The 116,860-nt window shown below is 41.1% G+C and overlaps 3 protein-coding genes across 5 annotated transcripts; 2 read left to right on the top strand and 1 right to left on the bottom strand.

Annotated features, from left to right (window-relative positions):
* The first annotated feature begins 9,314 nt into the window (after nt 1–9,314).
* Nucleotides 9,315–68,552, top strand: pvalb6 (parvalbumin 6). 2 transcript variants are annotated; one of them, XM_074655350.1, is made up of 5 exons: nt 9,315–9,580; nt 64,254–64,319; nt 65,611–65,743; nt 65,866–65,975; nt 67,787–68,552. In XM_074655350.1, the coding sequence occupies exons 2-5, from the start codon at nt 64,259–64,261 to the stop codon at nt 67,810–67,812; spliced, it is 330 nt and encodes a 109-aa protein (XP_074511451.1). In that variant the 5' UTR covers nt 9,315–9,580; nt 64,254–64,258; the 3' UTR covers nt 67,813–68,552. The 2 variants fall into 2 exon arrangements, with proteins under 2 accessions (XP_074511451.1, XP_074511452.1); XM_074655351.1 differs by lacking the exon at nt 9,315–9,580 and adding an exon at nt 52,849–52,974.
* A 1,309-nt stretch (nt 68,553–69,861) lies between these two features.
* baiap2l2a (BAR/IMD domain containing adaptor protein 2 like 2a) lies at nt 69,862–89,053 on the bottom strand. Of its 2 annotated transcripts, none has more exons than XM_074655343.1 (14): nt 88,733–89,053; nt 88,221–88,296; nt 85,856–85,942; nt 82,078–82,139; nt 81,911–81,982; nt 81,603–81,683; nt 81,363–81,494; nt 79,228–79,314; nt 77,614–77,683; nt 76,622–76,814; nt 75,033–75,098; nt 73,892–74,021; nt 71,320–71,360; nt 69,862–70,878 (listed from the first exon to the last, which is right to left on the bottom strand). In XM_074655343.1, the coding sequence occupies exons 1-14, from the start codon at nt 88,784–88,786 to the stop codon at nt 70,797–70,799; spliced, it is 1,233 nt and encodes a 410-aa protein (XP_074511444.1). In that variant the 5' UTR covers nt 88,787–89,053; the 3' UTR covers nt 69,862–70,796. The 2 variants fall into 2 exon arrangements, with proteins under 2 accessions (XP_074511444.1, XP_074511445.1); XM_074655344.1 differs by having other exon boundaries at nt 73,892–74,006.
* Nucleotides 88,587–114,123, top strand: nptxra (neuronal pentraxin receptor a). Its single transcript, XM_074655334.1, has 6 exons — nt 88,587–88,684; nt 95,506–96,569; nt 103,759–104,041; nt 104,367–104,608; nt 108,700–108,879; nt 109,472–114,123. Exons 2-6 carry the CDS (start codon nt 95,853–95,855, stop codon nt 109,700–109,702), a joined length of 1,653 nt encoding a protein of 550 aa, XP_074511435.1. The 5' UTR covers nt 88,587–88,684; nt 95,506–95,852; the 3' UTR covers nt 109,703–114,123.
* Nucleotides 114,124–116,860: the final 2,737 nt, after the last annotated feature.

The raw sequence follows: 116,860 nt of genomic DNA, 5'->3' as shown, positions 1-116,860 counted from the left end.
TGGTGTTACAAAGGATTTTGTTTTTATGATATACGGCCTACTGAAGATTTGCCAGCTGAATACAAGTATGGTGTGGTTAATCGACCGCATGCTTTGAGATAACGGCACATTTCCTTTATGTAGCTCTGCCACAAGCAGCTGAAACCAACCTCTGTCTGTTAGATATCACATTCAGGATTCATTTATATTATATTATTGTGTAGAGCTGCCATCCCCACTGCTGTCTTACTTACACTGTTACTTTCCATTTTCCTACACGTGACTTTAACACTCAAACTTTGACACCACAGAACTTGTGGGTGTAGTGAACATATCGTCATATTCAATTCAAATTCAAATCATTAGGTGCCGAGGCATGTGGTGCACCCACTTCTTTTTGAGGGGGCAGAGTTTCACAACTCCATGTGTTAGTAAAATGTACAATTCACTTGTAATTGAAGCAGTGATTAGGTTAGATTGGGTTAGATTAGGCTAGATTAGATGCTGTTAGATTAGATTAAGTTAGATTCGGCTATATTAGGTTGGATTAGGCCATATTATTGTAGTAGTCGTATGTATTGCAGTAGTTAAATGTTGTTGTTGCAATTATATTCGCAATTATAATAGCTAATAAGACATTTTTAATGCAAATGTTGTAACACCATTAGTAAGTGTTATTTTTAAATAAGGGTAAGAGCTCTCTGCTGTTTCTCTGCTTCCTGTTCCAACACTGAGTCATTCTGTTTGGACGCTTTCTAGTTCTATTGAGTCAGAACACTTCAACCACCAATCCATGTTGGTAACACAATCACTAACTTTTACTAGAAATTACACTTTACACCAATAGAATAAATCAAATAAAAACAGTCTTCTCTTTTCACCTGTTCGGCCAGTTTAGTAAAGTTTAATAAACTGCATTTCACAAAATGTACTCAGTTTCGCATCAACACTTGCAGCACCTTTCACTTTCCCATCAATATTAATTTCTCAAAAACACATTAGAAACTGAGCTGTGACTCACACATGCCGTTCAGATCCACTTTCTCTGAAGCATTAACAGACTGAGGCTCATTGTCTCCACACCGCTCTGCCACATGGACTTTACACTATACAGCAGCACGCTACAGTTTGTGTTACATTTATGCTACAGTTACACTTGTCATTTCAACGCGGGTTTTAAAGTGTCGATGTTGTTTGACAGATCTAGCAGATCTTTACTTGTCTCGGATCGTGAGCCACGTCGCAGTCTGATGGCAATCTTGGCTTGACGCCTTTTGAGTCACGAGGAAAGAAAATAAAACAGCAAAATAAATGTGACAAAGATGAAAAATGTAAAGGACATTTTAAGACCATGTTGGAAAAGCCCAGAAACATGCGTGCTCGGCATCAGATATTTATGACCGGAAATACATCTTAGTCTAAAGATAAAGCTGTTTATTGTTTCTGATCACAAAGTCAGCTTCATTATTGGCACGACTTGTTATTAAAAGCTCACCCTTTCTCTATTTCTCTCTGACTTCCTGCTAACAAACATCTTTTAACGCCTCGGCCTGAGAAAAGCTGATGATGAGTGAAGATACGGCACGACCAATTCCTCATTTCAGCTGCTGCCACTTTGCTGTGGCCCGCGCGATGCACATTTGCAATGTTACACTTTGATTTGAAATCTAATGGTCGTTGCCATGTACAGTATAAACTGTAAGGTGGGGTTGCAATCTGCAAGAAACAGTCATAAATAAACTATTTATTAAATCAAAATAGAAATGTCCAGTATTTTTTCTAAACATGCACAGGTTGCAATACAAACAGATATTCAACCAACTGCAGCTAGAGAGCTGCCAGTATTAGCACTTCACAGTGGGTTTGGCATAGGTCCAGACAAGTAGGGAAGACTAGAATAGCTTCTCTCTCTAGAGACCTTCTAAAATAATAAGAAAAAAAAAACGTTCCTCTGGTTCTCAGAAAGAATGAGGAACTCGCCGATCAACTTGCTGATCTGTACATATCAGCTACTTGAGGTTTGTTTGTGTCAAGATGCGACATTTAACGGGGCACGGTCGAACAATGGGAAGAAATATATAAGAACAAGGTATTTTGCAAAAAGAAAGGCTATATAAATCATCTTCCTGCTGCCCAAAATGATAAGACATGAGCTGATGAACTTCATAAAAGTGAAGTGAATAGTGCCAGTAGTGGAGTCGGACTGTAACTTAACACATAACTATAATACTGTACATCAAAGTATGTTACTTCTTAGGTCATTCTTCTTCTTCTTCTTCTTCTTCTTCTTCTGTTTGTTTTGCTGTTTCTCCATTATTTATTCATTCATATCTGTTCCCCTCACATTATTAGTAGCGGTGCCATTTCAACCTCAATCGCGCCACCTAGTGATCTCAAACTACAACTGCTGTTTAGTATTGAAGCTCACACCTCTGCTGTAGATGGATGCTTGACAGAAAGGGGTTGGAACACATACAGTAAATGTGCTTGTTTGTTTCAAGATTTGTTCACAAGATTTGTTCTTAGTCTGGAGTGAACAAAGCCTTTAATTCCTACGGACAGCAAAAAACAGCCAGCAGTGAGTGCCAGAGGTTTGGGTTGTGTAATTATGCAACTCTGTCTCCGGGGGTTCAAATCGGTTTCTGATTGACTGACTTTATCTCTCTGTTTTAGCCAACGGTAAATAACATCCATCCCAGAGTCCATCATGTCCAAATTAAATGTCAACAGCCACAGTGTGTTTCCTGCCACAGTGCATCAGATACACACTGGACATATATAAAACACATTTCAAGCATGTAAGAAAATCTTCCACTTTTGTTTTTATATCTTGAACTCCAGAAATACAATCGGTTAGATTGTTAATGCTCTTACACAAGCAAACTATACCAGCTCTTTATGGCACGTTTGCAGCAGCCTACGAGATTCCAGACAAAGTGCTCATCGTGTAAATCAATTTAAGAAACACCCTATTATGCAAAAATTGCAAACTAAAACTGCACAACACGCACAATATTTATTATATTTATTTAGATTACATTTAATGAATCTCAAATTAACTCCACTGAAGTTAAAAATAAATAACAGCGGTTATTATTATTATTTGGTTGTATTTTCCATCTTATGTTATGCATTCTATGTATTCTATTACATGTTATTTTTTTATATTATTATTTTCTATCTTATTTTATCAAGTCTGTTTTATTTTCCAGTTTATTTTACATTAACTGTGGTATTCTATCCCTGTCTATTATATTCCTTCTATGTCTAATTTTCTTGTAAAGCACTTTGTGCTACATTACTTGTATGAAAGGTGCAGGGGGTATGACAGCAGAAATGCCTTCTTGAATGCCTCTATGGTTGATAAAACATGATGCAGTGCCCTCTAGGGTGCCCTTCCATTAGAGAAAATGCGACAAAGTGCCTTATGGGATGCCCTTCCAGTAGATAAAACATGATGCAGTGTCCTATAGGATGCCCTTCCAGTAGATAAAGCATGATGAGGTGCCCTATTGGGTGCCCTTCCAGAAGAGAAAATGTGAAAAAGTACCCTATAGGGTGCTCTTCCAGTAGATAAAGCATGATGCAGTGTCCTATAGGGTGCCCTTCCAGTAGATAAAGCATGATGCAGTGTCCTATAGGGTGCCCTTCCAGTAGATAAAGCATGATGCAGTGTCCTATAGGGTGCCCTTCCAGTAGTTAAAGCATGATGCAGTGTCGTATAGGGTGCCCTTCCAGTAGATAAAGCATGATGCAGTGTCCTATAGGGTGCCCTTCCAGTAGATAAAGCATGATGCAGTGTCCTATAGGGTGCTCTTCCAGTAGATAAAGCATGATGCAGTGTCCTATAGGGTGCCATTCCATTAGATAAAACATGATGCAGTGCCCTATAGGGTGCACCTCCAGAAGACAAAATGTGAAGAAGTGCCCTATAGGTTTCCCTTCCAATAGAGAAAATGTAAAGATGTGCTTCATAGGATGCCCTTCCAGTAGATGAAACATGACGTATTGCCCTATAGGGTGCCCTATATGCGAGAAAAACATGTGGTGGTGCCCTTTTTTCATTATTTTCACCCCTGCACCTCAGACAACCTGAGTCCACCACTGAAAGGTGCTGTACAAATACAGATTATTATTATTAGAAAATGGCCAGAAATCATGTGGGATCAGTCAATAAGTACACGTGTCCTGTTTAACTTGATTACAGTTTAAGGAACAACAATAATTGCTTTGCTAGTTGACACGGTGAGAGAACCGACAGGAAACTTTTATTTCCTTTTCAACACTAACAGCTTCACCACAATGCATCCTGTTCAGCCTCGTTGGCAAATAAAAATGACAGAAATCAGATTACAGTTTATTACTTTTTTTCCCACACATCACAGAAGAGTGTTGCAGTGTTTTATTTAAAGGTACAACTCTGCTTTTAAATTTCAGTGAGTTCTTTTCTGAGGATGTGGTGTTCTTCTGCTGCCGTCCCACTCTGGGATCTCTACTGATAAGAAAGAACGTGCTGTTATAAATCCCACCTTGTGTAGCTTTAACAGTGCAGTGCATGGATTTATGGTCTCAATTACATTTAGGCTGATTTTAAAGAGACACATTCATGCCTTTGGCAACAGTTAAGTAAAAGTAATTTGCATGCAAAAGATTTTACACAGTCATAGCATCATCTGCAAAATGCAGTTTTAGGGTGGAATTCCGCTTTCACCTCAGAGAGAGGAATCTCATTTATGAAAACACACAACTCTCGCAGCATAAACAAGCAATGCAATTGAAAACAGGCGGCAGTTTGATTTCCACACAGACAAGACAAGTCAAGACAAGATTGTATCCTGCATCTGAAATCATTGTTTTGGGGGATTTTGTACAGGTTAAATGGAGAAAAAAAATAACTCATCAATAAGAACAATACAATTTTAATTAATCCATATCAGCGCTAATGGCGTTTATACACAGCATGATCCGAATGATTGGACCCATCTGCTATTGTTGAGTAATAGTGCTGCTTTGGCCATTGCATAGCCATCGTCCTGCTGGTGTAAAATTAAATACTCTTTGAGGCTAATGAGAATGTAATGTGAATTAATGAGATCAATAGTGAGTGTTTCAGAGGGATGGGGGGGGGACTGGAGCAGGAGAGAGGAGGGAGGGAGTCAATTATTGGACTCTTTATTAAGAAAGGCACTACTTGCCCAATAAGAATACATTATAGTAATTATAAAGTAGTTGTAGTTTAATCTGAGCCGAGTGCTCTGGGCTGATAAACAGCTGGAGGAGACTTGTCTTGCTCCTCTTCCTCCTGTCTCATTAATTTTGTTCATTCTCTTTCTATCACAGGGCAGTCAAACACACTTGATGTTATTACCGTCACAACACAGTTGCCTTCCATTACTGCCTGTTTCCCCAAAATCACTTGAGAACAACGAAAGCAAGAAAAGAAATCACATTGAAATTTATGGCGGTGTCAGCGCTGGTGGTGCATGCAACCATTGAAATGACATGAACACTCAAAAGCACTCACTTAAAGGGATACTTCACCCCCAGAAGGATCATAAATTACTCACCCCGTGTTACTTTGAATTTGTGTGGAAAACATTTTTTTAGTTTTTCTCGCATGCCTCCACGGTGAACAGAGAATCCGAAAATGGAAATAAAGTCTGGGTGAATTGAAGCAAATGGGGGCAGCGTTTAACAACAGCAAAACTATATCAAAACATCCGTTTACAGACTCTCACACAACTCGTGCAGTATAATCCAAGTCTCATTTATACAGTTGTATGTATACTCACTACAAAGACATGCGTCTTCGATAAAAACCTTACTGACTGTATATAAGAAGTGGACATAGTCACCGTGACGTCACCCATTGGTTTGGGGACTGCCGATTTGAAGCCTCGAGTTCAACATTTTCGCCGTCGCCGTCTTGGCTTTTGGCCGTCGCCATCTTGGTTTTTTGCTGTCAATATCTTGATATTTTGAAACCAGAAGTGACACGAGGGGGTGGAGCTAAGTGCAACCGAATGCTGAATAAGATGTTTTTAGGCGACCGAAATGTTACAATTAAATTTCATGAACTGAAAACACTGTGAAAGGACAAAAATGGGGACAACTCCCAGACCGGACAACGCCGTGGTAGCAACCTGTCAATCACAAGGTAGCCACGCCCTAAAGCATCCCCTGCTTTATGGTCTATTTGACTCTAAATGGGACCATCATTTACTAAATGAACATCATGCTGTATTGAAGAAGACTTGAAACTAGCGATTGAGACCATAAACTCATGTTTACAATGTTTACTGAGGTAATAAATCAAGTGAGAAGTAGAAGCTCATTTTCTCACAGACTTCTATACAATCAGACTTCTTTTTGCAACCAGAGGAGTCGCCCCCTGCTGGCTGTTAGAAAGAAAGCAAGTTTAAGGCACTTCCGCATTGGCTTCACTTTTCAGAACCGGAGGCTGCCACCTGCTTAATATTCAAAACACTTCTGCATAAACAGTATTGCACTTGTTTATGCAGAACTGTTTTAAATAGTAAGGTTTTAGCAAAAATGCACGTGTTTGGGAAGTAGTGAGCATAAGTTAGTCTTGACTATGGTTATGTGATAGTTTGTAAACTGTTGTAACGGGCCCTTATTTACTTCAATTCATCAAGAATTGTTTGGATTCTCCGTTCACCGTGGAGGCATGTAAGAAAAACAATATTTTCTTCACTAATTCACGGGGTGATGAATTGACCATTTTGGGGGTGATGTATTCCTTTAACAATGCATGCAATAGCCTGGGAGCAATGCTATTACAGCCACTTCTCTTAAATTCTTAAGATAGCGTTAAGAAAAATTGAGAATCAAACAATAATATCTTTATCTGAATAAATTATTTTTGTTGCTTTACTTCGGAGAGTGTGCACTCACTTCCTCTTGTATTGCCAATGGTGCTTGTGCAGTGTACTGACAGCTGGAGTTTGATCTGGGATGTTGAAGCTGCAGCTCTGGAGTCGACAGAAACATAGCAGCTTGTAAGGCGAAATCCCTCAAAGCTGGAACTGCGCCCGTATCTCTTACTGTCCATCTATTCTACAAACACAAATTATGAAAGTCAGCTTCAAATGCAGCACATGCACACACATTCTGGAGGGTGATTTGCCTGGAAATCCCACAGTGCAGCACATTAGTGTGTGGGAAACAACACATTACACTCAAGCTTTGGGCCATTTTAGATTTTTTTTTAAAGCTCTGTATGGTTGCAGGCTTTTGTTGAAATGGCCTGCCACTGTCAGTAATGTGTTTAAACAGCTGAGTAAAGCTATTTTTGAAAGAGAAACAAGAAGTCCCTGGATTAAGCTCTGTGTTGGCCAGCTTCCACCCTGCTGAAGTGTCCTTGAGCAAATGGAGCCTCACCTTGAGAGAGATGAATCCTTGCCTCGTCATCTCCAGAGCATTGTGGCTGATTCGGACCTCTGACACGAAATTTCAAATACATCACATCTGTATTATCACAGGTCCTTTTGTGGCCCTCAGGTCCTACTATGATGAATTAGACTTGACCCGTAAATCAGTAACTTTTTTTCCAAAACCATGTCCGGGAGGTATTTTACCATGCTGCAGATCTTCAGTGCATTCAGCGAGGGATTCATTCGCCTGCAAAGGACCGACACGGCCACACACACACACACACACACACACACACACACACACAAAGGGAAAACACGCAATCTTAAAATTGCAAACAATTCAACACCTCCCAGGATTTCTTTAATCATGGATGGATTACTGAACAGGCATACCGGGCACTGGCAGTCAGAGCCTCTGTTTGATTTGACTGTTTACATTGCTTGTTGAAAAGTCAATCAAATGTGAGAGATGTAGAACGATTAAAAACAGGCGCAAAACAACCACAAAACGATGCAAGAAAAGACGCAAGACGACCACAAAGAAATGCCAAATGACTACAAACACAAAACGAGTACAAAGGATCACAAAACGACCACAAAGACACAAAAAACACTCCGAAGAGATGCAAATGACTACAAAAAAAGTACAAAATGACCACAAAGAGACACAAAGCAAAAACAGAGACCAAAAACAACTATAAAGAGACAAAAAACAACCACAAAAAGACAAAAAAACACTCAGAAGAGATGCAAATGACTACAAAAAACACACAAAACGACCACAAAAAAAACACAAAACAACAACAAAGAGACAAGAAAACAAATACAGGGGAAAAAAACGACAACAAAAAGACAACAAACAACCACAAAGAGATGCAAAGCACCTAAAATGAGATTAAAAAAACAACCACTAATAGTAGAAAACCAACTATGGTGAAAAAATGACTACAGATGATGCAGCCCTTGTTTTGTATCACTTTCATCCTTGGTATCTTGCTCCTACTGTATGTAGGAGGGGTGGTGGGGGGGCATTTTACTTGTCAGTGCTCCTGGGCCTGTTGTTTCATAATCCATCCATGACTGTAATGTGTTTCTAGGTCGCCTGCAGTCCGTGACGCTGTACGTCACCATTCACATTACCCTCCGTAAACTTTCTGAAAGGCACATGACAGATCAGTGGATATTCACAATATCATCGTCCTCCATTCAGCCTCCTTCTTTCTTCCCTCTTTCTCTCTTCTTCACCGTCCTTCCATCCCTGAGTGCATTTAGCCAGAGGCCAGTCTGCTTCTCTTCCTCCACTCTCCACATGTCCTGTCTAATGCCCTCTGTCATTATCACTCCATCCTTTTCTTAGCATATACCGTGTTTCCCCCACTTCCATTTTTGTCACAAAAGCTCTTCCTTCCTCCTTCACCTTCTCTCGCCTCTCTGCTTGTTTCTCTCCCGGCCCTTCGTCCGGTAAGTTATTGCCTCCAAAGTTAATTGCAGTATCCGTATACTGCAACACACCAACACAGGATTGGATTACGGTGTGATTTAATGGATGGAAGGACATTTTCTCCACTCTGAAATTGATTGTCTCCGGGCGGCATGTGACGGCTTGACATGAGTTGCACTTGTGTTTTTTTGGTGGTTGTGAACGGTAACAGTTGTAATGGAGTAAAGAGAGTTGAACATACCTGTTTCAATATGTTCTCTCCATCTTAGCCTTTTCTGCTTCTCCCCTTCCCTCTCCCCTCTTTCCCCCTCTTTCCCCCTCTTTCTCTGCATCCTTACCCGTCCTTCCTCCCTCCTCTCTCCAACTTTCCTCTCCCTCCATTCCCTGCAATCCCTCCTCCTCCTCCTCCTCTCAAACATCACACAATCCCCTCCTATCCCAATCCAGCGCACCCTCACTCTCTCCCTCCCTCTTCCTTTATCTCTCCCTCCCTCTCTCTTTCTCCCCTTCATCTCACCTCCAGCCAGCCAGAGCACCCTCCTCCTCCTCTTCCTCCTCCTCTTGGATCGCACAGCTCTCGTCCACTTTCTCTCTCTCTCTCTGTCTTTATCCCTCTCACTCTCTCTTCTGCTGTCTTTTATCTCTCTTTCTCTCTTTCTGTCCTTCCACTTCTCTCTCCAGCCGCCAGAAGCTTGCAGGCTCGCCGCTCTTCCTCCAACTACTGAGGATTCAGAAGCACTCGGGACGAAAGACCCTGTCACAGGAGGTAAGTGTCTACAGTGTTGTCTGTGTTGGTGGTCATTAACCTTACATGCATCAGCTGCTGCTTTAGGAGGCATGATGGGATGGCCGGTGAAAAGAAGAGAATAGAAAAGGGTATAGTGGAGAAAGCCAGCTGTTCTGCAGTATGTGACAGGACAGGAGAGTGAGAAAGATATAGAAGAGGTAAATAGCACTACATGGTGATGATGATGGTGTGTGAGGGGAAAAGTGAATGAAAAGCATGGAACAAGAGAGGCTATTTTTGATGCAGCCGTCACAATCGACTGCAGCCTCAAAAAAGACAAAAAAAAAAAAAGAGTCAGACAGAGTTCAAGAAGATGGAAAGAAAAGCAAAAATGGGAAATCAGGGCGTGAGAAAAAAAACAAAAAACAAAACATTAATTAAAGAGCAGGCAACAGAGGGTGAGAGAAATAATTCAGAAATGAGAATGGGATGCTAGTGTTTCCCTCGGTGTAGCAGCTGCATGCCTACAAACGCAGAGCGGTGCCTCGCTGCCTCCTCCTCTCCCGTAAAAAATCCCATTCACAAACAGGACCTGAGAACAGGAGATGGTGATTGGTTCCCCGAGCGCTGTGTGTCTGTGTGTGCTTCATTCTGTGTGTATGTGTGTGAAAGAAAGATAGGAAGGAGGGAGGTGAGGGGGGGATGAAAACCCATTACATTCCTGTGCGGGTGATGATGCTGAGGCTTCGGAGCAGATGCTTGAATGAAACCGCAGGCTATGTGCTTGTACATTACCATTACACAGTCCATACTAATACAGGACTGTTTGAGAGATGTACAGTGACACTGCATTTTAATTTGTGGATCAATTTTTTTCCACAACATAACGTCACAATGACAGATGTTTGGACAGACTCGGGCGCCAGCGGTAATTTTGCACCAGACTCAAACTTCGTATTTTCCCCCCATTGCGTCATTCTAAGCACTTGCTCCAGTTTGTCATCCCTCTCCCCGCCGCCATCGTCACCGCCACAATCTCTCCACCCGCCACCAATCTCCTTAGATTAACAGCTGTCCAAACAGCGATGCTCCCCTGCCTTCGCCGAGGCAGGCCAATTAGAAAGTGACATTTGTTTGGGGAGGGTGGGATGAGAAGCTGTTGGTGCGTTAGACTTGAAGGGCAGGGAGGTGATGAAGGAGAGAGATGGAGGTGAGGAAGGGAGGAAGAGAGATGGGTAACTTCAGATACCTTCTCAGGTCGCAATGTGGAGAGAGAAAGACAGTAGGGAGAGATGAGAAAAATAGCGTATTTGACGAGAAATTTCACAAGTAAATGGAAGATGTTGAGATATTTCCCTGAGCAGAGGGGAAACTTTGACCTGCTGTTGGCGCTAGAGGAAAAAGTAATTTGAATCTGTTGTCAGGCTATTTAATAGGCGTTATCGGTCGATATAAGCCCCATAGATGTGGGTCAATAACTACACCCACTAGTAGGTTTTATCATCTATTCACATGGTCAATCACCAAAGGAAGGAATAAAAGAGCACAACCGTGACACAAAACACAGGACTTTCACCCAGAAGACCAGAGTTTGCATCCCGTGTGAAACCGATAATGTGTAATTGTCTTTGTGTTCGTAGTTATTTTAAGCCAAAACACAATGTTTTTCCCTAAACTTAACCAGGTGTTTTTTTGTTGCCTTAACGTAAAGAAGTTGTAGTTTTATTGCCTAAAACAGTTTTTTTTCCTAAACCTAAAGAAGTTGTAGTTTTGTTGCCTAAACTTAAAGAAGCTTTTTTGTTTGTGTTAAAAACATAACGTTTCATTCAGTATTACAACATGTTAGAATGTGTTGCTTTTAAGTTTCAGTTTCACTTTTACAACATAGAAGGCGTAGTAGGCCCCGTAGTATGACCCACATCTATGGTGCTTATAGCGACTGATAATGCATATCTAATGGCAAGATAACAGTCGAATAGGGTGCAATATCTGTATATGTTCATGGCAGTCCGTCCAATAGTTGTCAAGAAATTTTTTCCTGAACCACAAATGTCAACTTCATTGTGGTGCTAGAGGAAAAGCCAGGGGATAACCAAAACCAGAAGGAATCTGCAGGCCATGAAGGTCTGTACAAAATTTCATGGCAATCCATCCAATAGTTGTTGAGATATTTTAGTCTATACCAAAATGGTGGACGGATGCCGCAAGCATGGTTAAAAAGTGGATACATTAGAAAAAATAATCAATAAAATAAATGAAATTATATAATATTGTCCTGGAGGTATAAAATCAGACAAGGCAGTTTAAAAAACGGTGGTTTTAGCTGACGTTTTACAGAAAATACAAAGATGATGCAGATCGTGCATGATCACTCTTGGTTTCAAATCTTAAATTAGGAACAGCAAGAAGAGCTTGTACAAGTGGGCATAGTAGGTCAGAGATATATTTTGGATCCAGTCCATTTAATGAAATAGAAATAGAATTTTAAATTGTGTCCTGAAAGCAATAGGTAGCCAGTTCCACTTCAAACCTGAGCAGCTGCATATGGAAGATGATTTAGTACCTTTTTACTGAATGCAAGCTGCAATAATCCAGATGGGATGAATAGCTTTCTCTGCGTCAACGGCAGACAGAAAATGTTTTGATCCAGACTAGGGTGAGGAAAATGCTATCTCATTCATGTCCTTGTTAAGATGGAGAAAGTTACACGTCACCCAACATCTTCAAATCAGTCCTTTAGGGCAGCAAAACTTTAAGAATCAGCAGGGTTGACAGGAAGACACAACTGTGTATCGTCTGCATATACACGAAACATAATATTGGTCATGGGGAAGCATGTAAATATAAAAAAAGAATAGGTTCCAGAATTGATCCTTGAGGTACACCGCAAGTACGTTTTGTAGATGAGGAAATAGATAAAAAAACTGATAGGATTTGAACCACTCAAGAGATTAAGGAAAGAGAGGGTGAGACGTGCCGGAAGACAGAGATAGAGTAGGAGAATTTTAATCAGCTTCGCTACAGAGGAGAGCATAAAAGTAAGTAGCCATTATTGTTTAAACAATCTTTCCCGTAAGGATGCTATAGATTACATACGGGCTATAACCATCCACACCCTCTGGACCCTCCCTCTATCTCTCTCCACTCTCGAACCCACTCATCATACGTCCTCATAAACGTTATCACCACTTCTCCATTAGATATAAAAGTCAGGCGTGATGCATGGTAGCATATCCTTTCGAGATTTCATGGGAAATCAGTGATTTAACGAGCGTGGAGCCCTGTGGAGTGTGAAATACCCAGGTGTGATATAATGCTCCTGGGGGAGGAGACCTGGGTATGGGACGTTTATGTGTGTGTGTGTGGGAGAGAGAAAGAAAGAAAGAAAGGGATGTGTGTGTGTGCAGGGCTGATGCTGGTATGTTTAGGGAAGCGTGGAGAACCAGTGTAGGAGAAAATTCAGACCGGTGTCCACGGGATTGGGACAGGTGGACTGGGAAAGGTGTTTAAGCACCATAACAGGCAGACTGGGGGTTCACTCAGTGTGTGTGTGTGTGTATGTGTGTGTGTGTATTGACTATAGGTGGTCTAGTTGGTCCTATTAAGCACTCTGATTAACTGCAGGAGCTGTAAGTGCTGCTAAATGCTGGTTTGAGGTGGCTCTTGTGGCCTGTCAGTTGAGATGAAAAAAAATGTGTGTGTGTGCAGTTCTCCCTCTCTGTCACAGTACACTGATCCAAACACTGTCCTTCACACTACAGTATCTCGTATATCCATGTTGTGTTCAGTTCGGGGGCAATGACATTGTTGTCAGCACATCAGCACATCTGCTGAACTAAGCGGACATCTTCATGGGAAAAATTGTCACAACAAAATCCACCACTTGGAAAACCTGACACTCATTCCTGCAAAAGGAGGCGCAAACTAAATTGTTCTACTACTGTAGGCCACTCCTGCAATGTTCCCGTTGGCATTACATGTAGGAGGTGATGAACTGATCTTTTTTCTGCCACGTAACGGCTCATGATTTCGTCTATTATGAGATGAATGATCCAAAGAGGGCTTGCTTCAGTGGTTTGACTGCACTAAAATGTGTGGTTGAGTCCTTACAGTTAATGATTATCATTAAGGGGACATGCAGATATCTGCCCTGATGTTACCGCTAATTAAAAATCAATCTAAAAGTGTGAAATCATTTAAAAATATAATTAGGTGCAATGAAGGGTCACTCTGACTCATTCAAACGGCACAAATGTAAAACGAGAGTAAGAATCTGCAGCCATAGCGGCTCTGTGAGGCTGTGACGCGGTGCTTTGAGCTAAATACTAACCTCAGTATGCTAACATGCTCACAATGATGAAGGCTAGCGTGTTGATATTTAGCAGGTAAAATGCATATAAGAAGTGGACATAGTCACTGTGAGGTCACCATTGGTTTGTGGACTGCCGTTTCGAAGCCTCGAGCTCAACATCTTGATTTTTGGCCGTTGCCATCTTGTTTTTTTGCAACCAGAAGTGACATGAGAGGGTGGAGCTAAGTGCAACCGAACTCTGAATAAGACATTTTCAGGTGACCAAAAAGGTTATAATTAACTTTCATGAACTGAAAACACACTGTGAGAGGATTAAAGTTATAAGACGAAAATACTGACAACTCCCAGACCGGTCAACGCCGTGGTAGCGACCTGTCAATCACAACATAGCCACGCCCTAAAGCATACCCAGCTTTATGGTCTATTTGAATGGGATCATAATTTACTTAATGAACATCATGCTTTATTGAAGAAGACTTGAAACTATAGAGATTGAGACCATAAACTCATGTTTCCAATGTTTACTGAGGTAATAAATCAAGTGAGAAGTAAGGTCATTTTCTCATAGATTTCTATACAATCAGACTTGGAGTTGGAGATGTTCACCAACTAACGTAAGCATGTTAAGCTACCATTTGCTAATCGTCCCTATACACAAAGTTGAGCTGATGCTAATGGGAATGACATGACTTTTGCAGGTATTAATGGAAATCCATTCATCTACACAATAGTTGTTGAGACATCTAACAAGAAACCAACCAAAAACAAACCCAAACAAATGAACATCTGTATTAACCGTCATGGCAATCAATCCAGCGGTTGTTGAGATATTTCAGTCTGCACCAAAGTGGTGGACCGACTGACAGGGTGACCGTCATTGTCATTCCGGCCAATTGCGTGGCTAAAAATGCAGATTTTTTTAGGAACAGGAACACACAAAGAACAACTTGTATTGTCAAACTGCCCATAGAAATGGCTTCATTATCTACCTTGGCTGCATTGTGCAGACCTGCATTCAGGCTCAATCTGAAACCTCACAATGAGAAAAACACTTCAAGCGTTCGGGGTGATGATTGTGTCGACATGCATGTGTATGTGTGTGTTTTCCTGTGTATTGTCGGGGAGCCTATATCCTTTGTCCTACATTGCCAATTGCCCCCTGGTTGTCAATTTTCTCTCCTCCGCTGCTCACCGTTGTGTGGAGACACACTGTAACGGTGAATGTGAGTGAGTAGGATGGACGCCTGCCAGTGGGTGGATTGGATAGGGAAATGTCATTTTACTGGGAAAGATGGAGGGGTGGTTGTTTGTGTGGGCTTGTTATCGTAGGTGAGAGAGTATCAGGAACGGGTCAGTTAATTGTGAGGAAGCACGGTGCTTATGTGGGCAAACATCCATGGAAAGATGCACCCTGGGAAAGGGAAAAAAACACGTCTTTTGATCTTGTTTTTTTCATTTTCGTTTCGTTTGTCACCTTTATTTCTTCTTTTTCTCTCCTCCATACTTTCCATTCCCAATTTGTACTCATTTGTTTAAATCAGTTGTGACCCTTTTCTCCTTTTTCTACACCCCCTCCACCACCTGTGAGCTGATATGCAACTCTAAGATGCGTAGTGACTGCTTAGCATATGGTAACTACAGTCTGTCCACCACTTAAGAGGTTGTCTGGATAATTAAAACACCGTTTCCAGCCACGGCACAGAGCTCGCTCTGAGACAATTTGCATTTCGGCTGATTTTGCCATGAAAAGCACAATTAATCCGGCGTTCAGGGCTCTTGTTAAAAGGCATTAATTAAAACCCAGATTTTGATAAAAGAGAATGAAGAAGTGGATTTTTTTTTTTTTATGCTGAGATTACAGATTTAAGAAAAGAAAGGAAACTGGGGGTTGCGATCACAAACACTCAGTGTCATCTTATGCGGCTTATCAAGCATGTATACTTAATGCTGCATTTGCTTTTCAGGCTGCATGCAAAGTGATCTAAGTCACACAAGTCATGTTATACCGTAGCAGCACGGGTCACTGGACCTCGTCCCACAGATGCAGACTGATACAAATAGGCTTATACAGGTGCACGCACAGTCAAACTGTGCACTGATGCAGAGCAGGTCACAGATAACATGAATATCTCCCACCAATCACCTCTACACAACACACACACACACGTTAGAAAATGACATCATAACGGGCCCAGACAGAAGGCTGTGATAGGCAGACAGGCTCGTCATCACCGGTGAGCCGCCAAGGTCAAGGGCAGATGCTGAGCGAGGCGGCCGGCATCTGGAGAGCGCTTGATGGCCTCGCTGATACGCGAGATGATCAGTGAAAAACGTGCCCGACAAAGCCGGTTTGGGGCTTATTAGTGTGTGTGTGTGTGTGTATGCCTGGTGTAACGTTGTGTGTGTGTGTGCACGAGTCATTGTTTTTGCGGGCGGCACCGGCGCTGGAACCGAGCCACCCGCTAATAAGGAATTATGAGCGTGACGTGAATGGCATCTATTGAAACATCAGATGTTGCGGTTTAGCTAATATTTGAATAAGTGATGGGATGGATGGTGCTCGACGTTCTCTGCCAGACAGCGCTCAGCTGGACTTTGTGAGGTCATGTGAAGGTGTTGCACACAATTCCGACGGATGGAAAGGTCTCAGGTGTTGCGCTGCCCCTATGGTGGCTTAATGGCAACACCTCTATTACTCTAAATGGTTTAACTCACCTTTTGTCAAATGTTCTTCAAGCAAAGCACTTCTTTATCTTAAGGGAGAACTCAGGTCCAAAAGGTTGTTTGAGCTATTTGAAGGGTTGGGTGGCAGAAGCATGAGTATTTTTAGTAAGGTCAAAAAGGCTGTGCTAACTTTAGACTGTCACAGGTGAGAAACAGGAGTCAGCCCACTTCCAATTAGAAAACCCGTGACCTCTTAAATGAGATCACTAACGAAGCTGTGGTCAGGTGGGAGAGAGTGAGCAAAAAATGGTTTAAGAGTTTTCTTATTTTAGAGCTTGATCTTTTTTCAGAAAAGAAAAAAATTAAATAGGATGATGATGATGCGACCTACTTTATCAAAGCCACTTAAAGCCTCCATCTTTGGGGAACAAAGTCATGGTATATATATGGAGAGATAGTTACACTGTTTCATTAAGCAGTGAAGGTTAAACGTTTACTCTGTCAACAAATGTCATTTTGTTCTGCATATAAGTTGTACAACATCAGTAATGAATTAAACAAAGTCGGCTATTTCATTGGTTCTTACTTCAAGTTCAGGTTCAGGTTACTTTATTTGTACCCATATAGGTGAATTTAGCAAGTTTTGCAGTAAAAAGACACGGTATCCATCGTGTACATACATTTTATAAATACAGACAATAGACAAACATGATAAAAAAAAATGCTCAAGGCTCCACTTTATGATAATCACATGCAGTTTTGGGCAAAAAACATTCAGTTTTTTTAATGCAGTATAAATGTGTTATTTTCGCCTATTCTAGAAATGGTGTATTTGAATATTTCTACATACTGGGGTCCTTAAACAGTCTTGGAATCTCATAAATTGGGTATGACTGGAAAGCTGAGACTCTGTGGATTCATTGAGCCCAAGACATTTCCACCATAACTCGATGCAGAAATTGGTGCATACATATTCACCAGAATGCAGAAAATGAAGTGTTAGACGCTCCAAAATTTCCTGAGGGACGACCTTCTGCTTAATATGTCTCACCCCATCTCAATGTTGAGACAAAACCTACGCCCTTGACTGTACGCATGTCACCTTCTCATTGGGGGCTGAACCACCCTAAAGGTCTGATACTAGAATCACTCCAGCAATAAGCTTATTTCATAAAATGTCTACTTATTCTTTAAATGTCTATAATTCTTACACAAAGTTCACCATATATATTGTATGTGAACATTTTACATCAAATTTTTAGAAAAATGTCTCAACACCTCAATAAAGCTGCATCCCTTTTCCAGTTGTTAATCTTTAGTTGTGTTCTCAGAAGTTTAAATCCAAAAATAAACTTTCCGAAAATGGAGCACCACTTTAAATTCTTTACCTGTTCCTCTTCCATATCTAATGTTTTCAAAGTAGGATTATTCAAAGTGAGTGAAAAGTTCTTTTTGGCTCCCGGCACAACACTCGAGAACAAGTGGGAAAAGGGAAAAGTGCCGTACAGTCCCGGTGTGGCCCTGTATGCAAAGCAGCGTTATCTTGAAACAGCTCAAGCTAATGTGGCGCAACGAACTGTCAATGGTCAGATGGAATTGCATTATCAACCCGTGAAGTGAATGACAGCTCATCTCAATAGCAGATTAGGCGAGATGAGCTGTGGCCTTGCAAAGCAGCATTCGTTGTGAACAATATCCATCAATCCGCCTTGTCATATCCCAGGCAGGACGCATCCCGCCCCTCAAGAACAAAGGCCAGTGGACGTTTCCTTTCCATTTATCGCTTCCTCCTCTTCCTGTACTCCCCTGACCTTTATTTCCAATTCCCTGACTCTACATTTAATTTAATCCGCAATCTCTGCATTACTTTGCTACTCTGCTCTATGCTGAAACATTCCCAACAGAGCGTGGGCCTGAGAATTCTGACACTAGCCTGATTCATACATATGCCAGAGCCTGGTCTGGGCTTCGGCCCCAAAGCTTTGGACCCACATCTGACCCGAATCCAAAGCAAATGTTTTAACGTCAGAACTTGTTTCCTTCATTCTCTTTCTTGTACATATATTTGCTGAGCGGTGGATGGGTTTAAAGGTGCGACCAGGCAAAGGGCGTTCATGCTTGAGTAAAAGATTTCTGCATATATGCCATGCTGTATGACTCCTCTTCATAAACAAGAACAATCTGCAGGAAAATAACAGAATTAACTGATACATATCGGATACAGCGTTGCACTCGTACAACATTGTCAGGCACAAAATGGGCATTTAATAAAACATTTTTTCACAAAATCAATAAAGCAAAACCAGAGAAATCTTTTTTATTTCACACATTCTTCTTTTCGCCTACATTACCCACAATGCTACTGACTCACAACAGTACGGTCGGAGATTCGGGTGTGTCATGCAAGTAGCGGCTAATGTAACTTCGAGCAGCTAGCTCGTAGCTTCTGTCTAACTCCACAACCCCAGTTTTTTTTTCATTTTCAAACTTGTAGTCTTCAGCCCTGACCAACGCTGACTCAAGTGACATCACTTGAGGCAAGTTATCAGACTTCACACAGCTCCTTCTGTTCAGTGGGCTACCTCCAGGTCTGAAAAATGAAGCCAATGCTGAAGTGCCTTAAACATGCATTCTTTCTAACAGCCAGCAGGGGGCGACTCTTCTGGTTGCAAAAAGAAGTCTGATTGTATAGAAGTCTATGAGCAAATGAGCCTACTTCTCACTTGATTTATTACCTCATTAAACATTGTAAACATGAGTTTATGGTCTCAATCGCTAGTTTCAAATGTTCTTCAATACAGCATAATGTTCATTTAGTAAATTATGGTACCATTTAGAGTCAAATAGACCATAAAGCAGGGTATGCTTTAGGGCGTGGCTACCTTATAATTGATAGATCGCTACCACGGCGTTGTCCAGTCTGGGAGTTGTCCGTGTTTTCATCTTGCAACTTTAACCCTTTCACAGTGTGTTAATTCAATTTTCACATTAAAGTCAATTAAAACCTTTTTGGTCGCAAAAAAACAAGATGGCGACGGTCAAAAACCCAAGATGAATCAAACTCGAGGCTTCAAAACGGCAGCATACAGTATAATGCTACTGTTGCCATTTACTGTTTTCACATTCTGAAACTACCTCTCTACATAGTAGTTTTCATTGTTAGTGACGGAGTCAGCCATTACTGTTTTAGATTCGATTTAATGTCTTTGGATACTATGTTGGGTTTATTTATTTTTTGAGAGATCCTTTATTTATTTGTTTGGGAGGAGGATTTACTTGTGGGGATACAACTGAACTGAACAAACAGAATTTTTTACTTTTGTTGTTTATTGCTGAATCCCAGAAAAGTGGTGTTTTTTTTGTTAAACATTTGACTCTTTATTTTTGGTGACTATTATCGGGACTTTCCCAGATCCACTTTGTTTGAACCTATTACTGAGCGCCAGTTGGCGCCATAAAATGGCATTACATTTTGCGAAGAGCGCATTATGACTTGTTCAGGACTCGAGACTCGAAGTTTAGGACTTGGGACTTGACTTGGGACTTGCCAGTCTTGACTTGGGACTTGAGCGCAAAGACTTGAGACCTACTTGGGACTTGAAAAAAAAAGAAATTGGTCCCACACCTGGTTCACAGTATGCCATTTGTTATAACAGACCCGTCAAAAGGTCTGTGGAACTGAAAAGTGAACATTTCATCTCATTCTCACAGATCAATATAGAACGCCAACGCTCCATATACCCCTGTGAAATACAGCAAAGAAAATGATTGAACTTGCGTGGGGTTTCTCTGTGGGTTGTAAGCAATAAATTACATCTCAAGGGTTTAAACACTGTGATGTCTTCATTCAGAATTCATATCAGTGATCTGATCCAGCAGGATAAACAAAAGCCAGCAGCAGAAGCAACACTCAGTTACGATGCTCATCCCATATTGCGCTCTTTCATGAGACCCATTCACTTGAGTGTCACATTCAATCTGGTGACTCCAGGCTGGGGCCTGCGTTATCATCAGTGGGCGACGTTAGGGTTGGAGACAGATGAAGCTTTCAGGAGGCTTTATTGTACCTCGGTGGAACGAAGACTTTTGCAGCTGGCTTTTGTCACAAGGGTTTTGTGTGTGCTTTTCTGAGGAAGTGGAAATACACATTACCTTACATGTAGCTGTACGCTCATGGATGTGGGGCATTTTAGAAGTGTGCAGGACTCTGTGTGTTTCTATTCACGTCCTCCCCTGAAGATAGACCTCGGTTGCACTGTCTGTCTTTTGTGGGCATACGAATGACTGCACATTTCTTTTTCTTTGTGTGAATGTGCATATTCCATCCTCAACCCCCTGCCTTCCACCCCGTTTTCCATCCTACTTTCTTTCTTTTGCTTTGTAAAAAGGCTGGCCTCCTCTGCAAGCAGGCCCGAGGCGAGTTCTAAGCACTTGAGTGTGGACCGAGTGTCAGAATGAACATGAGACGCTGAGAGGGAGAGAGTGTGCGTGTGTTGATGCCCTTCTTGGAGCAAGCGTCTTTGTGTATGAGCAGTCGAGAGTGTGCTACTACTGCTGTAACTGTTAGGGTTTTCTGCTGCAAGGTCAATGGAGCTCTACTCACCCCCCCCCCCCCTCCTCCATCGCTCTCTTACTGCAGGAGTTGCTGTCAGTGACAAGAGAGTGTCAGCTGCTGCTGCTGACCGGGCATCACTGCCGGGGTTAGGGATACAGGGCAACACACACATCCTGGCATCCGTGTACACACTCATGCGTGCGAGGCCATGCATTGCTCACTCGCGCAAACTCAAATTCGAATGCACGCACACATACCATGCACACGCCACCATGCAGCGCTGAGAAAGAGTGTATTGATGAGCGTTTGAGTTGACGTGCGGATAGCCATCCCACGTAGTCCCCTACTCCGCTAAACGCATCATTATCCAACTGCGAGAGTCTATATTTAGACAATCCTAAACAACCACCAAGCGCAGTGCAGTTGAGGCGTGTGTCAATATGCAAACCACTTGTGTAATGATGCACAAAATTAGATGGATGAATAATACTCTACGAGATGAATGCCTAATTGCAAGTAGCGTCAGAAGTGAGAATCCTAATTATGATATAAAGTGGATGACGGTGTGGTCTATCACATGTATTTTGCCTCGCTGACTCAAGGTCAAACTTCCATCCTTAAGAAGAAATCTGCTAACAATGCAGGCGAAACGCCCCCAGACTTTATATCCAATGAATATAACCAACTTCAAACTGTGACTTTAACAACCCCTCCTCTCCTCGTTGCCTCTTTTTCCCCCCTCCATCCTCTCCTCTTTCTTCTCACATCACAGACGTGGTCCAGAATACAAATTGTGTTTTCCTTTCTTTATTTGGGTAGCCTATAATGCTGTAGGCCAGAAGAGAATGGGGAGACGGGACTGAATGCGTCCCACCAAAAAGAAAAGGGAGGCGACAATGAGGCGGTAAAGCTGCTCCGCAGACAAAAAGACGAGATGACAAAGACAGGAAGAAATAGAGACACGCCGAGAGGGAGAGAATATATAGAGACGAATGGAAGATACAGGAACATGGAGAAAAGATACAAAGACGCATGTAAAATGTGACAAAGGAGGGTGTACTTGAGGTGTGTTCGATAAAGGACGGGCTGTTGAATAGTCTTCAAAGATGTGGCTGATTGTTTGTTCCAAGCAACAATGATACAAAGTGTCCTCAATAGTGTCCGAAAGCTGCATAATGCTGCATAAAGGGGTGTTGATTCTCAGTGGGATCGACAGTACGAGTGACCCTTTCACATTACAGCGAGTCCTTTGATTCCATGTTCAGATCAAAAATATCGATCAATGGAGCTTTCCCTGTAAGATAATACAACACATCCGGTACCTTCTGATTCTCGGAGTCTGCTTTCAGAGGGTACATCAGATGTGGCTCGTGCTTTAAAGTAAAGGACAACGAGAAACAGTGTCCTGTGACAAATACTAACTTTTAAGAATGAGAATAAAACCATTTTTTTTTTCATTTGGTTTAAAGCATGCACAGATCAGACACACTTGCAGCCTGGTCTCAGAAGATTAAGTTACAACGAGGGAAACGTGTTTTCTACTGGAATACGTTTGTTTTTGAAGTATCGCAAGTACGTTTCTAATTAAAGTCCGCGTAAGGACGAAAAGAAAAGCAGATGATGCTTCCGAGACGAACAAGACAACGTGCTCAGCTGACGGTAATCAAAAGAAAATATGATGATCTTCTCTTGGGTTCACAGTGAATGTAGTGGGAGATGATGAGAGACTAGTGTGTATTTTATGTCTGAAAACTCAGGCAGCTGACAGTATGAGACCCAACAAAGTAAGAAGACACTTAGAAACAGTCACTTTGTAGCAGTCCCTCATTCTTTGCTACTTACTGTCATTTCTCTTTTCCCAGTTCATTTTAGCTGAACATCACAATTCGCCTGAGTTGATTGGAGGTTATTCAGATCACCTGTTGTGCAGGTGGACTGATGGCTCCTAATTAACATCTGAGAGCAGCTTGATGCATTTCCCCTCTCAGCCAATCAGGGTGTGACGACGCCCTTTCTTTAGGGCTTAAGAGAGGTGGAGAAAAAAAACACCCAAGACACTCTGATCCTTCCTCCACTTAATGCTGACCTCATTTTTTATCAGATTCGGTCAGAAACTCTGGCACTTTAGCCCCTTTTGAGACGTGTTTCCTGTCTTTTGTTTTTCTGACTGAGGGTGAATTTGAGAATCCTGAAACTGGAGTGAATATTAAAGAACATCTTTCCTCTTGGGGTAAGGACTCATTGCCTACTCCGGGTAGGGAATGAGTCCTTACCCCAAGTGAAGGAGTTCAAGTACCTCGGGGTCTTGTTCGCGAGTGAGGGGACGATGGAACGTGAGATTGGTCGGAGAATCGGAGCAGCAGGGGCGGTATTGCATTCGCTTTACCGCACCGTTGTCACGAAAAGAGAGCTGAGCCGGAAGGCAAAGCTCTCGATCTACCGTTCAATCTTCGTTCCTACTCTCACCTATGGTCATGAGGGTTGGGTCATGACCGAAAGAACGAGGTCGCGGGTGCAAGCGGCCGAAATGGGTTTCCTCAGGAGGGTGGCTGGCGTCTCCCTTAGAGATAGGGTAAGAAGCTCAGTCATCCGTGAGGGACTCGGAGTAGAGTCCTTGCTCCTTTGCGTCGAAAGGAGCCAGTTGAGGTGGTTCGGGCATCTAGCACGGATGCCTCCTGGGCGCCTCCCTTGGGAGGTGTTCCAGGCACGACCAGCTGGGAGGAGACCACGGGGAAGACCCAGGACTAGGTGGAGAGATTATATCTCTACTCTGGCCTGGGAACGCCTCGGGATCCCCCAGTCAGAGCTGGTTAATGTGGCCCGGGAAAGGGAAGTTTGGGGTCCCCTGCTGGAGCTGTTGCCCCCGCGACCCGATCCCGGATAAGCGGTTGAAGATGGATGGATGGATGGATGGATCTTTCCTCTTGGTTCCCTGCATCAGAGCAGATCTTAGTGCTATTTGTGCAAGACTTTGTGCTTGCCTAATGATAACCTAATGCCCACAGGCTTTGTTTTGTTTATTGGTTTATTTTCAATGAAATCCCCTTTATACACATTTCCTTATCGAAGAGGCATTTTTTCACCCTGAAGGCACTTGTGAGATTTGTTTCTCCGAGTAAATATTTCTCTATTATGTGGTTGGGAACTGGTTCTCAGTTGAAATCTGGGAAATAAGTACCACCACAACAACAATAAAAAAGTGGTTTGATAAAGTTGAAGTAATCTTTTCAATACACAAGTTAAACATGGCCCAAAACTGTATTAAATTAGCACTCTATACTACTGATTTTGTATTGCACTTCCATGAAGTTGGTCAAAATCAAAGCAGCAGATATCAATTTTAGTGCCCTACATGGATGAAGCTTCAAAAACACAGAACTTCCCGTAATGCAACTCAATAACAAGTCTTTCATTAGACCCTCCCTGCCTCCTAAATGCCCCGTTCTTTCCAAATAACCCTATTTTAAACTGTGGAAAGCTCTCTCCAGAGGCAAACAAAACATGGCACAGCTGTTTTCCCTGGCTGAGTAGTAGCCTACTCCTGGTGATGAGTAAATTGAACTTCATGTGTATAATCGGTGGTAAACCATTCATTTATAAATGTCTTTTAGTGACCTAGAGAGAACATACAGAACTCAAACTGAACTTGAAGATAAACCTAATCCCTGTGTAGTTCTGCAGGCCATAGTGACATCAGTATGGCATAAAGAGTAGAAATACTGTTCTTCTGCATGAACAAGCATCTGCCTTTGAGCCTTCGAAAGTGTCTGTTCCTTCTTGACAAGGACGAGACCTGTGATACCAACACATGCTCATCCCAACTCGTCACATACTCACACTTTGTCAGACCCCTTCGCATCACGTTTCGGTGACAGTAAACACATGCTTAATGCGTACATGCATTTGTTAAAGAGGACCTATTATGCTCATACTCAGGTGCAAACTTGTATTTTTTGGTTTCTGCTAGAACATGTTTACATGCTTTAATGTTCAAAAAACACTTTATTTTGTCATACCGGCTGTGCTGCAAAGCCTGTTTTCACCCTCTGTCTAAAATGTTTTGTTCTCCTGCCCCGCCCCTCCGAAAAACCTAGTCTGCTCTGGTCAGCTGGCCCACTCTGTTGTGATTGGTTAATCGAACCAAACTCTTTGGACTCTGCTCCAGCTCCGCTCGACTTAGCTTTGTTTGAGGGCGTGCCAAACTAGCTGCTAGGCAAAATATGTTACTTGGGGACATCACCACGTTACGGAAGAAAAGGCGGCACTTCAATCAAGGCAGTTCAGACCTTTTACATGCACAAAAAACTATATAACACACTAAAGGAAAGGGGAAAAGTACAAAAGCATAATAGGTCGTCTTTAAGTAAACAAAAACACTTGCTTAGATTTAGGAAACAGAACCACTTAGTTAGGTTTAGGAAAAAACAGCATGGTTGGGCTTAAAATTACTACATTTGTAAAGCGAAAATGAGACAACGTAGTGAACGCGGGACACGAACGAATAGCTGATCGTAACGTGAAATTGAAACTTAAGCACGGGACATGAACAACAGTCTCCTGGATGAAAACCCTGTGTTGGGCTTATCTACCTCCCTTACCATCCACCCTGTGTATGTGTTTAGCTCTGTCACTACCCTCCCGGAGCACATTCTCTCAGCATTTACTATTGCAGCGGATGACTTTACATTAATTGAAAGCCCAGGCTTGGGCGTTGGCATCACACGCCATTGGGCGTGACAAAGCATTGGAAACCTACACCCTGGGAATGAGAATGGGCTGGAACTACCCACCATGGCACTGATAAAGTAAGCCGCTACTCTTAAGGCGAGGTTGTCCTGTGCCCCTCACAGACAGCATGCAGTGAGTCAGACATCCGAGTCCATCAACGGAAACACGCTTGTCTGCCACTCACGCAATAGTATACCCCACTTTGTCTGCTGGATGGAAGGATAAATGTGGCTAGGCCCAACAGCCAATAGCAAGACCATACTTTAAAACACCAATTAAATTTACGCCACCAAAGGATTAACTCAGAGCCTAGGACTCTGAAAGGCTCACAGGGTCTATAAAATCAAAGGAGTAAAAACCAGGCAGAAGTCTAACACTCAATTTTAAATCAGATTTATTACAATTTAAATAAAGAAAGGATGGTACCACCCAAGATCAAACAGTACTCATGACTGAATGATTTAGACATTAAAAAGAATAAAAACAGTGCTAGCAGCAAGCTTTAAACCCCATAAAAAGTCTGAATCCAGTCCAGTCCAGTTGGCAACCTCCGGTTCTGAAAAGTGAAGCCAATGCAGAAACATTAGTTATGGTCTCAATTGCTACTTTCAAGTCTTTTTCATTTATTAAATTATGGTCCCATTTAGAGTCATGTAGGGTATGTTTTAGGGCTACCTTGTGATTGACAGGCCGCTACCACGGCGTTATCCGTGTTTTCGTTTTACAACTTTAACCCTTTCACAGTGTGTTTTCAGTTCATGAAAGTTAATTATAAGCGTTTTTTGGTCGCATAATAATATCTTATTCAACGTTCGGTTGTACTTAGCTCCACCCTCTCGTGTCACTTCTGGTTGCAAAAAGCCAAGATGGTGGTGGACAAAATGCCAAACTCCTTCAAAGGCTTCAAAACGTCAGTCCACAAACCAATGGGGTGACATCACGGTGACCACGTCCACTTCTTATATACAGTCTATGGTCCAATCCAATCCAGCGGCTCCTCTCGTGTCCGTCTCTTGGTTGCTTTTCTCAATGAAAATAATTGTTTTCGCTCTTTTCCTGAATGGCTTCGGCAAGAGTTTGATTGACAGATGGTTCAGCCAATCACCTGCCAAGTATTCTACTCCAAACATTTTCCAATGACTGCTTCTCAGATGGTTCTGTGAAACAAACCATCTGATGGGGTCAGGTTTTGTAGCTAATGGCTGCTGGGAGAACCGTTCTGCTGCACACTGTCGCTGGACTGCATCCTCGAAAACCCCCCTGTGCTGTCTGTATCACATTCTGGCTAATTGTGTCGCTCGTCCTGTGATTAGTCGCTGAGGTTGGAGGTGTGGCTGTCCAAGGGTCACTGCAGTTCAGTTTATGCAGCTCCAATAAAAACTCACACTTCAATCAATGCATTAAAACAGCATTCAGATAAAACATGCAACATGCGCAAAGGCGTTTTTGACCCTGTCACATAAACACTGTCAAGCTGGCCCGCTGCATGGGGCGACTAACAGAGCAACAGCAACATTAGAGGAAGCAAAGCGGGAGCAGGGAGAGAGGAAGAGGCACCAAAAGGCCAGGGGTGTTTGTTTGTGTGACTTTGGACATCTGTGTTTCATATTGTGTGTGTGTGTGTGTGTGTACAGTATCACTGTGTAGACCACTGTCCGGAAAGAGTTGTGTGTATGAGTAAAAAAGAAGACACGTGACTCTCTCTGACCCCATTTTAAATGTTTTTTGTGTTGCATTGCCCTAAGAGCTACACCAGCTACTAAACACACACACACACACACACACACACACACACACACACACACACACAAACAAAGATCGATGTCTGTCTCGTTTGATTTAGTTTTGTCCCTAAACAAAGCCCAGCCAAACTGGACTCCATCACTTTAAAGCAGCCGAGGAAAAAGGATATGCCCTTACATCACACTGCTGTGAATCAGCCAGGCATGACGAAGACTGCAGTATTTTCAGCTGGGGAGACACAAACTCTCTCTCACACACACACACACATACACACTACGGCCCCGCCGCTGTATTAAGACACTACAGTAAACCAGTCACCCCTTCTATAACGCCACACCTTCAGTGATAAAGATTCCTATCACGCAGAGTGTAACTCGAGAGAGGAAATGGGTAAAAGCTTGAATGCCTCTGTGCAGCTGCAGGCGAAGGTTAAAGTTACACTTTATTCCTCCTGGCTCAACTTTTTGTCTGGACCGCAGAGGGCCAGCCCAACAAATGCAAAAGTCTTGTCACTGACTGACTGAGTGACGAAGATACATGATTAGTCGGCCGAGTGTTGGAGTTTCCTCATCGGTCGTTGCTCTTTCAAAAGGCAGAGAACAGTCCTTTATGCAAATGAGTCCAGCGTGACGCGTCCGGCTCACGAAACTTGGATCAAGCTGTCAAACTAGGCGATCTAGTTCTAAAATAAAACGAGATTCAGCAGTGGCACAGACTATTTCTCGCTTAAAATGTTTTCAGAAGTAGATTTTGGTGAAATGTTTAGACGGATTAACAGAAGGTTTACGAGCAAGCCGCCATGTTGTTTCCTGTTTGAAACGGCGAGCAGAAATCCAGGGACAAATCATCTGCATTCCACGATCGGGTACGTCACCGTTTGAACGGCCAGTTGAGCTGAGCAGCGCGGCCCCTCGTGACTTCGCCGGATCTGGTGGACATGTACTGCTAGGTTTAACATTATAGACATGACCACTGACTTTGTGTAACAATTTAGCCACAAATTCACAGACTGACCGTACACGGTCCAGCCAGATACTTAATTTTGACCGAGTCTTGTTTGTTTCTCCATTGCATGATTCCATCAGCGTTAATTATGTCCATCACAAATGTATGTGCACAGTATATGTGTCTTTTTGTATTTATGTGCATGTGCACATGTGTAGTACCGGCTCTCTAAAGGGCCCAGACACAACAACCCAACATCAAAGAACTAGCGGCAATGAAGGCCGACTGTTGCATTGTCTCACGTTGCCTTTGTCTTGGCCGACAAGTTGCACTTGAACACACCGCAGAGACTACAGCCAACGGCCAGTTAGCACGTACTTCCTGCCCCTGCGTGAGATGAAATAACTCTCCACACCAGCAGGTGGTGGTAGTATGTAATCATTATTCAAAAAGAGAAACCAGAAGACAGAGGACTATGGATATACAACAGCCGTTATGAAACGTACATGAAATAAAGCGGCGTCTGCCAACCATTTTCACACCACTCTCACTCACCACTTAGCTTCATTCCAGATGGCCATGTTCAATATCTGTGTATTGGAATGATCAGATGAGATGAAGATGAAAAATGAAAAGAGCCTTCTGTGTTTTTCCCCTTGACATTTCTAGTTGGCTTGCTTTCCTCACTACCGTTTGTCTCATTGTGCACTAATTCGTTTAAGCTGAACAGCCAATCAGTGATTTCTCTCCCCGACGGCCGCCGCCGACATGCTGAATCGTCCGAAAAACCAACAACGCGGGCAGACTAGAGCTGACGGTGCGGGACACCGCAAAAACTAGGCCGAACGCTCACCGACGGCCCCAAACTGTCCGACGGCCGACCGTTGGCTTGGCGTGTCAGGGCCTTCAGGGTGCATGCATGAGTGTGGATTTTTGAGGTGTGTGTGTGTGTGTGTTTTAGCAGCACCCTGGCCTTCAGGCTCTCTGTCCTGCAATGCTGCAGAATAAAACAAGAGGACAAGACAGTAAAAAGGATGAGGCGGCGCAGTAAAGAGACAGAGGAGGGGAGACCACACTGACCGGCGTGCAGCCTGCAGGACGCTGACACAGATCACCCAGAACGCTTATAAACACACATTTTAGTCGAAGTCAAGAAGGTCATGTGTATCATTTGAATTCTGTTGGTGAAGCAAAGTACAAGCTATCACATCCTGTTCTCAACGGGGCTCATATTCAAATCAATATTCAAAACAGGACAACATAATGCAAGGTTGATGACTACAAGGAGTTTGCAGTATCCCTCGGGTCAGTTTCCTGCCACAGTCCAAAAACATGCAGCTTAGATTATTTACATTGCTGGTAGGTGTGAGTGTTTTTATCTGTCACATACTGTATGTGTCGGCCCCGTGATAGACTCGCAGTCTGTCCAGGATAATTTGCCTCTCGCCCAGTGAATGCTGGGATCGTCTCCAGCCCCCTCCCGCGACCCTGAAAGAGACATAGCGAGTATAAAAGATGAATGAAACCCAAATCTGTAAAAAACAGTTTTATTATCTACTTGTTCCTTCAGGATTTTGCAGGGACCCGCTCAACAGCACATCATTCAGACCGTTTCCCACAGCTCCAACAAGCAAAGAAGCAAATAAAAACAGGTTTAAAATGTTTGTGGGCAGGCCAGTTGAGATTGACTGACTTCCATTCCTCTTCCACTCCACCCCTCTTTACCATGAACCTGTTTTAGTCTTTTTTAAGGGGGGGTACAGGTGGTCTTTATAGGAGGTGATAGCAGGACAACAGTAGATGCCACATAGTAATGGTGTACATCACCTGAAAGCTGGGAATCTGAAGATTAATTTGAGTGCTAAATTTAACCCTTTTTTACCACTCCAAAATTGATCAAAATGATCAAAAAAACCTAAGCAATATGAGACACCAAGACGTTGAGGAACACCAGAGAAAAAGCCATGCTGTGATTTGGAATCAAAAACTTTTGACATTTGGAGATTTCTGCAAGAATTGCATTTTTCAGCGAATGGATGGCGAGCACCTCTGTTGTGGAAACTGCTCAGAATCCCCCTTATTCAACTAATCTACCTAGGAAAGCCATCCGTCCTCTGAATACTCTAGGTCTCTAGTGAGTGGCTGTAAAGTTTCATGAGGCTGTGATTATCCTAGAGGTCACCACATGTTATTTTATACAGTGAGGTCAAGTTTAAAAAAATAGTCTCACTACAATGAAATAACTACTTTGGGGACTAACCTCATCAGAGTCTCAGCTTTACGGTGATACCCAATTCATGCAATTTCAAGACTGTTTACGGACTCAAGTATGCAGAAATATTCAAATGCACCATTTTTAGTATAGGCAAAAATAATATATTTATACTGCATGCAAACAACTGCATGTGATTATCATAAAGTGGGCATGTCTGTAAAGGGGAGACTCGTGGGTACCCATAGAGCCCATTTTCATTAACATCATTTGAGGTCAGAAGTCAAGGGACCCCTTTTGAAAATGGCCTTACCAGTTTTTCATTGCAAAAATGTCGCCTTCTTTGGAGCGTTAATTACCCCCCTTCCCGACGAGCTAGCATGACATGGTTGGTACCAACGGATTCTTTAGATTTTCAGCCTACAGCCTACTGAAAGACAGTAAAGTCCACCGAGGGCGCCGGCGCACTCAAGGAGTTGGAGAGGTTAAAACATGTGCATGGGAGAAGATGAAGAGCGAGCTACAGGTCAGAAAGTGTAACAAAGTGGTGTATTTCCAGTATCATTCCCTAGAAGACAGCTTCTCAACCTTTTCTGCTAACTTTACACACACAGTACATCCTAAACCTGTTCTTTTTACTGTTTGGTGGAGCAACAGAAGAGCCTCTCAATGTTTCTCTTCATTCAAACATGCTTTTATTTCACTAGTGTTTTTGGCCCCCGTAAAAAATGCCAGTGCAAGTATATGCTACGACACAAAGAGAGCCATCATGCACTGCTAGTCGAGTACAATGTTCTCAGGAATATGAAATAATGTAATAACAACTTATGTACTTGGGAGTAAAACTGTTGTGTACTATAGCAGAGGAGGCGACTGGATAAATGAGACATTCAATTTATTATGTCTGCATTGTTTCGCTGCATTTCAAACCATTTTCATTTACTTTGCATGATTGAGCTTATTAACAATGGAGCTATTTCCATCTCGTGATAAATGCAGAAACCTCATAAATCTGTCCCTCGAGTCTGGGTCTCGCGCAAATATCAATACGAAAAGTAATTAATTCAGAAAATTCTCCTCGGCTGTTGCGAAACGTCTTTGCTGATTCCCACCGTGAAAGATTAGCTCCATTCAGAAACTCCCCATCAAGACACAACGGTTCTTCTGTCTCTCCCAACAAGTTATAATAGCCATTTTTACACCTCATTGAGCCTCGAGGCAAAATTATGCCAGTGCAGTGTTGAGAACTATTGATGCTGCTGTCTATTTAATGGGCTAGATGAATTAATCCATTTGGAATGACGAGAAGAGAGAGGAGAGTAATGGCTTGGAAGAGGAGCCAGTGGACGAGGAGATGGGACACACATTTGTCACATGGAGACTCAAAAGGACTGGACCGAGCTCATTGACCGACTAACTATATATAGTTATTATATAAGCCCATTTATTAGTCACTGTAGTGTGACAACGCCATTATCTGAATCGGGCATGATAGCAAAGGCTGACTGGCAATACATGACAGATAGTTTTCCTGGAAAGAGAAGAAAGAAACAAGGAGAAATGCTGGTTGGTGCAACGATGGGGCCATTGGCTGCTGTGTGTGTGTGTGTGTGTGTGTGTGTGTGTGTGTGTGTGTGTGTGTGTGTGAGCCACATCCTGGTCCTCCTGTGGTCATCATTCAATGCACCACACCTGGAGCATAAGAGCCCCTCTGCTGCGGCCAAATGGTCCTGCCAGAGGGATGGAGGGAAGAAGAGAGATAAACAGACGGGAGGAGGGAAATCGAGGATTTAAGGGTGAGAGAATGCGGGGATGCAAAATGTGCCAGGAGAAGAGGATGGTTTGACCACATAGATGTGTGCGGCTAAGAGAAAATAAAAAGCGGAACACTAATACAAGGGGAGCTGGTGATAGGAGGAAGAGAGAGAGAGAGAGAGAGAGAGAGAGAGAGTCAGGGAAGGACGGCCAAATGAGAGGGAGGAGATGGATGGAGAGGCGGCGAGAGATAGATGACGGTGTTAATTTGGGTTGCAGGGACACATTGTCTCTGCAGCTTCAAGAGGATGGAGAGGAGCCACACGGACAAATGAGGGGAAATGAAATTAAGGAAAGAGGAAAATGGAGAAACAAAAGCCGAGAATGGAGGAGACAATGAGGCCACGCTGTAATTGAAGTGAGACGCGAAACAATAGAACACGAAGGAAAGCATCATTGTGTTGCTATTCAGTGTTTTATAGCTGTTGTCCAGCCCTGGCTCCAGTCCCAATGCGATATCAGAGCACTGTACTTTGGAAGTACTCTCACATCATTCTGGCATTTAATGGATAAAAGTTAGCTTCAAGGACACCCCCACCCCCCCATTAAACACACACACACACACACACACTTCTTCCTCCCTCACAAACTCACTCACCCTAAAGAGCATCTTTCAAATAGTGTAGCTGGCAGAGACAGGCTGACGCAGTGTGTAATTACTCAGTAATACGGAATCCATTAACAGTCTTTGTGGAAAGTTTTTCTTCAGGTTGATTCTTTTGCTTCGGCATGAAATGGAAACACAGATGACGTGCGAGAGACGAGGTTAAAGTTGCAGTCAGTAATGGGCCTCGAATATTTTTCTCATTGTTATCCATAATTACTTTTTTCTGTGCGACGCTTGTTCGTGTGAGTGTTTCACCACTCTCTTAGCTGAACAAGTTAAGTGCTCGTTTCAACCTGATGAACGTCACCTGTTCATGAGGAGGTGCGGCGTTCTTGAGATCTGATTATTAGCAAGATCGACCTCCGAGTCTCGCTGCCGGATGAAAAAATAACATTTAGCAGTGTATTAGAGCGGCGCCTTATCATGACAGAAATGAAATGTGTGTAGTTTGCTAGATAGATACTAAAAAAATGTTGAGGCGGTCAATTATGAGATTGTCATGGAGATGAACCAGAGAATATTATACATTGGGTGATGTTACACTGTCAAGTGTTTGAGAATGATCCTGCACACGGATATCCTGAGGCAGCTGTCCAGGTGACAGAATTATCCTAACTACTACTAAAAGGTTCTCTGTACAATGTGCAGAGCATTAATATAGCAGCAAACAACTATTTGCTATGTAAAAATATAGAGGAGTAATGTCTACCTGAGTAGAGAATGAAGTCACTCTCCCTCGCCTTCCTGTGAAAACGAACGTTTTTTTGAAAGGACACTATGAATGTAACAAGCGTACATTGATATGCCGTCCCTAACACCTCCAAAAGTAATGTAAGAGGGGTACCCAGGTGTGTTTTCACTCAATGAAAGTTAATTTGTAACATTTTTCGTCGCCTGAAAAGGTCTTGTTCAGAGTTTGGTTGTACTTAGCTCCGCCATCTCGTGTCACTTCTGGTTGCAAAAAAAACAACATGGCGACGGCCAAAATGCCGAACTCGATGCTTCAAAATGGCAGTTGACAAACCAATGGTTGGCGTCATGGTGACTACATCCACTTTTATACACTCTATGGTTAAAAACAACAGTCCCATTTTTTACACAACTTACAGGAACAGTGTGTAGAATCTGGCGGTATCTAGCAGTGAGGTTGCAACTGAAGCCTTTCCCGTGTACCTTTCACTGTGTGTTTTCAATTCATAATTCATAATTATAACCTTTTTGGTCGCCTAAAAATGTCTGGTTCAGCGTTTGGTACTTAGCTCTACCCTCTTGTGTCACTTCTGATTGCAAAGAAACAACATGGTGATGGCCAAAATGCCGAACTCGATGCTTCAAAACGGCCGTCCACAAACCAACCGATGACATCACTGTGGCTACGGCCACTTCTTATATACAGTCTAGGGAGGTACCCCATGTGCCGAGGGGCTACTGACCAAGCGGTGGTATTTGACGAGTTGGGAGCTAGAATGTATTGTCCCCACCGAATTCAGCACCTTTAACTATATTAAATGGCGTGCCAAACTATGCCAATAAAATCATAAAATCTAAAGTGTTGTAACCTCTCAGTAAATTGGCTTGAAGTCTTTGTAAATGCAATGAAAAGTTCTTTACACAGTACCTCTACGCTTTTAAAATCTCACTTGCAGGATAGATCAGTCACCATACTTTTATTTACTGTAACTCATTAAAAACTGACAAGTTAGTCATTTTCCTGACTGGGGAAATGCATTGGTCTCACTTTTTCCTTTTTCTACATTTGACTGTTTGCTGATATCTGCTATAGTGAAGCATTCGGTAGCTACTTGAGATGCAAAGAGACACCTGCCCATAGAGGCGCAGCATCTGATCTTGACTCGTCTCACCTGAATAGAGAATGGCGTGATGATGAAATGAGAGAACCATCACAGACCTTGATGAAACTGACAGATGGCAGCACCCAGCTGAGAGAGAGAGAGAGACAGATGTTTCTCCCAGAAGAACAGAAAGAAGGAGACACATTCCTGTGGCCTAGCATCCGATGTTACCTTGACAAGAAAAGGAGTGGAGAAGACGGGATGAAAGAAAAAAAGCCATAAAGAGGAGACAAGTCAATTTGAAAATGCTGTTCTATGGAAACATCATAAAAAGAAGTTTTACTCAACAAAAAATGTAACAGTTTTAAGTGTGACTTTCTAGGCACAGTGCTTTGACCTTAATGCTAACTTCAGTTAAGCAGGAATAATGGCATCTTAGCTTAGCGTGTTAGCATGCTAACATTTGTTAATTAGCAATGAACGCAAAGTTGAGGAACGTCATTAGTTTACATTTGCTACATTTGTTACATTTGCTACAGACGCTCATCCTGAGAGGAACATGAGCGTCTGTAGCAAATGTCATGGCAATCTATCCAAAAGTTCTTGAGACATTTCACTCAGAACCACAAATGTCAGCCTCATGGAGCAACTGACGGGGTATAAAAGGGAAGAAAGTCTGCTCAGGTTGGGTGGGAGGTTGACGTTGGATTGTTCAAACAAACATAGGACTTTAGGAGACTGCTGTTGGTGTCAACCATGACTTATTTTAGCGTAGTTTTATTATGTAGCTGACGTAGTTAACCAATACTAGTTTCTAGGGCTGTCAAAGTTAACGCGATAATAAGGCGTTAACGAACACCAATTTATTTCACACATTCACTCAACTTGCAATTTTTAGGTTGTAGCAGTTTTAAAGCTAGAGTGACGGGATCATATGAAACTAGAAAACCTAAGGAATCCATCCCTACCAACCATGTCATGCTAGCTTGTCAAGGAGGCTAAATAACACTTCAAACTTGCGCTAAATTTTGGCGAGGACAAACTGGCATAGCCATTTTCAAAGGGGTCCCTTGACCTCTGACCTCAAGATATGTGAATGAAAATGGGTTCTATGAGTTGCCACGTTATGATCTGAGCATATTTTTTATGCTAAATGCAATGCAGTACCTGTGAGGGTTTCTGGACAATATTTGTCATTGTTTTGTGTTGTTAATTGATTTTCAATAATAAATATATACATATATTTTCATAAAGAAAGCATATTTGCCCACTCCCATTTTGACAAGAGTATTAAACAAATCTTCCTTTAAGGTACATTTTGAACAGATAAAAAAATTTGATTTATTTGTGATTAATCGTGATTAACTTTGGACAATCATGTTATTAATCACAATTAAATATTTTAATCGATTTACAGCCCTAGTAGTTACGTAACAAACATACTTAATTTAACTCAATCACAAACCCTTCCTAAACCTAACCAAGTAATTTTGCTGTGCAAGTAAACATACATTGGAAGTTTATTTTGAAAAGAGACTGTATGCATGTAACAAGCGGAAAGTGACATGTCGTCCCTGACGGGTGCAAAACTTACGCTAGAGGGCTTCCTAGAGCGTCATAGTTTGACGCTTGGTGCCACTGACCAAGCTGCAGTATGTGATGAGTTGGGATTGAGAATTTGTTGTGCAATCCATCCAAAAGTTGTTAAGATATTTTTTAGTGGACCAAAGTGATGAACCGGCCGACCTATACCGACTAACACTGCCAATCCTGGAGCCATGCTGCTAAGCGTGGCGAAAAAGAATATAAGAGGGCCAAAAACAGTTTTAATCTCATCACAGCAGTTGATTCACACTCGTCCACTGAATGAGGGGACATTAGTCCTGTTATATTTTCTCTTTCATCCCACCTTTCCCATCTCCACCGTCTCCTTCCCACAACCCCCTCTCCGGCATCGCATGCCTCTCCGAATTACTCCCCCTGTCCGTCTCCTTGTCTCCCCCTTCCTCCCCCACGTCCCCGCTCCCCTCCTCACCTGCCTCATCTGTCACCTCCGATTCCACGTCAGCAGCATTTATTGGCAGGCCCACTTCAACCACTACTACAACCCAAATCCTCTGAGTGCGGGCGAGTGTGTGATGTGATTTGAGAGAGAGTGACCCGAAGTGTGTGTCCTAACTCCTGGCACCTGCCGTTAATGTTGCTAAGCAGGCTGGGAAGACGGATAAACTGCTGTTGAATGAATGATAAAACAAAGCCTATAGCGAGGGGATTTGGAGGAAATCACTCTTACTCAAATACACTTTCTGCTCTTTCTGCCATTCGCTCCCTTTGTTTCCCTCTCTCTCTTCTTTCACTTATCATCGTATCAGATCTGCGTTCCCTTCATCTCTTTATGTTCTGTGAGATGACAGAAGTGAAGAGTTAAGGATCTTTAGAGTACTGTGCAGTATGTAGGACGTGCTGTATACCCTGCAGCTGTGTGTGTGCTGCCCCTACACACACACACACACTGACATGCTGACACGCACTAGTGAGGTGTTTAAGTTCTGATGCAGGCTGCTGAGCGCCGACTCCCGTGGGTACAGCAGCTATACCCTTCAGGTGGCAACAACAAAGGTCAAACTATCGATCATTATTCATTCTCACGAGCTCTGTGAGTTAGTGAGCAAATACTTTTTTTTCAACACACACACACACACACACACACACACACACACACACACGCACACACACACTCTTCCTCTACAGAGCGTTTGTCGGTCGGTCAGAGGAAGAACTGGAGTTTGAAGTTACAGAGCTCTGCTGACTGAAAAACACTCACTCCTACGTTATCGTTGCACTTTAGGCTAAACAGTACAGTAATGGATTGCAATACAAATGATGTTCAGCCTACACGTAAAAGATGCACTAACAAATCCCACTCACATATATGAATATGTTCATATATACATGCCTACACAAACACGTAAACACTCAAAACCTATATCATGTGCATTCCTGTAAAGCTTCCCCGAGGCAGGTTAATGCACGTTAACACAGCGAGGTCACAACAGTAACAGTCACTCTCTGTTGTATTTGTGTGTATAGGGTTCATGTGTACTACTGCATGCAGGTAGCAGGTCAGAGAGGTTAATGCAAATAATAAGTACTAATGGATGGGAGGGAGGAGTGTGTGTGTGTGTGTGTGTGTGTGTGTGTGTGTGTGCGTGTGTGTGTGTGTGTGTGTGTGTGTGTGTGTAGTCCGTATTTTTTGTATGCGTTTTTTTAATCCGTCATCCATTAAAAATCCTTAAACGTGCGACAATTTTGGAGGAAAAATTTTGACTTGGTGTGCAAAGGCCTTTAGGCTTGGGTGGTATATGGTATGCCAGTGACATTTAGGGGGATCTATTGGCAGAAATGGAATATCATTTTAATAAGTATGTTTTCTTTAGTGTATAATCACCTGAAATTAAGAATCGTTATGTTTTTGTAACCTTAGAATGAGCCGTTTATATCTACATACTGAGCAGGTCCTCCTCACGGAGTCGGTCGCCATGCTTCTACAGTAGCCCAGAACGGATAAATCAAACACTGGCTCTAGATAGGGACATTTGCGTTTTTGTGTCGGCCAACGTAATTGTCATACACGCTTTGCAAAGGGAGAAGTTTAAGTTGCTAGCAATCTGCAACCTTACCGCTCGATGCCGCCAGATCCTACACTGCACCTTTAAGGTGGACCAGGTATTCTCATTTTAGTGACAAGCCGCTCCTCTGAGTTTTGCTTAGCACCAAATAGCGTTATATACCATATAGCCCAGTGAAGAGTCAGGAAGGTATGAAAAAACAGATACCATCCAAGCGTGTGTGTGTGTGAGTGTGTGAGTGAGTGTGTGTAGAGGGATGAACAGGCCAAAGGGTAAGCTAGCGGCAGATAAAGTCACATTTGGAGGAGGCTTCTTGATCCAAAGCAAGCTCTGCATGAAAGCACGAAAAAATAAACTGAACATGAAATTGAATCCTGCGGTTGTTGATGCAGTTTTTTTTCACAGAGGAGCTCAAACAGTTTTCTAAAACAGCTCTCCTCTTATTTTATTTTCTATTTTCTTCTTCTCCTTTCTCCTCTTCACTTCTCTTCTCTCTTCTTTTCTTTTCTCTTCCATAAAATTAAATTAGATACTTCTTTATTTCAATCAACACATACCTCATTGTATAAATATTCAAAGTGTCCACGAGCCAACTCTTTCCATGGGGATTTCTAAACTTTCCATTAGCTGTATAACATCAATAACATCAATAATTTAGCCTAAAGTTAATGTTTGACATTAACATATTTTCCAACTAATGTTCTAAAAGTCAAGATGATACAGGTGAGTCTCTGCCTGCGGTCTTCGTTAATCTCAAGACTTTCATGTACGTCTGCAGAGGGGAACAGTGAGTGCAAGCCATTCTTCGAAAGATTAATTACGCCTGTTTCCAGAGAAGTCATGAATGATGCAGTTTGTTCAGGCGACACTTCACCCAAACTGCTCAATTATAACTACGCTCTGCTCCTATCTCTTCCATGAAATGCGCTGCAGCTACAGTTGCGGGTGAACTCGTTTTAATCCAGGAATTAAAATGAAACCAATTTCTCTTTTTGCAGGGCACGAAACGAAACACAGTGTGACGTTTTCGCGTTACAATGAGATAAGAAGACTTTACATTTCTCGGCTGCACGGGGGTAAAAAAAAAAAAAAAAATCTGTCATTTGCATGACTTCATTAAAGCATTACTGTTACTGTTAGGCTACTGCTGCTGCATTCAATGACAGCATCGATGACTCAGCGTTCAGGTTGAGTGAATGCTCTCTTATCTAATCAGATCATACTGTGGCTGTAGGTGTGCACTTAATAAGTCTAACGAGTCAAGCCGCTGTGGGACATTAGTGGGGGGGTGGATCGATGCACACGAGATGCCAGTGCATTAACTTGACTTACTGTCTCTTTCTAACCCCACCTCTTCACTCCCTTTAACACGTGGATGGGCCTACATATACAGTTGCTAGTTTATTAGGTACACCTGGCAACACTAATGCAGTCTATGCTCAGTTTTAAAGAGGTGTTGATTCAACTTTATGGTCATTTTGGAGGCTAGATTTTGCGGTGCAGTTGAATTGCAATGTCACTCTATTTATATCAATGAGAGGTTGACAGGAACTCCTCTTTGTGCCCAGTGGTAGCAGTGTTTGCTAGCTGCTGTTGGCTAGAGCGACCACAGAGGTGTGGTAGTGGTTGTTGAACAGAATCAACCAAGCGGTGTTGCCAGATCAGATTGACAGTTTCCAGCCCAATCACAACTTAAAACCCAGCCAAATTCAATGAAAACCAGCCCAAATCTTACCTTTGCCAATCGTAAAAACCATTACATGTGCAATGGAAAATGCATCATAAGCATACAAAGCTTCATATCTGCATCAAATAACCAAAGATACAATGTTAGATAAATAGGCTTTTGCAACTCACAAAGAGTGCAGTCAGACAACCAATTACACAAATTCCCATGTCAATGTCAATAATGATGTCGTCGAGGTAAATGTAAGTCCTCCATTATCCCTAACGGCAATTGAAAATTCATGTCAATCAAATATTTCTCAAATTAAATGAGTCAATTATATGAGTTCAGCCTCAAGTTCAGCATTTTAGCCATCACAATCTTGTTTTTTTGCAACCAGAAGTGACTCAAGAGGGTGGAGCTAAGTACAACGCTGAATAAGACGTTTTCAGGCTTTTTCTTTTTCATTTAGTGAAAACACACTGTTAAAGGGTTAAAGTTGTAAGACGAAAAACACGGACAACTCTCAGACCGGACAACGCCGTGGTAGCGACCTGGCAATAGCAAGGTAGCCACGCCCTAAAGCATACTCTGCTTTATGGTGTATTTGACTCTAAATGGGATCATAACTTACTAAATGAACATCATGCTGTATTGAAGAAGACTTCAAACTACTGATTGAGACCATAAACTCATGTTTACAATGTTTACTGAGGTAATAAATCAAAAGAGAAGTAGGGTCATTTTCTCATAGACTTCTATACAATCAGACTTCTTTTTGCAACCAGAGGAGTCGCCTCCTGCTGAATTAGAAAGAATACAAGTTTAAGGCACTTCCGCATTGGCTTCACTTCTCAGACCCGAAGGTTGCCCACTGGAATGAACGCACACATGCTGAAGACATGTACATTCACAAATGCGCACCCATTATGGACATTAATAAAAGAGCTCAGAATAATCTGAAGACACGCTTGCACACATACACTCACACTACCCTCGTTTAATGTACACTAATGGCTTTAATTAGCTGTTTAATTGATTGATGGATATAATGATAGTGGACCCTCCTCTCTGCCTTATACACACTGGCAGAGTGATGTCCAGAGGAATCCTTCACCCGAGCGAGTCCTTGACTGAAATTAGATTTCAACTGCAATGCGGCTGGCTTTCACAGCACACAGTTAGCCCGTTAGCATAATGTGTGTTAATGGACCGTCCACTTAGGAATGACTCTTAAACCTATACTGCCCATAAAGAGCAAATAAAGTCAGACATCTGCAGGATGAGAGAACGGAGCAGGTGCCGTGTTCTCCACCATGCCGGTCTTGTTATCGCCCCTAATGTTTTTATAATGTGCAGCATTTAGCAGTGTGGTGACACCAAGTCGCCCTTGGATTAACAAAAGGAACACGTGAATGTCAGGCCATCTGTGACAGACAGTCATAGTTGGTTATTATCATAATGTGCAGATGTGCTGCTGGTGTGATTCAAGCTGGAGAGGATTTAAAGGTGGAATAATCTTCAGAGCTTTTCTCTTTTTTATTGCCTGACACTAGCGATTTGTTGGAATTCAATATACTTTAGTGCTCACACCCCACACATACCACAGCAATCCCTGTAGCCTATATACACACACAACTTCAAGGTCAAACACGTCTTTGTTCATTTTTAGAATACACGTGTGTGTAGCATGTGGTTGTGGGTCTACTGTATATGTGCATATATGCATACTTCCATGCCTATGTTGTGTAGGAGGAGGTTACATGTAGCATTTATGCAGAAGTGTATGAGTGTGTGTTTGCGCATCTGCTATCTTTCTTTAAATACCATAAAGCTCCATGCTGGACAGTTGCTTTTAGATTTAAAGGAATGAAACACAACGTTTTTGATTAGGCTACATTTACTGCCATCCAGATTAATGCACATGTGAATTCAGATCAATGTTATCCTCCTGTTATAAATTATATTATGGACCGTATGACCCATAACTCAACATTAAAGCCCCAAACTGTGACGTCTTTCCAGCACTGTTTTAACCCACCTGTCACATTGAATCCACTGGTATCACAGTTTGATTGCACAATGGATAAAATGTAGTATTCATGATCTGAATTATTATTATGAAAAAATATTCATATGAAATGATCCATCTATATATGTGCATGCTTTTATTTCTTTAAAAAAATTCAGAAAATATTGGGTTCACAGTAAAAAAAATATTTAGTAAACAAAATAAAATGTTGAATTGATTGATATTTTCTTTGAATTACTTATTACAAATATTTTTTTTTTTAGCAATCATTGATTATTTTCACGGTTAGAGTCAAAGTTTGAAAAATGTCCTATATGGCCCCTCATGGACTCCCTTCACTTCTACTAGCTCTCAAGCATTTTCCATTTCCTCCCATTAGAAGCAAAAAACTAGAATTGCTTTCGCCAACCAGTCAAGTTGCCATTTACATCCATGTCTTTCCAGACTCATACAGTATATGTAGTGAAGACTTTGAAAGAATTTAATAAAACTAGTGCAGTGCCCGTTCTGCAGTATGGCTGCTTGTAAACGCCAAGTGTGAAATTGATTGCATTTCTCGAGAACCGTTCATCCAAAGGTCATACATACATACACAGACAGAGAATACTTCCTTCCTAGTTAGATGATGCTGCTACAGCGCCACCTATTTGCCAAATAGCACCAAATTTCCCATGGTCACTCAGAAATCTTATCTACACATGTCCACCAAATTTGGTCCCAATAGCATAAAGGGTTCAGGAGATATGATATTTTTTGTAAGCCCTGCCCAAACAGGACTTGAGCAAACTTTGAGGACAGGCTATAGCAAAACAATCCAAAAAAAGTCACATTTTCTTGCTTGGTCCAGAGATGTTTTGTACCAACTTTGGGGGTCGAAAAAATAGCAAAAAATGGGCATGGTTTATATGGATAGATTCATCTGGGGGGGGGGGGGGGTTTCTGAGACTAACGGTTCAAAAGTTACAGTCCAAAACGTAAAGTTCATTGTTGTAGCGCCACCATCTGGCCAAAATTGCACCACATTCCCAACTTCACTCTCCATCAATATTCCCGTCAAGTGTGAAGTTGGATGAGCGGCTCTCAAGATTAGCAAATAAAACACAGAGGGAGGGAGAGACACAGAGATTCCTTGCTTTATAGTTTGATGTATTAAGTGTATCATGTATCATCAACATCCCTTTTTCTAATCCTGTACAGTACATACCACAAGCCTAACCCTAACTTTTTTTCTCAAACTTGGTTAAAAAGATTTGTCTTCTTCTCCTCTCCTCTCTCTCTGTGTCTTTGAATACTCACCGACTCTCATATCACGGTGTTGGAACTTATATTGCTTCTGAAGTCAGTCTCAATTATTCCCTGACACCTGTTGTCAGGGGTTCACACTATTCTGCCAGCCAAGGCCGGCACCAGATACTGTGTGAATAACACAATCTCCCCCCCATCTCTCATCTAGATCCTCCACTTCACACACTGTAGCTCTGCCTCAACATTCCTGGTGTGTGTGTGTGTTTGTCCAAGTGTCGACACGCTTGTTTGAATGATGGTCTTTAGATATACTTTGGCTACATCTGTTTGTTACTATATATGTGTGTGTATTCATGTCATCATGCCTGTGTTTTCCAGCTGATTTTTTTTTTGGTTTTGTTTATGCTGTTTTGGATAAGCGCTATTGGTGATTTTGAGTGAAATGTTGTGACAATTAGTGGATGGTTTGACTTGAAATTTGGTACACATAGTCATGCCCCCCTCTGGATGAATTGTAATAACTTTTCATGTAGCGCCATTATCCGGTCAAACATTTCCATTTGTGGTTTATGACACAATACCTGCAAACTAATCACATTCCCAGTAGTCTCTGTTGTAATTAGCAAATGTTAGCATGCTAACTGAGATGGCTAATATGGTAAATATTATACCTGCTAAAAATTTTTAGCATTCTCATTGTGAACATGTTAGCATGCTGCAAATAGTCAAGCAGCAACCTCCGGTGCTAAGAAATTAAGCCAACATGGAAGTGCCAACAACTGCAGTTCATCAAATGGCCACTTGAGGCTTGCCACAAAATTGAGTCAATCCTCATAAACCCCCATGTTAAAATGGCCAGTTTTACAGCAGAAATAAATATGTTTACAGCCTGGTACAAAAAACGGTTTTCGTCTCTATAGCTAATATCAATGTTCATGACAACTGTACAGAGGTGAATTTTTAATATAACTCACCCGTTTAAGTTATATTAAAGCTTAAAGATCGGCATAATTGAGGGCGTGGCCGCTTTGAGTGATGGGTGGGTGCCGTCACAGGTCGCTAGCCTCTCACCCAGCCCGCCTCAAGCTCAACCGATGATTCACCACTTTGTCAATTTTTGGATTAAATGTGACTTAGGCTGCATAGTCACTGCCAAGATGGGGACATCTGGAGCCACCCTTTTTGAGCTTCAGGACTCTTCAGAAACCTATGGATGACGTCAAGGAGATTACATCCATATTTTATACAGTCTATGCCTCAAAGTGCCGCTAAGGGCTGTAGACATGTTTATTAAAGATTTCCACCTGAAAGGACATGACATAGCATATTACAACTGGAGACCTATTTGGATGATTTGATCTGACTTCTTATGCTATTCGCCCTAGAGTCGTCACCACATCCCTAGATCTCAACAGTATAGTGAGAAAGATGGCAATATGTAGAAAACATTTGACAAAATAGGTTGGAAAAGAATTCCCTTTAATGAGAAGCTCTCCATCTTGTAGATACATTCATATTCCTTAGTATGTGTGTTTTCAAAATCAGCACCCAAGTCTGCAGCCTCAGCCTGCTAAGCCAGCAGCAAGACAACCTTATCGACACAACGATGATGACAGACGGTGGAGATAAAGTGATTATAGTGATAAAGATGAAAGTGATAAAGGTGCTGTTGATGATAACAACCCTGACACCTTGTGGCCTGGATAATTCCAACATTGACCTGAGGCATCTCAGCTACCAGAGTAACGGACAGACGCATAGAAAGATGCCCGACAGTCTTCTGTCACCACACTCATACGTCTTCATCCCTAAATCACATTCAACAAATCCCTTTTCCCTCTGCGCAGCCTTTTGTCTCCACTTTTTGCCGTCTTATCTTCTCTCTGTCGAGGCGTCGTTCCTCTGTGTGTGTACGGACAGGTCAATCCGTCTTCCTGTCCTCTAAGTCTCTTGGTATTCTCTGTACTTCTGATATCTGCAGGCCCTGCAACGAGGATTGCTTCTTTGCATCTAAAGGACCTGATTATATAGAGTAAGAGGGGGGTGTTCTAAGAGCTGTAGTACTCAAGTCCGGTGTCGGTCTCGGTCTCGGTCTCGGTCTCGAGTCCGGTTTTGAGTCCACTTTTTTGAAGTCTTGCACTTGTCTTGGACTCATTCTTTACTGGACTCTGACTTGTCTTGGTCTCTGGCTCGGCTATTGAGAACTGATCAAGTTGTTCCTGGGGAAAACACTATAGTTTTATCACTAAGTTAAACACGAAGATTAAACTTTATCAATTGATTGTTTTAGGAGGTACTGCAGGACACCTACTTCCTCACCCATGCTACTTGCATTAAGAATAATCTCAATAAATAAATTGGGAATTGAACAAAAAAAAAACACAGGACTTTAGCCAAGGAGATCGACATTCGTGTCCCGTGTGAAACCAGAAGTCAACGTTGAATTTATTTGTCACGTAACTTCCATACTTAAGTTATGGCACTTCCAGAGTTATTCTAACACAAAACATAATCTTTTCCTAAGCCCAACTGAGTAGTTTTGTTGCCTAAGCCTAACCAAGTCGATCTATTACTAAACCTAAGTAGTTTTATTTTGAAAAGACTAGGGCGGGAATTGACACATACATCTCGTGTTGTTGAAAGTCGTGCTGAGTGTCACAAGAAAAAAAAAGGGAAATTTGTGTCTATGCACTTGAATCCAATAGAATCAATTTCGTGACTATTTCACAAACTGCCGTGGGACTGTGTTGAAATTTGATGTGTTGATTAGTTTGATGTTAGAAGATAGATCAATATTGTTTATAGATAGATTATTTCTGTCTAAGAACTCGGTCTTGATTTGGACTCAACTGGACCTGGTCTTGACTTGGACTCAACTGGACCTGGTCTTGGACTTGACTTGGACTCAATTAAGTTCGACTTGACTATAGCCTTGGGTATTTGTCTCGATGTTTATGCAGAAAGAACATGGATTAAGCAGGTGGATCCTGCTGCACGAGCATCAGGCGAACATACACATATTGGACACACTTCTTACACGGAAACCGCCCGCAGACGAGATTGGATTGGATTTCCTATTAACAGGCGAATCATTCCTCTCCTCTCCTGTCTCATTCTCATTTTTGCTGTCAAGAATCACATCCCCCTTACGCCCCTCTTATCTATCTATCTAGTATTTCTTACCCCCCATGCTCAGCGTGTCATCTTTTCCATTTCTCTTCTATTCGCTGCCTCTTTATTTTTTCATCCATCTTCCGCCTTTCGTGTTTCCCTTTCCATTCTTACTCAACTAATTTTTTTTGCGCCCTATTCAGCATGAGAGAGACTGATGGAAAAATAACTGCGGAGACAGAGTAATATAATAGCGCTCGTGGAGGACAGAGATGATGCCATATAACAGCTCTTTTTTTCTATGTCTCTCTGTCTCTCTCTCAGACATTTACCTGTGAGTGTGTGTCATGATACATTTTGAAAAAGTTTGTCTTTACGTCTTGAAATTTCACGTATTTCCACATTCCTTCAACTACCTTCAGTTTTTTATGGCTTTTATGGTCCTAGCAATGGCTGCCACAACACATAGAGTAGATTTGTTGGTGGTATAATGTAAAATGTTTTATTTCTTCACAGTATTGGCATACTGAAACGTCCCCAGATGACGTTATTTACCTCCAAGCATCACATCAAAACCTTAGAGCATGCTTTAAATCGAAATGCCTTTTGCTTCAAAAGTTATTATTCCGGTGGGATACATTTATGCTGAAGTTAGTGTCTACTTCAGCATTTGTTCCATGCAATCTTTTTCTTTATCACGTCTTTTTCCCCCTGTCATGTCTGTGTCTATCAAGCCTGTCACTTTGCACAAACTCTGTCATTTGAACACTGCTCTGAACTAAATAAATCAAGCAGACTGACTTTCTCTGAATGCAAAACCTTGTCCAAGAAAAGATGCTGATGGTGGAACTTTGTTCTAAATGCGTATCAGATGTTATAAGTTATAAGAAAACCCTCCTGCTGTGTGAAGACAACCTGCACAGTGCTGAGGACAAGTGAAGTCAAAGACCTGCAACGTCTGTTCCCATCGTTATTCATCATCATCACTATTCAGACATTTGGCAGGTGTCCTTATCCAGTGACTCGAGTCCGGTTGCCTCAGTAATGTGTGTATAGTAGCCAAGCACAGGGCGAGGGGCAAATGTAGAGGTGAATCAGTGCAGAGGTATGGTAGTACAAGCTAATATCAGTGTTTTGAATGGCAGTCAAGCAGCTAACAATATGTATATATAGATTCCTTAATGAGGCAGGATCTGATTCGACACATGAAGAGGCCTGGCTACAGTGTTGTTGATGTTATGCTACATAAGGAGTTCCTGTATTTTTGAAGAGTGAGTAAAACTGTTGAGGTAAGTGAAGAGCAGGTTTGGCCTTGTGGTCATGGATGACACTGTATTTCTTGAGCTTATTTAGTAATACTGTTCAGGACTTGGAAAAAAAGTTGTGCAAAACCAACCCGATATCACGCCAAACCCTAGACCCGCTTGTCCACCAGAGGATAGCGTGTCAGTGTCGTGTTTTGCCTCACCGAGGTGTGATTATACGCCTGTATTAAGGTGCACTACCAGCAGGGGGCAACAAAGCCACTGCCTTAGGTTTAGGTTAGAAAACAACTTTGTTAAGTTAAGGGAAAACATCATGGTCAGTGACTTAAGACAAGGCAAGAAAAACACTCAGTTTGGTTAAGGGAAAACATCAGGGTTGGGCTTAAAATAAGTGCATAAACTAAGAAAAACAAGTATTGAAATAACATTAGTAAGGGAAAACGTCAAGTCCTGTGTTTGTTGGACCCATCATCCATCTCAACAAAAAAGTGCCATTGTTAGGTATTTTACCTTTAAGTGAACAATATCAAATAGTGCAGAAACCAGATGGCTTGAAACACACTTTCTGTGTCTCTCTCTGTCTCTTGATGCTTTCCTCAAAATAGGTTCCCAGTGTGTCTGCATAATGTTGGCTTACCTGGACTCAGGTTCAAAGGAGTCTCTCCCTCTGCCGTCTCCTGCCTTTTCTTATTCGCATCACTCGTTCTCTCTTCTTCTCCTCCCTAGAATTCGTTTTATCCTCTTAGCTGAGCCCGAGAAAAACTCTCCTTTGTTCTAAGTTACAAGATGTAATATTAATGTAATCCTGTGTGTTACTCAAAAGCTATGCATGAAAAGGTTAGACCGGAAATTTGTACAATATGTTGAAAGAGGACACTGAACAAAAATTAGTAAATTTAACCCTCTGAGACCCACAATTAATTAAAATAAATAGTAAAAATGTATAAGGGCTAAGAACATTATGATGGAAGTATATGATGGTCATCCCCATGCTCTATGATGTCTCATAAGTTGTTGCAGCAATGTTTGTGTTGATACCATTTGTTACACAGATTTGATGCTAAATTTAACCATTTTTTACCACTCGAGAATTGATAAAAATGATTAAAAAAAACTCCAAAATACCACATTACGACACCAAGACCTTGAGGAACACCATAGAAAAAGCCATGCTGTGATTTGGTATCAAAAACTTTTGACGTTTGGAGATTTCTGTAAGAATTGCATTTTTCTGTGATTGCATGGCGAGCACTTCTGTTTAGTAAACTACTCAGAAACCCTCTTATGGTCAATCTACAAGAAATCCATCCATCTTCTGAATGCTTTAGGTCTGTAGTTTGCGGTTGTAAAGTTTCATGAAGCTGTGATTATCCTAGAGGTCACCACAGGTCATTTTATACAGTGAGGTCAAGTTTAAAAAAAATGGTCTCACTACAATTAAATGGCTACTTTGGGGACTAACATCATCACACATGAATACAGTTGGGCTCATTGGATCCGCAAGAGTCTCAGCTTTACAGTCATACCCCAGTTATGTTATTCCGAGACTGTTTAGGGACCCCAGTATGCAGAAATATCCAAATACACCATTTTTAGAATAGGTGAAAATAACACATTTGTACTGCATGCATAAAGCTGCATGGTTTTTGCATGTGATTATCATAAAGTGGGCATTTCTGTAAAGGGGAGACTCGTGGGTACCCATAGAACCCATTTTCATACACATATCTTGAGGTCAGATGTTAAGGGACCCCATTGAATATAGCCATGCCAGTTTTTCCTCGTCAAAATTTAGCCTAACTTTGGAGCCTTTAGCCTCCTTCCCGAGAAGCTAACATGACATGGTTACCAATGGATACCTTAGGCTTTATAGTTTCATATGATATCCGTAACTCCACTCTAGTTCTAAAACTACTGAACCTACAGAGGCTACACTAACTCACATATTCAAAAAATACCAAAATAAACCATTAAGTCCCGTTAAGTATTCACACAAGCCAAAAGTCTTTTTAAAGACGGTGATTCTGGCGTGATCTAATAATTTGAAGCAGTGGGACTACTGGGACTGATGCCATATTGCCATTGATAATAGAATCAGGGAAAAAATAGTCGATGAAAGGTTTCCATTTTCTCCGGTAGCAACCCCTGATGGTTTTCTCAGTAAGGCCATAGCTAATGCAGGCTTTGGGTGAGATAAAACCTTACTCATGATGTGAATTCTCTTCCTTATTTTCAGTCATTCTGCTTCCCTCTTCCCTTACCCTCCACCCCCGTCCACGCCTCATCTAACATCGACGTTCCCCGGTGAGATCCACTGTCAACCTCGAGCCCTCTGCCACTTCTTTGGCCTCATCCCTCCCTTTCTACTTCTCTCTATTACTCTGTCTGCATTTCTCTTTTAATCTCTCCTTTGCCATCCCCTCTTTTAATTCATCTTCTTTCATCTTCCACCTCCGTCTCCCCTTCCGGCTTCACTTGTCACTGCTCCGTCCTCTCATTCCGTCCTTCCTGCCGTCCCCCGCTGAGCATTACCTCGTCGACCCAAAGAGAGCTGCGACAAGCACCTCATGGGATCAAGGTAACTCCCTCTGCGGCCCTTTTCACTTAAAGAAGGTGATACGTTTAGAGGAGTGTAGCAGCGAGAGGGATAGAAAAAAGAGATGAAAGAGAGCGGGCATCTAATGGTTAAAAAAAGATGTAGGACTTTGAGGGGAAGGTTTGTGAATTGGACTGGGAGAGATGTCCCTGCACAGTTATGCACGAGGGGAATACAGAGCAGAGAACAGAAAGGCACAAAGAGAACGAGAGAGAGAGACAGTAAAAGGCAAGTTTCAAAGAGCTATGCAGATCAACCCATGTGATTGTTCCCAAAAATAACTCCTCTGAATGTTTTTCTGAGGTTTTTGTGGTCCAGAAAGAAGCCAATCACCAGTCAAACGTCACTGTCGTCAGTAAACATACATCATTTTTAATATTTGTTCAAATGACTCATCTTGTCTACTGAGGGCAGTCCCTGGCAAACAAAACATTTCCAGATTAAGTTGCAACGACAATAAATCTCTGCCTCTTTCAAAACAATTCTGACTAAAAAAAAAAAACAATAAACCGTCCATCATAAAATTGATAGCTGTCTCATAAATATAATATGTTGACAGTAACCGAGATGATATGGTTGTTGAAAGTCGCTCCGCAGCGGAGAACACCCGTTCCTGTTTTAATGGCTCACACACGCTCACACCATTCCCCGCTGTCTAACACACACAAACATTCACAACACCAACACATAAATGCATCCCTCCCAAGAAAAACTTGTTTATGGCTTTCACGTATACAGACGGTAGCCCTCAGGTCTGGTATCTCGACGCGTCCTAAAGGTCAGCGCGACACTCTCCTCAGTGATACCACTGGTGGAAACAGCTGATGTTGGCTCTGATCTATAATCACTTCACGTCTATACTGTAAGTGAGCCCCAGGGAGAATTCCTGAACAGGGAGTGCTACACCGCCCCAGAGGGAATGCCAGAGTGTTTTTATTGTTAAGGTTATAGCGATGAAGAGCACCTTGCAGATTCTTTCTCTGCAGAGTCACTGTGATCTGCATAGTGGACCATGGGGGTTTTCTGGATCGCTGCACATCTTAATCTAGCTATTGATTTCACATTATACCCACACCCATAGCCAACAGACTTTTTGTTTACTTCAACCCTTGAGGCAAAATGTGGGGTTACAGGTTGCGTTAAAAAAAAAAGCCCTATTTACAACCTGCCACTCTGTAGAAGCTGGTGTAACAGATGCTCTACGAGTTTAAGGCTCCACTATAATCAATGAAACTGGCTACACCAGAGACAGCGCTGCGCTGGGTCCAAAAACTGAAGAAACAATCCCACATAATCTCAAAACAAAAGCTCTCAGTCTTGTTTTGCCATAATAATAGACCATAAAGCAGGGTATGCTTTAGGGCATGGCTACCTCATGATTGACAGGTCGCTACCACGAGTTGTCTGTGTTTTTGTCTTAGAACTTTAACCCTTTCACAGTGTGTTTTCAGTTCATGAAAGTTAATTGTAACATTTTGGTCGCCTAAAAGTTTTGTTTGGTTGTACTTAGCTCCGCTCTGTCTTGTCACTTCTAGTTGCACAAAAACAACATGGTGACAGACAAATACCAAGATGGCGACGGCCGAAATGCCAAACTCGAGGCTTCAAAACGGCAGTCCACAAACCGATGGGTGATGTCACAGTGACTATGTCCACTTCTCATATGCAGTCTGTAGCTACCACGGCGTTTTCCGTTTCCGTCTTAGAACTTCAACCATTCGCAGTGTGTTTTCAGTTCATGAAAGTTAACTATAACATTTTTGGTTGCCTGAAAATGTCTTATTCAGCGTTCGGTTGTACTTAGCTCCAACCTTTAGTGTCACTTCCGGTTGCAAAAATCCAACAAGATGGCGAAGGCAAAAAAATGCCTAACTCGAGGCTTTAAAATAACAGTCCACAAACCAATAGGTGACGTCACGGTGACCACGTCCACTTCTTATAATCTATTGAAAAAACACTAGTGATAAAGGCAGAGAGTCTGGGCTTCATAATGTTTAACTGATGATACTGAATGCCTTAAAGGAGGAAATGGTACATGAGAATTAAAAGTGAAAATTAAAAGTTTAAGAGGAGAGAGACAGAAAGAGAAAGCGAAGGGGAGAGATCGGATCAGAGGGGGATTAGAGGACAGAGCGAGTGTCCCTCGGGTGGGAGGTGGGAGAAAATTAGGTTGGGAAATCAAACGGCTGGAGGGAGGAAGGAGGGAGTGTTGGAGAAAGGGAGGGGCGAGAAAGGGCGAGCATAAGAAAAGAAGTCTGGCTGGTATGAGAGGTGGAGATTATTAATAGTAATGTTTGATTAGCATGAGCGCGGTCAGGAAAGCGATACGGGCCGGCCTTAGCGGCCCAACATCACTGACCCCGCGCTGAACCGGGCGCCCATTTTTCATCCCAAAATAGTTGGAGAGGGCATGTATAAAACAGAAAGAGCAGAGCCTCTGAGCTTTTACTGGACGTCCCTCTTGCACCTATCTGGCCCTTTTCTCCCACCTCAACATCAGTCATCCAGTAACCAGGTAAGAGTATGTGAGATATTATACAGAGGTGTAATGTTTTGTGATCAAATGCAGTGATAGATGAAACCAATGAGAAACGTGTGAAGAAACGCAATTTACCTTCTTTTAACAGGCTCCTTCACAGAATGAGATTTAGATTTAGATACAAAGACAGTATATCAACAAGGTAATTACTTTCCAATAGCAACGGGTTGCTGCCAAAAGAAGAGGCCGTTTAGTTGCAGAGCTTGCTTGCGATATATCTTTCAAGGTCAAAGTTTAATTACACCTAACGAGATTGAATACAGTCGGACACTTTTGCTCCAGGGTAACTTTGTCAAAATGCTGATGCAGTGAAAGGTGTGAAGCTCCTCTTGAGACTTAATTTCGACGTACTTATGATTCTATGGATGATCACGGAGATTTAAAAAAATCGTACATGTACTCACAGCAGATGCATCATATTATACGATGAATATTCATAGACAGTACGACACTTAAGTGGATGCGGTCCCAGTTAATTAACGAGGAGGACGCATAATATTTTGTTTGTGTGTCACAATGAAATATGTATATGCTTTTTAACACTCCTTAACGCTGTTGGCAGATTAAGTGGAATTTACATCTTTAATTTGTTTGGTAATATTTTATGCAAATGTGTATCGAGTCTGCACGCTTCAGATTGCATTCGTCGCATATGTGTTTTTTGCAAAGTCATCTCATTAGAGTTTGTGACCTTATGAGATTAGGAATCTTAGTGGTGCCTACAGTGTGTTAAGATAGATAGATAGATAGATACTTTATTGTCATTGTCATTGAAAACAACGAAAAACAGTTTAGCAGCTCTTTGCAGTGAAAAACAAACATTAAAACATTCAGTCACAAGTAGAACAATAAATAAGTGGATCATCATCATAAAGTGCAAATTATGGTTCAGCAGCTAGTGTCCTCAGCCTTTGGGGGGGGGGGGTTCTACACACTTGACAGCCTGTGGGTAAAAGCTGTTTCGTAGTCTGTTGGTGTGTGTTTTAATTGTCCTGTATCTCCTTCCGGAGGGAAGGGGAGCAAACAGTACATGTCCAGGGTGGGTGGGGTCTTTGGAGATACAGCTGGCTTTCTTACAGAGCCGACCAGTGTATAGGTCACTGAGGGGGGGTAATGTGGTCCCAATCACTTTTTCCGCCATCCTCACCACCCGCTGCAGGTCCCTCCTGTTCTCCACTGTGCAGCTAGCAAACCACACAGTGCAGCAGTAGGTCAGGAGGCTCTCTTAAGTGGGAGTGTGTAACCATGGCGAGGCTTTGTGCGTATACACTCACACATTTTTAGCCATGCTAACAGCATATATAACTATATATATATAACTATTGGCTGGATTGCCATGAAATTTGCACAGACATTCATGTTCCCCAGAGGATGAACTGATATAACTTTGGTGATCCTGACTTTTGCTCTATAGCGCCATCACCGGGTAAAAATTTGAATTTGTCCAGTATTTACATTCCCATCAGCCTCAGCTGTTCTTCATCTTTAGAACATAACATTTAGCATGCTAATATGCTAAATTAAAACATGGTAATATCTGCTTAGCATCAGAATGTTAGCATTTTCATTGTGAACATGTTAGCATGCTGATGTTGTGCGTAAGAACACAGAGACGCCGGCATGTCTGTAGTCTCTTAAGGCCATTACACACCGGGGGGCGTTTTTTCGTGCGAATTCATTTGCATATAAGTATATATTTTTTTGAATTGTTGTACTCTCACGCAGAAATATTACGCGTCGAAAAAGCGGCATCATTTTTTTTTTCGGAACTGGGTAAATTTTCTGCACTTTCCGCACCGCGAATAAAGGCATCGACCAATCACATTACGCGGAACGGGTTGAGTTGGTTTGAGTTGCATGGAGGCTCCGAAGTCCGAACCAAGATGAAAAACTTTATTTACTCCTTTCAACCTTGAAAAAGGCAACACATACCAGATCCACTCTTTCCGTTCTTACCTTTCACAATAAAAGCCCTAGACATATAATATTCGCAGGCGAGTATTTCGCATTTTCGTGTGGTATATTCGTCACACCCCCCGGTGTGTAAAGGCTTTTAGTCTTGTTTTCACTCATACCAAAATATAGAAACCGAAAACACAAATACATACAGTACATTACATAATTCACAAACTGACTCAGTCAATCAGGAAGGCAATTAAGTACTGTGCAGTTATGAACACACACACACACACACACTCACACACACTCACACACCGGACCATTGTCATTGTCAAGCTGTAACTGTGTGGTTATCCTGTCCTGTACCTGCCAGAGGATTAGCCTGTGGACAGTGGTGATAACAGCCAGATGATCCCCAGGCTTCTGTACTACTTTTATCAAATCCAGTCCTCCCTTGCTGTGTGTGTGTGTATGTGTGTGCATGCATGGGTGCACATGTGTGTTTGCTGTTTGCTTTTGAATGAGCATTGTACTCGCTCTATCAACAGCTCTATAAAATCAATAGACATTGTAGAGATAATGCACACTGAAAAGACAGTTCTGGCTACATTCAACCATCGAGCTTATTTGAAGATTAACTGTGCAGATCAGTAGCAATTTAGATAAAAAAGCTTTTGTGGAGGAAGACAATCACCTTTGATTCAGGAAAAAGGCCTGTTAGAGTTTTTCATGTTCGTCACATTAATGGTGCAACCGTAGTAGCTGGTTCTATTTATGGGAACATGTTAAAACTTGTCATCATATGTGAATATACTGAAGATATATAAATACCCAATATGTCAGCGTGTCACTGTCCATCTCTAATGCATTTTAATATTGTTAATTCAACATTTCGATTAAATGAGATTAATTTTGTTTTTTCTCATCTGACCATTAGTTAAGAGGCTTTTCAGATCTATGCTAAACTGTAGATCTGTTAAGGGTTTTTCAGGTTGGGCTGTCACGTGATAACGCGTTAACGCAAAATTGTTTTAACGCCACTCATTTTTTTAACACATTAATGCAATCGATATTTCGGAGGTTGTAGCAAGCTTAGTTTTTTAAAGCTAGAGAACCTAAAGAATCCATTGGTACCAACCCGGTCATACTAGCTTGTCGCGAAGGAGGTTAAATAACGCTCAAAACTGGCTTGGCCAATTTCAAAGGGGTCCTTTGACCTCTGACCTCCAGATATGTGAATGAAAATGGGTTCTATGGGTACCCACGAGTCTCCCCTTTACAGACATGCCCACTTTATGATAATCACATGCAGTTTGGGGCAAGTCATAGTCAAGTCAGCACACTGACACACTGACAGCTGTTGTTGCCTGTTGGGCTTGACTTTGCTATGATTTGAGCATATTCTTCATGCTAAATGCAGTAGCTGTGAGGGTTTCTGGACAATATTGGTCATTGTTTTGTGTTGTTAATTGATTTCCAGTAATAAATATATACATACATTTGCATAAAGCAGCATATTTGCCCGCTCCCATGTTGATAAGAGTATTAAATACTTCACAAATCTCCCTTTAAGGTACATTTTGAACAGATAAAAAAATGTGTGATTAATTTGCGATTCAATATTTTAATCGATTGACACCCTAATTTTTAGTTATTTTGATCTTATCTATTTCAGTAACTCTACCAGGGATGGAGGCCTACCTCCCATGGAGTTCACCAATATCATAATAACCTGAATCCTATTATAGGCTATCTCTTTTTTAATGATAGGCCTTTATATTAGTAACCAAAGACAAGATAAGGATCCACCGTTCTTATCCAGCCATTCATTACAAAAGAAATCCCAATATTGGTGACCTCAGTTTAAACTTAAAACAGCATAAAGCTCCACGTCTGTATGAGCCACAACACAATGCTCATTGTTAAATGCCTCATTGCAGTACACTGACAGAGCAGCATAAAGAGGGGGGAAAAAACACACACACAATACTTTCAAAGCCTATTTCTGTAGAGGACAAGAGTTCATTTCCAGTTCACAAACTGCATGCAATGATACTGAAGAGGCTTATTTCCCCCGCCTTGTCTCTGCTTTTTACAGACTGCCGCACAAACATAGACACAACGGTCAAACGAACATAAGGTGCTCGGGTTTCTTGAAATGCAAGTACATTCTCCTTTAAGCCCTTCAACTCCTCGGCCCAGCCTGCTTGGCACCCTCTGCGACACACGTAAACACGCACGTATTCACACGTTCATGCAGCTGTTACAGCAGGCCGGGCAGTTGGCAACCTTGATGCATGGTTAGGTTTCCCACACCTAGAGAGGGTGATGGGACTTCCCACAAAGGAAACCCCAGTTTCACATGCTGTAATGTTCACAGGGTCACTCGGGTCAACCTCATAAAGCAGAGATGCAATCAGTATCCCGCAGAAACCTTTAAAACTCCATCTTTATGTTACATATTGTCTGCTTATTCCCAATGAAGCACATACATGGCCCCAAAAATGTCAGTTTTTTGGATTGAGACTTCTGAGCAGGCAGTATACCTAACCTCAGCATTCTGCTTCAGTCATGAAAAATGTTGCTTTCCTGTGAGTTTAAACTAGAAGTAAACAACACACCTCAGGGACAGCCTGGGTTTCAAGACTGCAGAAATCAGTAGCAGTAAAGAGTAAAGAATAAAAAGCAAGGGCATCCGGTACATTTCAAAACATTTTTATCTTTAGCAAAGATGATGGTTGGAGACAATGACAAACAACTCCACAATAAAAGCATTCTACCAGCAGTGCAGTGCAGCAGATAACCTTGGCGGAGTCTGATTGATGCTCAGATCACTACTTAAATTCAGAACATTATGGGAATCATCATCACAAGCCTTAACTCACAAAATAATGTTTGAAGATTAAATCATCTGGGGTTGTAAGATATTCACTACAGAAGATACTGAATATCTACAGAGTCATGTAAAGGTCAGGCTTGAGGGGCTTAAACTTTAAATACTAATAAATATCAGAATAAGAAACCAGAACCAAGACTCTTATGGCTTTATTCAACTCCTCACGGGTACTGTACTGACATATAACCAATCAAAGAGATATTGATTTTGTAAACTCATATTTCGCTATTTTTAAAGTCCATTCAAGGTTTGCTGTATCATCCGTCTATATTATAGACACCGTTTTTCTGTAATTTTCCACATAATTATACTGTAGCTTGGGTGGTAGAGGGGGTCAGCCATTATTTGCAGCGTTAATGGATTGATCCCCTCCACCTCCTGTCTGCCTGTCAAAGCAACATATACCCCAAATTGCTCCTGATATATGTGTATGGAAAGCATCTGCCAATAATGTAATATTCCATTTTCAGTCTTGTAAAATAAGAGTGAAAATGGAATAATGTAAAATAAAAAAATATCAACATGTGTTTAAAGGCTTAAAATAGCTATTTTTATAATAACAATCTATCAAATGACAATGTGAAAATAATGCGATAATGAAGTCGATTGTACAAAAAAGCTCCACTCTGTCATGTCATTTTCCATTTGTTTTGTGTCATTCTTTCAGTGTTGTTCTATTTTTCCTTGTCCCATGTTCTTCATCCGTGTTCAGCGTTTCCTGCTTTGTTTTTATACTTGCAGACAACTTCACTTCCTGCCTTTGTGTGTTTTCCCGCCTGATTGGTTCCACCTGTCCATCATTAGACCTGCTGTCACCTGTCCCTCGTTATCACCCGTCCTCCCTTGTGTATTTAGACTGCATTCACCTTGCAGTGCTTGATGCTCGATTCTCCCCCAGATCCGACCTTTCTGCCTTGACTGTTCACATTAATGTCTGAAGTGACCCATATCTGACATCAGTGTGAACACATCTCTGCAACCAGTAGCATCACACTCATGGGGGACTGCCTGTTGTTTTGACAATATAACACTGGAGTTGTTGGAGTCCAGAGACTGCCAGACTCTGTTAACATATTGCTCAATTTAACCGATGTGTGTTCCCTGTTACACAGAGGATTCTCCTAAATCATAATGTATGACTTTATATGAGTCCTAAAGGAAGACTTTTCATTTCGGCCGATATTTAACTTTAACAACTCTTCTGTGAACTAAGTAAACTACTAAAAAAACTACTACCACTAGTAAAGTAAGATGTGTGACGTTACTGTTTCACATCCCCGAAACACTGCCAGTCAGCACACCCACGCAATTTGCGATTTCATTAAATCCGAGTTCTGCTTTGTGAAACATGACAAATTTATCAGATGAACTTGATACTTGAACTTTGATAAGTTGATTTACATTTGAAATGACTGACGAGGCAAATAAAGTTTTCAACAGTTTCCTATACTGTCAGAGGAAAACCTCTGTTGACATATTGTTAAATTTAACATAGTCAAGCGTACCGGTTAACATCTACTCCTTCAAGATAATTCATGATTTCTTACGACTCCTAAACAGACACTAAGTCATTCGGCAAACATGATTTAACATAATTCGGTACTAATCTTTAGCTCCATGTAAAGTGAATAACGTGATGTTTCCAAGCAACCCTGTGTCCATACAACTAAACTGCATAAGGTTTTGGGGGAAACATAATTTCTCCTGTATTACTGTTGCAGTTTTTTTTTTAAACATGTGATTAACTTTGTAAATGGAAATAAAACCAAACAAACACGCAACAAAACCACTTAGTTAGGTTTAGGAAACAAAACTACTGGGTTAGGCTTACTAAAAAAAAAATCATGGTTTGACTTGAAAACAAAATGAAAATACAAGACATGACTGTTTCACACGGGACACGGACATTGGTCTCCTGGGGAAAGCCCTGTGTTTGTTGTGTTTTTAGGAGACAGGGCTGTTCCCAGATAAAGCTTGTCTGCCTTAATGACTCCCTTTTTTATAACTGCTAATTTATTAAATCAGAGTTCTTCTGACACTCCAATCTCATGGGAAGGTGTAAAAAATAGCAAGACATTTCCACGTGTCGTGATAAACAACTTTTAAGCTTTTCGTGTGACATTTATACGCCACGGGCTTAACGTTGTGAAATCATTACTGTGAAACGGTCACGGTTATGTTTGGCGACAAAACCACTTATTTAGGTTTAGAAAAAAAAATTGGGTTGGGTTTAAAATAACTACGTTAACTATGTAAAATATGTACGTAAACAACATAACATAAGTTCAGAAAACACATCACAAACGTCACTAATGTAACTTCAAAATAACTCAACATCACTTTGGGACTCAAACACCGGTCTCCTGGTTGACGGTCCTGTTTTTGTTGGACCTGCCCACCTTCCTTACCGCCCAAGCATAGCATATTTCCGCGGATGCGTTTGCATTGCAGTCAGTGCAGACTACATGGTGTACACATGACATGCCAAAAGCAACAAAGGCGTTGTTTTTGTACAAAATACCATGTCATTCATACGCCATTTGGTGAAACCAGGCTGTAGAGAAACCTGACGCAGAATTTATCCAAACTAGCTGTAGAAGTTGAACTAGTTCGCGGAGAGAAAACAAAGCCTTTTAGTTAACTGACTGAGATCAAAGTTCAGTTCAGCGCAACCGCAACTGGTCTTTGTACTTTCCCTCTAAATAAATCAATGTGGCGTACTTTAAACAGTTCCAGCTGTCTGCACACTGACTGAGATATCTCGCTAAATCAATCTTATCCTCCTCATTTCACGGTGAATTGTTTCTTTTCCCCCGCGGACACCTTTGTGGTAAAGGTCAGAGAGGGAGGTTGTGCTTTTATAATGATAAAAGATTGGATGTGTGGCCACACAAGTTAAGCAGTGTTCCGTATTGATCTGTGTGTGCAGCAGTATATGTTACCGAAGTAGATAACACCGCACCTCAATAGAAACTCGTACATCACTGAAGCCGAATGTGACACCATTGTAAGAACTGCTTCTAATAGGGTTAACACTACATTTATCTGTTAGTACACTTAAAGATCTAGCCTTGGGATGAATTTCATATCTTTTATAACCACAGATATGTTTACCATCTTAAGTTATGTCTTAATTTCTGTTAATAGAGTTTGTATCCAACAAATATGTATCATTTCCATTATGGGAGCCCTCTCAGGTCATTAACTGATGATTTCCCCACACTGAGGTAAATATTTTACTCTGATTCATAATGGAACCCGCATGAATAACATTATGTTTTTGCAGTTATTAGCTTCAAATGCAGCCAAATAGAACAACAGAATATGAAGCGGATGATGTCAGAATAGCTGCACTGCCTGAGGCGTGATGCAGCAAAACACTGTAGCATGAGTGATTTGTAACGGAGGGAGATGTACAGACAACTCAGACTGTATTTCCACTGAGAAGGACAGGGCGACGAGATTGGCCAGCTCAGCATTATGTGCCGCGCAGAGGGAACACAGTGATGATGATGGTGCAAGGATGATGGTGATACGCTGCCATCACTGTGACCTTTCTATGAGACGTTTCAGTCCCCACTGCTTAGCATCAACCTCAGAGATTAAAGGTTGAGAGATGTTTCATATATTATACAGTGGTACAGCTGCCCTCACAAACAGACAGGTGTAAGTGGGTATGTATCCAAGAACTCTAGGGCCTACTGCAGATAAACTACAGTACATTAAGCTTGGAGCAGGATCCGCACTAGCCTTGAAAAACCAAACCACATCTCACAAGTGCAGGTTTTTAGAAGCGTTTTTGATGTCCGTCACACACCCGATTCAACAGACACGCTATCAAAAGTATCAGTGGGCAACCTCCGGATCTGAAAAGTGAAGCCAATGAAGAAGTGCCTTAAACTTGCATTTTTTCTAATAGCCAGCAGGGGGCGACTCCTCTGGTTGCAAAAAGAAGTCTGATTGTATAGAAGTCTATGAGAAAATGAGCCTACTTCGTACTTGATTTATTACCTCAGTAAACATTGTAAACGTGAGTTTATGGTTTCAATCGCTAGTTTCAAGTCTTCTTCAATACAGCATGATGTTCATTTAGTAAATTTAGAGTCAAATAGACCATAAAGCAGGGGATGCTTTAGGGCGTGGCTACCTTGTGATTGACAGGTCGCTACCACGGCGTTGTCCGGTCTGGGAATTGTCCGTGTTTTCGTCTTAGAACTTTAACCCTTTCACAGTGTGTTTTCAGTTTGTGAAAGTTAATTGTAACATTTTGGTCACCTGGAAATGTATTAAGCGTTTGGTTGTACTTAGCCTCACCCTCTCGCGTCACTTCCGGTTGCAAAAAACCAAGATGGCGATGGCCGAAATGCCGAACTCAAGGCTTCAAAATGGCAATCCACAAACCAATGGGGGATGTCACGGTGACTACGTCCACTTCTTATATACAGTCTGTGGAGTCAATCCACACTCACACTGAGATTCGCATCACCACGACAACCCCCGTATTTTCATGCTCATGATAGCCTAGGTTCCATTCACATATTTTTATTCGGATTTTGAAGTATTGCAGTAGAAAAGCTGTATGTAAATGGCAAAATCTGATCAAACTTCCAAAAGTTTTTACGCTCGCTTGAGGTGGTTTTTGCCTTTGTTGAAAAAGAGGATTATGGAAACACCTTTGCCGAATAAATGCTGACGTAGCAGCTGTTTCTGCTGTTGGCATCTTCTCGGATATTCCCATAATGTGTGAATGCTTGTCTTCCTCTCCGGACAGCATGAAACATGACCAACACTAGCTGTACAATTTAAACTTGCCCAATTGAAACAAATTCCTGAACACCTCTCTCTATTTTTCTCTCGTAGATGGTTAGATGGCCAAGTCGAGTTGTTTTGTACTTCTTCTACTCTGTTTACTGGCGGATTGCAGCCATGCGAAGCCTATAGCGCCATCTTCTAACGAAACTATGCTGTAGCCAAGTTTATTCGCTCTTAATTTGCATTTCTTTTTTTGCAACACACAAAAGTGTGCTTAAAATTCGCTTGACAATTGAATGGAAACACGGCTTATCTGACACTGTTTTCTTCTCGTATACTCCTCATGGAGCCTACTTAAAACATTGGTGTCCAGTAAATTTCCGATATATGATTATATTGGTCAGCCTGTTGAAGACAGTTTGGCTGACTTAAATTTGACCGGCAATGTCTTCGGAACGAGCCGTCCTGTCAGCAGAGGACAGCGGCGGCCAAATTGAAGTCAGAGTTGGTTGAAAGGACTTGGCGCGGCAGTCGTGCTTATGCGCCGCTGATGTCATGCTTTTGATGTGGATTTCCAGTCTTGTCAACACAAGATTTTAGTGGACAAAGCAGCAGGCTATTTATATGAAGACGTGACTTGCTGCACGTGAAACTCAAACTGATGTCTTTGATAGTTTAAGCAAAATTTGACTTCCCTGAAAGATTTTTTTTTTAACTGGAAGCGAAGACAAGTGACAGCTCAACAAGTTGTGTGTGCGTTCAGCGAGGTGCAGCAGGTGAGGTTTACGTGGATGTCTGAGTGAAATGTCAATCACCTGTCATACAGCCTCCTTGTCCCAAGCAAATCCCTAATAAGGTTTGTCAGAACCACAACGAGCGAAGTGAAATCAGAGCAGCGCATCCTCTATAATCCACATGTCACTCACTCCTTCTCAACTCTCTAGACTCCAGATTCTCTTTGTGTTTGTCTTTCTCTATGTTCGGCTTCAAGTGTACACGCTGTATTTGTGTGTTTGCGATAGCAACGGAGCAGAAAAGGGCAAAGTCGGGGTGAAGGTGACAACTTTATATGCGATAGCGATCAGGTTCGGGGCCGTGAAGTGCCGGGCTCACCTTTCATAGTGTGAGGTACAAGAAGATTGTCCATCTGGACTGGACTGACAAGCTGAATTCTCCTGCGGTATTCCAGACACATGCTGGAGACTCAGATGGCTTGTTAAACCCCTGCTGGCTCTGTGCCCTGCTTTCATCTGTAACAGCACAGTGATATCATACAGATGAAATGGAAGACACCGATATAGACACCCCGCTGGTTGTTCTGTCCCTCCCTTCCTGCTCTCCTTTATTCTAATATTCCCCCTTCATTTTGATGATGTCCCATAATAACACCACAACTAAACCTCCTTTTCCTCCTCCTCTCAACACTGGTATCTTTCCCTTTCTCCTCCTGCATCACATCTCCTTCCCCTCTCTCCCTTTGTCACCCCTTTTCAACTGTCACTAATCCATCCCGTCACTCACCACCTCCTCCTCCTCCTCCTCCTCCCATGTCCTGGTTTCCTGCTCCATTTCTAGAGTGTCACCGGTGTAATACGAGAATGTCTCCGAGTTCTCTCTCTGCTCCCTAGCGACCTTGTTTTTAACCTTGTCCCCTCTCTCTGTCCTCCTCTGTCTCTCTCTCCTCTGTCTTTTTTCTTTTCTTTAACAGCCAAGATGGCAATGAGCAGCATCCTCAACTCTGACGACATCAAGAAAGCTCTAGATGCATTCGCAGGTAAAAACAAGTTATCACCGACACATCGCAGGGCTCCAACACTCAGCTGTGTTTCATCTCAAGTGGAACAAATGTGAACGGAATCCGGCCCATATATGATCTCCCACATTTGGTTAGATTTTGCAGATATGAACTGTGGATAATGTAGCCTTGGGCTGGTGTTGAATACAAGTACTACTGGTTTTAGATTGGTTGAAGTCCAGTACTTGTTCTCCCTCCCGCCATAAACCTACAGGCTCTACATTTGCCTCCAAGCAGTTGGTTCCAAAGGTGTTTTGCCCCAATCTCAATTCCTATTTCTTTAAACAATATCCTTAATGTTATAAAATGGAGAAACACAACACTCCTTCAGGTAATATGATAATCATATGGGTTTATGTCATGGCTTTGATTATTTAAACTTTGTTTTGGTGAAATCACATTTTGTCCGTCCTTTTGGCATGACTCAAAAAACTACAATACCAAGCAGCAACCTGTGGTGCTGAGTAATGAAGCCAAAGAAGAAATGCCAAAAACTGCAGTTCCTCAAATGGCCACCTGAGGCTTCAAAAGCGAGTCAATCCCCTTAGAGCCCCATGTTAAAATGTCTGACTTTATAGCAGAAATAAACGTGTTTAAAGCCTGGGACGAAATACAGTTTTGGTCTCTTTAGCTAATATCTCCGTTAAGGACAACTGTACGGGGGAGTGCCTTTTTATATAACTCACCCATTTAAATTAGTAATTATTATTATTAAGGCTTAAAGTGAGGCATAATTGAGGCCGTCTTGAGTGACAGGTTGGTCTCAGGTCGCTATTTGCTATCTGTCTTATCTTTTGCTGGCTATCTTTTGTACTGACGATTCATTCATATGTGCATAGTTAATGTGTTTGCATGTGTAGTGTATAGACAGACAGAAATAGACAGGGCTCCATGACCCAGAACTGATGGGTCCTCTGGCAAACACATGTTCTCAATCTATAACAGTCCACTGTTAGAAAGCTGCCGTATTGCAATTAAATGTTTGCCTTTGGGCTTCATCTCCCAGAGGAATACAGGATGAGCAACTTAAAGAAACTTTCAGAGCAGTTTCATCACTACTTGTGTTTATGAGTATGCACATCTTACTGTATCCATTATTTGTGGGTTTCAAGAGCATTATCTTTTTTGTATCCGACAGAAAATGTGTGTCTTTATAGTTATGACATTATGAACCCTTTTAAAAAAGTCAAATGTATTTGTGAAATTTTAGAATATACTGACATTTTGTATCTTTATGTTCCTCCTTGTGCGTGTGTGTATGTGTGCGCAGTTGCTGGCTCCTTTGACCATAAGAAGTTTTTCGAGATGGTCGGTCTGAGGGCCAAGTCTGCTGACGAAGTGAAGAAGGTCTTCGCGACGCTGGACGCCGACAACAGCGGCTATATAGAGGAAGAGGAGCTCAAGTGAGGCGAACATAAACACACATACTTATAAACCCAAAAGGATGCAACAAGTGTTCTTGCTGCACATAAAATATTAGAATTCTGCGACATGTATCCATTTTGTTTTTTCTGCTCTTGGCTAGATTCGTCCTGAAGGGTTTTGCCAAAGATGGCAGGGACCTGACAGACAAGGAAACCAAAGACTTTTTAACAGCGGCCGACAAGGATGGCGACGGCAAGATTGGAATCGATGGTAAACATCACATTATATTAGTGGGAGCGTCACGAGGTCACACAAACAGGCACAAAGCAAAACAAAAGTAGAAAGAAAGTCACACACGCACAGGCAGACTATTTATTTATTGGTCATTTATTAAGACTTAGGTGTCACTGTAGGTTTATTTTAGTGTTTTGAACTTATATTAGTGAATGTTGGCTATCAAATCAGATTGCAACGCCAATGTCTTTATAGCCACGGGATAGACATTACAGTTATTTTCTGTACTTGGTTTGAATTTCTTTGCCGAATAAATGATGATGATGATGAATACAGTTAATGACACCACTGTTGAACTGACATTGTCCTCATCCATTGAGATAAACTGAACCACAAAGCATGTCGAATTTTAAGCAATCTAAATAAAGTTGCTCAGACAGTCACTTGTAGACAGACAGATACAAAAGGAACACATTGGCATGATTCGGCATATTAGGGGCCGTCCAAAAAGTGTTGTGGTCGTAAACATAAGTATTATATCCTCTTCACCGCAGCTGCTCTCTATTTTTGAACCATAAGCTACTAGATAAACACTCATCACCACTGTCACTGAATAAAGCTAATGGGGCACTGGCAACAGAATTGTAATGGTTTCACTTCACCATTAGTAGAACAGTTTGGGTAGTGCTGAACATATATTATATTATAGGTTAACTCAACATTTAACTTTGTCGTAGATCAGAATAAAGTTAATGCGACTGTTGGCAAGTGAGAAAGGTGTGCTTTTTATAGAGATAATGTTCAATCCCTACAAACTATAACGATCAACATTTACTGTTTCTCAAAACTGACAGATTAGTTCTTCTATCTACAAGAAAATAAAGCCCTGATTATGAGACGTGATTTGTGTCCTCTGCATATGGAAAAACAACGCGGTCTCACTCCGAACACGTCAAGTTTCGCAGCTTGGTCTGATACCTATGCAACCAGGCACCCTTTAGCGTCTGTATGGGATGCTCCAGGCTTTCAACTAACTCCAATGTGAAGCCATCCGCGTCAATATTAGACGGTCAGAGCAACTGACGTAATTTAAATAGTAAGAAAGTCCACATAGAACTTTCACCCCGGAGACTGTTGTTCGTGTCCCATCTGAAACCAATTGAATGTTGAGTTATCTTACCGTAGTCTTGTTATGTAACTTCGGGACTTTACTAACGCCCGCTACGTAAGAAGCGTAGTTATTTTAAATAACAAACATACTTAATTTAACCCAAACCAAGATCTTTTCCTAAACCTCACCAAGTAATTTTGTTGCCTAGGTAAACCTAAAAGCTAAGTAAACGGATGTTGGAAGTTTATTTTGAAAAGACACTAAGCATGTAACGAGCAGAAAGGAGTCAAACTGACGCTATAGAGAGGTACCTACAGCGTCATAGTTTGAAGCATAGGGCCACTGACAAAGCTGCGGTCTTTAACAAGTTGAGAGTGAGAACGTGTTGGGAAAAACATACCTTTAAGATGCACATGAGAGGCATATTTTTGACGCAACTAGTTTGATGACTTTTGTACAGTAGAGGAAAATTAAATATAAATCTGGGGTGTGAAAAAATAATTTAGATCATCGTTTGTTTAGCTAAAGGAAAAACAACATAACCCTTCACCTTTTTGACCCCACCTTCCTGTCTAATAATTTGTGTACAGTCCCTAACTACAAATTGTGCACACTATATATTAATGTTCAACATTTTCCAAAGCATACCATAACTTTTTAGATTCATGTTGAGAATTGACATGGTTTTACTGTAGAGAAAATAACTCAACTCTTTTTTTTCCTTCCTCTCTTGCAGAGTTTACCACCCTGGTGAAAGAATAAATAGTCACCCAGTGTGACTGACTAGCACTCCCACGATCACTACCCAACCACCGCTACATCCCGTCATCCGCTGGCCTCTCGTCCCTCCCCAAGACCTACACCTCACCACCCCACCCCGACTCCCCAGCTCACCAGACTGCAGCCGATTCCTGCTACACACACTCCTCTTCCTCAACCACTGCTGTCTTCGCTAAGTGCAAAATGCTGCACTATAGGAAGTAAGCTGTGGTGTGCCACCCTCCTTTAACCACATACACACCTCCTCAACTGTCCCCACAGCTATTAATCCTATTTATTTTATCCTTTTTATACAAACTGTTCTCGTTTCTGTTTATGTATAGATATAAAACATGCCTGCAGGAATAAACATTTAATGCATAAAGTAGATATTTAAAGAAAATAGAGATTATAAGAGGAAGAACCCAAATGTCCTTCTGTATTTCTGACTTTACCCTCTTTCTTTTTCTTAGCCAACACTTCCTCTCACTTTACCCCGTAATTTCTTTCTCCCTTTTTCTGTTTTCTTCTTCTCTCTGTCGATTTCACTCCTGGCACTGTTCCCTTCCTGCATTTGCTCCCCTCTCTTCCTCCCACACCCATCATCCCATCCATCCATCCATCTATCTATCTATCCATCCCTTTCTCCTCTGGTAATGAGCTGTTGTAAAACATACCAAAAGAAGAAAGAGGTCAAGCTGTGAAAGAATACAATAAAATGAGAAAAAACAAAGCCTCGAGAACACTGACTCACTAAGACTCCTCTGTTAATTCCCTCCTTTGAAGTGATGCTCTTATCTGATTCTACACACTCAACCCAGCTCTCCTTCGCTCCTCTCTTTCTCTATTTTGCTGTCACTTTTATTCATCAAACGGAACGAGTGAAGCATATCTTGACAGCGACCTAATAATGTATCATGGGGTGTACTTTAAAAAGGTCAAAATTACCCTTCAGTGTCATTTGTTAGTATTCATTAGCGTTGGCTGTGACGTCTATAAGCAGAGCCAGCAGGAGAGAAAAGAATGAAGACGAGCTCTGCACGATTACAGATCACTGAGGAGCATCTTCGTGCAGTCTATATTGCATTATGAATGCAACTTCGCTGAGGGAGAAAAAGGAAGCGGAGGCCACTTGCCAAAAAGTCTTTATTGAGGAGCGCTGTGCTAGTTTAGCAGAACCACGCTGTCAAGCCATTAGCGGAATTGGATTCACACTGAGGTTCAATTTGGGTTAAGTATCCCCAGCGGTGGACCCAAACATGCACCGCGGGAATCCGGATCTTCTTTAGTAGGCCATTTTACTGCCTGAGCAAATAAACACAGATCTGAAGCTTAGAGGCTATCACTTAAAAAATACTGCTCAGTTCAGTCTAGACTGCTGAGTGTCATTCATAAGAAAGTGGTTTTTTAAACTGAATATTTTAAAAGGTGCTCTATATGATATCCAGAGCATTAATATAGCAGAAAACAACTATTGTCTATGTAAAGATATAGAGGAGTAATGTCTACCTGAGCAGAGAATGAAGTCACTCTCCCTCTGTGTGTGTTGTAATCCGAGTTTCTCCGTGCTGTGTTGACATCGACGGGCCGGCTCTGCACTGCTCACATACGGCGGTTACAGCTGATAACGCCGCCACGACCGACAGCGCCGTTGTGGAAGCGCAGCTGACAAGAAGGTAACCCGCGAGTTGAAGAAACTCACCTGAGAAGGTTAAAGTTAGGCATTGATCTTGAATACTAAGGGTTAGGATAGGTTGTCGAGCAGCGAGTCTCGTGAGAGTTTTTGCAAGATTTTTCAGATTTCACATCAGATTTAGCATTTTCAGGTTACCTTACCTATACACGAACTGCTGGCTCAGCTGTCACCATGTTGAGAGCTGTGCAGAGGCAATAGAAATGCTCCCAATCTTGAGTTTAGCACCTTTAACTTTTATTGTTGCCTATTTAGTCATCAGTATTAAATACTAAATATTTGGAATCAAGTAGTCTGGGGCTTTAATTGATGATGTAATACCAGTGTTTTTATTATGTAACAACTTGCTCTTTTTTTTATGATAATTACATAATAATTACATCATTACATATACATCATTTTGTATATTACACTATATATAGATCAATCTTATCATTATGTCATCGGTAAAAATGCCACCTGCTGATGAAGTGAAACACATTGGTTGAAGTAATTATATGATGCTATTAAGATGGTATTACATTATCCATGAATGCATTGCATTTTTCATCACATTTCTAGCTCAGACTACATTTTTTTCCTATTTTTTTTTTTACATTGTCTGCCAGAGGTCACATTTTCATTTTCTACAAGCCATTTTCCAAAGTAAATTAGTAATGCAATTAATATGTAATAATGGATTTAATTCAGCGGACCATGTAGAGAGAAATGGTGGAGATGCAATACAATGGCAATAAAAACATAAAATATTAAAAATATTATTTATCATGCATCCATCCCTGAGCTGTAAATGACACATGATTCCTAACATCAACTGTACACTATTAACACATCATAGACAATCATCATTTATTTAAAAATGGACAACATCTGAGTCATTCACACAGAATTTCAGTGCCAATAAACCAGAGAAGGATGATGATTCAACACCATAAGATCAATACACATATTTAGTTGATGATACATAAAGAGATTTGTACCACAGTGATTCATTCTTGCTATTTTACAGATGTTCAGAGCCAATCATGAAAAAGTAAAAAAGGATGAAACCATTATAACCTAAAAAAACCTGATGCTGGTTACATAGATCTAAAAATATCTACAGTCCTTGTGCGAACCCAAGAATTATAAAATATTCATACGTTTGTTTTGTCCTCTTTCTCCAGCTTAGAGTGTATCTCTGGCAAACAGACTGTTGTATGACAAAGTAAGAAAACACTGGACAGCCTCCACTCACTTATCAACCATGTATATTCTGCTATTTCTATAAAGCGTGTGTTTCAGGGTTGAGATGTCATCGTCGATATAAATGCGGGGCCGATCTGTCATCGGTGGATGTGGGCTTCAGTTTAACTGTGGCAAACGGGTTGGTACCCCTTCAAAATAAAAAAGGAGAGAGGGAAATAGATGTGGGAGGACGAGAAAAAGACAGACAGAGTGGAGAAAATAACATATTTGAGCCTCAGAGTGAAGGTTATAACAAGAGAAATGAGGACTTCATTTCACACCGTACAAGCATCATCTAGCAAACTGTTCACCTGAAGTGAGAGTGATAGTGAGGGGTGATAGTGAGAGTGATAGTCACGGTTCCCAAATGGCCGTAACTGAAATGGTTTCAGTACTAAACTGCACTTCAAACTCTAATGGAAGGAAAGCAATTCTCTGCCATTTAGATCACTGCCCTCGTCTGTTGTTCTCTCATTTAATGGGTTCATGATATACTTCAAAAACATCATTATTTCCTGTAGAAGAGAACACGAGTGCCATTTACACATTTTACAACCAGAGAGAGAGAGACACAGGTACATTACTCTTACCTCGGGAAGAGTTCTGGTGGTGATCCGTGTGATTTTGATCTCTGTCGAAAAAAATATGAGAAAGGTATGGGTGAGTGAAGGGCGATCCAAAACGTAGACACATGCACTAATGGAGGCTCAGCAGGCTCCGGCCCTCGACCCCTCGCCCTTCTGCTTTCAGCCGGTCCTCCCACAAGCTGCCCATTGATGGGTTGTGTCAGGCAGCCCCACACACACACACACACACACCTCAGAGTGTGTCTACATGACACACACACTCTGCTATACCACAATTTTACAATTGCGGTAGACAAGGGAGCAACAACAGAGACCATGCAGAGACATCAAGGAACATCAATGTCACAATGAAAAAAAAAACTTATAATAAATCTGCTTTGAACAATAACCAGATATTTTTTGAATTAAATATGTCACTTATTGGCCCTTAAATATACCAACCATTGTTGGAATATTAGTAGAATGTGATTTGCTTTAATAGCAATCATTTTATAAAACAAAATATCACAGTTTAGGAGAGCCATTTATTACCTTGAGCTCTCCGCATGTCCCTGACAGAAACAGAAATGCTATTCAAACCACTGTGTGCTTGAATAGCACCGAAGAGAAAAGACATTGACAGTATCATCACACTGCAGCACCCAAAGCTGGGGACACACCATGCCATCATCAGAGAACTAGCGGCGAGGAAGGCCGCCGCAAGTTGCGCCGCAAACACACCGCAAAGACTACAGGCGACGGCTAGTTAGCATGTATGTTCTGCGCCTGCGTGAGATAACTCTTCACACCAGCAGGCGGCGCTAGTCTGTATTCATCATTCAAAAAAAGAAAACCGGGAGACCAAGGACGGTGGATATACAACAGCCAAGTGAAATAATGCCGTGTCTGCCGCCCATTTTCACACCAATCTCACTCACCGCTTAGCTCTTCTCGTGCACTGATTCGTTTAAGCTGAACAGCCAATCAGAGTGATTTCTCTCACCGACGGGCGCCTCCGCCGATTCAACATGCTGAATCAGCGAAAAAACCTCAACACGGGCAGACACGGCCGACCATCGGCTTGGTGTGTCGAGGCTTTAAAAGGTTATGTTCCAGACCTATTTAGTCACAAATAGGTCTTCTAATCTAATAGTCTCAAGTTACAGCATGCCAAAACAAGAACACACACACACACAGTCGTGTTTCCATCACTTAAGAGGACATTATATTGCCATTCCTGGAGACTTACCCTAACATAATCATAGCCTAAACTTGCCTAAACATAACCCTTACCCTGACCTTAAACCAAGTCTTCACTCTAAAATGTAATTACATTATATGGATGTGCATTTTGTCCCCAAAACGAATCGAGTCCCCACAATGTGACTGTGTAAACAGATTTAGGTCTCCACAACATGAGTAATACACACACACACACACACACACAGTTGTGTTTCCATCACTTTAGAGGACATTACATTGACTTACATTAATTTTCTGGAGACTTACTCCAACTTTAACCATAACCGATACTTGCCTAATTCTAAACATTACCCTAACCTTTAACCAAGTTTTCCCTCTAAAATGTAATATTTTACGTTATGGGGACTTGCGTTTTGGAAGGCGAGTCCCCACAATGTGACCGTGTAAACAGATTTAGGTCCCCACAACATGAGTAATACACGCACACACACACACACATGCAAACACAACCTCCTCGCCCATACACCATCAGCAGCTGGAGCTTCCTCCCTGCATCCACCAGAAAGACGGGTGTGGGGCCATTGAGAACAGCACATTGCAGCAGTGCCCCTGCTGGACAGACTGGCGAACAGCATCAAAGATTTACATACTGTGTGTCATCAGAGCTGTCCCATAACATTTCACTGTTTGATAATGATGAACAAATCAATGCGGTACAGTACCACTTTATGAAGGGATCATACATTGTGACTAATGGCTTTATTCATGGTTAATGAATAAGAGCAACCCTTCAGTTACCAGTTTGAAAAAAAAACAAAAAAAACTAAACCATCTGACCACTTATTTCTGTGACAAAAATCAATCTATTAACAGCTTATCAACACTACAACTGCAGACTTTATGGATTAAATCCCTTTATTAAGGACTTATTAAAATTGGTTTATTAGAAAGTGAGAAACTTAAAAGCATTTGTGAGTGGATAACCAACATTTAAAACTGTATTATTACCCAGTAGAAAGGATATAGAATAGGATTTTCCACAACCTGGTAATTCAAAAGCTGTTCTTATTAATGGCTGATTTAAAAAAAAAAAAGCATATAAAATGTATTAACCACTGATAAGGACATACGTTACAACTTATATAGGCTTTATAAAAGGTGCCTTGTTAGAAAGTGGTCCCCAAAAGGTTTTTTCTTACTATATATATATAGTAAGAAAAAACCTTTTGGGGACCACTTTCTAACAATATATATATATATATATATATATATATATATAATTAGACTGCAGAAGAGGAAAAATGCAATGTATGATTAAAAACAGATTGATATTATTTTGATAGAAAGGCAGAGAGAGAATGTTATTGATAATCAGACAGACTGACAGCCATACCTTTTTTTCTGAATTTGACTCGGTCGGTGTGATTGGCGGCATCTCATACGGTTTATTTGAAGATAGAGGTGGTGGAGGCGGAGGGGGCGGGGCTCTGCTGTAGCTGCTGCTTCTGCTTCGGGAAGAGCTACTGAAATTACAAAAAAAATATCAATCGTTTTCTTTGTTGAAGAAGTAAAGTGATTTTATTTTTCTTTACTTAACACCTGAGCTCTCTTTCCTCTATTTAAACACATCAAATATGACTTGAAGCATGTTTTCCCTTTTTGAAGCATATGAAATTTCATGTCAAATTCAGACGTTCAGTGCATCTGCATTCATATTTTAGGCATTTAGCTGTGGCATGTGTCCACAGTGACTGAGCAACGTCTTAGTTTCAACCTCTTACTGTGGTTTTCCTCACAGCAATGGGTCACCCAAATATCTTAAATAGTTAATGTTATTATTCAAGGCCTGGGCTCCATGCTGACCCTCTTTTAAAGTGTTGGGCTCATAAAACAATAAGGACAGCCTGGGGGAGCAGCAAAATATATCCTGTATCAGGTTTGTAAGGCAAAATCATGCAGAAGGTTTTTGGTTTAAAATTTCTCCATCCATTCTTAATGGCTTCAAATAAAGAATGAATTATTTCTTTGGACTGTGGGAGGTAAGACATACAAACATGAGGCAGAGCACTGTGGGACCGAGGCCGAGACAGGCAGCATTGTTCAAAATACTCCACTTAGACCTGCTGAATCTCTGGACTGTTTTAAGCGGCTTCTAAAAACCTATCTTTATAGGCAAGCCTTTCTATAGACCTCATCCACATGTGTGTTTGTCTGTTTTTGTTTGATCTGTTTCTCATTGTTTCTGTGTTTCATATTGTAATTTTTCCTTGTTTGCATCATTTTTTGATGTTTCATTTTCGTGTGAAGCACTTTGTAATGGTGTGTTTTAAAAGGTGCTATATAAATAAAGCTTTACTTACTTACTTACTTACTTAAAAAGCATAACTCAAGGTCCTTTTAAAGTAAATTCATTAAGAGTAACTTGGAAGCAGCTGTAGTTCTGATTGTAGTTCAAAAATGCATGACTAGATAGCATGGCATGATATAATGTTATTTAACAGTGCATTGCAGAGTGCATTTTATCTGATGTTTACCCAGAGCTGGTTGTGTTTGGAGGATCATCCATCACTTCCACATAGGTGGCTGGAAACCATCCCTGACTGAAAACAAAAGAGCCAGAAAGTAAATGTCAAAACGGCAGTTCATGGCAATGCATCCCATGACATTTTTGTACAGATATTCATGGTCCCCGCTTTGGTTATTAAAGGCCTACTCTAACTTTTCTTGTTGCATATCATCAGGTCAAAACTTGAATGTGTCCAATACTTCTGTTCATGACCAAATACCTTCAGAACTAATGGCATTCCCATCATCCTAGATAATGTTAGCATGCCAACACGCTAAATTAATATGGTAAACATAGAATACATTATCATCAGCATGTTAGCATTATCATTGTAAGCATGTTAGCATACTGATGTTAGCACTGTTCAAACCATTGTGCTCCCGGCCCAGTCTCATTGCCACAGCGTCAAATACCGACGCTTTGTCACGGCCATCGGCGTGTGATACCGCCAAGCAAGACACCGTTTAGCGCCGGTATGGGACGCACCAGCTTTCCATTAACTACAATGTAAATCCATAACCCCCAAAACCCAATGTTTCTTATATTCTTTTTTTTATTATTTATTCCTTAAAAATGGTTGCTCATATCACTTTTTCTCACCAGCTTATTTTTCCTGAGGAAAATGGACCTACTGAACGGTATCAGTGTGAAACAGAGAGTACAGCAGCAAAACAGTAGGCTACTAAGCAATATACAGTGGCGTAGTGGTCGTTGATGAGGTGGGTGTACTGATGGGTAGATTACTGAGAAAGTAGTGGGTTGTCCTACATATTCTTATGGCTGTATACTGTAAACCCTTCAAGGAGAGGAAAACATGCACATTCTCAAAATTGTTTGTGGTGCTGGGAGTAGATCCGCTCCAATATGTACTTTTTCAAAAAAATGACTTGCTCCCGCACACACTTTTCTTTGCTTTATTAGTCAACGTTTCGGTCAACAAGGGCCTTCATCAGGACATTAAGAAGATAAAATGGTGGTGTGTGTTCTTTTAAACACCACCAAATCAATGTGATTGGATGATTGGAAGTGTCTGCCATCCCTATTGGTTGAGGAAGTGACATCATCACATATCCATTGCACCATGAAAAAAACAGGAAGAGAAGAGAAGAAAAATACATCAAAAATACATCACTATTGAAGGAAAATACTAATAATCTTACCATAAATTATAATTTATGGTGCACTGGATATGTGATGATGTCACTTCCTCAACCAATAGGGATGGCAGACACTTCCAATCATCCAATCACATTGATTTGGTGGTGTTTAAAAGAACACACACCACCATTTTATCTTCTTAATGTCCTGATGAAGGCCCTTGTTGACCGAAATGTTGACTAATAAAGCAGAGAAAAATGTGTGCGGGAACAAGTCATTTTTTTGAAAATGTATACTGTAAACCGCCAGAAAAAGAGATGGGTATGTCCGTTACACCTGCGTAGGCCTACACCCTCCATTACACCACTCACTATATATTGTACTTGAGCAACAGACATATTTACAGTAACAGATAGACAGCTGCCTCCACAGTCACACACATCAGGCAACATCTCTCACCGTGAGCTGCTTTCAGCGCGTCCAAACAGCCAGCCGTTCCTGGGCTCTTGGACCAGCACGATGATCACCTCTCCCCTGGTGAAGGGCAGCAGGGTCGGGTCGGAGCCACCAGGCTGGTGGGCCACGACCGCCCGGACCCTCGTGGATTTGCTGCCTCCTGCAGAGCGAGAAATGCTCCCCTGGGGAGACGGAGCTGGAGAGATGTGACATACTGTTTGAAACACTTTAAGTGCAGAGAAGACAGTTTGTTGAAGCACGAGTTAGATGATAAACCTTGCATAGAAGGATCTCTGGTGAAATGATTAATTAAAAAACATAAGCGGCTAGGATTTATTTCTTTAATTATGGCCCTGGAATTCATAACTCAGAGGGTTAGCAGACTACTAAATATCTCGCTCTATGCATAATTATTTTTTTGCTTGGATGGCAGGGGGGATGCGATTCATTGAATCATACCAAAGACATTGTTTTTCCCTCTAGTGAGCAGGCCAACACGCAATGTTTCAGTGGGGCAATATGAGGCTATTTAATATTCTAGAGATTATTTACTGTCTGTTTTTGATACATCGTTACTTTTATCTATTTTTACTCGAGATAAGCAAGCCAAGTAATTAGACAGACTTTCCGCACAGGAACGTACAAATGAGGAGGTATGAAAGTGTGTGATGTGCAAAATTGTAAAGAGGGAGAGAAAGATGGACGGGAGAGAAACAGAGATAAAGGGCTTACAGAGTGATAAAACCGGGTGGTGGAGTGGAGGCAAATGAGCACTGCGAATGATTTACAGACGGCAATAATATTTCAGAAATACTTTTGGGATCAACATAATGTGAAATAATGTGGCACCAAAGTGAAATCGGAATATTTTCATGTTATCGTTGTTATAGGTGTTTTGAGCAAAAGGTTGACTTTTTAGAGTTATGCTCAAACATGACGTAAGTAAAGTGTTTTCTTTACTCAAAATAAATAGAGTTTCAGAACGAAGCCCTCACCCCTTGATGGTATGTTGCCGAGGGGCGGCTCCTCTCTGCTCCTTCTCGTCTCCTCCTCCTTCATCCCCACCTGTGCAACAATGTGTTAATACATCTTGTAAACCCCAGGAAGTACCGGCGCAGTCAAAACTGCATATCTGAACAGACAATAAAGCAAAGCAACAGCCCAGGATGTGTTGGATATACTGTTACAATGAGTAATGTATATCGTGTGTGACTGCAGAAGCACAATCTGTCTTCTCTCTGTTATAAGCGAAGGATGAATCCCACGTCAGACCAAAAACAAACACACAATCCATGTTAATCCTACGATTGTTATTACAGTAGGATGTGGGATCTGTGGGGGTTCGTTGGCACGTCACCTTCCGGCGAGGAACAGACTGAAACTGACAGGGTTTATCTCAGGGGGGCGTCTCTGTTGTTTACTTGAATGGTAATTTGCAGCCTTCATACACAAAGAGCCATATGGTTTCAGTATGTGAATTATCCATGGTGTGTTAATCCTACTGTCTTGAGATGTAGGTGTAATTCAAAGACTCGCTCGCTCATTTAGACGATATGTAAGGTTCAAATTTTGATTAAAGTTAGTGATTGGACAGAAAACTACGGTAACACTTCATTTTACAGATCCTCAAATTTCATGGTAATTAGGTGATGATTAGCAAGTAACTTATTTGAAATTTCTTTGGAATTAACCTAATATTTACCTCAAAATGTATCAAAAATGACTTTATTATAAACACAATTTAATAATGATATGCTAAAATAGCATATGGTCGTTAAAATAGGGCCCTTAGGCTTGAGAAACAGCTGTGCGCTGCTCTTCATCGGAGGTGGAGAATCAAAACTACCAGAAGATGATGACAAATGTAACCTGGTAGCTAATGTAATCATCTATTTACCAGCAGACATGGAAAAAAAGCATATCAATTAACCTTGTATTCTTTTCCTGGAAATGTATTAAATAAATTACCAGCTATTGGGAAAAAGAGGAATATAATTATGAAATAATGTTTATAATAAAGTGATTTTCGATAAATTTTGAGGTAAATATTGGGGTAATTTGGCAGTAATTCCAAAGAAATTCCAGATAGATTACTTGCTAATTATCACCTAATTACCATGTGCGGCCCTGTAAAATGAAGTGTTACCAAAAATACTTAAAGCTTCATCACAATCACATATTAATTTATTTAATGCCAGACAATCTGTAATCTATGTCCTATTTCAGCTACAGGTTTAATCCTCAAACAGGAAAGTGATGGATTTCCAATTAATTCAGGCTCCAACCAGCAGAGGGCACCCTTGTACAAGAATATTATTGCAATAATTCACTGGTTTCCTTATAACACACTGCCTGTGTATAATCCATTTCTTTGTTGCACAAATTCAGACACTTTAAAACAAAAATGCAAAACTGGTTCAAATTCTGTTTTCCATTTCACAAGATATTTGCCCAAACAGATCTTCCCTCAGTTCTTTCCCCCTAAGACAGAATCATATCTCTCACCGGCAGCATATTCTTGGAGTTTTGAAAGATTCAAATGCAGCCCGGCTCCGTACCCTGTCTGAATAATTCAGTAAACACGACTGATTTCTATAAACTGAACTCACAGAAGTGGGTTGTCTGGCCTCGGGTCCTCTGGTGGCGTCCACCTCCTTTGTCCAGGCGTCAGCCCTCTGCTGGAGGGAACCTCCTGTCTGCCACACAAACACACACACACACACACACAGACACACAAATATACAATTAATAAAAGAAATCCACACCTTATGTTACAGCAACTTTTGTAAATACTTATTTGGGTCAAGAATAACGGTTATCCACATATGACAAACAGCAGCCTGCTATGTTTATGGTCTGTTTGTTTGAAGAATTTGCACTTTTTGTCTCATCATTTTGAATCATATCTCATAATTGTGATTGAGACAAAATTTCTTCTTTATAAGTCAAAATTGTGACTTTTAATTATTTCTTTTCTTTTAATTTTTTACTTTTTATGTCTTAAATTTCTTTTTATCTTATAATTTGGGCTTTTTATCTAACTTTGATTTTTCGTTTGATAATTGTGACTGCATGTTATAATTTTGAATAAATATCTCATAATTTTGATTGAGACAAAAATTCCACTTAGTAAGTCAAAACTCTGTTCTTTAATTTTGCTTTTTTTGTCATAGTCCTGGGTTGTCGTTACAGTTTCTTTCCTGTTTTATTTTTATTTTGAAGTTCACTCCTTTTGTGTCTTGTTTGGTTTTACTTCCTGCCTTTGTTTGTTTCCCGCCTTTTGTGATTGTCTGATTTGTTCCACCTGTGTTCAATCACCCTGCTCTCCTGGTGTATTTAGTCTGTGTGTATCGCCTGTTTCTTTGTCAGTTCGTACTGTCAGGTTTTTCAGGAAAACAGGTTTGGACCCAAATGCCGATAAAGATGCGGAGGCAGCAGGTAGAGTGCAATTATTTAATGATTTAATAAAAAATACAGCTGGTCTGGTAGACAGGTAGCAAGGTTCAATCCACAAAGAAAAGGCAAAAGACTTGAGCTACAAAACTGGAAAACTCTCTCAAGGGTGAAACTCAACACATGAGGAGAGACATTCAAAATAAAAAATTCAAAAACCAAGGACCATGACATTTTTTATGTCTTCATTTTTAGTTTTTGTTTAATAATTTTGACATTTATCTGATAATTTTGACTTTATGTTTTAAATTTCACTTTTTATCTTATAATTTGGCCTTTTTATCTGATTTTGACTTTTCATCTCATAATTCTGACTTTATTGCATAATCGTGACTTTTTATTGCATCATTTTAAGTTTTTATCTTGTAATTTTACTCACACTTTCATAATTTTGACTCACTATGTCATGACTTTGACAGTAGTGAGACAAAACTTCTACTTAGTGAGTCAATTTTTACATTTTATCTCTTAATTTTGACTTTCCATAAGATGTTTTATTTTCATCATGGCTAACTTTTCATTTACTTTTTTTTTTCTGGGTGTAAATTGCCTTCCATACTATTATTTGTTGTTCACCTGGTACATTTTTTTTAGACTTGATTTCAGCACCAGTCGCTGTTCAAAGGAGGCCTAATGACAGTTTGCATGCCCCTCTCTCATCAACGATGTTATGAGGTCATATTTATTGGAATGAGCGTTATATTTACATTGTTCAAAAATTGTCAAGTATTAAGTTAAGGTTTTTTTTAGGGGGCCACATATTTTTTGTTGGAGTGCTGGATTTGGCCCACGGGCTGCTATTTGGCCGACGAGTACAGAGAGTTAAACAAACAAGAACACGTGTCCTGAACCACTGGTGCAGTCTCAAAGGGCTTCTTGGCAACGTCATTAAGGCTGGGTTCCCTGCAATAAAGGTGTCAGTCCAGAGTTCAAACATACGACCTGTTAGAATATTAACTCAATTTATATAGCACTTTTTAAAACACAGAGTTCCAAAGTGCTGTGAGTGTGGTATCAGTCCCGCTGAAGAACCTGAACTTGTATCTGCTGTTCTGTGGTTCACCCTCATTATAAAGGAGAGGAATTTCCCCACGGGGACCGATAAAGTCTCGCATAATCATTACACATTATTGTGAATTCTCTTCTGAGTGCCTTCCTGTCATTGTCCTTCTGATATCCATTGCGATGAGTTGTAAGACAAACCCGACCTATTTGGCAGCTGTAGTCAATAAGCCACAACAAACCATAAAATATTGAGATCACAAATGCTATTTTGAAGAAATTTTTATACCTTATTCATGAGCTGTGCGATGGATTGTATCAGGCCGCAGTGTTTCTCAGAAAGGAAGCGGTATCGCCTCTCCTCCTCCTTCAGAGCCTCGCCGTGGCTCTCCCTGAGAAACTGCACATACTCACTACAGTCCTGAGAATACACATTAATGGCAGAACATATATATATATATACTGTACAAGGACACATTCATATACAGTGATGCAGAATTTTTGCTTCAGGGTGCAGAAATGGAGAAACCTGGTTGGCTCCTCTCCTCAGCTGTCTCTCCAGAGCTGCTGCCTGGTTGTGGACTTCCATCTCATAGTGGTTCCTGCTTCCCTGTATGAGAGAGAATTCACATCACGTCTGTTTTTCAATCATTTCAATCATCAAGGTAACAATTATCAATCCAGTGGAGATGAAATGAAGACATTTTCCAATTAATTCTAATGATATCTTCCCTTTTTAATGAATTTTACATTACGTCCTGGAAATAATTATGAGATAACAGCATGTCAATCTGTAAGAATCCCTTTTGACTTTGTCGTGCCCCTGCTTTCACTCACTGATATGTAATCCTTGTCCAGTCTAATGTTAGTGTCCATCTCCTGAAGGACCTCCGTACTGAACCAGCGGAACTGGAAAGAGACAAAATCATGTTAAACACATGAGAAAATGGAGCGCATGAGAGTTTGTTCACACTCAAAAGTAGTGTAGTGTTGATGTAACTTACTACTCCATCCAGCTCCATGGTGAGTCTTCTTTGGCTTTCAGAGATCTGAATCAGGACATCTCCTTAAACACAATTGCATTAGGCTACATGTCACATTATTATTATTACTTCATATATGACTACAAAACAATAAAATTACATTTTGCAATATGATATAATCTTTCCCCAACCTCTTGAACATTAGGCCTCTGGCTCAGACCCCTGCTCAAAAATGACATGCCCAAAATGAATAGAGTGTATCTCTGCAACTACAAGGTCTATTTGAATAATCTCGGTATCATAATAAAGGTAACACTTGTGAGATGTCTGCAGAGATGTAACTAAGCATCAGTATGTCACTGGGTCAGAGTAAATGAAGATGGAACACAGCATAAACAAAACATTTAATTTCCGCTTAAAAAAACTGTACAATTTTAGAGTAAATATATATTTGGCATGATGCAGTTGCAGCCCAAAACCTCTAGCAAACCATATCACAACATCTGAACATTACCTGTTTACAGACTGATGCTAATTAAGTGAAGCAGAGCAAAGTTGGAGCGGTTCTAGTAGAGGCATGTTAAGGCGGAATCTTCAAATTGGCCATTTGGGTACCAACTGTGCCTGAAACGTTCCCAGGTAACTGTACAACAATTAATAAAATCTAATTACAACAGTTTTTGGCTTTGTTTTGATCGATCACACCTCGATACATTGGTCTATGTGGACACTTCAGGCCTGTATTGAAGAGCAATGCCTTTAGGATGAGTGCAGTACCACAATTCATCCACCAGATGGAGACATAGATCGTGTTTTCACATGGAAGGCTGAGGATAGGCTGTTCAATGCTGGAGGAAGGCAGAGTTGCTCCTCCATGCCATACAAATGAATACAGATGGCTGGAATCGACTCAGAACTTATCCAGAGACATTGGAGTAGCCATTAGCAGCGTTGATATGCCCTCCAACACAATTGATCATGAAACAGCATAAAGTGAAGTTTATTTTTCTCTTCTGTGGCTGCTGGTTCAATGAGTTTTGGTTGTAGAGTGATAAGAATAATACCGTTAGAATCTATGGAGTCTCAGTTTTCATAATGACATATCGTTTGTGCGGTTAGCATGAAGTAGCAAAATCGCTAGCACCGCTATGCGCACATGCACCAATAGTGTGTTTATGCTGTGTGCTCATTTCATTGCTTGGTTTTGGAATTGAGTTTTGTTTTGGTAAAAATGGTTATCATGAGCTTTTAGCTGAGCTTCTTCCCGTTACGTGGGTTTGCAGGATGAATATGTTGCTACATGTTTAACATGTCCTTATGTGGTGTTTGTTGCAATGCGTGCTCGGGTTCAAGCACAAGTCAAGAATGATCTCAATGAGTCGCAACCCCAAGCGAGTTAAAAATCATTTTTTTTATTGTATAGCTGATCTGATCTTTTCATCCAGATGGTTAGAAAAGTATTTTCAGGATTATGCATAGCACTATGACATGAATGTAAAGGGACAGACTGGACCTATACTACTGTATATCTGCAGGTACTCAACAGCTGTTTTTGATTGTTTGTGTGATTTGTTTGTTTTTTTAGCTGTCTGAGGCTTATGTGTTGCTAATACAACTTCTAATTTCTAACAATAACTGCACTATACTGTATAATGAGTGTGCAATATCATTATTACTACTAAGTTGTAATTCATACTGCAATATTTTCAGGTGGAATTTCATTTCATTCTCACTGTGCAATATCATTTTCCACTTGTGCAATTTTGTTAATAGTCTGTTTATTGTCAATACTATACTGCTCTTATTTTTATACTTCCTTCTATTTAAATGGTTCATGTTTTTTTACACTTTGTTTAGCTCTTTTTTTACTGTGTTAGCTGATGCATCTTGTTTTTTGCACTATCCCCTTTGCTGCTGTACACTGCACATTTCCCCACTGCGGGATTAATAAAGGGATATCATATCTTATTTTAGCTATGGAATAATAATATGTCATCAGTGATACTTTGTTGCTTCCTGACATGTGGGTCAATGTAACTAATTTGACAGCTAATCTATATTTTGTATTAATCCAATGTCCTTGTCACTGTGCCAATTCATTTTTACAATATCGTTAATCTGTGTTGATGTTTCTGACCTATGATGATGTTTCTGGAATCTAATTGTTTTCTGATGTAATAACTATTATCAAATTAGCTGCCAAATAATATTTTGACAGTTTCATTGTTGCCTCCGGTAAAAGGCCAACTGCTGTCTGTCTTCAACCTCTATTGAAATGTGCTTAGACAGGGGGCTACCTCTGGGTCTGGGAAGTGAAACCAATGCGAAAGTACCTTAAACTTGCAAAACTTGCATTCTTCTATTCTAATAGCCAGCAGGGAGCGACTCCTCTGGTTGCAAAAATAAGTCTGATTGTATAGAAGTCTATGAGAAAATGAGCCTACTTCTCACTTGATTTATTACCTCAGTAAACATTGTAAAAATTAGTTTATGGTCTCAATCGCTAGTTTCAAGTCTTCGTCAATACAGCATGATGTTCATTTAGTAAATTATGGTCCCATTTAGAGTCAAACAGACCATAAAGCAGGGTATGCTTTAGGGCGTGAATACCTTGTGATTGAAAGGTTGCTACCATGGTGTTGTCCAGTCTGGGAGTTGTCCTTGTTTTCGTCTCAGAACTTTAACCCTTTCACAGCTCGTGAAAGTTAATTATAACATTTTTGGTCAACTGAAAATGTCTTATTCAGCATTCGGTTGTACTTAGCTCCACCCTCTCATGTCATTTCTGGTTGCAAAAAAAAAGGGTGGCAACAGCCAAATGCAAAGATGGTGGCGGCCAAATTGCCGAGCTCAAGGCTTCAAAACTGCAGTCCACTTCATGTACTGTATACAGTCTATGGCTTAGATACATACATAGTGAGGGGCAGAAGAGGGACATCTGATAAAAGCTAAAAAATGATTTCCAAAGCAGTTTAAATATCAGGTTTTACCATGCCATAACATTATATTCTGGGTAATTTATGTTGAACTAGTTTAATTTGACTTGTCACTTTCCCTGAAATGCATGCTGGGATTCATTTCCCTGCTGAGGAAACAGCACAGTAAGAGCAGACTAATGATCCGGTTTGGACTAAACCTTCAGCTCCAGCCAGCAACTAAACCTTCCAGTCCAGCCACTAAACCTAACATGACTCCCCTTTAGAGTGGCTGGGTTAAGTGAGCGGAGCACGGCCCGCTGCCTGTCATCGTCTATTATTCATGTTGCCCGCTGGCATCTGATATCTACTCTGGCAACACTTCTTGGCCCTGAACTCACAGAAAAACGGACTCGGACGTACATGTGTTGCAATCTAATCTGAACCTAACTGTTGTCGGACAGTAGTAGAAATCTAATGAGCCAGTTCTGCCACGTTGTTGACTTGACTTGAGCCCAATAGCTACAGGACTCAGGACTGTTATAGAAAGGCTATTGTAAAATACACTAATTCAACTTATCAAAGTAGGCTATGTTTACCGCAAGTAGACATCAAAGACAATGCATATACACACACACAAGTTACATATGCACTGTGTCTTAGTAATTGTGAAAGAAGTAATAAAGTGCCGCCAGAGGGTAAACTTTGCTCTTCATAACACGGAAGAACACTGTTGAGTTAGTTTAATAAATGACCATGAACACATCAAAGGCAAAACGCTCACATCCTGGATTGTAGACACAGGAATATTTTCTTTGTGTTTCCGCTCTGTAATCATAAGATTGCACAAGCCAGCTGTGCATGAAGGCGTTGTTCATACCTACCTAGGTAGCCGGAGGATATGGTGTGGAAAGCGTTCTCTCCAATCTTTGAAAGTGCACTGAAATAGGCCTCACTTGTTGAAGCAAAAGCTGAAACACACACACAAACACAAAAAGTCATTTGAAATGCAAATGTATGTGACACAATTCATTTCCCTGCAGGCATGGAACTACAAAAGCAGCTAAACAGAGCTATTAATTACAAAAATGGAAATTATTCAATAATTAAAATTTCCATACATGCAAATATCTTTCTCTAAATCATTCGGAAATATGTTCATTTAAAAAACAGCAGCATAAAATCACAGTGAAATCACATTTTTCTTGACTATCAGTAACCATGAAGTACCTCTTCGCTCTCATTGCTGTCTCATTGACCACCTGCTATTGATACTGCTTTATTTCTACTATACTCCCCTACAGAGCCAGAATACAGTAACTACATACAGTAGTAGTGGTAGTAGTAATAGTAGTAGTAGTTTTTAGCATAGAAAAGAGATAAATGTCTCAGATATATATAATTTCCAAGAACAGCTAACAAACCAAACAGGAGAGCCAAATCCAGTAAAAGCTATACATTTCTTTTAAATTACTTTTATGTATTAAATTGGAAATTCATTTATTATGTTGATTCAAGGTACGGTGACCAGACATCCCGGTTTGTCCAGGATTGTCCCGGTTTCAAGCTGGGTGTCCCGAGTCCCAACAAATATCATTAAAACTCTCAAATGTCCTGGTTTCAACACAATTAAAATAATATTGACAATATAACACTTACAGAGACGTTTATAATGTTTTTATCCCTCTTATTATTATTGAGCAGTGGCCATAGAGGGAAAAAATATAGCCTGTACCCTATATATTGAGGCCGCTGGTTACATTTTGTGCAGCCAGTATCAGAATGTTGTAAAGGAACCACAGAACCCTCCGTGCTTATGTGCACATGAAACGTGTCGTTTTGATTCATTATTCTACACAGTTCCTTCTGCGCATCAACAGGCGTGCAGATGAAGAATTGGGAATCATTTAAAACTTTTTGCTCGTGCCATTCTATTGCCCGGTGTCTCCATCCTGGCCCAAATAGTGTCTGAGCTCCACATTTTAATTCTAATAGCCTACAGGTATAGATGTTTGGCTGTGGTGAGCAACAATGCAATAGGGATTGTTCCTTGCCCAATTGCGCCACAGGTGCACCATGTTGGCCATTCGGATGAAAACACTTATGCATATTAGTGCATACGTGCACACTCAAGGGTCCTGGTTTTTGGGGGTTTGAAAATATGTTCACCCTATATAAAGGTCATTTTTTAACAATTGGTATGGCTTCTCTCTAGTAACTGCTATCTGCCTTTATAGGGCAGTATGAGTCAAAAGGGGTCAAAACAGTTTGACCCCAATACAATTTTCAGGTCCTCAGTAACTTGAGCACGTCATTAGATCCCTGAGCAGACGTGCTCTGGAACTTTTATTTTCAGCAGGTGAGAATAACTTGTTTTTGGACCGATGGGGCTACAGTCAGTGCTAACCAATCAAAAACACACTCCCAGAGGCTGTGAGACATAGATTTCAAAAGTGAAGGCATCCTACCTATCGGAAAAATAGATCATTTTTAAATTTATGAGGCGAAGCTGCATCAGTAGAATCTAAACACCCCGAGTTTCATTCGTTCTTGGTCTTGAGTAATTGCTCTATGCCCTGAACACACGGAGCGAGCATATAGCCTCTCTGTGTAGGTTGGCGATGGGAGACATAATAATCTGTATTTTAAGTCTGCAGGGCTTTTGTAGCAGCTTTTGGTGCTGCTATGAATCCGTTTATGATGTAGTATTACTGCTCTTGCATATATTAAACAAACACCTATAATGTGTAAAAAGCATTACCGTGTAAAAAACTGCTTCTGCTGCTGAATTTCATGTGCATGTCAGCAATTTCAAAGGCTGTTCACATTTAATGCATTGCACAGGGATTAGTGGTGATAGTGACGTGGATAATTAAAAATATAGGCGCAATTACTGTGCTGTCGGATTCAAATTAAAAGTTCCATCCTGACCTCTACTCTTCTTTACATGACTTAAAGGAAACATAGTCACATATAGAGCATGGAAATAAATTCAAGACTACATTCAGTATCCAAAGTCCCTGCCTCTATATGGAAATCTGTGGGGCGTTGTTTGTCTGGTGAAGATATATATAGTCATAATAGCCTCTGAACACCTTGGTTACAGGCCCATAATCAGGGCTATAACAGCACAAGGATATTCCCAAAGCGGATGGACTTTGGAATTAGGTCTAGAGAAATAAACAGCTCCACATAGAGCCATTAGTTTGTTTAGTTTATTGCACTTATAAAATGAGCTTTCTTTCTTACCCTGGAAAGCTTGGATGTAGCTGTTCCCCAGTGAGACCAGTTTCTGTAGGCTAGGGTTGAAATCGTCCATCAAGTTCTGTTTGGGAAACACATACACACACACAGCACAGTCTCTGTTGGATTTCTGAAAGTCAGAGAGACTTTAAGACCTGCCTAAAGGAGAATCAATCAAATCCATCTTTAATTCAATCTGTATTTATGAGCACAAACTTCTCTGCACAGACAACCTGTGACTCAAGCAAAGGAAATACTTCTTGAATTTGAAATTGACATTGTAAATTCACATCATGTTTGCTTGGCAGAAATTACATTTAAGAAGAGTTTAACTGAGCTTCACTCCTCAGAGATGTTTCTCTGTTTTTGCAGAAACTGTCCCAGTTTCCTGAAGTGTGTCTCTTGAAAAGAAATCACAACACAGGACAGGACACTCTTTACTCATGTGTCGCACCCGTTTGTCTCAACAGGTAAGTTTGTTGTCTAATTCGAGCCCACTACAAGTATCTGTTACTCACCGAGTAAATCCCCAAGGTGGAGCGATGCAGCTGATCACTATTCATCCCCGACATCCTTGAGAGGGTCTGTGGGTCTTAAATCATCCAGCAAATGTGCCTAAGCCCCTGTGAGAAAACAGTTAATCGTATTGGACTGGTTTGAAGAGAGGAGGCAGTGTGTGTGTTGGTAACTGACACCGCTGTGGCCCGAGAAAGACTGGAGTAAATAATTAAACGCGGCTCGACCATAAAACACACTGACATATGCTGTAAACTCTGACTGTCTGGGTGTGTGTGTGTGTGCCTGAGTGTGTATTTGCCACATTGTATGTTTTATTCAAGACTAAAACAGAGATCTGTTTTCACTTTGTAATGCATAAAATCATTATATCTTCAGAAATGAGTCAATAATTTCATAGACCAGCTGGTTGCTATAGTTTTTTCCAAACACTACTCAAACAGAGGTAAATGTTGTATTGGTCAGGGACTATTTTCAGGTGTGGATTAATACACATTTGTTGCACAGTATTTACAGCAGCAGGATGTGGGATTGACAACAAATTAACTACTGTGTCTGTGTTCATTGTAACATATTTAATTGTCGTATGGTGAGGAATGGTTCATCCAGTGAAACAGTGTGACTCACTTGATAGTGGAGGACTTTGGACATTTTTTTTTTTCTCACAGACTTCTATTCAATCAGACTTCTTTTTGCAACCAGAGGGAATCGCCCCCTGCTGGCTGTTAGAAAGAATGCAAGTTTAAGGCATTGGCTTCACTTTTGAGACCCAGGAGGTTGCCCACTGGGCTCAGAGGAATAAGATTGGTCTTTTCGTGGGATTTGTTGATGGAAAATATAGAATATCACCAACTTTATTAGTCCATGAGTGTACCAAGTTTCATGCCTTTATAAAAAAAGTGAACATCATTTTAACATATCACCTGGACTATAACCCCCTGCTACTGAATAGGGGCCTAATCAGTTGTAACATGTTTATATTGACAATGAGGTAAGAGTGGGAAAACATAAAATAATGGATAGAGAATTCATTTCTCAGGAAAGTTTTTTGAGTTTTTGTATTATTTGTGTTTCTGCTGCTTAGAAAGCCATTTACAAACGGCCCCAATAACAGAATCCAATGCAAAGTTCTGACATTCTATCAGATACAAACTGCACAAAGTTACATTTATTCTCATAAAAAATATTGTTATTGTTGTTAGTCATGTAATATATAATTTTAAAGCTCTTTTTGTGCTCTTTATTTTGGAACTAACCATAGGCACATCAGATCAATATGAAGTTAGTTATGAGGGCATTTGGAGTGGCATTCAGAATTTGTCAAATTGCAGCATTAGAGGTCAAAGGTCAAATTCTCTTGACCTCAGTGTCATGACAATGTGACCGATGGATAGATTATAATCTAAGCTTTACAACGATATATGACTTCATGATATTGTGTGTTGGTTACCCTCTTTTATACTGGATCTATGTGTAAAATGGTGAAAAAAGATGGAAGAAAATGAATGATTGAGGGATGAAAAAAGGAGTGATAGCACATAGAAAGCTACCATTGCTGCAATGCTATCATGCATTTTCCAACACTAGGGACATAGACCTTTAAAAAAATCACTATGAGACCTGGTCCCTCCAAAGTGGCACGACCAACCCCCTGGCTCATGGACTATATACTTTAATATCAGTTCTTCACTTTTGCACCTAAAGGTGCGTCACAAAGAAATCTGAGGTGTTCAATGAGTACAACTGATTGCGAACAACTTGTTGTCCATAAATAAAGTCTTGTTTTAGAGACCTAAGTGCCTGAAAATAAGCTGAATATGTGACGATGGAGCAGGTATGAATTCCGAGGAAAATAAAAGTGAAAAATGTGACTTCTAAACACATAGAAAGCATGAATGAGGCAAATTTGTGATTTTTGGGCTGTGTGAATGAAATTGACTTGACTTGACTAAATATGAAAATGCCATAAAGTGTACTTGTAATTGGAACATATTTTGAAATCCGTGATCCCAATCCTTTAATACAGTAATATCACTAATATTTCTCTTTTTTTGATTGGTTAATGCAGAATTCAGCGGTCATATGTGCTAAATCTCCTCTAATCCTTGTACTGTAATCACTTTAGATGTCAAAATCCTACTTGCACCGACTGTGCGAGGCAAAATAGAAGCAGTGGTGTGCCTACATTTTTAATAATATACACATTTAATAAAACATTGAATGTATTTTCACCTTTGGTCATCATTTTCTGTTTCGCACTGGCCTCAGTACATGGAGACTAAACCATAAGAAATATCAATTACTGAGAGAAAACATGCTCTTCCTCCACCCAAAAAGAAAAACACAGGTAGAGATGTTGTGTTTGATCAAAACCCCCAGATGACTGTAGAGAACGTTATTGATTTCTTTCCTGACTTCAACCATCATATTTTGGCATTCGGCCCGACACCTCCTGATGCCAAGCTGACACACACACACGCGGCCGTGAGCTGCAGTCGGCCCACAGCTCTGACGGATTTATTATTCACAAACAGCAGATTTGTTCTGTGACATGTTTTATATCTATGTGTCGGAGCCAGTGAACTCCCCATGAACTCCTGGAGGAGAGGCGCAGGTGTCACATGGATGGTGATGTAGTCCTTTTGTGAACACATGTAGGATGGAGGGATTATATTTTATTCTATTCGATGCATGGGGGTCGGAGAATCCAGAGAGGAAGTAAACAGGGAAACCTTTGGTTCTCAGGTTAATATTTTATAGTTTAATAGATTACTGAAGGCCCCTGGCAGAGAGAGAGAGAGAGCCTTGTACACTAGATGGCACCATAAACTAACTGGACACATGACTTGAATTTTAAACAGCTCCATAACACACTTGTTTATCTCTTTCTTGTTCCCTCTTCTCCTGTTTTCTCCTCATAAAGTAAAATTAGATTTTTGGTTCAATATTTCAGGTGCACAAAAACCCACTCTGCATACCAAACACTTTCTTACACAAGCAGCTGCTGTATACAGGCTAGAGTTACCATGACATATTGATTGTAACATATGCATATATATATCATCTGATCATCAGCGGCGGAGGAGGTATTCGGACCCTTAATCCAAGTAAAAGTAGCAATACTATAATATAAAAATACTCAATTACAAGAAAGACATCTCACTTAAGCAAAATTACAAAAGTATTATCAGAATTTATTTTATTATATGCAGCAGAATGTACCTAGTCAGCATTATAATATCATATATACAATTATTATTATAATAACAATTATTATTATTGATGTGTCAACATATAGGCAGCATTTACATTTTTTGTTTATTAGGATCCCCGTTAGCTGAAGTCATGACGCCAGCTAGCCTTCGCAGGGTCCAACACAGAAATCACAAACAATTATGTATATTGTATACATTCAAACATCTCATACAAAAATCATTGTACTCACATGACCTTATATAACAATTATACCAGCAAATTCCATGCAGTGAGGTATACATATTTAAAAAGAATCATTAACTGTTCCTTCATGCAGTCAATTGCATTAGATACTCTTTAAATGTTTTCTTGAAAGTGGCTCTGGTATTAATTTTAGCAACTTAGTATGTTAGCGAACAAGAAGTAGCTACTATTTAAAATACTGTTACCGGATAGTTTATAGGATCAGTGTGTAGCATTTAGGGGGATCTATTGGCAGAATGAAGCCGTTTACATCTACGTACGGAGCGGTTCCTCTTCACAGAGCCGGCCGCCATGTTTCTACAGTAGCCCAGAACGGACAAACCAAATACTAAGTCTAGATAGGACCATTTGCGTTTTCACTTCGGCCACATTAATCTCTCACACGCTTGGTGTAATGGTGCAGCCATGGAAATTTGCTTCAGATTTGGAACTTGTTACAGTGAACTTAGGTTAATTTAAAGGAACAGTGTGTAACATTTAGGGGGATCTATTGGCAGAAACGTACTTATTATTAATATTATATTGCGCTTGGCACACGGGATGAGTTTCAGTTGGTTGCAACCTCACCGCTAGATGCTGCCAAATCCTACACACTGCACCTTTAATCTACAACAATTCATTGTATTTTATGAACTGGGTTTGGTATGCAAAAACTCTATCTGCAAAGTATAACTATCAGATAAATGCTGAGGATGAGTAAAAAGTACAGTATTTATCTCTGAACTGTAGTGGAGTAGATGTATAAAGTAACATAAAATAATAATAAAAACAAGATAAAGTACAAGTACCCAAACTTACTACTTAGTTACTTCCCAGTACTGCAGACCATTAGTAGCTCTCTGATGCATACATACTGTTCATTCTGCTGACACAGCGGACCCTTTAAACAGGCTATTAAATTACAGCTCCAACAATCAAGCAGCAGACACTTCAGAGGGATGGATGTTATGCAACAGAAGAAGGAAAAACAACTTACAAAAACATACTAAAAAATTGTTTTCACTGCCACAATTCACTTTGCCTCCACAGCTCAGCATCCATCCCCGTAAAGAAGTTAAGCCACTTGCTTACAAACACGTCAACAGACTAAGAATGGCACAATGTTTGTAGACTTTTGAATAGAATTAATCCCCATATAGCTTATTTAATAAAATCCTGTAGAAAAAGAGCATTAACGAAATGAAAAAATTCCAAACAAGGAAACTTTTAAAGCTCTAACATCACTGCATCACACAACATAAAGGTCAAGGGTGACTCAGATGATGAATGGAGCTCAGACTCACTGGCCACAGCGTCTCTCACCGAGGCTTTTATAGACATAATAGATCAGCAGTATATTCCCAGCATTAACTGGGCAGCGGTGTCCAGAATGCTTCACCCACGCTGGCCTGTTTTAATGTCCCGTACTCCTCATATTCTGAGTCAGTGGTGTGCTGCAGTGTAATAAAACATTTTACACTTTAATGCATTCATGTAGCCGGTGTTTACACCTTCATCATCCTAAAAAATACTGAAATAAAAACCATTTAAAGCTGCAAACATCGCCAGAATCATCATTATATGTAATACAGCGATAACCATGAGGGAAATAAGAACCCACACTACTGCTGCAAAGCTATTTACAGCGCCCCAAAAAAATACCACTGGTGACATTTAGTGCGCACGCTGAATACAAATGTGTTTCAGCTCAGACATCATTCTTACTTATGTGTGAGGAGTTTTGTATTTACTTTTCTCCAGCTGCATGGTCCCCATCTCTGCAGGAGTACTTAACAATCTACTTTACTATTCTAGTGGTCCAGTGGAGAGACTGAGAGCTATTTTCTGCTGCAGACATGTCTCACACCGTCTCACACCGTCTCACGCAGTCTCACGCCGTTTTCCCTCGCACATCTTATATTAGAGCTTTCAGGCGCCTGCTACTTTGAGAAGTCTTAACTTAAATCCCCCTTAATACTTGTGTGAGAATGCACATCACACACTCATTTTGATATGCACGGTGTGTTGTGTGTGTGTGTGTGTGTGTGTGTGTGCGTGTTTAATTTTCCCTTTCTCTCATGCATGCTCATAAATATATTTTTTTAATTACATGTGTGTGCATATGCATCACATTTGGGATTAAAATGCATTTTTCACTGGCAAGCACGATAATGAAAGGTACCCTAATAGCACCAGGTCTGTATCATACCCCCCCCCACACACACACACACACATAAGCCCCCACTATAGAGCCATCATTCTGTCATCTCTGCTGCTGTAGAGCCGTTCCATAGGGAGCCTCGTGGCTGACTTATAGCCATCCCACACATCGCATTACAGTATAGGTCTGTAATGTGTTGCTGCAGAGCAAGAGAATATTAAGCCGAAGGGAGGGAAATAACTATTTCCTTCATGTAATGCGGATCGTTATGCATGTGGAGGAGATCCAGTTTTCATCTTCAATGAAAGCTATAGAGGGGAAAAAAGAAAAGTCACAGAGAATACAAAAATGTGCCCTCTTTTTTTGGTGGTGTATGCAGTGTGTGGCTTTTAGCACATGGTGCAGCAACATCTGTATGATAGAACAGATGTGTTATTGAGAGCAAAATGATTGGTATCACATTTTATAGTTTAAACACTGCTGGCAAAGTTGACTCCAGGCTACAGGAGGGAGATAAAATGTACAAAAAAAAATGTGACTGCATGGATCTCTCTCTCTCTCTCTCTCTATCTATCTAGCTATCTATCTATCTCTCTATCTCTATCTGTCTCTCTCTCTCTTTCGCTCTCCCTCCCTCTCTCTTTCTCTCTCTCTCTCTCTCTCTCTCTCTCTCTCTCTCTCTCCCCCCCTCTCTCTTTCTCTTTCTTCTCTCTCTCTGTCTCTCTCTCCCTCTCTCTCTCTCTCTCTCTCTCTATCTCTCTGTCTTTCTCTCTAACTCTCTCTCTCTCTTTCTCTCTCTCTCTCTCTCTCTCTCTCTCTCTATCTATCTATCTCTCTATCTCTATCTGTCTCTCTCTCTCTTTCGCTCTCCCTCCCTCTCTCTTTCTCTCTCTATCTCTCTGTCTTTCTCTCTATCTCTCTCTGTGTGTCTCTCTCTATCTAACTCTCTCTCTCTCTTTCTCTCTCTCTCTCTCTCTCTCTCTCTCTCTCTCTCTCTCTCCCCCTCTCTCTTTCTCTCTCTATCTCTCTGTCTTTCTCTCTATCTCTCTCTGTGTGTCTCTCTCTCTCTTTCTCTCTCTCTCTCTCTCTCTCTCTCTCTCTCTCTCTCTTTCTCTCTCTCTCTCTCTCTCTCTCTCTCTCTCTCTCTCTCTCTCTCTCTCTCTCTCTCTGCTTCAGTATTAACAGGCTGGATTGTGCCTGAGTACTGAGGACATGCGCTCTGAGAGGAGGAGGACGTGTATCACAGACTGTTTCTGATGTTTTTATGTTTGTTGACTCAGTTATGGTGCGGAACCCTCATTTTATAATAATCGCCTTTTCTTGTGGAAAAGAGGAAAAGTGAGGATCTTTTTTTTTTCTCCATTTAAAAGACATGAAAATAATTTGATACTTTTGCTGTTTTTTTTTTAGCTTTTAGTTTATTATAAGTATTATTATTATTATTATTATTATTAGATTTTATTCTAATAATCGATCGCCCCGCCGCCACCCTGAAGTTCATTGTTATTATCTTGGCCGCCGGCATGGTGGCCTTCATCGGAGCGGTTATCTGCATCATCGCAGCCGTCCACACCGGATCCTCCAGGAATGCCGCGGCGCAGCAGCAGCCGGCGGCCGACAACCACTCGCTGTATCCGGACTCTGTAGCAGCGGCGGCGGCTTCGGGCTCGATGGCCCGGCCCGGCTCTCTGGGAGCTCTCCATGGTTCTGAAACACCCGACTCAGAAGCACCAACCTTCAACATCGGTCTCGGGGTCACCGGCCTCACGGGGCACGACCCGACGGTCAGCCGGCTCATCTGCACACCGATCCCCGCCGGAGAGTGCAACCCGAAAAACTTTCAGCAACAAGCGGAGGACCCGTCGCTGTACGCCGGGGAGGACTGGGGCTACCTGCGGACCACCGCGGAGGAGCTCCGGCAGACCGTGCTGCAGCAGAAGGACCAGATACTGACGGACCAGAGGACCATCCGGGAGCTGACGGGGAAACTAACCGAGTGTGAGAGAGGGCTGGACGGCAGCAGCAGCAGCAGCAGGGCGGACAGACGCGGCAGTGCTGCGGGGCTGTGGGGCGGTAAGAGCCCGCAGCCTGGAGAGGAGGAGGAGACGCACCTGGAGCGGATCATGGTGCGGGACAGCCCGGGTTCGAATCCCGATGGGGTCCACCTGCTCACCGTGAGGGCTGTGGATGAGCTGGAGCAGGCGATCAGTCAGCTCAAAGACCGCATAGAGAAACTGGAGGTAAGAAAAACAGCATCAATCATCTCCTGCATGAAGCTAAAACAATATACCTGAGAAGCAGTCTTTGGTCCTATGGATTTAGAAAAATCTCCATATTATTAGATTCATCTGGAATGCTCTAATAACAGCTTTTAATATTAATATAACTCAAACTTGGTTCTACATTATGGATTTAGAAAGATCTCCATATTATTAGATTCATCTGGAATGCTCTGATAACAGCTTTTAATATTAATATACTATAACTCTAGCTATATTTTGCTGTAATAAGTGGTGATCAGAGTTGACATCCATGGCTATATTTGTCTCTTCTTCACTCTCATAGTCCCTTTTAGGATTTCTGGGCATGCATGAGTGGTTTATGAGCAATGGTTTTTCAATATTGAATGAGAACAAGTGAGTTATCCAAAAGGCTGTGTGTGTGTTTGCTATTGGATATTGTCAGAAACAATAAGACTCTCTCCTTATTTGTCTGCTTACTTCTGGAGGTAAGAAAAAAAGCATAAATCATCTCCTGCATGAAGCTAAAACAATACTTGGTAGTAGCAGTCTTTGGTCCTATACATTATGGATTTAGAAAGATCCATTTTCCATTTCTATCGTATACCTACCAGTATAATTGGTACCATAGTTTTCTGATGGCAGCATAGATTTTCTTTTCTTGCAACATCAGTAAGATTCCATAACCAGAGGCTCAATGATGGCAAGCTCTCAGTAATATCACGCTGATCCAGCTCCAGTGTAGAGAGCCTTGGCACTGTGCTTCACCTTTATTATAGGCTGTGTTTGAAATAAGAGTGTGAGGATCAAGGTCTTCTAGCCCATGCTCTGTGGCTTATTTTCTATTTCATTATTATCATTTTTGATTGACCAAATGAAAGAATAGATGCTCTTGCTTTCGTGCAGTTGTTCTACACTATTAATATAAGGCAGCACAGGTGGGTGTAAACTGACTGTGGCACTTTCAATGTTCATATGGGCTCTGAAATAATTCCAACATTATTTATTGCTGTGTCGTTCTGCCAACATTTCAGCTCCTGTAAAAAACGCTCAAAAAAGCACAAATGGCAATTTTCCTGAAATAGAGATGACAATTGTAGCTCCAAGATTCATCTGGAATACTCTGATAACAGCTTTTAATATTAATATACTATAACTCTGGCTACATTTTTCTGTAATAAGTGGTGATCAGAGTTGACATCCATGGCTATATTTGTCTCTTCTTCACTCTCATAGTCCCTTTTAAGGATTTCTGGGCATGCATGAGTGGTTTATGAGCAATGTTTTTTTAATATGAATTTTAAAGTGAGTTATCCAAAAGGTTTTGTGTGTGTGCTATTGGATATTGTCAGAAACAATAAGACTCTCTTCTTATTTGTCTGCTTACTTAAAATAGAATCAATTATCACGTGACTCCATTTGAAATGATATTGATGTTAATTGCTGATAACATCAGCCATTAGTGATGGTGGTATAATCATAACTTGTCATCTGTTTATGTCTTTTAATAATACATGAATTGATTGCTTTGGCTGCTCATTTTCTCACGCCAAGAAAAAAACAGATTGCAATTTCAAATGAAAAGAAAGACAGATGAAAAGTGAGGCAGGGAAACAGAAAGAGGGGGTGAGGAGGAGGAGGAGGAGGAGGAGGAGGGAGAGGAGAGATGAGGATAAAGGGGAGGAGAAAAAAGGAGAGAGTATAGCAGAGTAACATGAAGCGTGCTCTCGTCTGACCAGATTCCGATGATGTATAACCTCATTTTTGGCTAAAGAACCACCATCCATAATTCATGAGTTGCCTATATTTGTGGAAAAGCGCAGACTAAAGCTGCTTCTCTGCAGTATGGTGCTCCTCGCTCTGTGGTAGTGTATGTAGGACATGTCTGTGTGGGGCATTTTTTCTGTGTGGATTATGCTCACTTTGTCTGCTTTCCATATTGCCACTGCCAAATGAAATCCTCCAGAATGCTAAAGGGGTTGAATAATCTCCATGTTTTAATAACAGACTAAGATCTGAATGGATTTCACGGATCTCAGGGTGATGTGTAGCTAAACCTAAAACACAATATTGTAGCGTGTGTGTCTTTTACCATCCAAGTCACGTTTCTGCATGCGTACAGGAGCTACTTGGCCTACTTCAGTAGCACAGTGGTCTTTATATCAGATGCTATGTGAATAACCTATACAAGAAGAGCACTCATATGGGAATACTGGTCAGATCCCATCTTACTTTACCATTAGCATTCATTCACATACCAGCTTCACTATATGTCCTGACCCAGGCAGCAATCTCCGGTTCTGAAAAGTGAAGCCAATGCGGAAGTGCCTTAAACTTGCATTCTTTCTAACAGCCAGCAGGGGGCGACTCCTCTGGTTGCTAAAAGAAGTCTTGATTGTATAGAAGTCTACGCGAAAATGAGCCTACTTCTCACTTGATTTATTACCTCAGAAAACATTGTAAACATGAGTTTATGGTTTCAATCACTAGTTTCAAGTCTTCTTCAATACAGCATGATGTTCATTTAGTAAATTATGGTCCCATTTAGAGTCAAATAGACCATAAAGCAGGGGATGCTTTATGGCGTGGCTACCTTGCGTTGACAGGTCGCTACCACAGCGTTGTCCGGTCTGGGAGTTTTCCATGTTTTCGTCTTACAACTATAATCCTAATGTTTTCTGTTCATGAAAGTTGATTGTAACATTTTGGTCGGCTAAAAATTCATTATTCAGATTTTGGTTGTACTTAGCTCCACCCACTCGTGTCATTTCTGGTATTCGGTTGCAAAAATCCAAGATGGCGACGGCCAAAATGCCAAACTGCAGGGTTCAAAACCGTAGTCCACAAACCAATGGGTGACGTCACGGTAACTACGTCCACTTCTTGCAGTCTAACATCTTGTCCAACATCTGATCAGATCATGTGAGGCAAACAAGGTGATATGGTTGCAAATGGTGTGAATGTGCAGTCTCTGTAAAGTTTTTCCATTTCTATCGTATACCTACCAGTAAACTTGTTACCAAGGTTTTTGATGGCAGCATAGCTTTTTTTTCTTGCAACATCAGTAAGATTTCATACCCAGAGGCTCAATGATGGCAAGCTCTCAGTAATATCACGCTGATCCAGCTCCAGTGTAGAGAGCCTTGGCACTGTGCTTCACCTTTATTATAGGCTGTGTTTGAAATAAGAGTGTGAGGATCAAGGTCTTCTAGCCCATGCTCTGTGGCTTAATTTCTATTTCATTATTATTATTTTTGATTGACCAAATGAAAGAATAGATGCTCTTGCTTTCATGCAGTTGTTTTACACTACTAATATAAGGCAGCACAGGTGGGTGTAAACTTTCATGCAGTTGTTCTACACTACTAATATAAGGCAGCACAGGTGGGTGTAAACTTTCATGCAGTTGTTCTACACTATTAATATAAGGCAGCACAGGTGGGTGTAAACTGACTGTAGCACTTTCAATGTTCATATGGGCTCTGAAATAATTCCAACAGTATTTATTGCTGTGTCGTTCTGCCAACATTTCAGCTCCAGTAAAAATCGCTCAAAAAAGCACAAATGGCAACTTTCCTGAAATAGAGCTGACAATCGTAGGTTTTGTTGAGTACCACAATAGGCAAACACATCAAGGAACCTTGAAGTTCTCTGAATGGAAATACTGCACTTAAATAACTAGGCTATCAAAAATCAGACCAGAATCCACAAGATCACAACCTAATACACCAAGTATTTGCATAACAAGCCATGCTAGCTGCTTGGCAGTATAAGCAAAGCAGCGCTTTGAGCTGAATGCTAACGCAGGTAATGTTTATCATGTTCTCTGTCTTAGTTTAATGTGTTAGCATGCTAACATTTGCCAATTAACTTTACAGCTAATGCTGATGGGAATGTCATCAGTTTAAGCAGGTTTTTAGCATAGACTGTATATAAGAAGAGGACGTATTCGCCGTGACGTCACACATTGGTTTGCGGACTACTGTTTTGAAGCCTTGAGTTTAGTACTTTGGCCGGCGCCATCTTTTTGCAACAATAAGTGACACATTTTTAGGCGACCAAAATGTTTTTCATGAAGTTAAAACACACTGTGAAAGGGTTAAAATTCTAAGACGAGAACACGGACAACTCCCATGTTTACTGGGGTAATAAATCATGTGCAAGTAGGTCTCATAGACCTCTATACAATTGGACTTCTTTTTGCAACCAGAGGAGTCGCCCCCTGCTGGCTATTAGAAAGAATTTAAGGCACTTCTGCATTAACTTCAGTTTTCAGGTTGCCCACTGGTTTTACGTCATAAAATCATAAAGTATTTGACAGATCAACATTTTGCCGAGATGATGGCGCTAGAGGAAAAGTTAAGGGAGCACCAAAGTAGGGAACAAGATTTCTTTACCAAATTTTATGATAAATCACCCTAATAATTATCTGAAGCAGACACGGTAACCTCATGGTGGCATTAGAGGAAAAGTCAGCGGATCACCAAATCATTAGGATTCATCGCCTGGGGATGATTGTCTGTACAAAAGTAGATGAGAAATTTCACTCGAAGTGGAAAAAGTTGACCTGCTGCTGACAGCAGATGAAAGGGGAATCACCAAAGTCTTTATGGTTAGGGTGGACCGACCTCCAGTCTAATAATGTGTAGCTGATACAAAAACAAGAGGCACACAGACGTAAGACGCATTCAAATTGGTTGTCAAGTTGGTGCGAGGTATTATATGTAGGCATGTAGTAATCTAGGTCTATTTGTTGTCTTAAGAACAGCAATGATGCCTGCATCACACTTGCAAATCCACATTTATTTTGTGCACAGGATATTGCAACATTTTCTCTAGAAATGTCTGACATCCACACATGTAAATACCTGCCTTGAAGCCTAACCCTGCAGGCTCGATAACAGAACTGTCAAATACATTTGAGAGTATATGCCGAGACTCAGGAAAGTGAATGCATCATAGTGTGCAGTCTACAACAAGCTGAATAACTGTCATTCTGAGTTCAGTTTTAGACGACATCAACTATTACAGCAAATGTGTTACTTGAAGATAATACCATATTACAACTTCCTGGTAGGAAAGATGTTGGTTTTTACTACAAAATGTAACAATATCCCTAGATAGAAGTGTTTCTAGGGATGGGGTGATACGTCTACTGGAGAACATACATGTTAAATAGGATGAACTGAGGATTACATTGGAAATTCCATCCATCGTGTTTGGGACAAAAATCAATACTTTAACGCTTTCAGAATCTTTAAATATATACTGTAGCTTCTTTTTTAACCACAGCTTACATGCGTGTGTTATCATTTCAGATCATGACATTTTAACATAGTATCATTGTATGAAGTAATCCCCCTCCTCTATGACCTTAGTTTATCTGTATCATCTCATACAATATAGGTAAGCACTGTGCACACTATGTCTGTGCTGTATGTTTTCTGTATTAATTCCCTTGTAATGTCTGTGTATTTCTACCACACACACTGTAAAACAGAAATCTCTCTCCTGGACCATGCAGGTTTTAGGAATTTTGCAGCGTCTGTATTTCCCACATTCCTTCCCCTCGTGGTTTGGGTGTTTATTTCGGTGAACCATTATGCAGCTGAGCCTAGCGATTTATTGTCGACTAAAATAGTTAATTCTCAGGGCAGCCTTTTCTGACTTGCCATTATTCGTTGCATTATACTTAATTGAAAAAAGCAATCCCTGCAGACATGAGATGGCGGAGCAGCGCTTAAAGATAATCTGTTCCCATACCCAAAAACCTTGTGTGACACTTGGATTCAGACAGTGTTGTTGTCTTCTCTGTAAAATTCTTAGTCACAACAACAGCTCTGAAGTGCATACCCTGCTTTAGTCATGCCAGAGACTCCCGAGCAATGTGAAAACATCAACAAATAAAACCCAGAGTACTACAGAATTCGAAGTAAGGTTGCAAAAGCATGCTAATGCTCCAGGGCCGGCTCAAGACATATAGGCCATATAGGCGGTCGCCTAGGGTGCCTCCTTCTGGGGGGTGCTGGTTGCCAGTCGGCACCCTTACCCATTTTCTGCATTGAGGTAATAAATGAACAAATAAAGAAAGAAAGAAACTTTTCACCCCTGTAACTCTCATGTTACACTTGTACAACACTTTTAAGTGTTGTACTTAAAAGTACACCTTAAACACTTTTAAGCCAAAAATATCAGGGACAGATTGTTTATTTATATTATAATAAATACAGTTATTTATGAAAATCAAAATCTTAATTTTTCTCTTAAAACCGTAGTTGTGTCTGAAGTGTGTTGCGGGGCTAGGATTAGGGTTCTGGGGGGTTGAACGCAACCCTATTGGCTGTGCCGGCGGCAACCAAATCCGAATTTCACCCAGGGCACCAAAAGGGCTAGAGCCAGCCCTGTAATGCTCTTTTGGTTTAGCTAAACTGTGACATTTATACTTATTTATTTATATTTATTTTGTTAGTTATAAAGGGGAAAAAAAACACATCAAGTTTAAAAAAAATTGTTTGACATTTTTAGATATATGCTTGTTCGCTTTCTTGATGAGAGTAAGATGAGAAGATCGATACCACAGCTACAGCCGGCGTCCAGTTAGCTTAGCTTAGCGTAAAGACTGGAAACGGGGGGAAACAGCTAGCCTGGTTCTAAGTAAGGTAACCAAGTCCACCTACCAGCATATCTAAAGTTCACTAATTAGCACATTATATCTCAGTTGAGTAATCCATCCAAAAACCAAAGTGTAAAAACAACAATTTATGGATTTATGGGAGGAAATGTTGGGAAACACAACAATTTGTGGTTTTATGGGGGTGGTTATATGCAGGACTATTTCTTGGCTAGCAACCTCACAGTGACTGCACCCAGCCAAGAATAGGTCCTTAAAGGAATGTTGATCTATTCCTTTAAGGACGAAACATTACATTAACTACAAGCAGCATAGTGAAACCTTATTAAACCAGCCTCTCGTTGTATCCCCAGGCGTGATGTAATGTCTCAGCAAAATGAATTATTAATTGGGTGTAATAACTTTTCCTTGCATAGGCAGCACGCAACCAACCTAATGTTGAGATCTACTGCTGAACTGTTGACATTTTTAAACATCACAGCAAGTGCAGAGAGTAGGCTACTTTACAGTATTTTCCTGTAAAACCCACACTGTTGAACCTGTCTCCCTCCTCTGTAGTCAGACATCGGCCCATTTCCTCACAACCAGACGGACAGCAACACCTCCGGAGCGCCAGAGGAAGGCGGGATGCCGGGCGGCCCAGAAAGGTTGGCTGATCCTGGCCACAGAGCTGGTGCTGGCAGGCCCTGGAGGATGGAAGACCTGGAGGGGGAGCTGGAGAGGAAGGTGGAGCTGCTGGAGAAAGAGAGAAAAACCCTGAGGCTGGAAACAGAGAAGCACAGACAGGAAATCGACCAGGGCATCAATAAACTACACCACCGGATCTCAGGACTGGAGGGAGGTGGGTATTAACAGAGAGGAGGAAATGAAAGAAGTAATCTGTTTGTTTCAGTGTGTAAATGAAAATAAATAAAGAGGTATACACAATGATAAGTGACCGTGTATTACTCGTAATCAAATCAAGCCATGGGGTTTCTTTATGATGAATAAATTATGTTTAAGAAGAAAAAAAGACTTCAGAGGAATTCATGTCCTGCTTAAAAAAACAAATGCTTTGATGTGAAGAAAGTAGAGATATGAGAAATCTATTTGAGCCTCTCGCTGGATAGATAAATTGATTTCTCCTTTCACTTCTTTTGTTTCCATACTCATACTCTCCGTCCCAGGTGTCTCAGGGCATTCTTTCCCAGAAGGCTACAGGCTGTCCTTTCCAACTCGGACAAACTACATGTACGCCATTGTGAAACACTCCATCCCAGCGTTGCGGGCCCTCACCGTCTGCCTGTGGCTGCGGCCCGCAGAGGGAGGAATCGGGACGCCTCTGTCTTACGCTGTTCCTGAGCAACCCAATGAGCTGGTGCTGCTGCAGGGCCTGCATACCCCCACCGAGCTGCTCATCAATGACAAGGTACTGTATCACTCAAGAGACTGAGCATCAACTGTATAATCTGATATGACCTGTCCACTGCTTGGGTGCAATTGATTTTTCCAGAGGAGATTTATCTCACGGTTTGTGGTTCATATTTCAAACTATTTATTGATTTGAGTCTTAATATTTCAGAGTCTGTAGAGAGTCCATCATTACAAGTATATTTTCTGTGGAACTTTGATTTGGTGAATGCAATGATGATATATTTTTCAGATATTGACATATATTGACATACATTTATATTTAAAATTGACATAATTATTGATAACGTTTTGCAATACACCATATTGGCAGTATGCATTGGTCAATTATTTCAATTATTGGTAGATAAAAAGATCAAGATCTTCTTGAAGTGTGCATGTATTATTAATTTGTGCATGTAAATATATGTGCAGTCCCTCTTTACATTCAAATATACAATTTAACTAGGGCTGTCAGTCGATTCAAATATTTATCCGTGATTAATCACACATTTTTATCTGTTCAAAATGTACCTTAAAGAGAGATTTTTCAAGTATTTAATACTCTTTTCAACATGGGAGTGGATAAATATGCTGCTTTATGCAAATGTGTTTAGATATTTATTATTGGAAATCAAGTAACAACACAAAACAATGACAAATATTGTCCAAAAAACCCTCACAGGTACTGCATTTAGCATAAGAAATATGCTCAAATCATAACATGGCAAACTGCAGCCCAACAGGCAACATCAGCTGTCAGTGTGCTGACTTGACTATGACTTGACCAAAACTGCATGTGATTATCATAAAGTGGGCATGTCTGTAAAGGGGAGACTCGTGGGTATCCATAGAACCAATTTTCATTCAAATATCTTGAGGTCAGAGGTCAAGGGACACCTTTGAAAATGTCCATGCCAGTTTTTCCTCACTAAAATTAAATAAAACTGATCCCACTACAACCTAAAAAATCACAGGTTGCGTTAAAGAAATTAGTGACATTAAAACGAATTTGCAGTAACGCATTAATATCGCAACTTTGACAGCCCTAATTTTAACATATGTGATTTTTCAATCTGTGTCAACATGTTTGTGTTAATTGTTAATTAGATGTAATAGTGCAGCCACTGAAATTTGCTTCAAATTAGGAACTTGTTACAGTGAATTAAGGTTAATTAAAGGAACAGTTTGTGACATTTTGGGGGATCTATTGGCAGAAATGGAATATCAAATTAATAAGAATGTTTTCTTTAGTGTATAATCACCTGAACATAAGAATCGTTGTGTTTTTGTTACCTTAGAATGAGCCGTTTATATCTACATATGGAGCAGGTCTTCTTCACGGAGCCGGCCGCCATGTTTCTACGGTAGCTCAGAACAGACAAACCAAACACTGGCTCTAGATAGGGACAGTCACGTTTTTGTGTCGACCATCGTAGTTTTCCTCACGCTTGGCACACGGGAGAAGTTGGTTGCAATCTGCAACCTCACCGCTAGATGATCCTACACACTGCACCTTTAAGGTTTTCTTTAATAATATGTGTGCCTTTTTAATAATAAAAAAAAATAAAAGGATAGGATAAGAAAACATTGTATCTCAAACACAGACTGCAACCTTTTTTTCTATAAGACAGAGTGATTGGATCCCAGAGTCTGCAGCACTAATCTGGAATAGATATAGTGTGGGGAGACTTGACGGCAACCAGTGTCTTTGTTTTTTGGTGATTTATTAGATACTTAGATACTTTATTGTCATTGTCATTGAAAACAACGAAAAACAGTTTAGCAGCTCTTTGCAGTGAAAAACAAACATTAAAACATTCAGTCACAAGTAGAACAATAAATAAGTGGATCATCATCATAAAGTGCAAATTATGGTTCAGCAGCTAGTGTCCTCAGCCTCTGTGGGGAGGGGGGGGGGTTCTACACACTTGACAGCCTGTGGGTAAAAGCTGTTTCGTAGTCTGTTGGTGTGTGTTTTAATTGTCCTGTATCTCCTTCCGGAGGGAAGGGGAGCAAACAGTACATGTCCAGGGTGGGTGGGGTCTTTGGAGATACAGCTGGCTTTCTTACAAAGCCGGCCAGTGTATAGGTCACTGACGGGGGGTAATGTGGTCCCAATCACTTTTTCCGCCATCCTCACCACCCGCTGCAGGTCCCTCCTGTTCTCCACTGTGCAGCTAGCAAACCACACAGTGCAGCAGTAGGTCAGGAGGCTCTCAATGGTTGCCCTATAGAAGTTGATCAGCAGGTGTTGAGGAAGGTGAGCCTGTTTCAGCTTCCGGAGGAAGTAGAGTCTCTGCTGGGCCTTCCCCACCTGATGAGAGATGTTTTTGGACCAGGTGAGGTCTGACGAAATGTGGACTCCGAGGTACGTGAAGCAGTCCACCCGCTCCACCTCCTCTCCACGTACGCAGAGGGCAGAGTGCTCCACCCGTCTTGCTCTCCTGAAGTCTATTATCATTTCTTTTGTTTTTGTTGTGTTTAAATCCAGGTTGTTATGGGAACACCATTGTGTCAGATGTTGGATCTCCTCCCTGTAGGCTGTCTCGTTGTTGTTGGTTATCAGTCCTACTACAGCAGTGTCGTCTGCAAATTTGACCATGGTGTTGGTGGGGTGAATAGTTGAGCAGTCATATGTGAAGAGGGAGTAGAGAAAAGGACTGAGGACGCACCCCTGTGGTGTTCCAGTGCTCAGGTTCAGAGTGGCCGAGGTGTGGTCCCCCATCCTGACACACTGGGGTCTGTTCCTGAGGAAGTCCAGCACCCATGTGCTCAGTGAACTGCCTAAGCCCAAGTTGCTCAATTTTTGAACCAGTTTGTGTGGAATTATTGTGTTGAAAGCAGAACTGAAATCAACAAACAGCATCCTTACATATGTGTTGTTGTGATCCAGGTGTGTAAGGGCTGCGTGAAGAGCTGTTGTGATTGCATCATCCGTCGATCTGTTTGTCCGATAAGCGAACTGGTGTTGGTCAAGATCGGCAGGGATGACAGTTTTAATGTGGGACAGAACTAGTCTCTCGAAACATTTATTAGCACCCTATAGTCTCACTACTGCTTTCTACAAGGCTCCCCCACTTTTTGAAATGTTACCAGTTGCACTATAAACAGCATTATAGTCTTGATTAGTGCACTGCATGCATCAGCATACAAATAAGTAGAACATCAAATGAAAGAGCCAATTTAGCAGACAAGCTAAATAGCCTCATTCGTGTGTTTCAATGACAAAGTAATGTTCCACCTTGACAGCGCTGCCGGGGGGTGTAGTGCAGTGCGGTGGCTTTAGGTGTAATTCAGTGAAGTGATTATGGTAATAGATGCCTGCAGGAAGAGTTCTGTGTCCTTGGAGGTAGCAGGGTGTCTTTGGGACTCAGAGAATACTGCAAAACAGAGAGAAATAAGATGTTAAAGGGATGTCAACAGCTATAGACCTACATCCTGTCTTACCTCCATATGTGTGATGTGTAGAAACATCTACGCTACTCTCTAATCTACATTCTCACTCCCAGCTCGTCTAGTAAAATGTACGCTTGTTACATGCATAGTGTCCTTTCAAACTAAACTTCCGTTTTCATAGGAAGTTAGGTTTAGGCAACACAACCACTTAGTTTGGGTTAGGAAACGGTCGTGGTTGACGTTAACGTCACTGACACAACTCACGTGACTCACGGAACTGCCAATGTTAAAGACTCACATGGCTGACGATATTAAACGACTCACATGACTAACGGGACTCAGGGGACTGACGGAACTGACGATACCGACGAGTCATGTGATTAAAGAATGACGTGATAAAATAAGAAAACGTTACTTTTAGTTTCACACGGGACACAAACTCCGGTCTCCTGGTTGAAAGTCTTGTTTTTATTTGACCCATTCCCAACTGCCCTGAGCTGGGTCTCAAGCTATTAATACAACGTCACTTGCTCCGACTGTGGTGGGTTTACATTGGAGTTTGTTGAAAGCCCAGTTCGTCCCAAACTATCGGTATGGTACTGTCGGTTTCCGATACCGAGGGGCGCTTACCAAGTGCCGGTATTTGACGAGTTGGGAGCAAGAACAGGTTGACTTCATCTGAACTGCCCTTTTGCTCTCCCGTTCCTATAGGTGGCGCAGTTGCCTCTAAACCTCTCCAGAGGCAGCTGGCAGCACATCTGTGTGAGCTGGAGCCAGAAGGGAGGAGCCTGGCAGGCCTACCAGGGGGGTAAGCTGAGGGGCGAGGGTCACGCGCTGGCGGCTGGACATCACATCAGACCTGGAGGAGTGCTCATACTGGGGCAGGAGCAGGTGAGTGCATGGATGAGGGAGTAAAACACTGGATGGATGATGTTTTCACTGATTAGAGGCAGGTAAAGCTTACTCCAAAGGAAATCTAATTTGGTATGCCCTTCAGGCTACTGCTGACTGCAGAAATAGTAGCTTGCAGCTGTGAGTCTATTCACTCACTGACTTTTTTGTGAGTTGTAAATAAAAATAGTATATAAAAGCGTGAAACGCTTTGAAAGACGTGGGGAAAGTAAGACCTACAAATTCAATTTGGTTTGGATAATACTGCTAACCAACGTGTTGAAGTGGGGTGCTATGTTGTAGCGTTGGCTGGATAAGGTGTGTGCGTGCATAATGGTCAGAAGCAACAAGGTTAACAGCCTATTGGGGACCCTCATCCAGAGCCAAAAAGAACTCCTCTCACATGGCCTTTTTGTTCAGTAGTCCTGCATTCATAGTTCACTTTTTAATCACATCACTTTCATCTGCCCACAAGCAAGTCCACAATCTCGCCCAAGGCAGCAAACCAGTCGAGGCTGAGCCTGTGTGTGTATGAAAGTTTAAGTGTTTTCAATCACATCCTTTCTGTAACTTCACTCTCGTTTCTCTCCAGGATTCCCTAAGTGGAGGTTTTGACTCGTCCCAGGCCCTGGTTGGAGAGCTGTCCCAGGTGGGTCTTTGGGACCGGGTCCTGTCTTCCAACCAGGTAGCCAGCTTGGCCCGCTGTGGAAGAGTAACCCAGGGCTGTGTTGCCCCCTGGACCGAGAACGGAGTTGAGGTTTACGGCGGAGCGACCAAGGACCCGGGGGAGCCTTGTAGTAAACACAACAGGAGTTCTCAATGACTGATGGGGGAAGGGGAAGTGAAGGAAAGAAAGGGCGAAGGAAGGGAGGGTAAAGTTGTAGCCCTTTCAAGAAGGTAGGATTCTGCCCATTATTAGCACTGTTACAGGATGTTTAAACAACTCCATGTGGCTTGGACTGACGAGTATGTAAATGGAAAAAGAATGGTATAAATCTATATGACGGAAGTCAAGGCTTTGCAGTTACTTCAGCAGACTTCAATCCAATGCCATCATGGAGGTCCACTGGAAAATTGTGCAATACAAGGTGAGATTCCTCATAATTTAAATATAACTGTAGTATGGGTACAGATCACATTTTAGGCTATATGTATTCCAAAAAAGTATATTGTTCTCCAGATTCAGGCTACACTAAACTATTTTGTCATTGGTCCTATAGCTCACCTGCACTTTGTTAGCAAACCTAGCTCCTAGTCTAATTAGTGAAGCAACTAATGTAAATGTTAATATGTGAATACCAGCAAACAGTTGAACATTCTGCTGGCTATTAAATAGTGAGCAAATGTTTAAGTAACAGCACAGTGATGGTTAGCTAACCAAAGCTAGTATGATTAGCTAGCTAACAAACAGTTATCTATTATCTAACCTTTAAACACTTTGGGAAATATGCTTATTCGCTTTCTTGTCCATGTCTGTACTGTACATAAAGCTACCACCAGCAGCCAGCTAACTTAGCTTAGCATAAAGACTAAAAACAAGGGGAAACGTCTAGCCCGGCTCTTTCCAAAACGTAGCGTATATAAGAAGTGAACGTAGTCATCGTGACGTCACACATTGGTTTGTGGACTGCCGTTTTGAAGCCTCAAATTTGGCATTTTGGTCGTCGCCATCTTTTTTTTTTGGAACCAGAAGTGACAGGGGAGGGTGGAGCTCAGTACAACCGAACACTGAATAAGACATTTTTTGGCCACCAAAATGTTACATCTAAATTTCATGAACTGAAAACACACTGTGAAAGGGTTAAAGTTGTAAGACGAAAACACGGACAACTCCCAGACCGGACAACGCCGTGGTAGCGACCTGTCAATCACATGGTAGCCACGCCCTAAAGCATACCCTGCTTGGTCGTCCAAATGGGACCATCATTTTCACACATCAACATCATGCTGTATTGAAGAAGACTTGAAACTAGAGATTGAGACCATAAACTCATGTTTACAATGTTTACTGAGGTAATAAATCAAGTGAGAAGTAGGGTCATTTTCTCATAGACTTCTATACAATCAGACTTCTTTTTGCAACCAGAGGAGAAAGGTAACAAAATTTGCCTACCAGCACCTCTGTTAGAAAAAAAGTGAGTTAAAATGAAATGAGTCGTTTTAACACTTAAACTAAATAAAATAATATATATACCATGTTATTTCGTGAGCTTTAGATCGAAATTTGTGACTTTTGGACAACGGCTTGGCTAGCTTTTCCCCCCTGTCTTTACCAGCCTTTATGCTAAGCTAAGTTAGCCTGCTTCTGGTGGTGGCTTCATACTTAGCGTGAATCCTGAATAAGATTAAAGGAGAAATTGTTAAAGCTGTGCAGAAATGACCAATGTCCATTTATTCCGTTGAGACAGCCGAGCTGGGAGAAATTCAACAAGTTGTTCGCAGCTGCTGTAGCCTATATGACCTGTTGACCTCCACTATGGCTGCCAGAAGTTGTGTAAAGCAGCTGAAAGCCCTCCATGAGAGCAGGAGGGTCGGAGTAGAGTTAATTAAGAGCTGCGACAGCTTTAGAGTTGGGAGTCAAGGTAAGGTGATGAAAAGTGTTGGAGAGAGTGGTGGGAATATTAAGTAGTAGATGGCACCAAAGGGCAGATGATGAAAGAGATGGGAAAGAGGGAGGACAGGGGGGAGAAATAGATGAATCGGGCACTTTTAAGGAGTGATGCTACATTGTTCTCATCTCTGCATGATGTATCCATATACCTGTAATGTCTTGCCACTGCACTGTGCAGCTCACAAGTTTCACAAAAGAGGACAGGGCCGATTGCATCCGTTGCTGGTAGGTGGCTGTCTTTGTGTTTGTCTGTTAAGGCCCGAGGGTTTCTAAAGTCTTCTTCCCTAAGGAAATCACCGTCACTAGCTGAATGTTACTCTTTTTTTGGGAGCGTTTTACACATTTTTGACAAGCCATTGCCCCATTTATGTCATTCTGTGCAAATTTAGAAAATCAACGTCTAAGTATGTGCTCTGATCATAGACTGTAACCTAGCCTATATAGAGATGGACGATGCGTCTACACTTCCTCGAAAAGTGAAGCCAAAATATCCCCTATACGGGAGCAGCCATCTTGAGATTTTGACGTCATTTGGAGCCAGAGTCTGCGCAGCAGTGATCGGGGGGCTGGTATCAAGGTCCCGCCCACAAACCTGAGGGAGCCAATCACAAGCCTGGCTTGCTAGCGTGAGCCACCTAGCTGCTACGTTAGCACGGCGGTAGCTGTTTGGCTAGAAAGACACAACAACTAACCATAATATCTCTATAGCTACACTTATGATCAAATTGACACGTTCTATTACACAGACTCGTGACTATTATGGAAAATTAAAGTTACATTTCCTCTGTCGTACAATTACTGAGCCTCCTGCTGCGCGACTACTTCACTTTAAAACCAAACTTATCAGAAAAATTAACACTTGAACATACATCAGCGTGATAAGAACTACCAAAAATGACAGAAACGATCTTTCACATGTTCTTTGACTTTTTAGTTTGGCCCATGTCCCATCCACTAACATGGAGGGGGCGGGATATATGACCTATACTGCAACCAGCCACCAGGGGGCGATTGAGATGTTTTGGGTTCACTTTAGGGGAGCTGTCATGTCGTCAATCTTTATATACAACCCATTCTCACTCCCAACTCGTCAAATACCGCCATTTGGTAAGCGCCCCTCAGCATTGGAAACCGACGCACGCAGGCACCCTTTAGCAACAGTTTGTGACGAACCGGGCTTTCAAGTAACTCCAATGTAAAACCACCCGCGGCATTATTCGACGGTCAGAGCAAGTGAAGTAGTATTAATAGCATGAAAGTCCAACACAAACGCAAGACTTTTAACCAGGAGATAAGTGGTGTTCGTGTCCCGTGTGAAACTAAAAGTAACGTTGACTTATTTCTTCACGTGAGTCGTTGGTATCGTCAATCCCGTGAGTTACGTGAGTCACTAGTCACGTAAGTCAGTGAAGTTAACGTCAACCATGACCGTTTCCCTAACCCTAACGACGTGGTTGTGTTGTCTAAACCTAGCTTCCTGTGAAAACCGAAGTTAATTTTGAAGTATCTTGACACGCCGTCCCCGGTCCGTCCAAAAGTAACGCAAGAGGGTTACCCCGTGCGCCAGTCTCCAAGCGGCAGTATTTGACGAGTTGGGAGTGAGAATGTGTTGTTATATACAGTCTATGGATCTGATCAAAGAAATATGTCTCAGATGACAAATTTTGGCTTCATCTTGCACACTTTATGTTCTTTAGATTCATGCTCTTGAATGCAACCTTTAAACATTTACACATAACATGTTATTTTCAAATTGACATAATGCCCTCACCGTCATTTTAACACTCTTAGATGTTGACTGTTCCTTCTTTGCAATTTTATACATGCAACCACTCAGTAATGTGGTTTGATGAATTAACAACTTGCAACCTCCAACTCTTCCAACCTTCCTACATTCCATGCATGAGTTGTATGTTGACATGTGACATGCCTCGGTGCATCCAGTACGTTTCTGAAAAACCCATCTCTGTTCTCTTTTTATTATTCTCCGCTGTTGTGTGAGACATGATGTTAAATACACATTGTCAATTTTCAAAACACTGGCTCTCCCTAGCATAAAAACAATCCTTAGTGGAAAGTGCCTGTCGGGGTGTTTGTACCCATGTAAACAAATCGTCCAATTTATTATCCTGATGGAAAATTCACACTGCGAGATATTTTGAACTAATTAAGCATCCGTGTTTCTGCAAATTCCCTGGTGGATTTTTAAGATTTTAGAGGTTTGACAAAACACAGGACTTCTGTGCGATGCCGCCAAACTGATGCTAAATCAGGTCAAAATGATCTTGCTGTGCCTAATAGTGTCTTTGATGATGCCTCTCAGTCTGCAGTGTTATTAATAATATTATGCCTGGTGTCTGTTCAGCTCGTGTCAGAGCTTTTTTTGGGCTTTTTGATAGTGGTGTGGCATTATTCTGTTTACAGTTATTGGAATTGAAAGCTTTTTAAATCTATTGGCAATGTTTTTCTTACATGAAACTTTTTTTTTTCACTGTATGCATTGGTCTATTTTCATGTTGTTGTTTGTATAACTACTGTATGTCCACGTCTTGTATGGTGTTGTATTGTTATGCACATGTGCCGTGTACAAACCTCAAATCTTTATTAAAGTCCTAATTTTCAGATGTAAAGAATGTGATTCTTTTCTTAACACTATTTAATACTAATATGTTAGTTTCAGAAAAGAAGTTCGGTGAGTTAAGTCTATACGAGATTCTGCCTGCTCTTTTATTCAAGGACATGCACACACACACTTATGATTCATGTTCAGCAGTTACAAACCCTGCTGTGAGAACAAACCCTCCAACACTGAGTGCTCTCCAGACTCCTCAAGAAAAATACTTATTTCTTCAATGACAGAAAAAAAGTATATTTCTTTGTTCTCCTCGTTCATTCTCCTCCCAAGCGAGCGAGTTCAAGGAGAAAAGCTCAGTCTTCTCCTGCGGGTGCAGCAGGTGTAGATGTGAGTTAAGAGTAAATTGAGGATTTGGGAGACCCAGTGAGTCATCTGTTATGGCTCAAAGCTATAGGTACTCATAAAGTTGTGAAAAAAACTGGTTATATTGTAGAAGCACGTGCTTGAGAAGCATAATGTGTCCAAGACCTCACAGTGAAAGTCTTTTATGGACAGCACATTTAATACAATGAAAACACATGAATCACAGGAGATAGAATAGACAATATTCTGCATATAAACGTATGTGTATTTATTGTTTAGGCCTGTAAAGATACATTTTATATGCAGTCTTTTTTATTATTATTTTTATTAGTCATTCATTGAAGTCTAATTGAAACTGTGATATTAAATGAATAGTTTGACACTGGGATTTTTCTGTTTTTCAATTTTGCGTTTTTCTGCTTTCTTGCTGAGAGTGACATGACAAAATTGACACCGCTTCCATAAAATATAAAGCTACAGAAAACAGCCCAATCATGTCTCCAAAAAAATTACATCCTCATACATCTAAACTGCATTATGAATTATGTTTCGAAGGAAATAATATTTTGTTGTAGATAATGGTCGCAGTTTTAAACTGTTTTAAACTCGTGGTTAACATTATAAATTGAAACAAAACAAAACAAAATACGCAACAAAACTACCTCGTTAGGTTTAGTAAAAAAAAAAAACATCAGGGTTTGGCTTAAAATTACTTTGGTTGTTACATTACACACTTCTGTACGTCATCACTGCTTACAAACTGTAAAAAGGTCTATATAATATGCTTGTAAGATTGGCTCATGAACTGAACTCCTCTAGTGCACATACTTTTCAAATTTTGGAAAGAGCCAGGGTAGCAGTTCCAGTGTTTATGCTAAGCTAAGCTAACTGGTTGCTATAGCCAAAGCCTTATATTTAAAGGTCCCATATTATGTTCATTTTCAGGTTCATACTTGTATTTTGTGTTTCTACTAGAACATATTTACATGCTGTAATGTTAAAAAAAAAAACTTATTTTCCTCATACTGTCGGACTGAATATGCCTGTATTTACCCTCTGTCTGAAACGCTCCGTTTTAGCGCATTTTGACGGAATTACAACAGGATTGTGTTGCTAGGCAACAGCTTGGGTCCATGTTTACTTCCTGTCAGTTGATGACATTCACATACACTGCAACCAGTAATAAACTGGGACACATTTGGAATGTTTGTTTAAGACTGTGTAAAGGGTCTAAATATTGTTTATTTGTGACATCACAAATGGACAGAAATCATGACAGCTTGTTTCAAAGGCACAATATCTGAATACGGGCTGTGTGTATTTCCCTGTGGATTGAGCGTTTCGATACCTTCACAGTATTTATAGGACTTAAGCCTGCTTTATAATAAAAAAACATGAAAATCTAACTTTTTTTTATAATATGTCCCCTTTAAAGGAACATATGAGAGTGATATCAGTCTTCTCATCTAAATCATGGCAAGAAAGCAGTTAGGGGTAAATGTTGAACTATACCTTTAAAAATGTGTCTTACATGTATTCCCATATGACCAGCAGGTCGATTTTATTGGATTGCATTGAATTGTACAGTGGTTTATCTTATTCTATCTATCCCCGCATGCCACTATTGTGTAATCCCCATGTCTCTATTTTGTCTTCCATTAAAATAGACACATTCAATTCTCACTCTGCGTTCGTTCTCTCCACCTCTGTCATCCCTCATTCTCACCTCCCCCTCTCCTCCTCTCAGTGGCATTTCTACTTAAGACCTCCTCCACTTCTTGTCAACTGACTGTCGCCTGCTCTTTACTCAGTCCCTGTATGCCTCACGTCCCATTTCTTCAGCGAAGGAGACACCCCCCCGACACGTCTCCTGACAATAAAAAAAGAGACACAGTCATATCACGAGGCTCTGACTGTTCAAGGTTGCTGTCACGAAACTCATTTTTACAGATGTGTTGGGAAATTGAAGAGAGCAACAGCTACAACTAATGCTTCTCCACTTCAAGACATAAGTCATGCAACATATTGGCCTGTGTACCAACACATTATGGTGATGATTTGACAAGCCATTAAGTGACTAATAGAGAAAAGGCAACATTTATACCAGCAGCTAACAGATACTGTACAGCTATATCTGTAATCCCTAATTAGAATGAGTCAATCTGTTCAACCATTCCAGTGGATAAGACACGCCTGAGCGTCGCTTGTTCATGCAATCCTCTCTTCTACTAATGGACTTTACGGATTAAATCCATCAGCGGCTCTGCTGCTCGTGCCAGAGAGTCACACTCAGCTGGCTCGTGTCACACAATTTAGATCACAAACCGAGTCAAAGTCCTGTCAACCTCGTTACAGTGTGGGTGCAGCCTGCAGCGTGTGAGAAGCTGCTTACACTGGCTGTGTTAGAGCAGAATATTAACCCCCTAAACACT

This window comes from Sebastes fasciatus, chromosome 13, assembly GCF_043250625.1.
Source record: "Sebastes fasciatus isolate fSebFas1 chromosome 13, fSebFas1.pri, whole genome shotgun sequence".
In the NCBI taxonomy this organism is placed as follows: domain Eukaryota; kingdom Metazoa; phylum Chordata; class Actinopteri; order Perciformes; family Sebastidae; genus Sebastes; species Sebastes fasciatus.
This window is presented reverse-complemented; position numbering and strand designations above follow the sequence as displayed.

Excerpts from the sequence above, each read along its gene's own strand:
- baiap2l2a (XM_074655343.1), bottom strand. The coding sequence starts at position 88,786 with ATGTCGGGGATGAATAGTGATCAGCTGCATCGCTCCACCTTGGGGATT. Across the intron at positions 82,140-85,855 it reads CATATCCTCCGGCTACCTAG|GAGATGTCCTGATTCAGATC; the intron begins GTAGGTATGAAC and ends ATTGTGTTTAAG. Across the intron at positions 76,815-77,613 it reads CGGCAACATACCATCAAGGG|CTCCGTCTCCCCAGGGGAGC; the intron begins GTGAGGGCTTCG and ends ACATCTCTCCAG.
- pvalb6 (XM_074655350.1), top strand. The coding sequence starts at position 64,259 with ATGGCAATGAGCAGCATCCTCAACTCTGACGACATCAAGAAAGCTCTA. Across the intron at positions 64,320-65,610 it reads AGCTCTAGATGCATTCGCAG|TTGCTGGCTCCTTTGACCAT; the intron begins GTAAAAACAAGT and ends ATGTGTGCGCAG. Across the intron at positions 65,744-65,865 it reads ATAGAGGAAGAGGAGCTCAA|ATTCGTCCTGAAGGGTTTTG; the intron begins GTGAGGCGAACA and ends GCTCTTGGCTAG.
- nptxra (XM_074655334.1), top strand. The coding sequence starts at position 95,853 with ATGGTGGCCTTCATCGGAGCGGTTATCTGCATCATCGCAGCCGTCCAC. Across the intron at positions 104,042-104,366 it reads GATCTCAGGACTGGAGGGAG|GTGTCTCAGGGCATTCTTTC; the intron begins GTGGGTATTAAC and ends TCTCCGTCCCAG. Across the intron at positions 104,609-108,699 it reads AGCTGCTCATCAATGACAAG|GTGGCGCAGTTGCCTCTAAA; the intron begins GTACTGTATCAC and ends CCGTTCCTATAG.